General features: G+C 53.4%; 1 protein-coding gene across 4 annotated transcripts; it reads left to right on the forward strand.

Moving 5' to 3' along the window:
• The first annotated feature begins 48,793 nt into the window (after positions 1-48,793).
• Positions 48,794-109,980, forward strand: SYT6 (synaptotagmin 6). 4 transcript variants are annotated; one of them, XR_007923500.2, is made up of 8 exons: positions 48,794-49,661; positions 60,530-60,881; positions 62,596-63,154; positions 95,816-95,936; positions 100,618-100,789; positions 101,844-101,994; positions 105,591-105,659; positions 107,184-109,980. XR_007923500.2 is itself a non-coding variant. In XM_051856141.2 (7 exons), the coding sequence occupies exons 1-7, from the start codon at positions 49,499-49,501 to the stop codon at positions 107,253-107,255; spliced, it is 1,569 nt and encodes a 522-aa protein (XP_051712101.1). In that variant the 5' UTR covers positions 48,794-49,498; the 3' UTR covers positions 107,256-109,978. The 4 variants fall into 4 exon arrangements, 2 of the variants coding, with proteins under 2 accessions (XP_051712101.1, XP_051712100.1); XR_007923501.2 differs by having other exon boundaries at positions 101,844-101,973; XM_051856141.2 differs by lacking the exon at positions 105,591-105,659 and having other exon boundaries at positions 101,844-101,973; positions 107,184-109,978.
• Positions 109,981-141,377: the final 31,397 nt, after the last annotated feature.

Genomic DNA, 141,377 nt, shown 5'->3' on the forward strand with positions numbered 1-141,377 from the left:
TGAGTAGCTTGGCATGGTGACTGGCAGATGAGAATACAAAACCCCAGAGGGGTGAAGGAACCTGTCCAAGGCCTTGCAATGGGAGTGGAGGTGGAGTCAGATGCATAGCAATCATCTGACACACATAGCAGCACCATTCCTTTTTCCTAACACTCCGTGCTGGGGGGAGATTGGTCTGTAAGGTTCCTGCCTGTGCCTCACAGGGGTGTCTACCAACCTATGAATTAGGGCTTCTTTCATCACAAGCAAGCAGAAAAGCCATCAAACTGAAGGGTCTCACTGAGCTCAGAGTGGAAAGGGAGGCTGGGAAACCAGATGCACAGACTGAGCTACAGAACCTCCTTCCATGGGGGCAGCAATGAGTAGGTAATCTCACTGCAAGGAGGGCTGGCTGGGTTGAACCACCTCCAGGCACTTCTTTGCAGCTTTGCTTTGCTCAGCTCAAACTAAGAAGCCCTTGAAGAGAATGGTTGTCCTTACACCCCATGCCCACCTCTTAGCCCTGGGCAGACAGACCACCTTGATTGACATCTCTCAGATGACACAGAGAGGCGAGAGACAGCTTCTCCAGAAGAAAGCAGGCTCCATAACTATGAGGAGAGGACACTGATGCCAGGTAGACGAAAGGTCACAATGCCCTCTGTGCGCTTCAACATGGCAGGAAGCTCCCTCTCCCCACAGTCACATATTATGCCCCGGTGCTAGGATTGGAATCCCTGGCTTAAGCTTTCTAATGCTTGACTGTGAGAGGTCCCCATCATTTTCTGTTCATCCTGTCCCTTTTTCCATTGTGTGAACTATCATGTAAAAGTCAATGATTCCCAGGTCTTTGCCCACAGACCCATGGTTTGGGCTTCCCATTGGACATATCCACGCAGAAGCATCCCTGAAATCCAACTTTCCCTTCATCCCCACGGCTACTGCCTCAATCCACATTTGCACAAGTCTCATTTGGTCTTCAGCACCAGCCTCTGGGCTCTTTCTCCACCCTCATTTTCTTTCCGGTCCAGTCTACACTCTGCATCGCACCCGTTTGCATCTTAAAATAACTTAAAAAAAAAAAAAAAAGAGATCGTATCGCTTCATCCTCAAATGACATCTAACGGCTCTCCATTTTCCCTCCTTTCCTGCCATGCAAGGCTTCTTGTGAACCCGTCTTGACTCTCTGTTCCTTACGCTGACACATGGCCTTGGCCTTGGCCACCAGAACCTGACAGCAGGGCATGCCAAGCCTGGCCCCCTCCTGGGCCCTTTCACACATTTCTTTTCTGTGGGCACTGTCTCTCCTCAAACTACTTCCCCACAAAGCTCCTACTCCTCCTTTGTGACCAGAGCACAAGACGGACAACATGGGCTGAAAGGTAACGCACTAGGGGATGAGGAGAAGTGAAAGCTGCCTTGCTGAAGCCTTCACTGACCTGCTCAGTCAGATTTGATTTCTCTGTCCTCTGTTTCCCCAATTCAGCCCTAAAGCACTTATTCCACGCTAATGTATTTATTTGCATATATTTTTCCCACCTCACAAACATTCACCTATTTTTTTGGTCTGGACCTTTTCACATCCTTCCTGTGTTTGGGGACATCTCTGTCTTCTGAACTCCACAGCCTAACTTAGAGGACACATGTGCCTTCTCCCAGGCTCCCTTGCAGCTAGGACACAGCATGTATGGCACCCTGCCTGCTCATACAAGACTCTGAATCAGAAGCCAGTGACATGAAGCAGGGACAATGGGGAGGAGTACATTCTGGGAAAGGTGGCTTGTAGCCACCCCAGCCTCAGGAGATTCTGCTGAGAGCACCCAAGTTCCCACACTGGCAGGGCCGCCAGGTCATGCCCCAAGTCTGTGTTGTGGGGCCATCTTTGTCTTCTCTAGATTTCTTCTGCGAAGTGTTTTGGGTGTTGTTCCTGGATGCCTGGCTTCCTGTGGATTTTGTGACCTAGCTAATATCCTTTAATAAAATCATTTTCTGTTTGAAGTAGACAGAGTTGATTTCTTTTTCTTTTTTAAGATTTATTTATTTATTTATTTGAAAGGCAGAGCTACAGAGAGAGAGGGAGAGACATAGAGATCTTCCATCGGCTGGTTCATCCTCAAATTGGCTGCATTGGCTGGGGCTGAGCCAGGCCAAAGCCAGAAGCTTCATCTGGGTCTCCCACATGGGTGCAGGGATCCAAGCATCTGGACCACCTTCCACTGCTTTCCCAGACACATCAGCAAGAAGCTGAATAGGAAGTGGAGCAGCTGGGACTTGAACTCGTGTCCATATGGGATGTTGGCATAGCAGGTGGGGGCTTAAGTACCATTGCAAATTTCTTTTTCCTTCCTTCCTTCCTTCCTTCCTTCCTTCCTTCCTTCCTTCCTTCCTCCCTCCCTCCCTCCCTCCCTCCCTTCCTCCCTCCCTCCTTCCTTCTCTCTCTCTCTCTTCCTTTCTTTGGCAAGGAAAAGGTAGGGTTCTTGGAGAACAGGGGGCAGGCACTGAAGCTAGGAGCTGAGAACTCAGTCTGGGTCTCCCATATGTGTGGCAAGGCAGGAACCCATTCACCCAAGCCGTCATCTGTTGCCTCCCAAGTTCAACATTTACAGGAAGCTGCAGTCAAGATCCAGAGCTGAGATCAACCCCAGGCACTTGGGTATGGGATGAGGGCATCTTAGCTGCCAGGCTGCATGCCCACTCCTGGTTTCTGATTTTTGCAACTGAGAACCCTTTTGTCTGAAAGATCTTCAAGAGCAGGGACCACAGCTATTTTATTTTTTTAAAGATTTATTTATTTATCTGAAAGGCACAGTTACAGAGAGGCTGAGGCAGAGAGAGAGAGAGAGAGAGAGAGAGAGAGAGAGAGAGGTTTTCCATCCTCTGGTTCACTCCCCAGATGGTTGCAACGTCTGGAGCTGCACCGATCCGAAGCCAGGAGCCTGGAGATTCTTCTAGGTCTCCCACACAGGTGCAGGGCCCCAAGCACTTGGGCCATCTTCTACTGCTTTCCCAGGCCATAGCAGAGAGCTGGATCAGAAGTGGAGCAGCCGGGACTCGAACTGGCACCCATATGGGATGCTGGCACTGCAGGCAGAGACTTTACCCACTTTACTACAGCGCTGGCCCCTGCTATTTTATTTCTTTATTCGCTGCACAGTGCATGGCAATGGAGAGCTTTCCTATGTGCTTGCTGAATGGGCCAGCACATTCTCTCAGAAGAGATTGTTTATCTGCAGTGCTTGACTTTAACAGCTGCAGGCTAGAGTTTCGTAGCTGAGCATGACGCCTGTGTTACTTGCGTCAGAAGTCTGAGTCCTACAGTTTATTTCGAGGAGCTCAGGACTGTTCAAAGAGGAGTACTAAACGATCCATAAGGTGACTTTAATTTTTAGGTAGAATTCCCTTTCTGCTTGAGTCTGTAATGGTCTTAAACTTGGAATTTATTTCCGTTTCATTTTTAAAATACCGCTGTGTTCCTGCCTTCTTTTATGTTTTTGTTGTTGTTGTTGTTCACGCTGATGAATAGAAAGATTAAATAAATTGCACCACCTGAAATGTGAAACTGTCTCTCAAAGAGAGTGCAGGCCCCCTGTGCTCTGCCTCCTTCTGTGATAGGGGTCTTCCTTGGGCAGGAAGGAATGCTGGAGGCCTGTGATGTCATTAGTATCTGTAGAGTCTCACCTTATTTCCTTGAGGGCAAGATAGAAAATGTGGGATGAATAACAATGCATTAGGTGGATGGAGGAAGTGGAGCTGGCTAGCTGGCTAGCTGGCCACCAACATCTCATTCCCCTTCTTCCATTGGTACAGGAGTGGAGCTGACCGTTGGCTGCCCAGCTGCACCGAGTTTTGCTCCTGCTGTGTGGTCAGGTGCACTCTATGTCTAAGTTCTCTCCACTGTACTATGGTACATCCACAGAGTGGTGCATGCCACTTCTAGGCACCCACAAACCACCCAACTTGTTCCTCCACATCTCCCCCTTCCCGCTGATTGGAAACCAGCAGAGTGGCTCAGACAGCCTCATGTTAGAGACAGAGTGGCTCTCAGCCAGGTCCCTGACTGATGATGGGAAAATGACCATCTGCCAAAATGGGGCCTCTCTGGACTGCTAGGTGAGCCAGTGTTCTGGTCCATTTTATGCGGCTGTTAACAGAAGACCACAGACTGGATAATTTACAATGAACTTATTTAGCTTATGGCTCTGGAAGTCGGGAAGCCCAAGAGCATGGCACTGGCATCTGGTAATGGCCTTCACGCTGGGTCATGCTGTGTTGGAAGGCAGGCGATCAAGAGCGAGCAAGCAAGAGGGGCCAGCTTGCTTTGAGAGTAGCCCACTCTCTCAGTATCTAACCCACACACCTGTGATAGTGACATTAATCTATTCACATTACCTCTTATTGCACCTCACTTCTCAACCCTGTTGCAACGGGATTGCTTCCAATACCTGAGTTTTGGAGGCCACATTTGAACCATAGCAGAGGCAAATAAACTTGCATAACTGGTGAACTTCTGGGTGGTTGTGGGGTCTCTGACTACTGAACTGACTTTCCTTCTAGTCACTGGTTTACCTGGTTTAATCACCATATCTAAGGAATAGTGACCAATGCTCCAACATTTGCTTGGAAGAGCACACTAGTGGTGTGCTACAGGGCTCTAGCTTTGGCACTGATGCAGGGTATTCTGAGCAACAACGGAGGCAAAGCTGTACTTAGATTTAAGGATGACACAATGTTCAGAGGGATAGCTGATCTTGAACTTGAAAATGTGGATCCCAATAAGCTAAACGTAACAGGTAACATTTTCTAAGCCCTTAATGTGAGCTAGGCTCTGGGTTTAATGCATTTCATGAATAATCTTGTTTGATGCTTACAATAATCCTGCATCATAGGAATATTACTTCCTTTTCCAAGTGAGAAAACAGAAACATCAGGAGGTTAAGGACAGAGCTCAAAAATGATAGCACTGGGGATTTGAACCCGGACTCTGGGGTTCCAACCACTTCGCTTAGGGCAGCCAGGTGTCTGGGTTTGTGTGGGACAACCCTGTGTGTCTTGATTTATTTATTGATGGCAATAAAGCTTCCTTCTTTCAGTCTCAGAATGATCACAATTTGGATGATAAATCATACAATCATCTTAGTGATCCTGTCCAGTCTAAAACTCAGCAAGATAAAATGTAAAAGAAACCAATGTAGAGTCCTATACATCAAATGCTTAAATATGGGGAGAAAAAAACCAACCCAGTGGAGGGTTTTCTCCAGGATTGCATTGAGCCAATAACATGATGAGGCTGTCAAAGTGGCGCTGGGAGTGTACACAGCGTCGTGAGTGGAGTGGGGCGTGCAGGACAAAGGAGGGGATGACCCTGCTGTACTTGGTGCTGGACATCATGTCTAAGCTGTTGAGCTCCTTTCAAGGAAGCGCTGGCCTACAGTGTGCAGCGTGCTACAGTGCAGTGGTTCAGGGCGGTGGACAGCCGCAGTCGGAGCCCTTTCAGACGATGATGAGCTAACACCATATTGGGAAACTAAAGCATGGAGGGACTGGGCCAAGGCACGGAGATGCCTTAGCCTTGAGTCGCGCCTACTTCAGGGACACGTGACTGTCCTCATATATCCCATGGCTGCCATGTGCAGGAGGGATCAGGCTGACGCCAGGGACTCCAGATGGCAGATCCAGGACGAGGTGGAATGACAAGGAAGCGGATTCCAGCTCAATTTCAGGAAGAACTTTCTAACAATCTGAGCTGTCTGACAGCATGCCCGCCTTGCAAAGCATGGAGCAGCCGGCCCCAGGCCGAGCGTGAGCCAAGGCGGGCTAGACCCCAGGCAGCTTTGGAGTAGCGGTGGCACCTCTCCCTCCAGTGGGGCTGAATTAGAGGCCCTCTGTGTTTCCAGCCACAGAGGTTGAAACAGATTGTTGACACAGGAGAGAGCACAGGATTGGAGTGGTATGTGAGGGGGTCACAGCCTGGGTGTTCCCAAAAGGCAGGTGGCCAGTGCCTTCAATCTGTGCGTTGGGTGGCCCTGTGGTGTGCAGTCAGTCCACCCTGAGTCACCATGGCCCGCCAAGGCAGGCTGGGGCCCTGAATGACACCAGTCAGGGATGTTTCTGTAAGCGGGGTCGGGAGGTGGGAACTGGGTCTCCACAGCCACAGAGAAGAGCTCCTGCGTCTCCAGGACAGAAGGGAGCTGGCCGAGGAATCTCTGAGAAGCCCTTGAATTGGAACAGAAGAGGAAGAAGTACAAGCAGCCTTAGGAGACTTGATGAGAGAGCTGCGTGCTTCCAGGGCCTGCCCTGATAGGATTGCTAGTCCCCAGATTCCTTACTCAAGGTGAAGAAGCTGCCTTCGTTCACCCACTGCTAAGGTAAGCCCTGTGCTGAAGGCTGCAGACACAGTGGGGAATAGGCAGGATTGAACATTGAAGTGTTTCTTGGTTGCAAAGAGCAACAACAAGGAAACAAAACGTGGGACTAGTTTAAAAACACTGGGGATGTATTGATCTGTGTAACTGACCAGTCTAGAGGTAGCTGTGTGCTATGACTTGAACACGGGTTGTTCCCTGAGTTCACTCAGCATCGTGAAGCAGTGAGAGGGTGGAACTCAATGCACACGTGGTCTTGGAGGGGAGGCTTCCTGGTCTCCCAGGAGGCCACGTGCCCAGCAGGAGAGGAGGAGTCCAGGGCTCACCATGTCCAAGCACAGCGCTGAGGTTCAGTCTGATTGCCGAAGCCGTGTGGCATCCTGAGTCATTCACTGTGGCAGGGAGAACAGACGTGGAGGATGCTGGTTGATGTAAGCTCCACATCTGGAGCCGGGTGCTGGCTTCCATCCCACCCAAACGACATGACTGGCATGGGGAGGAAGGATGGTTTCCCGGAGGAGGGCAAGTAACTGCTGGCTGCAAGCAGACACTCAGGCACGGCTCCTGATCTCAGTGAGCCTCTGTGAGGTACCAGCTTATTAGCAGTCCAGGGCGGAAGTCACAGCGGAAGTCCTGGGGGCCAGCGAGCGGAGCAGGGGCAGAGGGGGAGGACCTAGCCCAGGCAGGAGTGATGTGGTGCGGGGAGTCTTCCTGGAGGATATGACATTGACACTGAGCTTGGATAGGACTTATCCAGGTGATAAGAAGGAGAGTTTCACCAAGGCACAGGCACAAGCTACGCTGCGGGTGAGAGATGCCAGGTTCAGGGACTGGAAGGAATGAAGTGAGGAACCTCCCCAAGCACTGTACTGGGAAGCAGTGGGGTGGGGGTCGGTCGAGAGTGGGGGGTCCTTGTTTATTCATAAGTCTGTGGCCAGCAGCAGCACTGGGGGCTGAGAATTTCTCTGTGACCAGGTGCAGCTGGCCTGTGCTGTCTGCTGCTGGCACAGAGCTCAGCCTGGGAAAGTGCAGGTGCGGAAGAGTAGAACCATGAGGTTTCCCATCTCAGCAGGGTCTCTGCAGAGCCCCAAGCGAAATGCCACCATCTTCTCTAAAGCTGGTTTGAGATTAAAAGCTCTGTTAAATTATGGATGGAGGTAGGCACCACATTAATATGTGTCACCAGGTCTTGAAGGTGAAATATGATTCTTTAGAGAACAACTCCATATCCCAAGCTGTCCGTCAAGATTTCCTGGGGAGCAGCTTTGGGAAGACGCTCACTCTGATGCGATGGTGGTGGGGCGCGGGCCCTGCAGGCGCTCCGTTCCCCGGGCCCAGGGGCTCACTGCTGGGTGCACAGAGTCACTCAGTAGCCAGAGAGCGGTCACGGAGTCAGACAGCCCTGGCTCTCATCTCAGCTCCCCCACTGACTCTGTAACCGTGTGTGTTTCTGGGCTTGTCAGGCCTTGTTTTTCCTCATCTGTAAAATGAGGACAATGATGGCATCCGTTCCACGGAACCTATGTAAGGACTAAACGAAGCTATGCTTATACATTGCCTGTATAACTATTGTTATTCCTGAGCTGGGGACGACTTCATCTTTGCATGCATGCGGATTCCACTTGTTCACCCACTTGCCCTGGCAAGTGACACTTTTCTAAGTCCCAGGCCCTGGGACCCAGCGGTGAACAAAAGAGACAGAAATCCCTGCCCGCATGGATCTTACCTTCCAGTCAGGAAGGCAGACAACAAATAATACACAATTGTAGATTAGTATGCAATTTCAGATAGTGGTAAGTGGTATGAGGGAGATACAGTGGAAAAAGGGGGAGGGGAGGTTCAGGGGGTGTTCTAGGTGGAGGTGGTCAGGCAAAGCCCTGCTGAGGAGGTGACAGCAGGGCAGGGCTGAGTGATGGGAGGGTGGAGGTGGTGTGGGAAGAGTGCAAAGGCAAGAATGGGTTTGGCGCCTGCTGTGGTTTTTTTCTTAGGGGTTGGGAGCTTGGTCGCCACTGTGGTGACGCTGAGAGTGCTGGGGCCTTTAGCAAGCGGGGCTTGTGGGAGATCACGTCTGAGATGAGGTTATGAAAACACTGTGACTTCTGTCTCACTTTCTTGCTGGCTTGCTCTGCTGTGAGTTGCCCCATGGGAGGTCCACGGGGCAACTCAGGCCTCCAGCCAACAGCTGGCAGAGGTGTGAGGCCAGCCTGCAGACACTGGGGCCATCTTGGAAGTGGGTCTTCCTGCAGTTGTCAGTCCCAGCCGATGGCTTTGTTGGGGCCATGTGTGAGAGGCCCTGAGCCAGGGGGACCCAGCTAGGTCACACTCAGATCCTGCCTCACAGCAACTGGGAGTTAAGACTGTGTTGTTTGAAGCCACCACAGTTGTTCCACGCAACTGGTAACTGGTACACTTGGTGAGAATTACTAAAATATAAACCCAGGGGAGCCAGTTAGGAGCTAGAGGGTTCCAAAAGGGCCCTGAGACATCTTCCTCAGATGTCTTTTTTTTTTTTTTTTTTTTTTTTTTTTGACAGGCAGAGTGGACAGTGAGAGAGAGAGAGAGACAGAGAGAAAGATCTTCCTTTGCTGTTGGTTCACCCTCCAATGGCCGCTGCGGCTGGTGCGCTGCGGCCGGTGCGCTGCAGCCAGCGCACCGCGCTGATCCGATGGCAGGAGCCAGGTGCTTCTCCTGGTCTCCCATGGGGTGCAGGGCCCAAGGACTTGGGCCATCCCCCACTGCACTCCCTGGCCACAGCAGAGAGCTGGCCTGGAAGAGGGGCAACCGGGACAGAATCCGGCGCCCTGACCGGGACTAGAACCTGGTGTGCTAGCACCGCAAGGCGGAGGATTAGCCTAGTGAGCCGCAGCGCCAGCCCCTCAGATGTCTTACTACCTTCTTCAATTCCTTATATCAAGAGGCATCTTTTCCAGGAGCATGTTCCTGGCCACCCTTTATAAAATCCCTACCTCCATATCCTCCTGCCTTATTTGTCTCTTTATTGCATGTCACCATCTGACATGCCTTTGAGGGGTCTTCAAAAAAGTTCATGGGAAATGTGCATTATCTGTTAATTCCATCTCCGTGAATGTTTTAGGTACCCTGGGGCCTCTGACTTCTTTTGCTTGTTGTCTCTCTCCTGCATCTAGCCACACCCTCTAGGAGGCAAGTCTCAGGGGAGCGTGGAGTTTCGGCTGCTTGAATCACCACTGGAATCAATGCAGCACATAGTAGGTGCTGGCAAACATTCCTTATCACATCTACTCCTGTGCCTAAGCAGCGAAGGAAGGAAAAAGCAGGCGTGACGAGAGTCGGCTGGAGACTACATGATTCTGTTCAGCAGTACTCCACTACGTCAAGAACAAAGCGCATCAATCAAAGAGAACCACAGTGTCTGGGAGGCACTGAGGATTTCAGAACATAGAACCTGAGCAGCGAGAGAGAATGTGTGTGCAGAAGATGAGAGAATGAAAGGGGAGCTGCAATGTTTGAGGGCAGGCAGCGCCACACTGAGCAAAGCTGCCCTTTTGATGCAGGTCAGCCTGGGGCAATGGCGCCCCAGCCACCACTGTGGCTGCATTCAATCAGTCCTAAGAGTTACTCCACTGGCTGAGCGGGTGTGTCTGTGGGATGATGGCCCTTAATGCATCTTTGAACAGACTACTGTGCTGTGTGGCGTTTAGTACACTGCCTAAGTCCTCTTTCCCCCAGTCTCCCATAGAAAAACCAGCTCCTACCTTTTAGCAAGAATGTAGTGGGAGAGGAAAAGAATTCCATTGATTGGGAGGGTGGGGCATACCCCAGCGGGGAGTTAGCCGGGGAGCAAAGCTGTAGCCTCAGTCTTTGTACCGTGAGTGGTCGTTGTTACATCCACTTTGAGGATGATCTCGCTGACTTCTCCATGAACAATGCCGATAAACTTTTCTTTAGGCTCCTCAGCAACCTAGTTTCTTCATCCCACAGCATCTGTTCCAGCGAAGGCATCTGCCGACCTGCAGAGTGCTCAGGTTCAAAAAGAATACCCCTTCAGCGTGAGCCTGCGCTTGGCTTGGTGGGAAACTTGCCTCTGTACAAAGACAAGGCAACCTTCCCGCAGGACTGGGGTCCAGCCATACTGAGCTCCTTGGCTGCGCACCTTTGCCTAGTGCATAAACACAGCAGCCTAGGCTGTGGTTCTTCCCTGTCCTCACCTGCAAACATAAAGCACTGGCAGAGGAGAACTCTAAACAAGCTAACGCCAAGGAGTGATCTGAACTTCGGGAAATTAGGTGTGGAGCTTGAGAATCCTCTACAGTTAGGAACAAGAGCCTTGTACAAGGACAAATCCACCTGACCCCAGACCAGTATGAGCTATGAATGAGGTAGAGTGGGAGGAAGCGAATCTGCTAGTCTCGAGTGACGTCAGTCAACGGACTCATGGATTCCTTAGCTTGGAAGGAGTCCACGCATTGAAGCCAACATCAGGACCCAGCTGTAACTGCCCAAGTTAACAGTAAATTGTGCATTCTCCACACAATGAGAAACTCAGCTCTTCTCAAGGAACCTTTGTCTTGTCTTTATTAAAGTCTGAATTTAAAGACACCAGTATTTCCATAAATGCAATCTGAGAAAAAGTCCCTCCACCCCCAACTACTGGTGACAAGACCCTGGTGTTCAGAGTGAGCGAGCAAATAACACAGCCTCCCTTAGGGAATGCGGCCGAAGCCAGCCTGCTCCCACTCCAGAGAGCTGCACATTAAGGTGACTCTAAGCATGGCAGCTGGCTGCGCTGGGCTTCTTATAGCCACGCTGTGACAGCGTTGCCACCAAGTTGCACCACCGCCCGGTGTCGGGACACTGCAGCCGGCGTTGGGAGGACCCGGCACTCCATCATCACCACGGAGCCAGCTCGCCACGGCAGAGTCGTGCCTTGGCTCAACCCCCTGGTGTCCATGGCAGTGGGAGTGACAGGAGGGCAGGGACTAGCAAGATTTAAGGAAGAGCAGGTTTGTTTTTAGGAAAGGAAAAGGCAGAACCAGTTTTCAGAAAACTTTCCCCTCTGGCAAATGTGTCTTTGGCTGTCTTCTCCCTCCTCTGGCTGCCGATAACAGTGCCTTGTTCCTCATCTCCCTCCCTGTCGGCATGCCAGGTGTGGGGCAAGCAATCTGATTAAACTCCGGACCCCTCACCACTGTGACTGGTGAGATTTGCTTTTAATAAATCACCAGCTCGCCCTCCCTGAGAGCAGCGAGCAGGGCGCATGCGCCGAGTCTGGCACCACCACGCTGTTTTCTTTTTGGTGTGTTACTGAAAATAATTATGGCTTTCAGTCCGCAGCTTCAGCTTGTTCCTCACTCCCTCGTCTTCCTCTCTGCTCCCCTTTTCTTATGTCCCATTTCTTTTTTGAAATAAATTAATAATACATATCAATAAAAAGCTATGTAGACTTTGTTTTGTCAGTTATTCCACATTAGAGGACTCATTGTCACTTTGGATTTCTAGATATTCCTAAAATCAGGTTCTGGGATCAACTACTGGCCTTCCCCTTCTGTGTGTGTGTGTGTGTGTGTGTGTGTTTGTGTCTCCGAAGATGGAATGGTTAAGCCTTGGTTTTCTGGATCTTTCTTTCTCTCTGTCTTAATATTTAAAAAGAAAGAAATGCATGTGCATTAGTATTGCTGCAAAGACAGTTTTGTCAAACCTTGTTTTATATCTTTGTCAAACAAATTGTTAAGAATGATATACTACTATAATTTTAATGGCCTGTGATCATTTTAAAATTTCCTGTATATGAGTGAAATGGACATCCTTTCACCTGATTATTGCTTATAGCTCTTGCCTCTATCCCTGTTGAACTATGTTTTTTTTTACCCATTGAACTCATTATTTACTGGAGCATTAAGCCTTTGAGTATAATATAAATTAAAAATATGTTCTCTGAAAAGGAAAAAAATGTGATAAAAACCATGTAACACAAACTTACCATCTTAACCATTTGTAAGCATACAGTTGTATAGTGTCAACTTAAATTCACATGACTGGGCAATGTTTCTGGAGAACACTTTCATCTTGTACAGCTGAAACTCTGCATCCATTGAACAACTCGAATTCTCCCCAACCTCCACCCCCCATTTCCAGACCTGGCAATCACCATGGTACTTTCTGTTTCTAGGAGTTTGACTGCTTTAGATATTGCATATAAATGGAATCTTCCAGTGGCTGTCTTTCCATGTCTGGATTATTTCACTGAATAGAATGTCCTCAGGGTTCATCTAGGCGGCTGCATGTGTCAGAATTCCCTTCCTTTTAAAGGCTGAGTAATTTTCTATTGTGCGCTCAGTATGCACCACATGTTCTCTCTCCATTCTCCTGTCAATGGGCATTGGTTTGCCTCTGGCTCCTGGCTATTGGAAATGACATTGCACTGAGCAGGAGCGTGCAGGCTGGCACTCTGTTACACTACAACTACATTAAAAATATCCAGAAGGCAGAACGAACTGAGAGGATAAAGCTCCACTTTGCCACAATGGAAAAAAAAATCAGCTGCCTACTTTGTCACTCACTTTGGAAGCTGCTTGCTAGTGTGAAAGTTATTTTGCATAAAATTATCTATTAACTCAAAGCTTTCAGCTCTATTTAAAGCTTCACTTTAAAGTTTGACTTTTTTTAGTCCTTCAGAAGTTTTTATTATCAAGAAGTATTCAGGAATGTCTCATTCATCTGAGAGCTCCAGGAGGCTGTATCCCTGGACCAGAGTATCTCAGAATTCACACTAATACGCAGTGACTGTCCAACACTCTCCCTGCCCAGCTTCTGCTTTTTAAAACCAATATATCCACCGGGTGGCATGGAAAGCAGGTGTGCAGGAGGTATTTGTGTGCTGAAATTCTCCCCTAAATCAGTAATTCCCAACCTTTTTTCCAGGAGGACAAACAGGAAAATCTCCCATGGCTCTACCAAGTTAATGACAAATTCATGCCTGTTTGCTTTCACTTCAACTCTCTGTCTCATACTCAAAAAGGCCTAAAAAAAAATGCAAGCAAACATAGTGGATATGTTTATAGGGATAATCTAGGATTTTCACTGGCTTATTTTTTTTAAATAAATTATTTGCAAACTCTGGTATTTTAACTATCAGTAAGATATAGGACTTGCAACATACCTCATATGATCCAACATTTGCCTTAAATGGTGACAGTTTATTCCCCATCCTTGTATACCAATATTTTTTTAAAGATTTATTTATTTATTTGAAAGGTAGAGTTACAGAGAGGCAGAGGGAGAGGGAGAGAGAGAAAGAAAGAGAGAGAGAGAAAGTCTTCCATCTGCTGGTTCACTCCCCATATGGCTGCAACAGCCGGAGCTGGGCTGATCCGAAGTCAGGGGCCAGGAGCTTCTTCTGGGTTTCCCATGTGGGTGCAGGGGCCTAAGGTCTTAGGCCATCTTCCACTGCTTTCCCAGGCCCTAGCAGAGAGCTGGATAGGAAGAGGAAGAGCTGGGCCTTGAACCGGCACCCATATAGGATGCTGTCACCACAGGCAGAGGTTTAGCCCACTACGCTACAGTGCCAGCCCCGCTAAAATAGTTTTAACAAGACTGCTCTGAAGATTATAATTAAAAAAAAAAGAGGCATTAGAGTGAATGCAAATCCTAAGACACAGACCCATGAGCTTAGAACACAGGCCCCACTCCCTTTCCCTCTCACCCTTATGTGAGGAGGCCATTGCCATGTGTGGGTGAGGGTCACGAGCATCTGCACTGGGTCAGCCTTGGGAAAAATGAAAGAACAGGGAGAGACAGCTGACGTCAAGGAGTTAGAGCTACGGCAGCTTGCCCTACGGCTGCCTGCATTGTTCTCTTCACCCAGGGCTTCCATGGGTCTTGGCCTTGCAGGTAGCACCTGGTGGTGGGAATTGGACTGGGACATGATTGGGGGCTGGTGGTTGGTGGGGATGGGATCTTATTTATTTCTGTATCTGTCTCTTACACTCAGCTCTTGTCTTCCCCTCCCTAGGAGGGCTAGGAGGGCGGGGTCAGTATGTGCCAAACGGACAGGATCAATGCTGCCCTGCTCCATCATGGATCTTGCCCCCAGGGCTGAAGGGCTAAGGTTGCTTCTGCTCCCGGGGTTGTGATGTTAGACATTAATTTTGAGCCTGTGCAGAGGTACAAGCGGCACTTCTGAGTGGAGACATTTCACTGGTACGGAACAGAGGCTGCCTCCAAGCGTCTTCATTCACCTTTGATGCGTAGAGCAATGTGGGTCTGTCTTCAGCAGCGCGGCGACTGTGACAGGCTGTACAAGACCCAGGGGACTGCGGGGTGGGTCTGAGGTCTCCGAATCAGCGAATCAGCGAGCAGGAAGTTTCGCTTACTGCTCTCATCCCAGAGCCTTGTTTGTGGTGTGGCCCTGGGAGAGGATCTCAGGAAAGGACACCCACAGTTAGCGCCAGAGCAAGAAGAAGCAGGCCTGCTGACCCCCACGCAGTGCTGGCTGCTGCGCTGGAATCCCGCCCCGCCACCTGTGGCAACCTAGAACCTTTTCAGCTATAATCTGTCCGCAATAGGGAAGGGCCCAGTGAGTCAGCTCATCCTTGGGCAAGCCTGCAACGGGTTTCCAGGAATCCAGGTCCCGGGATGCGCCTACTCTGAAAGCACTGTAGCCACAGCCCTGTCCAAGGGCCTTGCCTACTGGGTTGGGGAACCACGTCTATCCATTAACACCCCTCCCTCCTCTCTGACTCCATCAGGAAAGCACCCAGCACCGCTTCCCAACGGGCAGGACCAAGGCCCTGCCTCTTAGAGCTGGAGGGAGCCCCGGAGGTCACCCAGCCCTGGGCCCCAGGAGGAGACTGACGCCTGGGCAGACCACTGTACTGCCACAGAGCTGAGCAAGAGCTGGGCTGAGTCTAGAACCCAGGACTCTTGAGCCCAGCCTCAGAGCCCTTCCCTCCCACTCCCTGGCCTGACAGAGCAGGTGCAGCACACTCCAGGCAGAGTACCCAGAGTGCTGCAGAATCCCCAGGACACAGCACAGACCAGCCGGCTCAGAAGCAGGGTGGGGCCGCGGCTCACTGCTTCTTCGGCCCTTCCTGCCTTTGAGAACCGCCAGGGCGTACGTCACAATCAGTTTGGGGGTGTTGCAGATAACTTGTTACCAATAATACTTTTTATTTATTTATTTTCACTTTTATTCGGGAGAAAGAGAGACACACAGAGAGACAGGGAGATCTTCCATCTGCTGGTTCACTCCCTAAATACTCCCAATAGCCAGGGCTGGGCCAGGCCGAAGCTGGGAGCCCGGGACTCAGTCTGGGTTTCCAGTGTGGGTGGCAGGGATCCAAGCACTTGAACATTCACTCCTCCATCCCAGGATGTGCATTAGCAAGAAGCTGGATCGGAAGCAGAGGACCCGGGACTCAAGCCAGGCACTCCTGGATGGCACGCAGGCATCCCAGGCAACGGTAACACAGTGCCCCGTGTGGGGACCTACTGAGGTCTGTAGTAGCTGAGTCACAACAGTGCGGCTCTCTCACACACGCAATGATTAACCTCCCCAACCAGCAGAGAAAGTCACGGAGCTCTGGCTCACCCCAGGAGGGGCATGGGCACCAACATCTGGCTGAGCCTTTTATACACCCATACACGTGTCTTACCACTGCCCTGGACTTTTACTTGAGTTTAGGCTGCCCCTCGATGGACATTTGTGGGAGATGACTCTGTCAGCTTTGGAGACCAGCACATTGGGTTTGACCTGAGCTGTGCAGTTCACAAGCTGCTCATCGAATCTCTGTCTTCGCTCAGTCTCAGTATCCTCATGTGAAATTGATTTTACCACTTGGGGCCAGAGTTGGCCTGAAGCACATTACGCCAAAGTCCTTGATGCCTGGCATCCCATGTGAGTGCCGGTTCAAGTCCCTGCTGCTCCACTTCTGAACCACCTCCCTTCTGACACACGTGGGAAAATAACAGAAGATGTCTCAAGTGTTTGGACCCCTGCCACCTACATGGGAGACCCGGATGGAGTTCCTGGCTCCTGGTTTTGGCTTGGCCCAGCCCCCAGCCATTGCAGCCATCTGGGGAGTGAACCAGCAGATGGAAGACAACTCTCACTCTCTCTCCCCCTCTACCTCTCTCTGTGTGTAACTCTACCTTTCAAATAAATAATTAAATCTCTTTTAAAAAGTAGATTTTAGGGACTGGCACTGTGGCCTAGTTGGTAAATCCACCACCTTGCAGTGCCAGCATCCCATATGGGTACTGGTTCGAGTCCTGGTTGCTCTACCTCCAATCCAGCTCTCTGCTATGGCCTGGGAAAGCAGTGGAAGATGGCCCAAGTCCTTAGACCCCTGCACCTGGGTGGGAAGACCCAGAGGAGGCTCCTGGCTCCTGGCTTTGGATTGGTGCAGCTCCAGCCGTTGCAGCCACCGGGGGAGTGAACTAGTGGACAGAAGACCTCTTTCTCTCTCTGCCTCTCCTCTCTCTGTGTAACTCTTTCAAATAAATAAATAAATCTTTTTTTTTAAAAACAAAAGTAGATTTTACTGCTTAGGATGGCTGCGGAAATTCCAATAAAATGCCCTAATATATATGTATAGAAATAAAATCAATGGGAAGGGACCCATGCTCCCAGACTGTCTGCAGCAGGCACCTGAGCACTGCCTGCTTCCCCTTCTCTACCCTAAGGAGACAGGGCCCTGTGGGATTCTCAAAAGAATTACTTTCCCGGGACCTGCGCTCACCCCAGTGTCTAGCCTGAGGCAGGGTGCAAGAGCAGAAATGACACTAGACACTATCGTTCCAGATGCTGCCATCTTTGACCACGCCCCTTGCCTTCCCTTGGTGGCTTTTGTGACTGTGGCGGAAGCTGGGATCTCTCTCCCCTCTCTGGGGTCCATCTTAGAAGGTTCTGCGCCACCCCTGAATCCACTTCAGTGGGAAGGGTTGTGGGGTGGGGCCCAGCCTGGGAATGAGTGCGAGCCCCAGCCCCCGCCTTGTGGAGGCTGCGTGCCCATCACGTCCGCGTCTCAGCTCACGCCAAGTCCACTTCACTGGCTGGTGGGGACCTGCTACCCAGTGGGGCACATGGCGAGGAGAGAGCCACTGGGCAGCCACTCAGCGGGTGGGCAAGTTTGATTCCCACAGAAACCCCACCCCCTCTACAACCTTCCAGCCTGCTCCCCAGTGTGGACGGCGCCTCGCCCCTGATCGGGCTGCTCTTTGCCTGTGCTACAGTATCGATAGGCAAGTGCTCACATGGGGCAAGAAACCCATCTTCTCGTTGGCTGCACATTGGCCTCATTAAGGCCCGCAGGAGGTGGGACATCTCCAGAGGAAAGAGCCCTGAGCTTTTCACGGTGAGTCAATTTCTCATAAATAATGGGCAGAAGCCGGGTGGGGTCCGCTGTCCTTGTCAGCTGCTCCCTGGTTCCCCTCACCGCACACGAAACAAACTACAAACAAGTCAAGAAATGGAAATAATTAGACTTCAGTAGCCGCTCGACACTCCTGAAATCACCGGGGAAAAGGCAGGTAACAGAGGCTCTGCGACTGGGCCGAGAGATCAGGGAGTGGCTTGGTCACCTGGGAGTCCCCAGCTTCGGTTTCTGATGGCAGACCTCAGAGAGAAGACTTTAAATAGCTGTTGTCCCTTCTGCTCCCCTTTTCTGCAGACAGTGCCTTGACTGCTGTCTGTGGCCTTTCTCCACCTGTCAGCAAAGGGGCTCATTAGTGCTGTGGCGATGCACATCACAGGTGGCTCCAGTTGCAATTTGTAGGAACCAGGTTTTCTTTGATTACCCATGCCCTCCACGTGGGGTTCTTTGGACAGGCACAGTTTTTAAAAACTGTAGTTTATCTAGACACTGGATGACTGTCAGAAGCCCGTGAGATGATTCGAGAGCATTTTGATGATGGGAGTAGCGTTGGGATGGGGTTAAAGAAAGGATGGGGTTCCATCAGTCTCGGCTCGCCAGTTGTCATTGGAATCCCCGGGTGGACGCAGACTCAGAGGTAAGAGCAACTCCATCTGCGCCTGGTGATGGCAGGGAGCTCAACTTGGATTCCCCCTTGCCACTGACTCGGGTGCTGAGCAGAGAGGCACTCAGGAGGCGCTCAGATTGGACTGTGCTTTTCTTGTTGGCATTTCTTCTTTTTTTATTTTGATTTTTTTAAAGATTTATTTATTTTTATTTGAAAGTCAGAGTTACACAGAGAGGGGAGAGGCAGAGAGAGAGAGGGGTCTTCCATCTGCTGGTTCACTCCCCAATTGGCTGCAACGGCCGGAGCTGCGCCGATCTGAAGCCAAGAGCCAGGAGCTTCTTCCAGGTCTCCCACATGGGTACAGGGGCCCAAGGAGTTGGGCCATCCTCCACTGCTTTCCCATGCCTCAGCAGAGGGCTGGATCGGAAGTGGAGCAGCCGGGACTCGAACCGGTGCCCATATGGGATGCCTGTGCTTCAGGCCAGGGTGTTAACCTGCTGCACCACAGCACCGCCCCCCCCCTGCCCCCGCATTTATTCTTCTGAGCACCATCCTGTGGCTGAGCTGCCCTGCTGTGCCTGCAGGAAGAATGCGCTTCCCACACTGTTCCTGTAATGACCTGCCACAAAGTCCCCTGGAGAACCCCAACACGCCACTGTCCTCAGCTGGATCCCCTCTAAGGTGCTTCCCTGTTGTCCCCGTATTTCCTTAGCATCCTAGGTTCACTTTCAGTGGTTTTATTTTATTTTTAAAGGTTTATTTGAAAGAATTACACAGAGATACGAACACACACACACACACTCACATAGATCTTCCATCCACTGTTTTACTCCCAGTGGATGGCCACAAAGGCCAGGGCTGAGCCAGGCTGAAGTCAGGAGCCCAGAACTCCAGCCAAAGCCCATAGGGCATCTAACACTGCTTTCCCAGGCCATTATCAGGGAGCTGAATCAGAAGTGGAGCAGTCAAGACTCAGACTGGAGCCCATGTAGGATGCTGGCATTACAGGTGGCAGCTTAACCCACTGTGCCACGATGCTGGCCCTGACAATTGTTTTATTTAGCAACATTTAGATAGCACTTGCTAAGCACTTTCAGAAACATTTGCTCATTGAATCCTCATAATAAACAGTTAGGTAGCTGCTATTTTAGAGATGAGAATGTTGAGGCTGAGAGAGGCTAGGCGACTTGTCTAAGGTCACACAGCTTCACAAGTGCCAGGGCCAGAATGCAAACTCAGCAATCTGGTCACAGATTCGGAGCTTTCAACTGCTGTGCCAAACTCCATCTACTGGGCTGGCAGTGCCGCACCCCGTATTGGCACCTGTTCGAGATCCAACTGTTCCTCTTCCTGTCCAGCTTTCTGCTAGTGTATCTGGGAAAGCAGCAGAAGATGGCCCAAGTGCTTAGGCACCTGCACCCGTATGGGAGACCTGGACGAACTCCTGGCTCCTGGCTTTGGCCTGGCCCGGCACTGGATGTTGTGGCCAGTTGGAGAGTGAACCAGCGGATGGAAGATTTCTCTCTGTCCATCTCTCCTCCTCTCTCTGTAACTCTGCCTTTCAAATAAATAAATATATAAATAATTAAAAAAAAATTAAACTGCATCTACCAGGGTAACAAATTCCCTATAAAACAGTCCAGTTACAAATCCATCCACCTTAGCAGCCTGTAAGTTCTGTGAGAGCCGGAGTTCAGGGCCAAGTGGAGAGGCAGTAGCACAGGCAAGGGTCAGCAGGGCTATCAGATGATGAAGACTGTCCTCCTGTCTTTTTTCTTAAAAAAATATTTATTTTATTTATTTGAAAGGCAAAGTTACAGAGAGAGAGAGGGAGAGATAAAGAGAGAGGTCTTCCATCCACCGGTTCACTCCCCAAATAGCTGCAATGGCTAGGACTGGGCCAGGCTGAAGCCAGGAGCCAGGAGTTTCCTCTGGGTCTCCTATGTGGATGGCAGGGCCCAAGGACTTGGGCCATCTTCCGCTGCTTTCCCAGGTACAAATCTGCTATCTGAGAAATGGGCCAACCGCTACCTACCCATGGTGGACAGGTGCTGCTTTTCAACTGCCTTTTCTTAACAGCATTTTGATTTCCTTTGAGTAAGTCACCTCTCTCTTTCTCCTGCTGCATGTAGTTTTGCACACATTCATAAATGGGAGAGACTTGCCCTCCTCCAGCCAAGGGGGTAAGGACCCCAAGTCAGGCCAACTGGACTCTTTTTTTCTGGACTTTGAATCTGGAATGGAGTGACACGTGAGGGAAACAACCAGTGGATGGAAGCTCACAGGCCTGCCTGGTCCCTTTTGCTTCATCTGAGCCCTGTGTGGGAGTTCTGCCCTCCTTCCACCCCCTGCTCAGTCATCACCTCTGCACCTTGACCTCAGCATTGGGCCTGTGTGGCCCGGCACCTTGGGCTTCAGAGGCCACGCCCCACATTTTGTCTGTACAGCCACCCACAGGAGCGACCCTTGCTTTGCATCCTGTCACCTCCTTGTCAGCTCTTGTTCCAAACATCAGTTTCCTAGGCCTGCCCTGTCCTCTTCTCCAGCGAGCCACCTGACATATTCTCTGAAATCTGTGGCGCCACCCATGATGATGGCCTGTTGTGGGGCGCACAGATTAAAAACACAGCGAGACTTTGGAGGTCACATTAGGAGTCTTTATTAGCCAGCTGGCGACTGCCCTCACAGAGCAAGTCCAGAGAAGGCAGCCCCGAGCTGCAGTGGTGGGGGGTTTATAAAGGCAGAAACTACATGTCGGCGGCCTTGGCCATTATCAAGCAAGCAAGCAGAAGTACAGAAGCCATATGCTGGTTACAGACAGAGAAGACTGATATCTATAACTTATTTCTCTCAAAGGAACAGTCCCTGCTCTGAAGCATCTAACCAAGAAAACCTATAACCACTTGGGCAGGCTATGTCCTGTGGGAAAACCTTAGACTTAAAGCTACCCTGTCATAGGCCAGGGGAGAGGCTGAGCAGGAGAAAATTCTTAAAGCCACTTTTATGTGTCTTACATGTTAGAAGAAATATAAATTAAATGAAAAAGCTCCCCTACTTTTAAAAAAGTTTTTAAAAATATATATTTGTTTATTTGAAAGAGTTACTGAGAGAGAGAGGGAGGGAGAGAGAGAGATCTCCCATCTGCTGGTTCACTCCCCAAAAGGCTACAATGGCCAGAGCTGGGCCAATTTGAAGCCAGGAGCCTGGAGTTTATTTGGTCTCCCATGTGGGTGCAGGTGCCCAAGCACTTGGGCCATCTTCTGATGCTTTCCCAGGGACGTTAGCAGGGAGCTGAATTGGAAGTAGAGCAGCTGGGACTTGAACCGGTACCCATATGGGATGCTGGCTCCTTAGATGGCAGCTTTATCTGCTGTGCCACAGTACCTTCCCCCAAAAAAACAGTTTTAAAAAAATCTTCTTGGACCTTTCTGAAGCCACCGTTATTTCTGAATTCCTCTAGCGTTCAAGCTCTCTGGTTTGTTCATTAGTCAGGTTTCCACTTGCTTGATGTTTCCTGAGCACCTGCTCTGCACCAGGCACTGTGCTGGGTACAGGGGACACCCGACGAGGCAGCACAGCCTCTGTCCTCCAGTGCTCAGGAGTCCACCCAGTGCCCCTCAAATGTCGTGTGCATGCGAAGCGGGGGAGGGGCGGCATTTGGCCTAGTGGTTAGAAGCTTGTAGCCCTTCTCAGAGTGCCTAGGTTGAAGCTCCAGCTCTGGCTTCTGATAGCAACTTCCTGCTAATGCAGACCCTGGGAAGCGTAGTAACGGCCCAAGTAGTTGGGTTGCCGCCAGCCACGTGGGAGACCTGGATGAAGTTCTGGGTTCTAGCTTTGGCCTGACTATTGTGAGCATTCGAGAAGTAAACCAGTGAATGGGAGTACTCTCTCTCTCTTTCCCTCCCTCCCTCCCTCCATATATATCTCCCTTTCAAATACCTAAATTATTTAAAGGAACACTGATAATGTTCATGCAGATTTCCTGGGTGTCTTGTTAAAAAGCAGACTTTGAGTCTGTGGGTCTGAGTAAGGACCTGAACTTCTGCATCTCTGACAAACCCTCAGGCGATGCTACTGCAAGGCTTCATGGAATTTGTTCTCAGATGGAATCAGAAGCCCATGCCCAGTGCTCAAGCTATGGTGACATCAGCATCTCTCCTGGAGGGACTTGAGCATCTATAATTTTTTAAAAGAGTCTCAATGATTCCGATGTGCAGCCGAGATTCAGAACCCCTGAGCCACAGAGAGACAGACTATATTCATTTGCTGGGGATGAAGTAACAAATCATTACAGACTTAGCTCCTTAGAGCACCACAGGGTTATTACTTTACAGATCTGGAATGGGTTCTCATTCACAGCGTCTCGAGGAAGACAGGGGCTGGCCGAGCTGCCCTCCCTCCTGGGGGCGCTGAGGGAGACCCTGCTTTCTCGCCTTTTTCAGCCTCGAGAGGCTGCTCCCGTCTTGGTCTGGGGTCCCTGCTGTCGACTCCGATGGGGTCTCACGTTGCATCCCTCTCACTCTCCAGGGATGATGCTAATTACCTTTTGGCTCACCCGGATACTGCAGGGCGATCGTCCCATCTGAAAGCTGGCCGATGAGTAATGTTAACAGTCCACACTGACACAGTCTGGGATTAGCACATGGGCGTCTGCGCGGGGCCACTCTTCTACTTACTGCATGGACACTGCAGTGTGTCCCGTCTCCTACTGGGGTCTCGGAGGACCCAGGCCTCCATCTGGAGGCAACATGCTGCCCAAGCAGGCCACGTACTAGGACTGGCGATGTCTGTGGTCTACGCGGCGGGCGTAGTGGACCCTAGTGGGCTCCATGTTTTTCCTAAAAACCACAAAAAGAAGTCATCAGGTGATGAAGTAGAGCAGAGAGATGTCTCCACACAGGAAACTTCCATTCTGACAAATGAAATACTCGAGCCTCATAAAGGGCTTTATGTGGAAACAACTGTCACCTATCGAGAAGACTCTGTCCCAATTACTGAAAAGACCCTCAACTACTGCAAATCATGGACTGCAGGCCATGGTCCAGAATCATGGCTGACTGCTAAATTCTGAAAACCAGGACTTGGGTTCAGCACTGAAACTCGATAAGGCTGGTGCCGTGGCTCACTAGGCTAATCCTCCACCTGCAGCGCCAGCACCCCAGGTTCTAGTCCCGGTTGGGGTGCCGGATTCTGTCCTGGTTACCCCTCTTCTAGTCCAGCTCTCTGCTGTGGCCCGGGAAGGCAGTGGAGGATGGCCCAAGTGCTTGGGCCCTGCACCCCATGGGAGACCAGGAGGAAGCGCCTGGCTCCTGGCTTTGGATTGGCAGCACGCTGGCAGTAGTGGCCATCTGGGGGGTGAACCAACAGAAGGAAGACTTTTCTCTCTGTCTCTTTCTCTCATTGTCTAACTCTGCCTGTCAAAAAAAAAAAAGAAAGAAAGAAAGAAAGAAAGAAAGAAAGAAAGAAAGAAAGAAAGAAACTTGATAGAAGCCTTGATTTCCACCTTATGTTTAGGAAAAGTTTATATTTAATGTGACTTTTTCTGTAAAAATATAATCATTAATTATGTGCCATAAATGCTCCCTTGAGAGAAACTAGGGGGAAAAAAGGCAGTGTGGTTCTGCCTTGAAAAAGATATGCCTGGGAAAGAGGGAGGGGACGGGTCGGAAAGGACTTTCTGGAAGGTGTGATGTGATGTGCTAGAGGTGACTCCTGCTGGCTCTAGAGAGCCCATCGCCGAATTTCCGGGACCCCTACCCAGAACAGCCACTGGTGCTTGGAGTCAGTCATGGGAGGGATAGCTATGGCGTGGGAACAGGCAAAGGTGGCAAATCTGCTTTGCTGATTTTTTTTCTTTCTCAGAGAGCCGGCTGTTAAACATTTACCAGCACAGCACTGAGAAGACGCCCACAGAGCTGCCCCTTGGATGAGCAGACCTTGGCGAGGTAGATAAGGCATTTGCTTTGAAGTACATCTGTTCTCACCAAACATGGCTTAAGCTCCCACTGGACAAGTCCCAGATTTCAGCATCCCTGGAGCAGGGCTTCTCAAACTGCAATGTGCACACACAACGCCCGGGGCCCTTGTTAAAAAGCAGATCTGATCCAGGGGGCCTGGGCGGGAACTGAGGGTCTGCTCTTCTGACACACTCCCCGGTGATGTCCCAGTGCTGGTCCAGAAAGCACACTTTGAGTAATGAGATTGGAGCACTGGTCTCCAAAGGTGATCACAGCGCAGGACACTGGGCCCGGAGAAGATGATTCTAGAATTTCTATTTATCTTATTTTATCTACCAAAGATGCTACTGAGGGCGATTATTTTGTTTGCAATTGGAAAAAATTGTAAAGCTACTTTTTTTTTAAAAAAAAAAAAAAGCTCCCAATTGAACTGTTATATGAAACTCCGTAAGATACAGTTTAATTTCAGTGACATTAAAATGTGAAAAGCGCACATCTTTGAATCAATCAAACACAGCATTTGTATATCACAGTTAAAGACTAAGAAAACCACACTTACCACTACTTAATGTATGGGCCGGTACTGGAGCCCTTCGTTGGTCCATATGCTGTGTGGTTCTGAACCATGTAGATGCAGAGAGACAGGCGGCAAAGAAGCTCCCATACCCAGCAAGGTTAACATGGTGCCCTTCCTGACTGATGCACTTTTTATTTTTGGTATTCACATCATTTTTAGCCTTTATTGCATAAGAGATTATGCATTTAGCTTTAACTCATCCTCGTAAAATAGACCAGTGGTTTAGGCACATCCCTGTGGTGTGGAGTTAGCACTAATAAGAGTGAGCCTCAGTGAACAATCAGAAAATGGTAGAACTGACACTTCTGCTCCCCACACCGTCCCTGCATCTACCACAATTCTGATCTAATCAGACCTGACGCATCAGTGGCTGAAAAATGAGAGATGATCAGAAACGCTTCATGCAAGGTGGGTTGGCATTTATTTCTGTTAGGAACGAATGTCACCCTGAGAACCCTGGGTTATTACGGTAGTACACAGCTGTAACTTCTAAACAAACATACGCACTTGGGGGATCGGATCTGTTCATCACGGCTCTCCAGGGGCCCCTGCGCTTGGAGCCTCCACCAGCTGCAATACTCTGGGGCTAAATTAAATCTTCCGTGCTGACAGGCTCACACGCTTCTCTTGTTTACAAACGAAGCCCACCTGCCCAAACACAGGGAGCCCAGGAAGTGCCGTGCTGGCAGACCATGATTCCTCATTCCTACCTGGTGCTCTTTCTCCAACATCGTGCCATCTCCTGCCCATCTGGGGTCATGGTCTCTGTGCTGTACTGACGGCCTCAACCCTTCCAAGCCAGAGGACACTGTCCAGATAGCACTGGTTATCCCAGAAATAATCCTGGGTAGGCTTTGAAAATAAAGGTTTCTAATAGAGAAATTGCAAAGCATCTGAACAGATGATAAAGCCAATCTATGAAGAAATAACCTATAAGGACCTGAACATTACCTAACCCTCCCAAGCCAGACTAAGTCTGTGCTGGGAAACGAGCCATGTGCCAAGCACTGAGCTGAGGTATCTTTTTCAACCCTTCGCTGCCTGGCTGCGGTGGGCACGAGGAGTAAGCCAAGTCGAGCATTATTGCTTTGAAGAATGGATTTAATCAGTGAAGAGGATTGTGACAAAGAGAACCTGACAGTAAAGCTCATTCAGAAAAGGATCCCAGGGCAGGTCCCTGTCTGAGAGGAATCCAGAGTCCCAGGGATGGTTCACCTCCTGCAAAGGTGATGCATACCTCCCAGTTCTTACGGAAGGGCACCAAGTGGTATAAAAAGCACCACGGTGGCGGCGAAGGGGGGGGTTCTTGGTGACTCCATGGAAATGCGTCAGAGCTGAGTTTTGCATGAAGTAAATGTCATCTACATCTAATACTGCATAAATAGTGAGAAACAAAGGCGGTGTTTAATTAGGATGTAATTATTCATCTATAGTGGGCTCCTAACACCATGTCCTGTTTTCATTAGAGGAACATCAGTTCTTCATTAGCGACGGGAGTCGTGTCCCAATTTTACAAGCCTCGGATGTTTGCAAGGAGCAGCAGCTGTGGGAAATCATGGCAGGAGTCCCTGTGGGGAGGCAGCGTGTTGGGCAAGCGGGGGGCGCTGGGTTCCTGGAGTGCGTGGCTTGGCCCTCCATAGCCGGGGTTTCTGTGTCCACAGATTCAATCAACAGCTGATCAGAAATCTCTCTTTTTTTTTAATTGCATTTACAGTGAGCATAAGCAGACTTTTTTCTTGTCATAATTCTCTAGTGCAGTGTAAATATTTCCACAGCATTTACATTGCATTAGGTACTGCACAGACTCTAGAGATGATTTCAAGTATAGGGGTGGAAGTGCATAGGTTATTTGCAAATACTATGCCATTTTAGACAAGGGACTTGAGCATCCACCAATGTTGGTATCTGACAGGGGTCTGGGAACCAATCCACTGCAGAGACTGAGGGACAACTGTCCTATGAGGCTTCTGGGGCGGGCTTTGGCACAGAGGAACGAGGGAGTCTGCCGTGAAGAGCGCTGTGCTGAGAAGGTGGCCAGTTCGCTGTGCTGAGAAGGTGGCCAGTTGGGCCTGCTGAGTTAGTGGCAAAGCTGGGAATTTTTTTTTAAAGTTTTGTATCTAATATGAAGCTTTCTCAGGACTCAGCAGGCTCCCAGGAACACCCGAGGCTGGGTCAGGTGCCTCCTCTCTGTGTGCCGTGTCCTCCCACCTGTTACAGTGCTGCCATTGTGACCATGTAATTGTGTCGGTATACTTGCTCATCTTCTCTCTGCCCACTCCTGGAAAATGGAGACTGTTCAGTGTCGTGTCCTTGGTGTGTGAGACACACAACACGCACTGGGTATACTTGCAAGAGTGGGTGGATGGGATGCCTCCTTAGTGCCGGGCTGTGGAGGTCTTCATTATGGCAGAGGTTTTTGTAAGGTTTATTTTATTTATTTGAAAGGGGGAAGAAGGGAGGAAGAGAGAAACAGAGAGAGTGAGAGAGATCTTCCATCTGCTGGTTCACTCCCTAAATGACCTAAGCAGCCAGGGCTGGGCCAGGCTGAAGCCAAGAGCTTGGAGTTCCATCTGAGTCTTCCACGTGGGTGGCAGGGGCCCAGGTACCTGAGCCATCTTCTGCTGCTTTCCCAGGAGCATTAGCAGGGAGCTGGATTATAAGCAGAGCATCCAAGACTCAAAAAGGTACTCTGATTTGGAATGCCAGCATTGCAAATGGCAGCTCAACCTACTGCACCAGCCCCTGTGGTGGAGACTTTGAACCTGCTCCTGTGCACTCCATGGGAGGGGTGTGTCATGCATGGGATTCAGGATAGAGTGTGGACACTGGAAACAAGTGAATGCAATAAGTTATATGCATATTCATCTTTCTGGATATGGATCCCATAAATTTACCAGTTTTTCAAAGTGATTCGTGACTCCAAAAAAAATAATAAGACGTTCATATGCTTATGTAATGTTTGGCCTTGGCCCTCGTAGAGAAGGGATGAGAGTAAGTTCGGACTATGTAAGGAAGCCCCAGTCATTGGAGATCCTGAGTGGAAGACAGTAGCTTCCGGTCCTACCACTCTGCAGATGACTCTGCTTAAAGTTCTCTAAATACAATCAGATAAAAGCATGGCTGAATTTGAATAGCAACTTGGAGTCTGCCCATTTTGGATTTTTGAAAGTGATGGGCTGCAGAAGAGACATTTGCAAGCAGCAATCCCAAGAGAAGCAATCAGAGATGTTGAACTTCAGGCAGACAGGCAAGTTGCCTTGTGATACATGAGGAATTGTCGTATGCTGGAGCCTCTGGAGGGCAGATCAATAGGCGAGTGGTACGGGGAGTCGTTTCCTGCTTTTACGGAGGAAGAGCTACCTCCAGTTAAACCACTTAACAATGCAGTGGGGGTTGTGTGTCTGGCCTAGCGGTTAAGACGCCCGCTTCCTATATGGGTTTGATTCCTGGCTCTGCTGCTGGCTTCGGCTTCCTACTAGCGCAGAACTCAGGAGGCAGCAGGCTCAAATAATTGGATTCCTGCCACCCATGTGGGTGACTGGATTGAATTCCTGGCTCTCGCTTCGGCCCCAGTCCAGGGCTGTTGCAAGCATCTGAGGAGTGAACCAGTTGATGGGAGCTGTCTGTCTCTGTCTCAAATAAAAAATGTGGGGCTGGCACCTGGCACAACAGTTAAGATGCCTCTGGGGATGCTCACATCCTGCATTAAAGTGCCTGGATTCCAGTCTGGGTTCTGCTTCTGATTTCAGCTCCCTGCTAATGTGAACCTGGGAGCCAGGGGGTGATGGCTCAAGTACTTGGGTCCCTGTCACCCGTGTGGGAGACCTGAATTGAGTTCTAGGCTCCGACTTCAGCCCCTGGCCCAGCCCCAGCTGTTGCAGGCATTTGAGGAATGAACAAGTGAATGGGAAATCTCTCTCTCTCTGCCTTTCAAATAAAATGAAAATAAATAAATAACAATTTTTAAAAATAGAATGGTCTTGGGGCTGGCACTGTGGCAAAATGGGTTAAGTCACCGGCAACAGTGTGGGCAACCCTTCTTGGAGGGTGGGTTCCAGGCCCCGTTGCTCCACTTCCAATCCGTCTCCCAGCTAATGTACCCAAGAAAGGAGCAGAAGATGGCCCAAGTGTTTGGGCCCCTGCCACCCACGGGTGTTCCAGGCTCCCAGCTTCGGTCGGGTCCAGACCCAGCCTTCGTTGTTCACCTGGGGACTAAACCAGTGGATAGCAGATCTCTTTCTCTCTGTCTCTCCCTCACTGCATCACTCTGCAGTTCAAATAAATAAAATAAATATTTTAAAGATTCTCCTCAGAAGGTTGCAAATTTCTTGTCACTGGAGGAATTCAAGCAAAAACTGAAAAAAAAAAAAAAAAAACCATGAGGGATGCTATAGAGGTAAGGATGCAAGGTTCTGAGTGCTCTTCCTAGTCTTCAAGTAATCCAGTTCATTTTGAAAAGCATTTCACTTTTCTTAATGTGGCTCCTCAAAGAAATCTCTTTTCACCAACCTCACTCATAGTTCCAAGCTTTTGTCTCCAAGTTCAAGTCAAGGGCTTGTGCAGGCAGGCTGACTCAAAATAAACTGTCAGGATCCTAAGCAAAACCTCTCTGGATAATGCAGTGAAATATATTCTTCTAAAATATGAAACAGATAAGTAAAATAGCTTTTATTCTCTTTCTTGAACATCCTAGAAGCAACCAGTCTTGAAGACTGAGCTGTCGGAGTCAAAGGCTCCGAAATTAATGGAAATGCAATTTTCTGTCATTTGTGACAAATTTCTGGCCTTTTTATGCATAGGAAAGTCTTTGGCATGAGCAGAAGCAAAAACCACAAAACAGGACAACCCATCCCTCTATTGTCTTCCTGCTCACAGCTTTTTGTTTTGCACTGAATAACAATAAAATAAACAATGAGAACAAGTGAGAAAGAAAACCAATGATGCAGTTTGACTGTTCAGCCAGCAATGCAAACTGAATGAAAATGTTCTTCGATTTTAGACAAAGGAAAACGAATTTGGCAAAGAGGGGGAAAACCACCTGTAACACTTGATAGAACTCAGGTACCAGAGTCAGCCTGACTGTTCTGAGCCGCACGGAGGGAATCGTCTAGAATGCTGTTCTCAGCGCTAACACATCCTTAGGTGTTGTGGATAAAAAATTCCAGTTCAGGTCTTTGTTTGATTCCTCCTTCAGACGTGGCGCTCAGTCCCCTGGGGCTGGAGGACTCCAGACCTTTCCTGTTCTGGCATCACGCAGACCATGCTTGGGCGTGTGCCTTTGTTTCCCCTCTGCCTGGGACCAGAGACCCCCATGGCCCTCTCAGTCAGACCAGCTGAACTGAAACAGCCCCACGCCCACTCCCAGGGTCACGCACCTTCCAAAGCTTCCCTTTTCCTGTGTCGTTATCGGACACTGTCTTGTCTGTTTCTTTCTTTGCTTCTTCAGTTGCAATGTGATCGCCACACAATCAGGTTCCTTGATCGCTGGGCTCAGAGCTCATTCCCAGCACAACAATCACAGCCCGTGGCCCTGGGTCCGTGCCTTGTTCCCACTGAGTTTTTTATCTTGTCCCCTAGATCATCTAATTGCTTCAACGCACAGACCTTGCCTCTAGGAGCCCCCTTTCTGCAACCAAGCCCTCCCCAACTCACTGATAACCTCACCGCCTGGTTGACTGTCCCCTCGCCTTGTCATGGTTCTTGGTGATCTCCATAGTGGCATAACCATCCCTGGCCCCTCATTTCTCAGCCTGCTCCCTGCCCCTACTCCCGTCCTCCTCCTCAGCCTCCCGTCCATCCCCCACTGCCGATGAGGCTATCACACACACAGTCTGGACCTCCAAGCTGTGCCCTCCACGCCCTCTTCACCCTCTCTTCCCCTGCTCATGCTCTACCTCCCTCTTTACCTAGGTTAGACTCCCACATCCAGCCACAGAATCACTGCTTTGCATCATTATAATCAACTCTCTTGCCCCTGTCTCATTCTTGGCATTTGCCTGGCAAAATTCCAATCCTGATTAAATCCAACTGCCTGCCTACTCCACACCTGCAATCATGGCTGGAAAGAAAAATACACACCGTGTGGATTCGTCTCATCTTAAATTCATGACCACAAACCTCAAGCGAGCCCTCGGTGCTGCCAGGCAGCGCTCCTGCATTCACCTGGTTAACTCGCCTCTCTCTTCAGAGCCCCGCCCCCACACCTGTGGTCCCCTCCTCAGTCTGAGCTGATGACCTAGCAGGCTACTGCCCTGAGAAAATAAATTTCCACGATGACCATCATTCTGCTTGCACACTGGATCCACAGAGTGCATGTGCCTGCTGCTACAGGAAGAAGTGTCCATGCCTCCTTTAAGGGCCAAACCGTCTACCTGGGCCCTGGCTCCCTCCCCTCCCCTACTCAAGGTCACTGCTCCTGTGCACTAGCTCCTCTTTCTTCTGCATCAACACTTTCCCCCTCCCTACTGGAGCATCCTTACAGCATACAAACATCGCTGTGGCCCAGTAGGGTAAGCTTCCTTCCGACTGCAATGCTGGCATCCCATATGGGTGCTGGTTCATGTCCCAGCTGCTCCACTTCCCATCCAGCTCCCTGCTGATGGACCTGGAAAAGTAGCAGAGGATGACCCAAGTGCTTGGGCCCCTGCACCCACGTGGGAGACCCAGAAGAAGCTCCTGGCTCCTGGCTTCAGATCAGCACAGCTCCAGCTGTTGAGGCCATTTGGGGAGTGAACCAGCAGATGGAAGACCTCTCTTGCTGTCTCTCCTCCCTCTCTCTGTAACTCTGCCTCTCAAATATGTAAATAATTTTTTTTTTAAAAAAAAGTGAAGTCCTTTCTTGATCCCACAGTCCTCTCCAGCAACTGCTTTATTTCTCTGTGCCCCTTTATAACAAAACCCTCCTGAAAAACTTGATCACACTTAGCTCCATAGCTTCACCCAGTGCTCTCTCTTGTATGCTCCTAGTCATGTGTTTCTTCAACTTCTCCAGGGTCAGACTCATTTGTCAAGGTTCTCAGTAGCCAAACCTAGCGGTTAGCTCTTGGTCTCTTATTACTGGATCTTCTGGCTGTTTTTGGTATAGATGTTCCTTCTTTTTTATGATTTCTTTATTCATTTATTTGAAAGGCAGAATTACAGACAAGAGAGACAGGGAAGGAGAGAGACAGAGAGAGAGGGAGATCTTCCACCTGCTGGTTTACTCCCCAAATGACTACAAAGGCAAGGACTTGGCCAGGCCAAAGTGAGGGGCCAGGAGTTTCGTCCTGGGAGCCGGATGCGAAGTGGAGCAGCCCAGACCCTAACCCACGCCATATGGGATGCAGGATTCCCAGGTAGTAACTTGACCTGCTGCGCCACAACTCGGGCCCGCAGCTGATCCTGGCCAAGAAGAATGTTTGTTTGCTCGGCTTCCGGGACACCACTCTCTCCTGTTCTCCCACCTCCCTGGTTGCTCCTCCCCAGTTACCTTTGTGCATCCTCCTCCTCCTCTTCACAGCCCCTGAATGGCGCAGGCCTCAGGCTCAGTTCTTGGGCTTTCTTCTAGTCCCCTTTACTCTCTCCCTGTGTCAGTCCTTTCAGGCTGCTCTAACAAAATCCCATAAACCAGGTAGCTTATAAACAACAAACATTTGTCATGTTCAAGATCATGGTGCTAGTAGGCTCAGGGTCTGGTAAGGCCTGGTTCCCACAGGTGACACATTCTGTCTGTGTCTGCTCATGGTGGCAGGCGCTGGCCAGCTCTGGTGCCTCTTTGTACAGGGCACTAAGCCATCCGTGACAGCAGAGCCTTTGTGACCTAAACATCTCCCGGAGGTTTCACCTCCTAATATCATCACTTCGGGCGTTAGGATTTCAACACAGGGGTTTTCGGGAGTCACATTCACTCTGTAGCACCCTGGATGGCCTCGTTCAGTCTTATTGCCCGGATTCGTATCTCCAGCCCTGAACTGTCTCCTGTGCCCCAAACTTGAATGTCTAGCCCCTTCCTCACATCTCCATGGATGTCTGGCAGACATCTCACACTTGACACAGGAAAACGGAAGGTGTGATTCCCATACTGCCCTCACCCCTCCTTTCCTCCCAGGAATCTCTGTCTCTGTAAATGGTACCACAAGTCATCTTGTTTCTCTGATAAAAAAAATCTGCAAGTCATCATTGACTTCTCTCTCTCTCCCTCTCCCCATATCTAATCCATTGGCAAATTATTTTCAGTTCTACCTTTAAAATACAGATAACCCCTAACTGACAATGATTATACTTACAATTCTTGGACTTTACAATGGTGCAAAAGGCATAGGGGTACAGTGGAAATTGTACTTGGAAGTTCGGAGTTCGATCTTTCCCTGGGCTGGTTGTGTGTAGTACAATACTCTATAATGATGCTTGGCAGTGGCAGCAAACCACAGCCCTGCTACCACAAAGGAACACAAGCCATGCTCTACAGTGAGCTGTGTTGCTAAGCTAAGATGTTCAGTATGTTAGGTGTATTGAGTGCAGCGTATTCCACTTATGATGTTTCCAACTTATGATGGGTTCATTGAAGCAATCCCATCATAAGACAAGGAGTATCCCTATACCCAAGTCCAGCTAAGGCTCACTCCCTCTACCACTACCACAGGGTCCAAGCCCCCTCACCCTCCCACTCTCTTGGATTATTGCAGCAATCTCCTAACAGGTCTGGCCACTTCCACCCTTGTCCTCCTGCCCAGAATTCTCCACATGGCTAGCATGATCCTTGAACATGTAAGTCAGATCCCGTATATCCTTACCCAAACCCTTCTAGAGTGTTCCATCACCTTCAGAATAAAATCCCAAGTCCTGGGGCTGGCACTGTGGTGTAGTAGGCTAGGCCTCTACCTGTGGTGCTGACATCTTATATGGGTGCCGGTTTGTGTCCCTGCTGCTCTTCTTCCGATTCAGCTCTCTGATAATGGCCTGGGAAAGCAGCAGAAGATGGCCCAAGTGTTTGGGCCCCTGCACCCACATGGGAGACCCGGAAGAAGCCCCTGGCTCCTAGCTTTGGATGTGCTCAGCTCTAGCCATTGTGGCCATTTGGTGAGTGAAGCAGTGGATGGAAGACCTCTCTCTCTGCCTCTCTCTCTCTCTCTACTTCTCAAATAAATAAATAAAAATCTTCAGAGAAAAATAAAAACCCTAAGTCCGCACTGAGGTCTTTGAGGCTCTGTACCGTAGCACTTCCTGCAATAATGGAAATGTCCTATATCTGCTCAGTCCAGTGTGGGAGCCACTAACCACATATGGCTATTGAGCCCTTGAAATGTGGCTCCAGCAGCTGAGTATCTGAATTTTAAAATGTCTTCCACCCTCATTCATGGAAATTTAAATAGTGACCATCACATTGGACAGCACTGCCTGCATAACCTCCCTGGCTTCACCCCCTAACCTTTCTCCCTTCCTAACTCCGCTCCCGCCACGGTGGCCCTCCAGATGCTCCCTGAGCATTTTAAGCACGTCCTCAGCTCACGGCCTTTGCCCTGGTTCTTCTCCCAGGAACCCGCTTTTCTGAGATCTTCAAACATCTCCCTCCCTCCCTTTGTCCTGGTCAAATGTCATCACTTCATAAAAATCACTGTGAATGCCCTCCCCACAAAGAGCGCTCCCACGCTCCGTCTTCTTTCCCTCCCGTGCTGTGTTGGCTTCACACTCACTGCTGCCTCCCCACGCTCCTCGTCCGTCTCCCTCAGTACTGCAGCAGCTCCACAAGGGCTGGGAGCCTGGTTTCCTTGCCACTGCATCCCCCGTGCTCCATCGGAGATTCAGTCACTAGTAGAATGCATGAGTTGGCCGGTGCTGTGGCTCACTTGGTTGGTCCTCTGCGTGCAGCGTCGGCATCCTATATGGGCGCCGGTCCTGTCCCAGCTGCTCCTCTTCCAGTCCAGCTCTCTGCTGTGGCCCAGGAAAGCGGTGGAGGATGGCCCAGGTGTTTGGGCCCTTGCACTCGCATGGGGGCCCAGGGGAGAAGCACCCAGCTCCTGGCTTCGGATCAGCGCAGCTCTGGCCGTTGCAGCCATTTGGAAAGTGGACCAACGAAAGGAAGACCTTTCTCTCTGTCTCTCTCTCTCTCTCTCTCTCGCTGTCTAGCTCTATCTGTCAAATAAAAAAAAAAAAAGAGAGAGAGAGAGAATGAATGAGTTAACAAAGCAGACTCTTACCAAGAGCAAGCACCTATGAACAGTTTCACAGGGCACAACAGAACACTGAGATGCAGACATCCATCGACATCCATGAGAAGACTTCACACGGGCAACAAGGACCCAGCCACGTGAAAGGGCTCCACACCGGGAGCAGTGTGCAGGAGGTGAGCAGGTCTGTGGAGATCAACACAGAGAGCGAGAAATGATGAAAGAGAGTTCCTGAAGACGCGCACGTGAGGGTCACGATTTGGCTGAGAAGAGTCGGGTCTGCAGGCCAGGCGACCGCCCTGAGCAAGGACGCAGAGGCCAGGGCCTGGACAGGAAGCTGGCCCCTCCCTTCAGAGGTGAGGCCTCCCTGAATGCAGCCACAGCTGCTCCTGGTCCACCCTGCTGAAGACAAACCTCTCCGCCTCCCTCCCCAGGGTCCACACCAAGAAAACTTGGACCCGTTCGTGATAGCATCCTACCATCGGTGCAGTGTGTGTTTCACACTGCATTCTGCTGTCTGCATCCTCCACCCCCACCCCACTCCCCTGCCAATGCATTTGATTTAAAATCCTTCGTGATGAGGCACAGGGAGCCCCTCTGGGCCTTGTATCTGAGCCATTTGTTCCAGTTCAGCCTCCCCTGTAGTAAAGCGAACGATCTCCAATTTCTGTGTCTGTTTCTGCTTTAGATCTTGGGGTGTGACTCACTGATCCCTTCAGAAGCCTCCAGGGGTTGGGGTTGTAGTGTATCTAGTTAAGCTGCTGCCTGCTAAGCTGGCATCCCATTTGAGTGCTGGTTCGAATCCCAGCTGCTCTACTTCCGATCCAGCTCCCTGCCAATGAGCCTGGAAAAGCAGCAGAAGATGGCCCAAGGGCTTGGGCCTCTGTATCCACTTGGGGGACCTGGATGAAGCACCTGGCTCCTGACTTTGGCCTGGCCCAGCCTGGGGCTGTTGTGACCATTTGGGAAGTAAACCAACAAATACAAGATTTCTCTCTCTCTCTCTCTCTCTCTCTCTCTCTTTCAAGTAAATAAATAAATCTTTGAAATAAGTAAGTAAAATAAAGGAGTGGGGGCAAGAGATCAAAGATGATCGGGAGAATATGGATCATGTTTTGAAGCCAAGTGACAGGTATGTGTCATTTCACTTTGCCATTCTCTCCACTTTTGTAAAAGGCCTGTCCCCTCTTGAGGCTGTGAACTAACAGCAGTGCCCCTCACAGGCCCCCGAGGGTCGCCTCTCCATCTGGTGTCCTGGGCTCTGTCCCTGCCCCAGCTCAGCAAGAACCCGAGGTGCTATCGGTGTGACAGCTTTATCAGCAGCCCTCAGAGTCAACTTTTTGCAAAGAAATGAGCTGTCCACGATGTCAATAAGCTTAAAAGGAGGATCAGGTGCTTCTGCAAAGGTTGAAAGGATTAGGGGAGCCCAGAGCGGGCCTGCCCTGGCCTCGGGCGTAACCTTCATCACAGTGAGAGAATTCGCCTGCCCCAGAAATAGCTGCACGAGCCTGGGTGGATGAAAGCAGAAGCTCCAGGCCTGGGATTTGCTGGCTGGGAGCCAAATTTGCCCTCCCGGGGCCTAGTGCCAGAGCCCAGACCACCCAGCCGTGGGAGTAATTAAGCTGGGAAAGGTCGCCAATGCATAATTCATGTCCAGCGGGCTCGGCCTCACCATGGTCCCCACCTTCCCCTCTATGCCCACCTGAAGGGCTGCAGGCAGCAGAGACACCTGGGGCCCCGACCCCTCTCTGCGGCTGAGGACGATTTCTGTCGCGTGAACGTGGCTGCTCTCGTGTGGGTAGTGCATTCAGTTACCTGCCACTCGATCAAGGTCGTACTCTTGGATGTGAGGTCACTGAGGAAGCACATACCCAGCCCAAATAATAACCACAGAGTGACCATTAATTGAGCACTTACTGCCTGCCAGTCCCTTTTCTGGTGTTATATTTAATCCTCCTGACAAGCCTACTTTTTTTTTTATTTGAAAGGCAAAGAGAGAGAGGGAGAGAGAGAGACAGACAGACAGACAGACACACACACACACACAGAGAGAGAGAGAGAGAGAGAGAGAAGAGGGGGGAAGAAAGAGAGAGACTCTATCTTCTGGTTTACTCTCTAAATGTCTGGAATGCCCAGGGATAGGCCAGGCCAGAACCAGGAACCCAGAGCTCTGTCTGGGTCTCCCATCTGAGTGTCACCATACCAAGTAGTTTTGCCTCTCAGGGTGCACATTAGACAGGAGGCTGGATTTGGAAGTGAAGGTGAGACTGAAGCCCAGGTGTGCTGGTATAGGATGCAGGCGTCCCAAGCAGTGGCTTAACCACTGCACTGTAATAGTGCCCCTCCTGACATCCTAATAGGTGGTTGCATTAGCCCCTTATGACAGTTGAGGGAACACAGGTTCGGGAGGGTTATGTACATTGAATGAGTTACGCAACCAGGATGTGGACACACCTCTAACTCGAGGTCCACGTTCCTAATCTCTTCTGAGTCTTGCCAACCGGCAGTTGTGTAAGGCTGAAAATAAGGATCATCCAACTCCCTGGGTGACAGTTTACTGTGGGCTTAAGTTTTTATCAGCCATGTTGGCACGAAGTGCCCAGCTCTGGGAAGACTGACTGTGGCTGGTAGGAAGACAAGCTTCCTGTTCTGCCCCAAATCCTTCCCTCTAGCTCAAGCCACAGCACCAGGGTCCTCCAGCAGGTCCACTCTGAGCATTGACAGGTGTTTGTGGCAACTGCCCTGGGACCTGACCTGCTTTGTGCTGGCCCCATTCCCACCCGCCGCTGACATTGCAGGCCTACAGCTGGGACCTCACCTGTCATCGCTGGTTCTGAGTGGCCTGTGGCTTTTGTCTCGGTGGTATTGCACAACCGAGTGCTTGGCTGCTGCTGCCGAGCTGTGGCAAGTGTCAGGCCCCTTTCATTCCTGATGCCTCAAGTAATTGAGCCCCTGCCACCCACACGGGAGACCAGGGTAACGCTCTTGGCTCCTGTCTTTGGCCTGACCAAGCCTGGGCTGTTGGCGGGATTTGGGGAGTAAGCCAGCAGCTGGAGGATCTCTCTCAAATAGAATGAAATAAATATAAAAATAAAAAGAATGTCAAGTTGAAGAAGAGGATGTGCTCTCCCCTACTCCACAGTCCGCCACACTTCCCCTCGTTTGGACACTTGGTGGCTTCTCTTCTCTCCCTAGCAAGGAGGGGTTGACCTAAGTAAAAGCAAACCTGCTCCAGGACCGGCGTGGTGGCACAGGCAGTGAAGCCGCTGCTCGTGGCTCTGGTATGCCATATGGGAGGGCCAGCTTGTGTCCTGGCTGCTCTATTGTGATGCAGCTTCATGATAGCGCTCCTGGGAGACAGTGGAAGACGGCCCTGGTACCTAGACCTCTGTCACTCATGCGGGAGACGCAGATGGAGTCTCCCACTCATATGGCCCAGACCGGGTTGTTGCAGCCTCCTGGGGAGTGGACCAGTGGATGAAAGAAAGAATGCTTTCTGCCGGCGCCGCGGCTCACTAGGCTAATCCTCCGCCTTGCGGCGCTGGCACACTGGGTTCTAGTCCTGGTCGGGGCACCAGATTCTGTCCCGGTTGCCCCTCTTCCAGGCCAGCTCTCTGCTGTGGCCAGGGAGTGCAGTGGAGGATGGCCCAAGTGCTTGGGCCCTGCACCCCATGGGAGACCAGGATAAGTATCTGGCTCCTGCCATCGGATCAGCGCGGTGCACCGGCCGCAGCGCGCTGGCCGCGGCGGACATTGGAGGGTGAACCAATGGCAAAAAGGAAGACCTTTCTCTCTGTCTCTGTCTCTCACTGTCCACTCTGCCTGTAAAAAGAAAGAAGGAAAGAAGGAAAGAAGGAAAGAAGGAAAGAAAGAAAGAAAGAAAGAAAGAAAGAAAGAATGCTTTCTCTCACTCTGCTTTTTAAATAAACAAATCTTAAAAAAAAAAAAAAAAGAATAAAATAACCGCACCAATTCCAAAGTGAAACTCCTGTCTCAGCCAATCCACCCAGCTAAGATGTCTGAACTCTCGCCGGGTGGCAGACACAAGTGCTGGGACTTCCACAGTGAAGGAAAGAGAAATAGAGCGTGTGCACACACTACGCCCCGGGCCAGTCCTTGTGTGATTTAGGGGACACGTGATTAAATGAGTAGTGGCCATGAAGTCAGAAGGCACTCAGAACAGCAGAAATGGAGTCAGACTCAGGTGGGAATAGGGGACCCTCCCCCCAGAGAAGACGCTCAGAGTGAGGAGAAGCCTGGGGCTCATTGCAGCGTTGGTAGGGGAGGAAGGTCAGGCTGGTGGCAGGCTTGGGCAAGATGCATCCTTGGGCACAGAACTGTCTTCGCAGGGCACAAGGGCAGTTGAGTGGAGGAGGCATCGCCCAAGTTCCGCTCACAAACCTGGAGGCAGCAAGAAGCCCCCGGGAGCCCCCCAGGTGACATCTCACCCCCCAGCTTGGTCGACAATCAGAGTGGATTTCAGAGCAGACAACCAGCTTCCTCTTGTCATGCTGTTTCATCCAATGGATAATGAAAAGCCCCTGCCATCCTCCCTGCCTCCCCGACCCCAAGTGAGCACAGCTGTGCCCAAAGTGATTGGTTTTTGGCAATTTTCACGCCCAAGAATCATAAAGAATTGGATATGAGACAAACCAAGCCATCCAATCGACCTCCTGCTGGGGCTGGAGGCGCTCAGGCTCTCTGCGGCTTCCCTGAGCTGGGAGCTGGGGCCTGGCGCCACCCTGGGCCTACCCCCCTGCAAGTGCCCTCCGCATCCAGGGACCCCTTCAGCTGCCTCCCATTCCTGAGGCCTTAACCACCCCCTCCTCCCCTGTCCCCCCTCTTTCTCTTCTGCCCTCACTCCTTCCTGGGCACTGGGGGCTCCATCAGTCACCACGGATTTTGGCTCAATGGTCCCTGGGCCACTCTGCGGCCGGCCTTGAAGAAACCCAGGCAGGAACAGAGACCTCAGGGGACTCTGTGCCCGGCTCCGTGCTTCTCAGCAGCTTTGAACTTTCCCTTCTCCACCCTACACAGGCTGCTGAGGTCTCCTGACAGCCCAGCAGCCACCCAGAAGGAGCGCAGGTTCAAGGTCAACCAGGTGCTTTCAGGAACGTGGCTGGAAATCCCTCTGGGGCAGTGTCTCACTGTGGCCTAGGCACCTGTGTCCATGTGTGTGCATGTGTGTGTGTGCATTTGTGTGTGTTTTCAACATGAAACAAAACATGTGCACCTCAAGCTTAGCTGCTGCTCTTACCAGCAGCTTGAATAAACACAGCATCTGCCGGCGCCGCGGCTCACTAGGCTAATCCTCCGCCTTGCGGCGCCGGCACACCAGGTTCTAGTCCCGATCAGGGCGCCGGATTCTGTCCCGGTTGCCCCTCTTCCAGGCCAGCTCTCTGCTGTGGCCAGGGAGTGCAGTGGAGGACGGCCCAAGTGCTTGGGCCCTGCACCCCATGGGAGACCAGGAGAAGCACCTGGCTCCTGCCATCGGATCAGCGCAGTGTGCTGGCCGCAGCGCGCCGGCCGCTGCGGCCATTGGAGGGTGAACCAATAGCAAAAGGAAGACCTTTCTCTCTGTTCTCTCTCACTGTCCACTCTGCCTGTCAAAAACAAATCACAGCATCACCCCACAGTCCTGTTATCTGGCCTTGCACCGAGCTGTCTCCCCACTGCCGGGCCAATGCCCCCTTCACCAGGGCACACAGTGACACTCCCCGAAGAGCGAGGGGGCTGCCTCCCTTCCTAAGGTTACCGATGTTCAAGTCCAAGGCCAAACTCACCTTCTTATTTATCCTCACCACTGTTCTCTTCCCCACTCCCAGCTTCCAGGGTGCTAGGCTAACTTGGGAAGCTTGAGAAACGGATTCCTGAGAGCCCCACCCTGAGCAGCTTCGTGGCAAGGAGGTAGGGGTCTGAGAAGAATGTGTGTAGTGGGAGAGGAACCAGCTGAAAGAGGTAAAAAAAGGAGGGAGGGAAGGAGTGGGAAGAGAACTTTGCATTCCTCATTAGCAGCGCTAATTGCACAGTAATGACTTTGTGTTATTCTCAGAAATTTATCCTCGAAAACAGTCAGCTGCCACAGCACACACATGCTCGCTTCACAGCCTTGACACGGGGGAAAAGCAAGCAGGCTCTGCAGAGACTTCTCAAGACCCAAACTCCCTCAGGTCTGCAAGGGAGTTCTGAGCTGGTGCCTCCCAGCTTCCTATGCCTCATCATAGCCTTCTCGTGGGCAGGCACTGGGCCACCCTCCATTTCGCTTCCTGTCTGGCTGGGGCACCCTGGGTCCTTGATATGCAACCAGCTGAGTGAGCCTGAGCAGCAGAGCTGTGGGCTTGGGCGTGGGAGAGGTCTACTCGCTCCCTTGCGCTTCATCGCGGCTCCAGATGAGAAGGTCTGTGCCCTCTTCCTTCATGGGAAGCCCTGATCATGCCTGAAAACCTTGGAGCATCGTGAATACAGTCCCCATTCCTTCCAGCACAAGTCTCATCTAGCAAAAACCAAACCAGCCAGGGGCCTGCGTTGTGGCACAGCAGGCTAAGCTGCCTCCTGTAACACTGGCATCTCATATGGGCTCTAATTGGAGTCCCTGCTGCTCCAGTTCCAATCCGGATCCCTGCTAATGCACCTGGGAAAGCAGTAGAAGGTGACCTAAGTACTTGAGCCCCTGCCACCCACAGGGGAGACCCAGATGAAATTCTTGGCTCCTGGTTTGGCCTGGTGCAGCCCCAGTCATTGCAGCCATTTGGGGAGTGAGCCAGTAGAGAACTCTGCTTGTCAAATATGTAAATAATCCTTAAAAAGAAAAACACCCACAAAACTCTACTCTTCCACAAGCCTTCTCTGATTTGGCCCATTTAGCTCTGGGATTCCTCCACTCTCACCCCCCACCCCACACACATACACTTTGCAATATATCACACCCATTCACCTCTCTTCCAAGTGACAGACACTTGCTGCATGTGGGTTTGATGAAGCACTCAGGGTATAAAGAAGAACAAGAGGCAGACCCTGGCGCAAGGATCTCACAGGCTAGCAAGTCAGCAGTGCAAATTGCTAAACTCTGTGACAAAGGAGAGCAGTGAAGGCCAGGGCAGACCAGACAGTGGACAGCTGGGTCAGCTCTGGGGGTTGGCGAGGGGGACTTCATGCACATCGGTTCCTTTAAGGCCCTAGTAAACTGATGCTAACTACTCATGTCACCTCCATCTCACAGCCATGAAGACAGAGGCACAGAGACACTCAGGACCTGCTCAGGGCCACACAGTTCATCTGAACCCAGGCAGCCTGGCTCCAAAGTGTGCCCTCGTAACCCCTGTGCCCCTCGTCATGCTGTAGGCGGCAGCTGGGCAATGAGGAAAGGAGGAACACCGTTCAAGGAAGAGGACAAGCAGTTGTGGAGTTCCGGGATCCAGAGCAGGCTCAGATGGAGAAGAGGAACTGCAAGAGAAAACCTAGTGAAAGCAGAAGGGTGGGATGGAGAGGGAGGAGGAGGAGGGACAGGAATGACCCCTTAGGGGTCAGTGACCACAGCACAGACAGCCCACAGGGAACACTGGGGCATTGCACACCATGCTGGAGAATGTCACCTCCATCCGGAGGGATACAGAAGTGGAAATCTTAGGGTGAGGCCAGGACTGCTGGCTCTACCACTCCGTATCTGTTAAAAGCAGAAAATAACAATGCCACTGGGAAAATTAAATGATATGATCCATGCTCAACAAGCAGCATAGAGCTTGGACTAGAGTAAGCGCCCCGTGAATTTTACTACCACTGTTAAAATGAGCATTTAGTATTGTAAGCCCTCCGAGCAGCTCTCTGAGCTCACTCCGAATGTTCAGAGACAGGAGAAGGAAAGGATCAGAGCTGAGCCCTGGAGAAAACAGAGTGAAAGAATGAAGAAGGGAGGGCTGTGCAGAGGCAATCATGTCACACAAAATAATTTCACAGTTGATGTGGGCTGGGCAGCTATGCAACCGGGAGGTCAAAGAACTTATTTGAAATCAATTTCACATGTGGCCTCTCTCCACGGCCCAGACACAGCACACTCCCTCAGGACAGAGCCCGGGCACTCAGGGCTCTGCAGGCTGTGGGATAAAAGGCCAGTGTGCACAGGAAGCAACACCAGACTGTGTCCCAGGTGCCCGTCACAGACTGGGTCCTGGCAGGACCTCAGTAAATGCCGCATGAATGGATGACAATGACACGATGGGCTCAAGTTCTGGCTGTGCCACTTGCGAGCTGTAAATCCTGAGCCAGTTATTTTTAGCCCCTCTGGGACCTCACCAGTGAAATGAGAATAATAAAATCCACCTCTCGGGGTTGTTGTAGGAAATGTGATAACATATGTGAGAGTGTTGTGTAAACTGTGCCATGCTTTTCAGATGCAACGAAGTATTAATAAAGCTTGGGGGCTGACTCACTAAAGCCATTTAGTGGGCCTCCAGCGAACAGTAGGAATGTTAGAGAAGGCTCGGGGGCTATTTCTGTGCTTCCGAATGGATGGAAACTAGGATTTGGTGAGCGGATTTGTATTCTCCGGGGGTGGGGGGGCAGCCCCGCAAGTCCACAGGGGGCTGTACGCTCCTGACCCAGAGCATGCTCTATTGACTCTTCCCACCTGAACTGAGTCGAAATCAAGGATTAAGACTTCCCCGTTCCGACAGGGCCTCTTCGGATTTGTCACTTTAATTAGTTGTGGCATTTTGTCTGGTTTCCTTTCATTAGTGGAACAGTCAGAGTCCTGAGATTGCAAACTCTCTCCAGGCTGCTTGGGGAGAGTTCCAGCGTCTGGGGTCCTGGCCTTACAAGAAGCTCAGTCTCGCCCTTTCCTGGAAGTCGGGCTCTGACACAGGACACAACCCAGGCACGGCAGCGGCTCCCCAAGCTGCTCTCCGGGCCGTCCTCTCTCTGCAAGTGAAGCCGCCAAGCATGTCCCGAGCCCTGGAGCTGTCTGGCCCCAGCCCTGCTTTTATCAACGACACTGTCTTTTTCTATAGACCAGCAACTGGGACCAAGGGGCAGTTGGGATGGTTGAGGTCAGACAGCCAAGAGCTTTGCAAGGGCGACAAAGGAATCCCTCTTCCACTGCTTCGCAATGTATTTCCAAACATTTTTGTTTATTAGAAAGCCAGTTTCAACATATGGCTCCTTTTTTTTTGAAGATAAGAGGAAGCATGATTCACATGCCCAGCACCCTCCCCCAGCGTGGTGAGCGAGGAAGGGCACTGGTCTGGGATGAGGGGTTTGGGTTCTGGTTGTCTGCCACCTCCTGCCTTGTGTGACCAGGGCCCAGTCACATCTGAGAAGGGCTCCTCAACTACCAAGTGGGCCACTGGCCACCACCTACTCTACCTCCCATGGTTGTAGTAAAGAATTAAAGGAGACACAGGCCTTCCTGGCAATTTTCAGGGACCTGCCCCGTGAAAGAGTACAGGTTACCCCTGGCTGGTGTGCCTGTGGATGTCCATCCAGGACCTGAGGGAAGGAAGAAAGGGAGTAGGAACTGTCTTTTTTTTTTTTTTGACAGGCAGAGTTAGTGAGAGGGAGAGACAGAGAGAAAGGTCTTCCTTTTGCTTTTGGTTCACTCCCTAAGTGGCCGCTACTGCTGGCACGTTGCGGCTGGGGCACTGTGCCAATCCGAAGCCAGGAGCCAGGTGCTTCCTCCTGGTCTCCCATGTGGGTGCAGGGCCCAAGCACTTGGGCCATCCTCCACTGCCTTCCTGGGCCACAGCAGAGAGCTGGACTGGAAGAGGAGCAACCGGGACAGAGTCCGGCACCCCAACCAGGACTAGAACCCGGAGTACCAGCGCCACAGGTGGAGGATTGGCCTAGTGAGGCATGGTGCCGGCCTGTCCTTTGTTTTAACACCTGCCAAGCGTCAGTTGCAGTATATGCAGCACCCAGCCTAACCCCTAGAGTCCTTGTACAGTGCAGATTAAGCTTCGTTAAGTCCTAATCCAGAGATGAGGAAGTTGATGTTTGGACAACTGCAGATTTAAACACCGGTTTTCTGACTCCAAAATCTGTGGTCTTTCTTCTCCCTTGGCTCCTTCCTACTCCTTCTCTTCCAACATCATCCTCACTTCTCAGATCATGCAGGGAGAGCCCTTGACCCATCATAATTAGGTCCAGCTCTAAAACTGTTCCAGGGATAATGACTTGTGACCTTGAACCTATATCTACTCTCCTGGACCCCAACTCACAAAGTCAGGCTGGAAGCAGCAAACCTGTCCAATTTCCCTGAGTCTGATCTAGAATGCTGTGCACTTGAGCAGAGCTCAGAACAGAGATGAAAATTCTGAAATGGAGGAGGAATGGGACACCAACTTAATACACCTCTGATTCAGGAGGATAGAACTGTCAAGCATCTTCCCCGCCATGAAAGCAAGACTAAACTCTCAAAAAGCACCAGGGCATTGACATGGGGCTCTGTGATATCTTCTGCACCTTCCCTGGCCAGGAGGAGTCCCTGAGAACTCTGATGGTGCATGGGAATGACATGGCTTGCAGAAGGCACCCAGCATTGTTTACAGTTGCTATGTTGCTCTTGGGAGTAGGAAGCAGAGGTAGTACCTTCCGGAAATACTGACCAAGCTGTTCTGGCTGCAACTCCATAGGGATTCCATAGCACAGTTGTCGCAACAATGGTGCAGAGTTAGTCCTCAGCCCTAAATATTGGGCCTCAACTCAATTCTCCACCAGCAGAAGATCAGGTTCACCTGTTGTCCATTTTCTTAGAATAAACGAAAACCTTTGAGGAAAGTGGCCACATGCATCAATATGCAGCGGCTAGTGAGTGGGGGTGGGAAAAGGGAACAGGGGTCCTCAAGGTTAGGACAGAGCCCCCTTGGCTGTGATCTGCTTAGCAAAGCAGTGGGTCTCCCTGTGCCTGTGCTGTGTCTCTCCCTGCACGTCAGACAATCTGGCTACGAACGTCAGGCTGCTCCCTTCACATCTCTGCTAGGGGCTTGCAGGGAGGAGGGATGGGGAAAGGGCTCCCTATTTAGAAATGGCATTGAGATGGAAAGACAATATGACACATCAGCTCATGTCAAAAGAGCTCATTCTTCCCGCCTACAGCATTAGCAATTTCCTACCAAGGTTCACAATTTTTTTAAAAAAATTATTTGCTTTTCATTTATTTTATTTGAAGCATAATTCAACAGGACATAACTGCTCAGAGCAGGGTGGGTTCCTCCCTAAGGACAGAGACTCGGGGTGGGGAGCACAGGGTGTGCACTTTGGCTATTTCTCATGAAAGGAGGGCATAGGAGTGGGAGGTCCCTGGTGTCTGCCTCAAACCCCCTCTCATTCTGCCTCCCACTCCACCTCCATTCCCTCTCCCTGCTTCAAAGCAGTCTGCCCTGGGGGCCAAAGATTCGGGATGCTCCAGCCCTGGGCTGTGGATACAATGAGGGCAATGGGGGGGGGGAGACAACAGAGTGGGGCATCTGGAAAACTACCCCCTTCTTCAGAACCACAACGTCTGCTCTTTGAGTGCCTCCTGTCTCCCCTTCTCCTCCAGCTTCATTTAAAATCCTCAAGGGTTGTTGCTGGGAGAAGCCACAGGCAGCTCCTGCTCCAACTTCAGATAAGGACAGTGGAGCCCAGAGAGGGCAAGTGCTTTGGTGCACCAGGTCTGGAAGCCAGGCTTCCTGGTGCCCTGTCCAATGCCCTTGTTCGCCATCACTCCATACTGACCATCTCTGCTCCCCTTTCTCTCCTCCCAACCCCAACCCCAGACTCGGAATGGTGTTTGAAAGACAGGTTTGAAGAAGAAGAATTCTCCTTCTTCCTACCTCCTCCCTCTGGGTCTGGCCAGTCCCTGGAGCCTGAATTTGATGTTTTCCCAAGGAAAGAAGGATGTATGTGTTTTGCGGGTGGGCTTGTAAGGTCTGGAGAGGAAAACTTCCATCTTGACGTGAGGATTTTTTCTATGTCATGACTGGTTATATGATCATAATGGTTCCTGGAGGCAGGGGTAGAAATGGAGAGGACAACTAGGCTGAGACCTTGTCTCCATGTAAGAAAAAAGTACTTCTTTGTGTCTCTCTGGGAATGCATGTGCCTTCACAGATCTGCCGCTGCATCTCTCCCTGCATCTCCTACAGTTGTATCTCTGTCTCATCCTCTGCCTCTGTGTTTGCATTTTTCTATTTCTCTTATCTCTGACTCTGTTTCTTTGTCTCTCTCATCTCTGCCTCTCTCACACACACCCTCACTCCCACACTCCAAATCCAACAGCCACTGACTGATCTGGGGCCCCTTCCTGCAGCCCTGTCAAGGCGGAACATCCTTTGCCCTGTTAGATTGAGAAACACCAGGTCCAGAGCTGCTGCTGGAGCATCAGAGATGCTGCAGAACCGCCTGCCGAGTGTGGAGGTTGAATCCGGGAACAATGAGAAATTATCTGTTAATTCTCGGCTCCTGCCACCTGCTCTGCTCCGAACAGGCTCCTTTGCCTTCAGTTTAAATGCAAATTCCCCCACTCGATGTAAGCAAAATATTGATTTCCCTGCATCACAGGCCTGGGCCATTGGAACAGTCCCGTGTTTTTTTTTTTTCATACTCTGCAAAGGCAAAACAAGGCGCTTTGTTCTGTGAATTTCCCCAGGAACTCGAGAGGGGGAGGGAGAAATCGCCGCGGAGTGACAGAGTTGCCATAAACACGGGCAGAGAGCAGTTCGTCTCCATTTCTATTTTACATAAACATGATCCCGTGGCTTCCAAAACTGCTAATCAGCATGTGGCCAGGGGCCTCCAGGTTCTTGTCTCGCTGCAGTGGATGGTGGATGGGGAGTGAGGGGGCCCCTGGACTCCTCAGGTGGATTTTTAGGCAAGTGGAGATGCCAGAACCTCATCTGATCTTGGAACTGCAACCCAGAGCCACTCTCAGGAAGGTGGCCTGGATTGCATCCTGTCACTGGGTAATACCTGCTCAGTCCTGCCCACCTGAATTTTCAGACCTCACAAAAGGCAGGTGCCAGGGGTCTGGGTGGAGGCTATGAACCTGCATAATTGGGCAGTCTCCTAGCCCAACCAGGTGTCCACGTGATAGTTGCGCCAACTGGATCTTCAGCACCACGGACAGATCCAGGGCACCCATCCCAGGAGGAAAGCCCAGCCGGCTAAGCCAGGGTCCTATGGTGTCTCGGCTTAGCCTTTGGCGCCCAGAGCACTCTCTGCCCGGGGCTTGTAAGTCCAAGGGCTGGCAGGTGCAGCTGGCACAGATGGCACCCTGTGGAGACTGCCGGGAGCTGGGACCCGGAATCTCCTCCACTCAGAATGTGAGTCACTGCCCAAGCCACTTCCACTTAGTGCGTTAATTAGGAGGAAAGACCCTCCTTCCCCCACCAGCCACCTGGGCACACAGGAGCTCTGCAGCTTCTGGGGCTTCCTGCTGAAGTTCCCCTCTTGTCTCTGGGAGCTTCAGGTGAGCCCATGGAAGGAGGGGCTTCACAGAGGACAGGTGGAGTACCTGACAGTGCTAGTGCCAGCAGTGGCTCACAGATTTCCAGGAGGGAGGGCAGAGCCCAAAGACCCTCCCCCGACCTATGCTCCTGGGCCCCACATCCCAGGGCCATGGTGTTGGGGGGAGGCTCATCTTCAAGTCTAGCCTCAAGCCTTCTGTTTGGCTTCAGGCCTACTGGCCCTTGTGGTGCCCAAGGATCTCCAGAGGTGTGGCACTGATGCGGAGAGGTGGATCGGACGGGAACTGAGCGCCCTCTTCAAATGCCCCCCATTCCTACTAGAAACTTTCGCCCTCCTGTTGCCATGGAGAGAGACGGCCGCGGCCTCCTGTCTCCATGGCAACGTGCGGGTACCACGGACCGCAGAATTGCGGGGCTCAGAAAGTCCTTGCACAGTTTGCAGGGCCCAGAAGACCTGGGGGTCTTCCACTCAGGAATCCGAGACTCAGGACACCTCTGACCAACTCCTCCCGTTGAGGACCTCGGTCTGGTCCTCCCACTCCCAGCCGGGATCCCCCTCATTCGCCTGGGGGGGGGGGGCGGGTTCCTGTGTTTTTGCGCCACTCGTGTGGCAGGAGACAGTTCACCCAGTGTCTTCCTAAACACTGCCTGGGTAACTCGAGGGAGCCGGAGAAGCGCTCATAATCATACCTCTTTTCTGGAGAGGCTCGGCGATGCCCAAGGCCGCACCAGGCAGGGTTTACGGAGCCGGACCCCGGTTCCTCCCTCTGCCTCGTACTTTCCAAGATGTGGGGCAGCACCCTCCGACCCCCAGACCTCCCTGCTCCTCGGTCCCCGCTTCTAATCCGCCAAGCCTCGGGCCGGTCCCTGAGCGGGGGTGGGGGGCGGCCGGGAGGCGCCAGACAAGCCAGCTGCCGCGGGATGCCACGTGAGGGGCGGGGACCCTGCGGAGAAGTGATTAAAAGCAGCACAGAGCCGCAGGGGGCCGCTGTGGGCAGGGTCTTCACCCGGCCGCCTTGCCCCGCCCCAGTCCGGCCGCGGCGCGGGTTCAAACGGCTGCGGGGCAGGCCTGGGTGTCCCGGGCATGACCGGCGTGTGGGAGGCCGGGGGGCCCCGGTGCCAGGCGGCGCTCGCGGTGCTGGCTTCGCTGTGCCGGGCCCGGCCGCCCCCTCTCGGGCTGGACGTGGAGACTTGTCGGAGCTTCGAGCTGCAGCCCCCGGAGCGCAGTCCGAGCGCGGCCGACGCAGGTACCGAGGGACCCGGGACCCTCCCCTTCCTGGATCCTTACCCTGGAGCCTCCGACCCCTAAAGCACCGGCCCCGAGGACCCCGGGACCTAGAAGGAACTCCGGCTCGGGATTCTGGATTCGCGGAACCCTCCTCAGCCAGCCCTTTGGCCAGTAGCCCGCAAAGCAAGGGGTGATGCGAAGGGGACCTAGGTGACACAGCTCGCGGTCCCTCTCGTGGGACCCCTGCCGAACTCCCCCGCAAAGCTGAGCTCCGGGGACGCGGTGCCCCCTGAGCCTCAGTTTCCCTCCCTCGCTTCTCTCCGCCGGCGACCTGTCCGGGGAAGGGTCGGCGCACCGAGTCCATCCCGAGCTAAAGAACGCGTGTGTCCTCGGGGTGCCTCGGTCCTGGGTTTATCGGCCGGTCGGTCCCGGTGGTGGTCACGGGCCGGGCCCCCCGGGTCTCCTCGGGAGAAACTTGGGTCTGCGGCGCGCACGCGGTCTTTGTGCCCGGCCAGTCTCTGGCGTCTCCGCCGGGGGCGGCGGGGGGCGGGGTGGGGGAGGGTGTCGCGGCGTCCTCCCCCACCCCCCGCGCCCCTATAACTCGCTCCCGCGTCTCTGACTCACTCGGACTCGAGGCCGGTGCGCGACTGAGCCGGTGCCTCTCGCCGACTTTGCCAAGAAGGCGCCTCCTGCTCGAGCCGGGCGGACCCTGCGCCGGGCGCAGCCCACAGCGGCCGCCGGGTCTAGGCGGGAGCCCGAGCCGGGTCGAGCTCGCCGGAGCCGGTGAGTCCCGAGCCCGAGCCCGAGCCCGAGCCCCGTGGGGCCGGGGCCCGGCGCGCAGCTGCGACGTCTCCAGGGAGTCGCGACAGCGGCAATGGCGTGTCGCGCCCTGGCGGCGGGAGCTGCGGAGGGTCGGCGGCGTGGCGGCCGGCCGGCCCCGGGCGTATACCTGCTGCACCACGCTCGCCGGCCGCAGCGCGGCTCCTTTGTCCTGGTGTCTGGAGGGACCTGGGCAGGAGAGAGTAGGGGGTCGCGTCCCCTCCGGGGGCCGGGGGTGGGGGAAGGGCCTGGGGGCACTGAGAGGCCTGGAGAGAATGCGGCGTGGGGGTGGGGAGGTCCCGCCGGGACCAAGGCGCCGGGGCTCCTGGAGGCTCCGCAGGCTGCACCCCTCCTTGTCCCTCCAGCCTTGCTGGGCTTAGGGGTCTCCGGGAGTCGCCCCGCGGTTTCGCACCGCTGGAGCGGGAAGGGGAGGAGGGGGCTGCGAGAGGCGGGAATTCGGTCCCTACGGGGTTCCCCAGGGGCCAGCAGCCAGGGGACAAGGGAGGCGGTTACCGGAGCAGGTACAGGTAGGGTAAGCGCCCCAGCGTCGGCAGATTCTAGGGCCCTGTTGTCACAGGAGGTTAAAGGTCAGAGGTAGAGGTGGATTCTGGGTTAGGGAAGGGGCAGAGGGTCCAGATGATGCTTGCCTGTGTGAGGGGCCGTGTCCTGCCCTGCCCGGTGGGTGTAGGGCGCGCTGCTTTCTCTCCGGCCCTGACAGCGTTTCATCTGTCAGTGGGTTGATTACTGCAGCAGAAGAGACTGAGGGTAGACATAAAAAAGAACTTTCAAGGGGCAGTACTGTAATGGAGGTTGTGGAGCTTGATTTTCCCTCGTAGAGATTGTCAGCGCACGTCAGGCCCAGCAAATATTATCAGACTGGTCCTCTGGACACCACCCAATTCCCCGTACCCACCAGTCACAGCTTCCCCAAGAGAGAGTCACCTCCTGTTTCCCCCGACTCTCCTGCTCCCTTCTGTCTTTTCCTCCAACAAAACATCACCAGTGCTGGTCTGGATCCCTCAGAGCTTAGAAGGTGAGACAGGTGAGACACACCTGTGGAGTTTCACCTGGGTGAGAAGCTGCCTCTCCTGTCTGCCCAGGGCAGAGGTGTCGGGGGTGGGGGTGTTGCTGGAGAGTGTTGCGGGTTAGTATGTGTGTAGCACATCCTGATGGGGGCATGGGGGCGGCGCTGGCCAGCGGCATGCCCCTTCCCCTCCACCACAGGCTTGGATGGCCAGGCGGAGGGTGAGAGAAGCCTGAGGGGCGAGAGCCAGCCGGCCCTGATGAATCAGTATGCCTGCCCTACAGGCTGCTTTCCGAGGCAAGTTTGAGTTGTCAGCCCTGGGGAACTTTAACTTTGGCTGCTGAGTCACAAGCCCCAGGAAGCCTTGGGGCCAGGCTGGAAGACTGAAAGGGATAGGAGAGACAGAAGGAGATTCTTAATCACAGCAGAAGAAAGTGGTTGAGGGTGGCTTTGGGACCTTGAGAATCTGCGTGAGCACAGGGTCTGGAGAGATGCTGTGGGGTTCAGGATTTTCCCACTTCCCAGCCTGCTCGTTGGCATCCCAGATCCTTGTTTCCTGAAAAATATCCAGGTGCCTTGGCCCTTTCGTTCCCCCTGCCTTCTTCCTGCTCCAAGTCTCTAGTAACGCTGAGAGTCTTGATCAAGATCCAGACTGCACTGTTGTTTACTGAGCCCTCCCTACCTGGCAGGGTCTGTGCTAGGAATTGCACCAGAAATATCAGTTAATCGGACCCAGACTTGGAAAGAGCTGTACACACAAACTGTCCCAACTAAAAGCGAGCTGCCTTGTGCTTCAAAAACTGTAAAGCAAAAGGGTCCGCTTTCCTCTATTTAATAACCTCCCCCTCAGCCCCGCAAGTGGATACTGTCAGTTTGCCACCTTTCTTTGAGGCATTGGCCCTGGAGGTGAATGAACTTTTTCCGTAGGTCAAGTTGCATCGACTTAGGTGTGGCTGGTGTGTGGTCTGGGCTTACAGGGTAGTAAGCAGAGGTCCAGAGGTGTTCCAGAAAATGCAGGAACCTGATGGGTGATACCACGCAGCCCGGCCCCTCCCATGCTCACCTTCCAGCTGACCCATTGCCAGGAGATGTGATGTTTGTGGGCTTCGCCCATGACTCTGTTTTGTGGTTCAGCTATCTGGCTTGGGAAGTTGGCTTTTTGCAACAGAGATGAGTTTTTTTTTACTTGCTTGAGTTGGCAAATTAAGTGTACAAGGTTTTCTTAAAATACAAAGCTTCCATAGCTGAACAATCAGCTACTCCTTTTCGCCTTCTTTGTGGCGTTAGCAGCCATAGAGCTGATGTTCCGACTCTAGTGTGTTCTGAGCGTTAGGATTCTAGACACAAAGTCTAGTACCTAGGAGTTGGAAGTCCTCTTCACCCTGTAAGGGGGCTTAGAGTGAGGTGAGCCCTCTGGTCTCCTCTATCCCTCCAAACTCTACAGCGAAGATATGTTCTCTTCTAAGGGTTTTTTTGTTGTTGTTGTTTTGTTTTTTGTGTTTTTTTGTTGTTGTTTTTTGTTTGTTTGTTTGTTTGATAGGCAGAGTGGATAGTGAGAGAGAGAGACAGAGAGAAAGGTCTTCCTTTTTCCGTTGGTTCACCCCACAATGGCCGCTGCGGCTGGTGCACCGCGCTGATCCGAAGCCAGGAGCCAGGTGCTTCTCCTGGTCTCCCATGTGGGTGCAGGGCCCAAGCACTTGGGCCATCCTCCACTGCACTCCCGGGCCACAGCAGAGAGCTGGACTGGAAGAGGAGCAGCTGGGACAGAATCTGGCACCCTGACCGGGACTAGAACCCGGTGTGCCGGTGCCGCAGGTGGAGGATTAGCCTATTGAGCCATGGCGCCGGGGTCTTCTAAGGGTTCTAACTGTGCTTTGCCTGCCTTGTCTGCAGAGTTGGGGGTGAACCATACCCTCCAAATGATTAGGACTGGCCGTGAGGCACATGGGTCAGGCCAGGTTTCTCTGGGGTCTGTGTAGGAGTGGGGCGGGTGCTGGGGGAGCAGAGTAAGAGAAAGTCCTGGCCCAGCTAGCTGGCACCTCTGCTAGTCCTGCTTAGGAAGGGACACCTCTAAGGTCCTGGCCACACCCGGGAGCTGCACCCAGAGGGTCTTGGCAGTAGGTGTGAGCAGGGCAGCCACAGCTGGGTGCCGTGGGTCATGGTGACTCTGCATGGCATTCCCTTCTGTCTTCTGGGGGCGAAGGGGTCTCTCTCTGCCTGTTGGTCCTGTCACTAGTTGCAGGGGTGAACAGGAAGAGGAGCACAGAAGGCAAAGGCTCTTTCTGGCTTCCTGTCTGCTCCTCTCCTCCACTGCTCCGGCCTCCATCCCACATGCACAGGCCCACGTGCCCTGGCCAATCAGACAGAAAGGTACAGCTACCATCTGCCTAAATCATAATATTAATAATTGCGAAATTAGTGCCAAGGCCCTGTGAGCTATAACACCCCACATTAGTGTCCCATTTATCTCCGAGTCCCCTAATGACGGCAGAAGCGGGCCGAAGTCGTAAAGCTTGGTGCGGCCGTCATTAGCGCGGCATTGTCTCTCTTCATCACGGCCTTTCCAGGAGCATTAATGCCTTCTCTGTTTGGGCTCTGTTAATTAGCCTCATCGGTAGCTCAGCCTGGATATCTGAAAGAGGCAGAGGCAGCAAAGGCCCCCCCTCCCCCCACCCCTGAAATTTAATTACACCCAGCTCTCCTAATGAATTTCCAAGCCATGGCAGAGCTTGCTGTTAATTGACCATGTCTGTGAGCCTCACTCCACACAACCCTTGTTCTCCCAACACACGCATGTACACACACACTCACACAAGGGCTCCCCAGGTACATCTCTGGTGGAACTTTTCCGTGGGCCCCCAGTTGTTTGCTGGGTGGCTGGCGGGGAACCTGCTGGGTCTGCACTTTCCAGAGAAGAAAGATGGGACAGAGGGGTTGAGTCTCCAGGTTCAGAGGGTCAGGCCGAAGAGTGGTGGAGGCCCCCGCCCTCTGCAGAGTACAGCTAACCAAAACCTCAACCACCCGTCCCCATGGATACCTGGTTCAAGAGCCTGGACTTTGGCCTCGAAAGGCCTAAATACTTAATGCTCTGTACCCTTGCAGTAATTATTACTTAGTTAACATTCATGCACTTGATTTCTTTGTCCCAGAGAGGTGAGTACGTTTCTTACGGTTGCAGTGAGATAACATAAGGGGCACGATGCTTACTGGGTAGAAATAAACAACAAATAATATAGCACTATTGATGTTAGTGGTTCTTTGTTGTTTGTTTGTTTGTTTGTTTTGAAAGGTAGAGTTACAGAGAGCAAGAGGGAGAGAGAGAAGGGTCTTCCATCTGCTGGTTCACTCCCCAAATGGCCACAACAGCCAGAGCTGGACCAATCTGAAACCAAAGCCAGGAGCTTCTTCCGGGTCTCCCACGTGGGTGCAGGGGCCCAAGGACATGGGCCATCTTCCACTGCTTTCCCAGGCCATAGCAGAGAGCTGGATTGGGAGAGGTGCAGCCGGGACTCGAACTGGCGCCTATATGGGATGCCGTTGCCACAGGCAGAGGCTTCGCCTACCGCACCACAGCGCCGGCCCTGATATTAATGGTTCTGTCCAGTCTCTTTGCCCCCAGGCTCCTGGCCCTCTGTGCTGCTTGCTTGCCGGTCTCGGCTATGCTTTGTCTGTGTCTCCATCAGTGTCTGAACAAGAGCTCAGCCAGGCAGCCCCTGCTGGGCACAGCCTGAGCCTTCTCCATTTCTAAGGGGCCACCAGCAGCCCCAGGCCCTGAAGCCAGCCTTCTCTGGCTTTGGGATGAGCAGGGAAAATGATTCTCTCTTTTGTCTTCCTCTCCCCAGTTTATCTTTTCAATCACAACCTGTTAGTGAGAATGCTGGTGACTGTTAGAAAATGGATTTTTCCTGACATGGGAGCCCATTAGAAACATGGGAACAATAGCCAGCAATAAGAACTGCTGATGGACCGTAACACTATGGGTGGGAGCGTCAGGAGGGGGCACGAGGGAGATAAGAAAGCCCAGGGCTGCTAATTAATAACCCTACATCTTCTAGGGAGGAAGGAGGCCCTGGCATGTCACCCACCCTGCCAGGAAGTCTCATTTCAGGTGCCAAGCTGGTGCTGCCCTGATGGGCTTCAGGGGCTCATAACTCCCCAGGAGAGAAGCACCTGGGCAGCCTCAGATGTTTTACCTCCAATCTGGGGTCTGACCTTCCCTGCACCAAGGGCCTAGCTTTGGGGCTGTTCTGCACACAGGAAACTGCACATTACCATCCACCAAAGCGACACACCAAGAACAGTAGCAGCTCACGTTTTGGGGGCATTCACTGTGTTCCAGGAACTGTGCTCTAAGTTTCAGCTTCTTTAATATTCTCAATGATTCTGTAAGGCAGGAATAATTAGACCCCTCACTGCATAATAGGGGGAAACTAAGGTGTGCAGAGGTTAAGCAACTCGTTCAAGGTCACAGTCAGAGAGCAGTGCGGATGGAGCGTGCTCTGTGGTCGTCTTGCTGCTGGTGCCCACCTGGGACGCCCGCCCTGTTTCTGAGCACCACGGGAAAGTCCAGTTCCCCAGCCAGGGATAGGAGCCACATGCTTCTGTACACCGCACCACATCCAAAGCCTGCCTCCCTGACTTTTTCCTTTCCCAGAGACCACCGGACACTTGGCTACGATGGCTTCCCAAACCAGGTGTCCACGAATACCGAAGTCCCGCTGAGAGCTGAAAGGAGATGTGTCACAGCTAACACTGAGTGATGGACACATCTTCCCCCGCCCCCACCCCCGATTTCCAGGAATATTTTGCAAGAGAATAGGATATTCTCAAGTGCAGGTGTTTCTTCCCTAGGTTTCTTCTCATTCCTTTGGAACTCACTAGCTGGCTGGTGGTAACAACAAAACAACTGAGAAAGTAGCGAACAAATGAGGGTTAACAGAAAACTGGCAGATGTGTGATCTTTAATAGAGCACTATTATGCCCTGAAATGCACAGAGCCTTGGCTACTATTATCTCTGCCGGTGAGATTGCTCTTGGTTTGTAATAATAGAGCTAAATCTCTCTGTGAGTGCTCCTGCCTTGCAGTTGATCTGCCTGCTAAAAAATTTCAAAACTAAGAGATGTTCAAACCCAGAGTTGGCACAGGTAATTCTAATTAAAATACCTAATATTTACTACATTGCTTATTATATTCTAGGCCCTGTCCTCAGCACTTCGGATACACTTTTGGTCTCACTTAAACCTCACAGTGACCTTATGAGGCAGATATTATAATTATCTCCATTTTAGGAAACTAAGGCACACGATTTAGAACAGCGCAGGTGGATACTGAATGAGCCCAGTCGGACTTCAGGGCCACACTGCTTTCTGTTGTGAGGCAGACGGAGAAATAAAGACGGAAGAAAGGAGAGAGAGAATACTAATGATCGGGAAGTCCCTTCTCTTTTTCGATGCACCTTGAGGCTTACCTGCGCCTTGTCCGGAAGCAAGTGCATGGTATAAGTAGGAAGAGGAGCAGATCGGGACTCAGAAAGGTGGTGGAGTTGCCCACCAAAGTTATGGCTGCCTCCTTCCCCAGGGTCAAGGTGCAAACAAGGAAGGTGTTTTGACTTCCTAGGAGACAGCGTGTCCTGGTGGGCTGGCCCTAGCGAGGCCAGGGTAGGAGGGCACACGTCTTGGGCCATCTGGGCCTTTGCACAGCCCTTAGGTCATATATGGGAACCTGCAGCCCTTCCCAGCCTCAGTGCATCTTTGGCCAGGGGATGAGGGCTGTCTGAGTTCAAAGACACTTGTCGTGATGGTGAAGGGGCTAAATTCTCAGCAGTGATCCCCCCACCGCCACCTGATTCTTCTCTTACCAGCCTTGTCATCACCTTGCACCCCCCTGGGGGTGATGCACTGTGTGCTCAGAACTGATTCTTCCTACATTGCCTGCCTGTGAGGTGTCGGAAGCCCAGGCTCTCCTAGTCCTGGAAGGAGATTCTCCAGGCCTAGGAAGGGCTCTGTGGTCTTGCATAAGCAGTGTTGAGCACTGGCGCTGATTCCTGATAGTCCATACCCCCTGCCTTCCTAGCCTCAGCCTGGAGGGAGCAATAGCTGGGCGTCCCGTGGAGATGTGATGGAAACAGCAGACATGCCAAGGACCTGCTCCCTTCCCCCACCCCTCTTTTTATTTATGGATTCAGTTTTTTGTAAGGCTGAACATTTAAATGCACCCTACGCTCTCTGGATGCCCCTCCCCCCTCATTAAAATTCTAATTATTACCAGAGCAAGTAAGATGTATGATCAAAGGAAAGCAAAGCCTAGAAATACCTTTTGTTTTAAGGTGACTCATGTTTCAGAGAATGCATCCAGAACCGGCTGTTACAGAACAGATGTAAGGAGTCTGGAGACAGCCAGATACTTAGAATAAGGGCATGTGTGTCTTTTGTGGCTTTCCTGGTGATCCCAATGGGACAGGACCCTGAAGAAATAGTCCCCAAACCATGTGGAGTGTGAACTTATAGCAACAATAAACAAAATGGCTTTTGCACCTCCAATGTATGTTCTTTTGTGTTCTTCAAGGGGTGACCATGTAGGGCCAACTGGAGCCAGACTGGCTAGGGTAGCCCCTGGTTCTACCTCTTCCTGGCTCTGTGACCCGGGCAGTCTCTTTCACCCTCTGGGTCTCAGCTCCATGTCTGTACAGTGAGGATAGTATTGCACTTCTCAGTTTGGAAAGGAGTAAATGAGTGAATATGGAAAAGGCACTTGGAATCTTGCACATACTAATGTGGGGTAAATTGGCCGAGTCCAACAATAAAATGTCATTATTATTACCAACCTGGATATTAAAATTTTGATTTCTTATATTTAAGATAATAAAGGAACATGAAAATAAGCTGTATCTTTTCCTCTTGTGGCCGCCAAGTGCATGCACACCAAGCCTGGAGACCGTTAGTCTGCAAGTTAACTTAGGATTGGGGCTCCTGGTCTTGGCAGTTAGTGTCGGGGAAGGACTGGCCGCAGCCCCTTTGGCCCGGGAAAGGCTCTAGTGTCTCTGGGCAGGAGGAAGGGGACAGTGGACAGTGGCCTAGGAGGTGAGGGCTTGAGGATTCTTTGCCATTATTCCCTGTTCATGGAGGTGTAGCTTGACCCTGGGAAAATAACCTGCAACAAGGGAGTTGGGAGGCAGTGCTGGCTCCCCGGAGAGCATGGCTGATGCTCCCACCGCCTTCTCAGCTGCCCCTGGAGGTGGGACAGGGCCCCCGGGGCTTGTGAGAGCCCCCAGCATGCCCCCACAGGGGCCTGGGCTTCTTAACACCCCAGGTCTAATTCAAAGCCTGGCACATGGCAAATGCTTAGGAAGTCCTGGTTGAACTTCATCGAGATGAGAGATAATTGCAGCTCTTCTGTATGCCACTCATTCATTCCTTCACTCATTCATTCCCATATGCCAGTTTCCATTCCAGGCCATGAGTCAGACAAACAGGAGTAACAGAGGGTCACAGCAGCCCACAGTTTAATCAGGGACAAACAGGCTGAGACAGTAGAGAGAGTGCCAGGCTGGCCCGTGGACATCTGGACCCAGGTCCAGGCTCTGAGTCTGACCAGCTGATGCCTGCAGGCAGGACCCTCCTCTGGGCTGTCATGGCTACCTGAGAAGCCCAGCCTGCCCTCAGCACTTGGGGGGCCATTTCTCACTCTCATTCCTAAACATTTTTTAGGTATTGGGACAGGTTCATGCAAAGGATGCAAACCCACACACTTGGCAGGGGACAGAGAAGGAGGGATGAGCCAGAGAGGATGCCCCCTCTGGAGGGTGTGACCAGTCCCCCCATCCTCCAGCCTGTCCCCCCTTCTCCACCCAACCTCTCCCACCCCCACCCCAGGCAGGAGCTCAGAACAGGTCCCACATCACAGCCTTTGCTGCAGAAGCCTGGATCAGTAAGCGTGATGCCTGTGTGGTCTCTCAGTGTTTCAGTCACTGTGCAGACAGCCTAACTGAGCTCTCCTGCTGGCCTGTCCACAGGTGACCTTTTGGGGGACCTGCCAGGGAAACCAGTGCTTCAGAGCCTTCTGACTTCTCCCCTCAAAGCTGGAAGAAGCCTTGACTTGAAGGTTCATTGCTAGATCTGGGGATGGATGACAGGCGAAAGCCTTCTTTTAATAATTTTTCTGAAAGGGAGGCATTCGCTCGAGCTCTCCTGGGGATAATGGGCACCTGGGGGTGGCCTGGGGCTGGGGCAGTGAGTGCGTGCCTCCAAACCTACGGTGACACCAAAGCCCCAGCAGAGCTCTGGCATAGCTGCTGGGGCGGATAGGGACAGCTCTGGGGGTTGTCTGTATTGGCTTTGAAATACACGGTGGGAATCAGATGTCGTGTTCCTTCATGCAGGTGTTTCTTGCCCCCTACAATGTGCAGGGTTCTGAGAGTGCAGGAGCAGCTGAGCCCTAACCTCAAGGGATGTGCTCGGCCCCCTCGGCCCCTTGAAGTCAACTCCATGTTCATTCTGCCCCTGCCCTGATCTTGGGGTGGTGGGACAGGGCAGGGAAGAGGATGGGCACGCGCGCCAGCCTCTGCCCCCTGAAGCCTCACAGCCTGTTCAGGGAGAGAGCCGGGAATAGAGATGACTCTGCTTGAAGTCTGGCCATAGTAACAGCACTAATAGAAATGCAAACAGCATCCAAACAGGAACGCTTCACAAGTTTGCACATTTGCTAAGGCTGCTGCGACTGAAATTGCTTTGCTTTCCCCCTGCACATAGCAGCAGGCAGTAGGGGAGCAGCCCAGGTTCTCCCCAAGCTGGCAGGGCATGGGGGCAGGGGATGCTGGGGAGATCGGGCTGAGGGTGACACCAGGCTGCGGCGACAGCACCGAACGGACAATCGCGGGTCAGCCTGAGACCGTGTCTCCCCCTGCCTTGGCGGGTTTTCTCATGACCACTCTTTTCTCTTCTTCCGTCTTTGTCCCCTCTGTGTGCCCCCTCTCCCTACACTGTCCACCCCCCTCCCTGCCTCTGTCTGTCTCTGCCCCACCCTGCCCGGCGCATGTCGCGGGCAGGCACCTCTGTCTACCTCCTCGCTGTGGTGGTTATCGTGTCTGGCGTGGCCCTGGTGGCAGTTTTTCTCTTTCTCTTTTGGAAGCTGTGTTGGAGACCCTGGAGGAGCAAGGAGACCTCCAGCCCCTCGTCCGCTGCTGACCCCACCGAGGAGGCTCTCCAGAGCCCCAGCTCCCAAGGCAACATGGCGGACAAGCTGAAGGACCCCAGCAGCCTGGGCTTCCTGGAAACGGCCGTGAAGATCAGCCACACGTCCCCGGACATCCCGGCCGAGGTGCAGATGTCAGTCAAGGAGCATATCATGCGTCACACGCGGCTGCAGCGACAGACCACGGAGCCAGCCTCGTCCACCAGGTGAGGGGGCACCCCGGCTGCCCAACCCTGCCCGCGGGTGAGTGAGAGCCCAGCCGGCCCTCTGAGAAAGGACTGTGTCCAGGGGTGTCTCCTCGGAAGGGGACACCTGGTGAAAGGGGAAACTGAGGCAAGGGGCTATGCACGCGCTGTGCACTTAGGGTTTGTGTGGGCCTGAGGGGAACAGCACAGCGAGTAGGGGGTGGGTGTCGGGTATTTGGAGAAAGGGAAAGACATTGGTCTAAGGAAAGAGACATGCAAAGGCCCACAGGGGCTGAAGTTCAGGATTTGTTTCCAGGCAGTAAAGCTAGGCTGGCAGTGCATGGAAGACAAGGCAAGAGCGCGCCGGCAGGCTCACAGCCAGGGTTCGTCAAAAGATCTTGAAAACCTCTCATTGTTCCCCGTGTGACAGCAGTTGTCTGTGTGACATCCGTTCACTGAAAACAATGACAAAAACGAATACACGATGGTAAAAACCTCGTCTACACTCAGGCCCACTTTTAAAAGGTGGGGTGCATGTGTGTAGGAGGAATTGTGTTTGCCCAAAACCAAGGGCTCTTGTGGATGCCTGGATCCCTGCCGTGTGTCTCCTGGCCCCCAGGGGACCCACGGCGGCGCACGAGGCCTGGTGTTCAGACCGCAGGCAGCGATGAGCGTGCCGGGCCATGTTGCCAGAGCTTGTCCTGCGGCCTTGAGCAAGTGGTTCACCTTCCTAGGCCTCACTTTTCCCAAACGGAGTCCTCCCAGGTGGTCGTGAGGGGCCGGCAGAGGAGGCCAGGTGACAGTGAACTCTAAGGCATGCATCACTTCGTGGATACCTGGCCCTGTTCTAAGCACTTTAGTTGTATTATTTTACTTCACCTTCACAGCCATCTTATGCAATTGCTATTTTTATTATCTTTGTTTTTATAACACAGAGAGGTTAAATATCTTGCCCAAAGTTACACTCAACAAAGTAACAAAGCTGAAATGAAGCTACACGATGTGACTCCAGCACCCATACTTTCTTTTATTTTTTTTTTATTTATTTAAAAGACAGAGTTACCAAAAGGGGTAGAGACAGAGAGAGAGGTCTTCCATCCACTGGCTCACTCCCCAGACGGCTGCAACAGCCGGAGCTGAGCCGATCCGATCTGAAGCTGGGATCTGGGAGCTTCTTCTGGGTCTCCCACGTGGATGCAGGGGCCCAAAGACTTGGGCCATCTTCTACTGCTTTCCCAGGCCATAGCAGAGAGCTGGATCAGAAGAGGAGCAACCAGGACTTGAACTGGCGCCCATATGGGATGCCGATGCTTCAGGCCAGGGCTTTAACCCAATGTGCCACGGCGCCGACCCCAACACACATGCTTTCAACCACTCCCATTCCTACCCTGTATTGAGCGCTCAGTAAATGATGGTGGGAGAGCCCATGGAGGGTGAGGAAGGGTGGCCCATCTCCCAAGGGAGTGCATGGTTCAGAGAAGGGAACAGAGTGCCGTCTGCGAGGAGAGAACCCTGGGAAGCAGATATCAGAGAAGCAGGGAGAGTGATTGCGATAGCAATGGCCAACATTTGCTGAGCTTAATATAGACCTGGCGCCGCTCCAGCTGCTTGTGCACCAAGTGTGTGCAGAGGACACGTGGGGTCAGCAAGAGGGAGAGGGTGCTCCACGTGGGGCAGAGGGAGCCAGGTCCGCCCTGACCACACACGCGCTCTTTGCCCCTCCTGTCGCCGCCAGGCACACGTCTTTCAAGCGCCACCTGCCGCGGCAGATGCACGTCTCCAGCGTGGACTACGGCAGTGAGCTGCCGCCGGCGGCCGAGCAGCCCACCAGCATCGGCCGCATCAAGCCCGAGCTCTACAAGCAGAAGTCGGTGGACGGGGACGAGGCCAAGTCCGGGGCAGCCAAGAGCTGCGGGAAGATCAACTTCAGCCTCCGCTACGACTACGAGAGTGAGACCCTGATCGTGCGCATCCTGAAGGCCTTTGACCTCCCTGCCAAGGACTTCTGCGGAAGCTCTGACCCTTACGTCAAGATCTACCTCCTGCCTGACCGCAAATGCAAGCTGCAGACCCGGGTGCACCGCAAGACCCTGAACCCCACCTTCGACGAGAACTTCCACTTCCCCGTGCCCTACGAGGAGCTGGCCGACCGCAAGCTGCATCTCAGCGTCTTTGACTTTGACCGCTTCTCCCGCCACGACATGATCGGGGAGGTCATCCTGGACAACCTCTTTGAAGCCTCCGACCTGTCCCGGGAGACCTCCATCTGGAGGGACATCCAGTACGCCACGAGTGTGAGTACAGCGCTGCTCAATGGGCTGCTCTAGGATGAGCAGCTCTGGGCCGGGCGGGACACGTCCCCTACCCCCCTCACCGCCTCCAGACACAGGGTGTGAAACTGTCCATGGCCCGCCCACCCTGGGGCGGTCCTTGCTCTCTCCCCAGGTTGGGGTGGGAGCCAGTAGCACCCTCGGAGGCAGGGGAAGGGAAGGAATTTTTGTCTGTTGCTTCTCATCGCACCTTCCAGGGTGGGTCTCTCTACCTGCGGGACCCAAGGTTTGGCAACTCTAAAACATGTGCTATGTCCCCTATGATCATGGGTGACTGCTGGGCCAGGCCACAGACTGAGTGTCTGCTGAGTGTATTGGTATGTATTAGAAGCTTGGGATAAGCAGCAAGAGTGGGCTGTGTTAATCAGACTGTACTTCAGCAAGAAGCAATCTCAGGATTTTGTGGCTTCAGATAACCAAGGTCTGTTTCTCATTCACGTCACACGTTCTTTGCAGCGTAGCTGGGGGCTCAGCTTGACCTTGTTGCCCAGGGACCCGAGCCCACGGAGGCTCCAGCTCAGCTTGAGCTCCCGTAGTTAAACCTCAGGAGGAAGACGATGTGCAAATCATGCAGTATTTCTCAAAGCTTCCATGCACAAGTTCCATGTGTCACTTCCACTCACATTCCATTAGCCAGAGCAAAACACACGGCAACTCCTACTCTCAGAGAGGCAGAGGCAAAACACTCCTACCACACGCCCAGAAGGCAGAACTGCAGAACTGAATGAACGCACTAAGGACCACACACCGCTGAGTCCCTTGTCTTAGCACCGTATTCCCAGTGCTGTCTGGGTGTTGGGGGGGGGGGGGCGGGGGCGGGGGCGGGGCAGGCAGCCTGCAAGGAGACCTGGCTAATGCCCACACCAGAGGCAGATACTGGGCCATTCGCAGCCAGCTGGAGCTAACCGAGGCTTCAAGGTGCTGAGATTCACGTTGACTCACAAGGGAGGGCAGCTTTGGCACAGAGAACTAGAGGGGCACACCCGGAGCCCCCTGGGCTGGTGTGGACAGGGTACTCCATTCCACTGGCCTGAGGAGCTGTGTGGTGCATCCTGCAGGTGCAGCTGCTGTACCTCTCTCTGACCCGGGCGCTGAGAGCCCAGCAAGGGTGTTCCCACCAAGCACGTGGCCTCTCATCTGGTGTCCTGAGTGCTAACTGGCTGAGTGTCTCCCTGGATATTTTTATTTTAAGATTTATTTGAAAGTCAAGCAGCAGGAGGGGCTGAGGGTGGGGAGGGGTGGAGATCTGTCCACTGGTTCACTCTCCAAATGGCTGCAACAGTCAGGGCTGGTGAGCCAGGCTGGATCCAGGAGCCTGGAACTCCATTGGGGTCTCCCATATGAGTAACAGGGCCCCAAACACTTGGGCCATCTTCTGCTGCCTTCCCAGGCACATTAGCAGGGAGCTGGATCAGAAGTAGAGCAGCCAGTGCGGAAACAGCTCTCCAGTATGTGATGCTGGCATTGCAAGCGGCTTCACCCAGTGCACCACAACGCCAGCCCCTCTTTGCATATTTCTTGCACCATTATCTCTGAGGAGGGAGGATCCCAATCTGCCTGAGGCTCCTCCCTTCGGGCAGCTGATACTCAGTACGTCTGTGCAGAATGTCAGGAGAGAGGTTGGGAAACCCAGCCGCGCCGTGGTGGGTAGAGCGTACGCGCCTCGATTTCTTCAAGGAGAAACCTCGGCGGGCTCTGCTTCCAGGCAGTGTCTCCAGGACCCCATTCTCTGATGCTGACTTTGGCAAGTCCAGGCTGATGTCCCAGGGCCTCCTCACCTTTGCTTTCCTGAGATGCCACCCCCCGCCGCCCAGAACGGCGCAGGCAGCCAGGTGGCAGCCAGACGGGGCGGGCTGGAGCGGCAGCTGTGCACCAGCCCAGGCCCAGGAGCTGTGCCTATAAATCACGATCTGAAGCGCGCATCTGGTGCGGCTCTTCCCTGTGGTCTCCTAAGGCAGCAGCTTCATGGCGGGGACTGTGCAGGTGGAGAGAGGCAGCTCCATCCTCCTTACAGCGAGGCCACCGCCCCCGGGAGAGGATGAGGACGCAGGGCTGTGGGGGCAGAGCTCTGCCCGCCCCAGAGGCCCCCTCCCTCCCCTGTACCTTCGGCCCCAGCAGGAGTGCGAGCCTCAGGTGTGCAGGAACCTCTCCCCCAGATGGAGCTGCCCTGATCCTAGGGCTCTGTAGCTGTCCCTGACCTCGTCCCCAGACTGTCCCCATGTTCACTTCCTCAGGCAGTGCCACCAGAGTCCGCCTCCACCTCCTGCTCTTAAGGACGCCATGCCGGGCACTGGGGGTGAGGGCGGGACTGGGCTGGCAGAGAGGGGGACCATCCAGCAGGCCAGCGATGCCGGCCAAGTGCTCCTGCACACTGTGTGCACCAACACTGCCTGGGAAGGCCTGGACCAGGGCAGCTAACCCAGGTAGGGCAGGACTGGAACCGGGAACTTCCCAGGCCAAGAGGGAGGGAACCCCCCCCCCAATAGGAGCCCAGAAGCCCAGGCCTGGTGGTTCCCAGCTGCAGGGCTGGGGTGGCACCCGCACCCCTTGTCTTGCGTGCAGCCTGTCTGAGCTCTGTGTGCGGCCTCAGGTGAGTGCCCTGGGCCCTCCAGCCCAATAGCGCCACCAGCAGGCAGAGTTCTCAGATTGGGCTCCCCACCCTGGCAGGCCAGGACCCAGGAAGCCCCGTGCCTTTACCTGCTGCACAGTGCTGGCTGTGAAAGTGTAAATCCAGGACAAGGATGCCCAGGTGAGAGCCACTGGCAATAACTGAGCCCTCGGTGGACCTGACTTCCTGCAGCCAGCACGGAGGGCGCAGATGGGCATGTCCTTTTCCCATTGCTGTCCTGGGCCCAATTCCATTCCCAGCTGCACGTTAGACCTGAGCCCGGGGACCCAGGCTGTGTCTCTGCCCCTGGCTGCGCCTCTGCCCCAGCCCCACAGGCCCCTGAGTGTGCCTGGAGTCCCTGCTTCTTGCCTTTGCTTGTAAGGTCCCCCTCGGCTTGGCAGGCCTGGCCCCTGCCTCTCTGCCCAGCCCCAGACAGTCCACCGCTCAGCGCCCACCTGAATCCTCCTCCACGCGGCCTGCTGTTCTCCCAGCAGCCACCGCTCTGATGCATCCTCTGTATCCCTCAGCTTCGTCCTGATCCAGAGTCTGTCCTGTCGAGTCCTCCCGACAGCAGACCCGGGGATGGCTGTGACCCACACTTCCTCTTCTCCTGTGCTCTCCCACAGGGCTGAGCCTAAGACCCAGCACATTCCTGTCAAATGACCGATGGCTTGTTTAATCCAACTATCTGTTGGGGCACAAGGGAGGATTATTAAAGAAGTAATTGGAGCCAAGTGGGGTTCAACCGGGAAGGCTTCCTGGAAGAGGAGGCCAGGAAGTATTTTGAAAGCAGGTAGAGAGATTCAGAGGTATGGTTCAAGGAGAAGGGTTGTGTCTGGGGTGGCAAAGAGATGAGACAATGAGGTCAGGTGGTCTGGATTGAAGCAGAGGATGGGGGATCAGAAGGCGAGGCACCGTGAGGAAGGGGTCGGGTAGGCTGCTCTGTGGTCACAGGTCCTGCGTGCTGCCCCTGTGGCTCCTGGAGCTTGTATAGGAGTCGGGATCAGCCGTAGCAGGTGGCACCGGGCGAGCCCCTGTTCCAGTGCTGGAGTCTAAAGCAGCAAAACCCGAGGGTTTGTGCGATTTTCTTGCAGGCACTGACCCTGGAGCTCCTGGGCAAGTGAGAGGAGGGTAAACATCTCACGAGTCTAGCTCTTTCTCAGTTGCAAATCTTAAACCACCAGGGACCCTCGTGCGCCCACCCCGGTGCTAATATGCACCAGGAGCTGGGGGCCAAGACGTGGACAGACCTGACCGCCGAGGTGCTTGGGGGCCCCTGGCTTTCTGTCTGCAGAATCACAAAGCTCAGGCCTGGGAAAGAAACCAGGAGAGCCCATGGCACCCATTGCAGCCGTGGGCACTGCTGCCCCTGGCGCTGCCCAGGCCCTCCCGCCACCTGGCTCCACTCGGTGCCTCTCCCTCCACCCAGAACTTCGCTCTTCTTCCCGCGCTGCTTCTCCCCCAGTCTCATTATTTCTGTATAAAGCTGGAGATTCATCATTGTACTGGAGCTGCCGACACGGAGGTTTGCTAACAGCTCTGTGGTCTTGTGGTTATTGCTACCCAGGCCCCAGAGCCCAGCGCACACAGCTGTTCCTGCCGCTGTTCCCGCTCCTGTGCTGCAGTGGGAGCTGTGGGCTGTAACTGGGGCTGTAAAGACGTGTTGTGCTTGGCAGTGCCAGTGGACTTGGGTGTCGTCCTGCCTCACCAGGGCTGTGCTGGGTGAGAGTGCGCCTGTGTGTGTGCACACGCGTGTGGATGCATGTGTGTTGTTTGGGGGTGACAGAGTGTTCTGTGTCCTACTCCCGGGATCTGCAGAGAGGAACGGCCGCCTTAAGTGGTGCAGCAGCCTCTAGCCTGGGGATGAGCAGAGCTGTGCTGTGTTCCGGCTGCCCCACTTCCTTGCTTTGAGACCATTAGCCAAAGTGTGCCTCAGTGGCAGGAAAATGCGGGTCATAATGCATTGGGGTCATCGTGGTGTTACACGTGATCAACAAATGAAGCGTCCCAGACACCCGGGGCAGCCTTGCCCACCCTGCCACTGTGTTTCCTGCTGGCTCGGCCTGTGGGCCACTTTCATACCGCTCTGTGGCTGGCCATCCTCTCCGGTCCAGGCCACCTGTTCCGACTGGTTGGTGGATGTCGCCATTCCTGTCTTATTGCTGGTCTTAGCTGTGTCGTGTGTTTTCCGTGTGACTTTGGGAAAGTGACATCCCCTCTCCAGGCTGCGTTTCCTAGTACTAAACCATCGGCACAGTTCTGAGATCCTCAGCTTCTTAGCTCCGGCTCTTGCACAGAGCAGAGCGGCCAGGGGCCCGGGAGTGTGCTCTACTCAGAAGAGGCCTGAACCCCAGGCTGGTGATTCGGCCACTGGATAGGATCTCCAGAAGTGCCCTCTCCTGCAGTGACAGTGGTCCTCTCTCTCCCCCGGCCCTCAGGAATGTCCTCTGGGAGGTTCCTGCTGGGGGAGGGGAGGCCCCATCAACAGGTTTTCCTCCTCCTCCTGGCCCCGTTCAGATCCCACTCACTGTGGGTTCGCCGTGCTTCTGTCCTCTAACACATTTTGTCCCCGCCCCACCCTGCGATCACCCCCATGGGTGATGAAGAAGCCAAGGCTCCAGGCTCAGTGGCTTGTCCGGTGTCTCCCTGAGGGGAAGGAGAAGGGCCGAGAGCCTAACCCCTGGTCCTTGTGCGGTCAAGGGTGAGTGTGGCCATTCCATGCCTCGTCCCAGACGGTCGCTACTAAACTCATAGCCCATGAGGAACTCAGAAGGCTGTTCTGCCTCATTTTTCTAGGCAGGCTGCTTTGCTTATTTCAGGCATCTCAAACTCTGTTCATTTGGGGAGGTATCTTCCGTGCTGACACTTGGGCTAATGCACCTGCTCCCCGGTATCCGTCCTGTGGACGCTGCGTTTGACATTCTTTTCTTTTTCATGTAACAAGCATTCACTGGGTGCCAACTGTGTGCTGGCCAGTTGTCTCACTTAGCACTTGTAGGATACAGAAACCTGGGGCTGGGCGGTGGAAAGGGTGACAAAGAATGCGCCTCTGGCTCAGAGCACCCAGGCTGACAGGTGCTGTAGAGAAAGCCCGGGGGCCCCCAGGACCCTGAGCCCCTCGTACACACACCTGCCGATGGGATGCTTGCGCAGAATTATGCAAACTACAGTAGAAGCCGTGTGCAGAAGTATTGAGGAGGTGGGGAGGAAAGAAATCAGAGTCGGGTGGAATTGGTGTGGAAACATTTCTGGAAAGAGAAAGGTTTAGGCCAGGCTTTGATGACAGCAGAAGCCAGAGAGTAATTTAAAAAAAAAAAAAAGTGAATGAAAGATAGGGGATATGTTTCTCTATTTCGTCCGGACTAAGGGATCTGGAGAGAACATCTGTCGCCTAGGCTTGGGGTGCTTTGCCTTGTGTGTAATAACTTCTTGCAGTGTCATTACTGTGTGCCAGGCACCCGGCTGGGAATGCGGTGTCTGCAGCTCCAGTCCTGTCCTCAGGGCCTCACAGCCTGATGGGGGAGGCAGGAAGGCAGCTCTGTGCCTCTGGGGACAGGCAGCTCCTCGCTGGCCCAGTGTTGAGGGAAGATGGGCCTCCGGAATGGAATTTCCTTCCTTGTTTATTCTCACATCCACATGTTGAAATCTGGTGAAATCCAAGAGTGATCACCAAAACCCATTTTCAAATAGGGCCAAAGAGGCAGCTCATTGATCCACTGTGACTCACCACTCAGCCTGGGCCACAGCCTCCCAACTTCTGTGGGCAGCCCAGCTCGATGCAAGGGGCGCACCTTGTGGCCCAGGCCCAGGCTGAGCAGGAGGTGGGTGGGAGCATCAGGGGTGTGTAATGGGTCTCCATCCACTCAGTGTGTCCTCAGTGGGCCTCCAAGGGAACACCACAGACTCGGACAACTGGGGGCGGAAGAGACAGAGGGTTCAGAGTGAGTAAAAATGCAAGCCAAGGACCAGATACTTAGGATATCTGTTGCGGCTGAGAGAGTGGGTGAGTGGGACGGTGGATCAGAGGGTGGAAGGAGACCTGAGCTTTGGGAACCTGACACTTAGGGAGAAAGGAAGCAAGGCCAGCAGCAAAGAGTAGCTGGTGGGAGGAGATCCAAGGAAGGGGATCCGAGGAAGCTGAAGGAGGACGCAGAGCCGTCACCCATACTGCCACGATGTGTCTGAGCGTCTTCCAGTTGCAAGCCCAGGCCTTGGCACTGTATACAGGAGTGTATACAGGAGTGACAGTGCCGTGGAGAAACGGAAGCAGGGAAGTGTGATAGGGAATGCTGGGGTCGGGAGGGTGGGCTAAAGGGAGGGTTACCGGGTGAAACTCCAGGGGCCCAGGGAACCTCCTGGAGAGGGAGCCGTTTGAGCAGACCTGAAAGGTGGGGAGGAGAGAGTATCCGGGCCGAGTGAAAGAAAGATTCTAAGACCCCAAGGTAGGAGAGCACCTGCTTTGTTAAAGAACAGCCAAGGGAAAGGGAGAGGTCAGTGAGGCTTCGGCAGACATGGGGCTGGGGAAGGAGGAGAGTCAAAGTTGAGGCCAGAGCCGTGGGAGCGGGAGAGGTTTGTTTGTTTGTTTAAGATCTATTTATTTGAAAAGCAGAGTTACAGAGAGACAGAGGAGAGGCAGAGAGAGAGAGAGAGAGAGAGAGGTCTTCCATCCGTTGGTTCACTCCCCAGATGATTGCAATGGCCAGAGCTGCACTGATCCAAAGCCAGGAACTCAGAGCCTCTTCCAGGTCTCCCACGCAGGTGCAGGGGTCCAAGGACTTGGGCCAACTTCTACTGCTTTTCCAGGCCACAGCAGAGAGCTGGATCAGAAGTAGAGCGGCCGGGACTCAAACCAGTGCCCATATGGGATGCTGGCACTGCAGGCAGCGGCTTTACCCACTAGGCCACAGAGCCGGACCCCAGGAGAGGTTATTAAGGTGCTACAAGCCAACACATAAAGGAGTCACTCCAGCCGCAAGTTGGAAATAGGCTGTGCAGTCAGGACAAAGGCAGGAAGTCGGCTGGCAGGCTCTTTCCATAAAAAATGAGATGACAGTGGCTTGGACAAAGGTGCTGATGGAGATGTGAGATGTGGCTAATTGCTGGGTATATTTTGAAAGTAGAACCAGCGGTATTAGCTGAGAGATTGGGTGTGGGGTCCAAGCTGTACAGAAAAAGAATCAAGATTGTTTGGTTTGAACAACTCAGGATGGAATCGCCACTCGTTGAGCTGGGGAACCTGGGGGAAGGACCCATCTGGGGAGACAGATCAGGAGGTCAGGTTCAGACGGGTGATGCCGAGAAAGCTTTTGGAAATCCAAGTGGTGAAGTTGAGCAGGAAGTTGGATGTGGAGCCGAGAGTCCAGGAGAGAGACCTTGGCTAAACAAATACATTTTTGGAGATGTCCGCGTTTAAATGGTGTTAAAAGCACCAGACTGGAACAGGCATGGGGGAGGGGGGTGGCAGGTGAAGCCACTGTTTCACCTATACCGGAGTGCCTTGTTGGAACCCGGCTGCTCTACACTTCTGATCCAGCTTCCTGCTAATGCAGCAGGGGGCAGAGGCTGATGACCCAAGTGCCTGAGCTCCAGCCACCCTCACGGGAGACCTGGAGGGAGATCCTGGCTCCTGGCAGAGAGCTGGATTGGAAGGGAACCAGCCAGGACACAAACCGGCACCCACATGGGATTCTGGCATTGCAGGCAGAGGCTTAGCCCACTATGCCACAGCGCCGGCCCCATAGCAATAATCTTTAAAAAGCCACCAGACTGTTTGTGCTGTCAGCGGGAGTAGGTTTAGATAAGAGCCAAAGACCCGGGATGGAGCTATTGGGCACTCACATGTTTGATGAGAGAATCACGAGGCAAAAGCAGCACAGGGGACTGCAAACCAGCAGCCAGGGGAGCGGGGAGAAAGTCGAGGGACCGCAGCGCCAGGGGAAACCAGGGCGAGGCAGAGGAGGCTCGGCTCTATTGGCTGCTGCCACCCAGCGAGTCCGATGCGGTTGGAAAGCTAACTGTTCCGCTCAGCAGGAAGAGGCGCTCATCAGTCTCGACGAGAGCTGTTTTGGTGGAGCCTGATTGGGAAAGATCATCTGTAGAGGCCTGGGACATGCCTTGTGTTAATTTAGGAGGACATTCCGGAGGGGGGTAGGCTCTGAACGGAGACTTAAAGGAAGACTGGTTGTGCAGTCTTACCAGCCGGGCGGGTTCCCTGCAGGGGCCCCACCCTGGGGGAAAGCTGGGGTGGCTGCGGGGAGGGGAGTGGAGTGGGGTGACTGCGTAAAGCCACTCGGAGCCACCCAGGCCAAGACGACCCACTCCCATCAGGAAGCTGGGGCAAGGGCCCGTGTCCCTAGCATTCTGCCTGGAATGTTTGAGACTCTGGACTCTGGCACGCAGGCCCGAGCCAGGCCTGCAGCAGGGAGGGAGAGCTTTCAGAAAGAGGCCTGCAGGGCAGGCCACGTGGAAGCCCCAGGAGGTGTGAAGGGAGCAAGGCTGCCTGGGCGGCCTGCCCAAACCCACCAAGACTGCTCCCCGAGGCCCAGCCCGGCAGCTGGAGTCCACTGAATAATGCATGAAGATGGCCAGCCCTGCCCTGCTCTTGGAGCAGCCGAGTGAGCCGGGCTGTGGCCCGCTTCGCTGCCTGGCCCCTACCCATTTGAATCAGAGGCCCCTGGGGGTCAGCAGTAGGGCTGCAAGACCCCCTTGTCTGCTCGCTGCTCAGAAGAGTGCCCCTGCTGGTGCTGAGCCCGCTTCCCTGTCCTCTGCGTCACTGTGCTCCCCTCCAGCCTTGGGTGGACATGCCCCCTCCCTGAGGTATGCCTGCATGCCTGGCAATGTCCGGGCAGCTGGATGGGACCTTCCTTTGGCTCCTCTCACTGAAGGGGGAAGGGCCTGGTCAGATGGGAGCGCTGAAGCCAGGCCCAGCTTCTCCCGCTGCAGAGCAACGGGAGCAGCAGCCATGCTCGCGTGTCCTGCAGCGACTCGGGGGCTGTGGGGTGGGGGTGCAGCAAGGGATCTCTGCACACTCAGGGCTCAGGTCCCGAGAACGTGGCTCGCTGCGTCCACCCCAGCTTCTGTAGCCGTGGGGCTGCCCGAGAGCTAAGGCTGCCCCGGAGAAGGATTGCCGACATGTCCCAGAGGACCTGGAACGGGAAGGAAGAGTAGGGCGGGGCCATGGTCGGTCCAGGAGATGGGGTGTGGGTGTAGGGGGACGCACCACTGGAGCAGGGTGACAGGACGACTCCGGGGTGCCACCTGTGCACCCACCCTCCCAGCCACACCTTCTCACTTGGGCCATTTGGGATCAATGGCTGTTCTTGGGGACATGGGGTTAAAAGTTGCCCATGTGGTGCTGGAGAACAAAGCTAATTGGTCTAGACAAGGCTGTGACCTGGCCTTAAGCGTAGATGCTCAATAATCGCTCTGCTGGCCACGGGTGTTCTTATTTGAGTCGTTTTTAACTTAGCCTTTCACAGTGGGTCCTTGCCTGCAGCACCAAGGGAAATGGCCTTATGAAGCTGCCGGAGGGAACAGAGCAGACAGTTCCCCTCTCTCCCTGGATAAGCATCTAGATGCAGACAGCCGCACTGCCCTCCCGGGCTAGCTGCTGCAGAGCCCGGCTCCCACTGGCAGCCAGACCGCAGCCCTGGCTTACCTCCTTCCAAACCTTGCAGCTGGCTCTAGCCCAGAGCTGGCAGAGCAAGCCAACCCTGCCCTGCCCCCGGCCCAACACAGCCCCCATTAGTATGCTGTGCCTCCCGATGTTTAAATAGCTCATCTTTCCCTTACAACAGAATGAATGGGAAGTCATTAGGCTACAAGCTCATGCATCAACAGAAATCTGTTCCACATCGCGGGGGTGCTTTCTGGGCCTCCCCCCTGCTCACTGTGAAGAGCAATGCATTTGTCTGATGCTTTCATCACCTGGTAACACACAGGGACACTTTCTCCTGGAGACAGATTATGTGGTCACGGGGGAACAACAGCCAAGCATCCCCTCTGGACCCTGTCATGGATGTTCGAACTCCAGAATCCATTCAGGAAGAAGGGACTGCGCTGTGTCCTAGATCAGCAGTAATTCAGAGAGACTGGGGTCAGGGGTGTAGCTGTGCCCAGAATAGCAACCGTCTCGGGAGAACTGAGGCAGTCCCTGTAGGGTTTCTGATGGCCATGCATTTCAACTCTCTGTTCTTATGGTCTTGAGGGATGACAGTAGAGCAGGAAAGAGCCCTGGAGAAGATCCAGCCCAACCTCTGCCTGCCACAGATGAGCACGTTAAGACCAGAGAAGTCACACAGCTTACCCAGGGTGGCTCAGGGAACTGATGCAAATCTGGGCCCTGAACCCGGGTCTCCTGAGCCCCAGGTGGTCCCCTTCCACCTGCCTGCCTTGTCTCGAGGTTGTCAGAGGGAATCCACATGTTCTGTTTTCTGATTTTGCTCTGCTCACTCCCTCCTCTCCTCCTTACCATTCACTGCCTTCATCTGTGCCCATGAACCTCTGCAACCTGCCAGGCAGAGGCAAAGGGCACACCTGGGGCCCAAGACATGAAGTGCCAAAGGGCATGGCGCAAAGGCCACATCTGCCAAGTTAGTCTCTTCCTTGCAAGGGCCATCTGCTAAGGTTCGAAATGGGCCACCCAACAGGCAACATCAGCAGGAAAACCAAGGGGGAAAGAGGCCGTTCATCAGAGTGCCTTGACATGGAGCCCACTGACGCCCCCACCCACCCACCCAGTTTTACATAAATATCCAGACCTTGAAGGAGGAAAACGACAAGCCAGCTCAGAGTCTAGGTCAGCCTTGTCCAGCAGCATTTTCTATGGTGTTTTAGTGTCAGCAGCAATACTGAAAAATGTGGTGTACAGCCAGCCTCCCCCTCGGCCCGATTCCCCCACCAACCCGTGTCCATCTGGCCCTCACCCCTCTGCATCAGTTGTGCTGGGCTGCCACGTGCTCCTCGCACATCTGAACTGGCATCTACCCATTCTCCATGAATATTTCACATCTTCCTTTCTGGACAAAGTCTCGGAGGCCTTGAGGGTCTCTCGGGGGCTTCGCTGAAACCTGGCATGAGAGCTCTTCATGGCATGCACTTGGCCTTGGAGGAGGGGAGTAGAGAGACAGGCCCTGGGCTGTGGGTGCCGGGGCGAGCTGTTCAGTCACCCCTCTCTGGCCGGCCCAGGCTGGTGGTGCCCTCAGCCCTGATGGCCTGAGAAACGCCAGTGACTACTGGGGGAGACTTCTGTCAGCTAATGGTCTAGACTTCCCCCGGCTTGGAGTTCACCAATTCCTCACCATGGGGTTGGTTTCTCCAGGAGGTACTTTATATGGGGGAAGGGAGGGAAGAAGTGAGATCAGGAGGGGGCGGGAGAACAAGACTCAGATGGTTGTTAAGGGTCAGTTGTAGCCTAAAGTGGGGTGTCCACTGGGGTTCGTGGCCTCCTGTGCCCCAGGCTCTAAAGGCCTTAGCTTACATTGAACCCTCGCTCCCACCCTGCAGGCCAGGTGCTGGCATTAGCCCCAGTTTCCAGATGAGGCAACCTGTATAAGTCACAAGCTCAGCGAGTAGCAAGAATGAAACCCGGGCGAGATGGCCCCACCGTATGTGCCGCAAACCCTCCTCTGCACTGCCTCGCAGGAGCTGACTGCAAGGGGATCTCCCCCAAGATCCCTGCCTCTTCCTGGCATGGGGAGACCAGGAGGAAGCACCTGGCTCCTGGCTTCGGATTGGTGCAGTGCACCAGCTGTGGTGGCCATTTAGAGGGTGAACCAAGGGAAGGTTCTCCCTCTCTCACTAACTCTGCCTGTCAAAAAAAAAAAAAAAAAAAAAAAAGTTCTCAGGAAAAAAAATGAATAGAAAGATTGTTTGATTTTGGTGCAAAAAATTGGAAACCCACGCACAATTTTTTCAGAATACTTGTTTTGCATGAACCTTTTGAAGATCGTGTTTATGTCCACGGTCCCTCCTGACTGCAATCAGCTGCCTCTTCTAGAAGTGTCGGCCTCCAGTGGTTCTACCCTCACCAGGACAATCATGGCCCGTGAGCCAGCTCCACCACACCAAGCAGCACCGAGTGAGCCACGGCGCTGCGGCGGTCCACTGTGGCACGAAGCACGCTCTCAGCTCTCATCCTCCCAGGGGTCCAGGAGGCTGCAGTGGCCACCTGGGCCCAGGACTCCTGCCATCAGCCCACTGACCCCTCTCCACCTTTCCCGAGTTCCAGGCCTCACAGCCAAACACACACGCAAGGCCTCTGTTTAGATCACCCCAGGGCAATTCGGTTCCCACCAGCCCCAACCCAGGCACTGCTCTTGTCCCTTCCTGCAGCATCCAACATCTGGTTATTTATTCAGATAAGTAAGCAGCCACCTTCCCCAGGAGCAGCAGGGGCAGTGTGATGGCTACAGTGCGATTCCCCGGCCCCACCCTCTGCAGAAAGGCCGTTGTGGTTCCAAATGGCTTCTATTTTCTCCCACTATGGCCATGGGCATTCTGTGGGGCTGGTAGGGCCCATCCCCTCGATAAGAGCAGCAGGGAGGAGCTCCTTCTCAGGGGTGTGTGGAGCGTGGCCTGAGACTGGCCTTCCTTCTCGGCCCTCCCGGTTCCGCCAGTCAGTAGAGAATGAACAAGTCCTTGACATCAGACCAAGAGAGAGGCCCCGGCCAGAGGGTCTCACCCACGAAGATGACAAGATGTTAGAGCCCACAGACAAATGCCGAGCTAAGGGAGATGCCCCTCTGCAGAGGCAGGTGAAAAGCTACAGGGACAGACCCGGGGTCCCAGCCTTTTGGGGCCAGAGGCCCGTGGCTGAAGACTCTGGAGGTGTTGTCATTTGCCCTGTCTGTGGCCATCTGCTTGTGGTCACCTTGAGTATTTGGATGTCTGGTTGACATTAGCAGCCCATTGCAGGGATGCTGCGGGAACCAGGCTTGGGTCTGTGTCTACCCTTGGCTTAGAACATGAAAGAGAGTGCAGGGGCAGAACCCGGCTGAGCAGCTGGAAGCAAGGAGAAGACCCAAAGGGAAACAGGGGACCCCTCAGGGGTAAAGGCAGAGGGCCACAGCTGTCTCCCACCTGGCGAGCCCTCCTGGAGCCCCTCTCCCATGCCCCCAGGAAGGCTCCCTACTGTGAACCTGGGAGGCCACCTCTGTAGGGAGGACCGGGGAGCAGGGGAGCTGTTCCTCTGCTCCCTAGAACAGCCCTGGCCCTGGGGCGCCGTCCCTGTGGGGCTCAGTGCTGGGGAGTTCACAGTTCCTGACTACTCCCCTCCTCCAAGGTTAAGTGGATACCATGGAGAGCTCTCCATGCCAGGTTTCAGCGAAGTCCTAGGGAGACCCTCAAGGCCTCGGGGACTTTGTCCAGAAAGGGAGATGTGAAATAGTCACGCCTCCCTAAGCCTCGGGTGGACCCATCCCTCTAGTGCCACACTGGGCCGTGTGCTGGGAACAGTGCAACTTCCAGGCACAGGAAAACCGCCCTGGTGGTGTCTCAGGTGCGCAGCTCCCTTCTTGAGAAGGTGGGGACAGGGCTGGCTCTGTGGCTCCAGGCGCTTGTCTGGAAATGCCTCCCCAGCACTCTCAACCCGTCTCCTGCCAAGTCACTCTGGAAGGGCCCTGTGACAGCCATGGCACCTCCCAGGGCCAGTGCCGCTGGTTAAGAGGCCCAGAGTTTACTGGGAAGTAGAAAGGCAGGAGCAGGTGCGCAGAACGGGGAGGGGTGTGTGAGCCCTGCAGGTGCGTGGTAATTCAGGTGGTACAGGTGGGTTCTGGAGCTGGGGTGCAGCCCTCGTCCCTCCTAGCGGGCAGGCCTTGGGCAGGCACTCTGAAGTCAGTCAGAGCCCTGCGGTGGCTTTTAGGGGGAAATCGTGAGAACCAACCTTTCTGTTATTTCTGTGCCTTTTGGATAATGTAGGGAGAAAAAGAGGCCAGGGAAGAAGGGGGCAGTGAAGGCCTTTGTAATTCCAAGTCCTGCTGACAGGGCTTTTTTTTTTTTTTTTTTTTTTCCTAATAAATTGCATTCAGGACTGGACAGACATCCAGCTCTTTAGGAGTGAGTGGTCCGTGAGGAGATAAGCGCTCCCACTCACTTTGGGGAGTTTTAACCAGAAAACCTCCTGTGCTCTCTCGCGTGAGATAGGGAAGGGGCATCTCGCAGAGACCCTGCCACCCCCTCGAGTGCCCCCAGCTGGAGCCAGCCTGGTCTCCCTGGGCCAGCCCCAGGCAGCTGTGCGCATGCACACACGCACGCACTCCACCCTGGGGAAGCATCCGGGGCTGTCTCCCACTCTGTCCCATTTGGCTGTCTTTTTGTCACCCCTCCCTCCCCAGGGTACCCATAAGGAAGGGGCCTTTGGCAGAGAAGGGGTTCCCGGAGACCTTGTGTCCCGAGGACTCTGTGCCTATAACTTCACGCCCCTGCTGCAGCTGTGTCGCTTATGTGTTGGGCAAGGATGAAGCTTGTTGCCTCTGGGTTTTACTCTCGGGGAGGTTGAGGGTGCAGAAGTGTCCGAGGCCACACAGCGGCTCTGCGAGGGCCCTGAGTCGAAGCACCGATTTGGTGCCAGCCTTCAGGAAGCCTTGGGGACCCCAAATTTAGAGTCAGGAGACCCAAGTCTGCTGTGTGGCCTCAGACCAACCTCAGCCCCTCTGTTTGCTTGTGATGAGGCTGTACTGATAAAGGTGCAAGGACACCAGCCACCTGCCTAGCTTCTTGCCACAGTCAGTTACTCCTGAAGCTAGGAACAAGAATGCCTAATGTGTCTATAAAGAGCTTTCCAGTAACGAACGTTCTCAATGCAGGAAGATATCCAAACTCCCATTTCATCAGTGAGGAAAGTCCCTGGAGTGGCACAGGTTTAAAGTGATAACAGAGAGTTATCTTTAAACATGATGTAACTAATGTTACACCTTTCCCTGCCTCCGGGCAAAGTATCCAGTTTTTGTTTTAGGTACTTTGGAGGATACACACAGCCTAAAAAAAAAAAAAGAAAAGAAAAGAAAAAAGAAAGGAAGAAAAGAAGGAAGGAAGGAAGAAGTAGATTTCATTGTGAGCCCATTCTCAGAGATAACCACAATGAACAGTTTTGGCAAAACCCAGAACCCGGCCACTGCTTAGGCAGTCACTTGCAGGCAGTGAGGGGCTCCGGCCTAGGAGAGGGGTTGCTGCAGTGGCTGGGTGGGGTAAGTGGTTCTGGAAAGAAGGGAAGGATGTGGTGTGGAGAGCAGAGGGAGGGAGACGGTGAGGTATGCAGGGCCAAAGCCCGGAGCCCAGGAGTGAGGACAGGCTCAGAGATCTGGTGGCCCCAGGCCAGCCCCTCACCATGGCCCCCGGCCACTGCTCATCTCTCATCAGGAGTGGGAGGAGCCGCTGGTCTCCTCTTCCCAGACTCTCTGGGAGCCACACAACCTCAGCGCCAACCGCAGACCCCCCCCCCCCCGGGGGGCCCTGGGAGTTCAGAGACCACACACTACCCGACCCTGCTCATCTAATCCGCTCCACAGTGGGCGGGGCAGAGGGACAGCGCCAGCCAAGGCCCCGCCTCCAGGCTTGGGAAGGCCGTGTGAGGTCGGTCACTGTCCTGTGTCCCCCTCTCCCCTCCTCCAGCCAGGGCAGCTGCGGTGGCCCCTCTCTGCCTCCCAATTCTGGAGGGTCTTTCCAGGGATGCAGGGCTGGTCTCAGCCAGCCAGGCCCTCCTCACCAATGCCTGGGTCAGGCGCTCCTCTCGGGAGCAGGGGCTGCGTCTTGTCACAAGGCCCCCTTGCCTTTCTGGAACACAGATGATTTTCGTACAGTGTCACCTCAGCAAGCTGGGCAGGAGGAATGACCCTGATGCTCCTGATAGAGAAACTCGAGCTAAGAGACTCAGTGAGTAGCCTGGGGTTGACAGCAAGAAATGAAAGCTTTGGTTTTTCTTGTCCATCATTTTGTGTTGCTCCACAAAGGATTTAGTTAGCTCTCAAGACACACAGCAAGCTTTAAAATAAGTCTGACACATCTTACAAAAGTAGCAACAGGGTAAGTACAAGAATAGTGGCTGGGGTACTCAGAGGCCCCTATGGGACACGGGCAGCCTGCTGTCCCCGGGGGGACCCACAGGTCGGATTTATGGTGCTTGCGGCTAAGATACAAAGGGCAGTGCGGTCACGGAATCCAGTGCCCAGTGAATAAAACAAACCAGATGCTCAGTAAAAACAAAACAAAACAAAGCTGTTCCTGGGACCAAGACAGCAGAGAATTTTATTATTTTTTTTAAAGACAGAGTAACAGAGAGAAGTAGAGACAGAGAGGTCTCGCATCCATTGGTTCACTCGCCAAATGGCCACATTGGCCAGAGCTGAGCTGAACCGAAGCCAGAGTCCAGGAGGCTCCTCTGGGTCTCCTACATTTGTGCAGGGGCCCAAGGACTTGGACCATCCCCTGCTGCTTTCCCAGGTGCATTATAAGGGAGTTGGACCAGAAGTGGAGCAGCCAGACTTGAACCAGCGCCCATATGGGATGTTGGCACTGCAGGCTGGAGCTTTAACCCGCTGTGACCTAGCTCCAGCCCCCAGGAGAGAATTTTCTACAGAGAAACCATCACATAAGGAGTCACATCATGGGGTCTCTGAATTCTAACATCCTTATTGACGCCTCCGAGCCTCAATTTTTCCATCTGTAACGTGAGGGTGATCATAAAACCTAGCTCACACATTTGTTGTAATAAATCAATGAGATTCTTTTTTAAAAAAAAATAGTTTTTTAAAAATTTATTTGAAAAGCAGAGTGATGGAGCGAGAGGGAAAGACAAAGATCTTCCATCCACTGGTTCACTCCCCAAGTGACTACAACAGCCAGGCCTTGGCCAGGTTGAAGCCAGGAGCCCTGAACTCCATCTGGGTCTTCCATGTGGGTGGCAGGGGCCCAGGCACTTGGGTCATCATCACCTGCCTTCCCAGGAGCATTAACAGGGAGCCAGATTGGAAGCAGAGTAGCCAGGACTCGAACCAGTGCTCCCATATGGGACGCCAGCGTAGCAGGTGTCGACTTAACCCTGTGTGCCCCAGCGCCAGCCCCTCAGGGGACTTTCTGAGAATGAGTAACTGAGAGAACGGAGGTGAAGCCCGGCCACACACCGCCCAGCTCCAGAAGCATCTACAGAAACCACAGCCTGGGGCGGTGAGTGCAGCGAGTCTCAGCGACAGCCTTGCAGGGCACCAGGCTGGATTGTCAAGAGCGTGGGCCCCCGGGGTCTGGCTGCCAGGGTTCGAGCGCCACCTGCTTCCTGTGGAGCTGTGTGGGCTGGTTAACCTAATAGTCTGAGCCTGTCTGCTCCTCCGTGTCATGTGGGTGCCACGCATTCCTGCTCCATGAGGTTGTTCTGAGGATTAACAGGAGGGCACAGACACCGAGCACGCCAGTGCCCGGCGCACAGCAGTGCTGAGTGATGGCTAGAGTGAGAGTGTCTTTACGGTGAGGGTCATTCTCCTCATTGTCCTTACGTGTCAGCGGCAGGCACACCCTGCCCGTCACTCCCCACTCAGTCTTGTTCACTTGCACGTCCACTATAGCTCTGAGCCTTGCATCTGGCGGGGACTCACCTTACACACGTGAGATGGACTTGGGAAGTCAGGGACAGGGCCTCCGGTGTGGTCTGGGGGCTGGAAAGCTCCACCTGGCACCCACTGGGCCACACAGCCCTTCGGAGCCTCCGCTTTCTGATCTGTAGAACGTGAGCGGGTCTTTCTCACTGCTTGCCAGGGGGCTGAGTACTGGGAAGCAGTCGCCTGCCCAAGGGGCACTGGGGGCACCTCCTCAAAGAGTGGCGGTGGGAGACCCGGGACCTCCCACTGCCAGGTGCTGGCTGCCCCACAGAACCATGGCGGGTGTACGTGGCAGGGACCCCAGGTACACAGAGCACCCCCAACCAGGGCCAGGGGATCAGGGTTTCCCATGCCAGGCCTGGTGGGAGGCGGCCTGAGTCTGTTGGGAACATGCCATTCCCTCAACATTCAGGGTCTACTGCCTTGAAACAGTCGCCTAGGCTGCCACAGACACACCCGGTGTGAGAGGAGAGGCAGATGGGGACGGAGGAGGGAGGAAGAGGTGAGAGGATGCTGGCTGCTGTGTGGGAGGGCAGGAAATGCTGGGCAGGCATTGGAGATGGTGGTGCCCATGGCTGGGGTAGCCAGGAAGTAGCGGGAGCCAGGATACCTTCCGGAGGGCAAGGGGAATGGCCTGTGAGGTGGGCCGGGGGGCTACTCCTGAGCTGGGGGCTTCTCCAGCCCATTCAGTGCAGACACGGTGTCTTCTACCAGATGGGAGGAAAGACCTGCAGTCCTCGGCTGTGGAGCGCAGGCTGGGACTAGAGCTCCATGGATCCCTCTCCTCCCTACCCCCAGGACTGCCCCCCAGCCTGAATCTCCATCTCTCACCGCTCTTCCGCTCTGCACTGGTGCCGGGGAAGGAGGAACCAGCCACCAGCGGCACCTGCTCCCCAGTGGAAGCCATGAGCGGGCTCTGGCTGAACACACGACCTGTCACTTTTGTCGGTGCTACAGTGAAGGAGCCAATGGGTTTCATCACTGTGGCTCGGGGGGAGCAGAGAGGGAGTGGAGGCCTGGGGCCTGGGCCAGAACAGCCTCCCAGCAGAGAGCTCTGTGCTTCTGTGGCATTTTGGGGTTCCGGAGCCCCGCCGCGTTCTCTCCCACACTGCTAGCTGCTCCTTCAGGCGCAGCATGGTGAGAATGCACTCGGGGATGGTAGAGGTTCCCCACAGGACAGAGCAGGAAGGGGGCTGAGGTGGGAAGAGTCTGCTGTGCGCTGGGCACCGGGCACGGTATGTAAAGTGCACACATTGCAACGCACACACTCGCAACGCAAGTGCTCATGGTTAACCTTGCCTCCTGGAGGAGGAGACGAAGCCAACTGGTCCATGCTTTCAGCTTGCTGCTGAGTTCATCAGTCGGCTGGCCAGCTGCAGCGTCAGGATCTGAACCAGGCCCCCGGCTCTCGGCTTAATGTTCCCTCGAAGTCCATTCTTTGCCAGGAACTCCCGAGCTGGAACCTGGGGCCTGAGAAAGCCAACAGGATGCCCTCCCCACAGGGGTTGTGGGGCAGGGAAGCCCCAGGGCTAGGAGGAAAGCAAACCTGCAATGAGCACAGCTTCCTGTAGCGTCCTGAAGCCAGGCGCCGTGGCCTCTGACACCCAGGCTAGGGATGTGCCCACTCCCACCCTCCCGTCCACCCAGGGCTGCCCCCAAGCCAGCTGCCCCTTCCTCCTCTTCTGGTGGACTCAGACACCCACGGGGTGCACCTGGGCTGGTGCACCAGCAGGCCCAGACAAGACAGCAGGGGAACGAGGGGTTTGCTGCATATCCATCTTGGGTCTGCGACTGGCAGCTGCCATGCTCTCCCTGTGGTTTTCTCAGATGCCACCAAATTGGGGACTTAGGGCCCAACGGGGAGCTGCCTCGGGCCTGGCAGTGCTGCCCCTATTGGGGGGGGGTGTCCAAGACGTGCGCGACTGTCGCAGTCACACGGCTGGGGAGCAGTGGGCGGGGAGGGCCGTTACTTCACTGACAGGTAAAAATTACACCTATTTCTGTGTACCGTGCGGTATTGTGTTTTTCTCCTGACTATAGCGTGGTGCCTGTGGATAACCTTCCCCACCCGTCCCCCTTCCCTCCCCAGCCTCTCATAACTGCCGCTCAGCTGTCACCCTCGGGGAGATCACGTGGGAGTGAGATCAGGCAGTGTTTTTCTTCCTGGGAAGGAGGGGATTGGAACAAACCCCATGCGTGCCCAATTGGGAATGCTTGCACAAACTCACCCTCACAGCACACTCCTCCCCAGCTGAGGGGAGGAAAGACCAAGGCCGCGGCCTGCCACCAGATCCTCAGTTGGGAGTTCTTTTGTGGTGTTTACTGACACAACTTAGAAGACCAAGGAAACTGAGCTCCTTGGTTTTGGAGAAGAGGAGATGGCATCAAATTGATGCAGTCTTTAGAGGTTTCGTGTTAGTTATGGTGAAACCGTGGGCGGGACCTGGCAGGAAGGAAGGGGCAGGCCGAGGGCCTAACGCCCCAGGAGGTGTGGGTGGGACATCACGGAGAAGTGCTGGGGTTCCAGGATGCAGAACACTTGGAAGAGTGCAGTGAATGTTTGCAAAGTGGCATTCATTGTTTCGTGTGGCCCCACTTGGGCGCTGGGACTGGGAGGTGGGCCGTCACCGTGCCCTCTTGCTGCCTAGGGGCTCATGGGCGTTGCCCTGCTGTGATCCCCAAAGATCCCTAGGATCCCACACTGACCGAGGGACTGAATCTTGCGATTTGACATGTTGAGTTCTCTGGAGAATCCTGTAGGGGCTGCAGGCCGTGTCCTCAACCACCCTCAGGACCTATGGAAGCAAGGGAATAGGTGAGGGAAGTACCTCCACCTGTTCGCTCGGTACTTCTCCACGTATGGTCCTGTCTCAGCTCATTTTCTGCGGTGATTACCAAATATGCCAGGCTGGTTCATTGATATAGAATAGAGGTCTATGGAGCTCATGGTACTAGGGGCTGGGAAATCCAGGAACCCAGCGCCAGCATCTCCTCTGTATCCAGTGAGGGCCTTCCTGCCAGATCGTACGTAACAAGGCGAGACGGAGCAAGTGAGCTAGCTCAGGTCTCTCATCTTGTAAGGCCACTCAGACACCCTGGGGGCCGCATGCTCCTGACTGCAGGCAATCCTGATTACCTCCCAGATGCTATTGACATTGGATTTGAGGATTTGGTTTCCAGCACCTGCACTTTGCAAACACCAGGCCAGGTGCCTCCTCCCAGTGCTGGTGACTGTGCCCTGCAGTGTTGGGAGGAAAGATGTGTGCAGAGGGCTCAGGGTGCTGCCACTGAGCTGCTGCTGCCTGAGGACAGGGCTCTGGCCCAGGGGTTCTGCCCCCAGCTGGCCCAGCTTCCCAGCTTCCTGCTCTGCCCGCTCTGCCACGACGCAACGTCCCCCGGGAGCAGGTTAGCACTTAGAAAGACAGCGACGTAGCATCGAGAAATGACAGGCCGCAGTCAGGGGCCACACTGGCTGGGTTTGAGCGAGCAGGAGATGGATCCTCTTGCAATCTGTGATGCCAGGTGGCACCGCCCCTCTGTCTCCTTCCAAAAGGAGGCAGGCAGGGGCAGCAGAGGGGAGGTCGATGCTTTAAGGCTTAGAGTCTCCTCTCCAGGGTTCCCACTGCCGGAACACCAGGACATTTTACCTTTGGAATCCCAGGACCCTCAGCACTCCTGAGCCTGGATAACCAGCGGCAGCAGTGGACTAGGGCGTGGGCAGGGGAGCATGAGCCGTCCCAGAGACAGCTAAATGGGGTGATGGGGAGCAGCCAGGCCTTCCCAGCCAACACACCTGAGTCCAATCCACACTCACCACCAGGAAGCCTTAGGCAGATTACTCTGCTCCTACAACTCGCAGTACAATTTGGTGATCATTGTGAGTTCTTCTGCTGGACGTAGTGAGAGTGTAATAAATCTAATATGTATTAAGTTCCCAGCATAGGGCCAGCATAGGGCCTACAAAACGTAGGTGCTCCCTTACGGCTATCCCCCACCTCCCAGGCCTGGCAACTGTGCTGCTTTTGTTGTTACAAAATCCAGAAGCAATTGTTGGGTTTTGTTGTTTTTTTTTAAGATTTATTTATTTATTTGAAAGTCAGAGTTATACAGAGAGAGGAGAGGCAGACAGAGAGAGAGAGAGAGAGAGAGAGAGAGAGAGAGGTCTTCCCTCTGCTGGTTCACTCCCCAGATGGCCACAATGGTTGGAGCTGTGCCGATCTGAAGCCAGGAACCAGGAGCTTCTTGTGGGTCTCCCATGCAGGTGCAGGGGCCCAAGGTTTGGGCCATCTTCTACTGCTTTCCCAGGCCATAGTAGAGAGCTGGATCAGAAGTGGAGCAGCCAGGTCTCAAACCGGCATCCATATGGGATGCTGGCACTGCAGGCCAAGGCTTTAACCTACTGCGCCACAGCGCTGGCCCCTAGTGATTGTGCTTTGATTGCCAAAATAAGTAGGTTAAAGACCTCAGAATCCTGGCTAGCGTGTGTGCACTCAGTCAGTCCTTCTGCCTCCAGAGTATGTTCACAGGTGTTGGCCCCGCCCCCTGTGGAGGGAGGGCCACAGGAATTCCTAGTGCTGTTTATGCTGCTGTACAGCTATGGCGCTAAACAACATCTACAGTCTGGTGTGTGTGCAGGGGGTGGGGGTGGTCTTGGGCGTCGTGAAACACTGTCGTGATTCCTAAGCCTGCTGAAGCTGGACAAGGCCTGAGCGCTGGCTAAAATGTAGCCATCCAGTGTGCCTTAATGCACAAAGGGAAAAGGCAAAGGTTGAGAATGAGGCACCGTCCAGGAGGCCAGGACTAGCCAGCACCCACAAAGCTTCAGTCCATCCAGACTCTTGTTTGTGCCCAGCAAAGAAGAGAAGCTGTGATGGTCCCTCCTTTTTCATGACAGGTGTGGTTTCAGTGACTGGCTGCAGTAGGACATGTTCCATGTCTTCGAGATTATAACAGGATCTGAGCCGGGCAGACACAGAACCTCCTCATTGGCCTTCTGTTATAAGCCGAGGCTACCCAAGACTCACCGGGCAGCTTGTCAATGATTCGGACATCCAGGCCCCAACTGCAGAGGTTGTGAGTCAGTGGATCTTGGGGACAGCCAGGAATCAAGTCCTCACCTCTTTGGTATAGTGCGAGAGCTCCTAAGGCCACCCCTGACTGACACCCCTGGGCAGACCAGAGCGGAAGTTAAGCAAGGACCCACTTCTATCACCAGTGGGTTCCACCATCCTCGTAACCACAAGCCCGACAAAGCTGAGCTGCTGATTAATTCAACAGGGATTTGTCAGCACGGATTATGCGGGTACAGGGGCCCAAGCACTTGAGCCGTCCTCCGCTGCTCTCCCAGGCGCATTAGCAGGGAGATGGACAGAAGTGAAGCAGCCAGGACTCAAACCGGCCCCCATATGGGATGCTGGCATTGCAAGCAGTGGCTTGTCTGCTGTGCCACAGCCCTGGTCCCCCGGGTGGTGTCTTAACCACTAGACTGGATGCCCACCTCTCACGGGAGGGTTCTGAGCAGAGGTGACACCACCTGTCTAAAAGTTTGGAAAGAGCACGGTGGCAGCGGTGTGGAGAAAGGAACAGATGAGCCCAGGAAGCAGGGTGGCCACTGGGAGGCATTGCCCATGGGCGGGTCCACATGCCTTGACCTCCGCGTGACACGAGAGATGGAGGCGGGTGGCAGACCCAGAATGGAATTGGCAGATGGAATTGGTAAGGCCGGGTGATGACGTGATGCAAAGAAGGGGCGCAGGGTCGGAGAGGGTGGCTCATGTCTGGCTTGAACACAGGCGTGGGTGGACAGGCCGTTTACTGAGTCGGAGACAATGAGACGGGCACCCGAGAGCTTCTCAGAGGTCGCGGGTGTCTGTGTGATGGTCACACGGAGATGTCACGGTGGGCGGATGGTCAGGGGCCTGGGGGGAGGTGTGCTGAGGGGTCATCAGCAGGTACATCCTGAGCAAGCAGATGGGTGTCAGCATTGTGTGTGGGTGAGGAGAAGAGAGCACCAGGCCCACACAGAGGCCACACAGGGAGTGGCCGCGGAGCCCGTCGGCAGGAGACGTGCAGAGGGCAGACGAGGTCCCCAAGGAAGAAGAGGCGTCCAGACGGGATGACCAACTCCGTGGAAAGCTGGAAGGAGGCTCTGCCCAGAGCAGCCAACCCGGCAAGACTGAGGCAGGAGGGGTGAGAGCCGCACCTTCAGGGTGTCTCCAAAGAGACCACCAGGCCAGAGCCACGGTCACTGCCACTCAAGCGTGTGCATCCGGCCGAGACCACAGCCTCCCTGCTCGACAACCCCAGGCTCCTGTTAGCAGAAACAGCTGTCAGCTGCCGCAAGAGCCCACCCTGTGGAGACCAGGACACCTCCCCTCCTGCTGCGAGCCCCTGCACCAGGACCCATGGAGAGCAGGGGGCAGATCCGTCCCCCACAGAGGTGCCTGTTGGGCGTGTTCCTGGGAAGACTGACAGCTGTCGGACAGCCACTCGGTGGAGACAGCCTGAGGCAAGAACCCAAGGCAGAGGCCAGGAACATCCTTTGCTTGCTGCTTCCTCCCACCCCTGCCCTGCCCCCAGCCCATCACTAAGGAAGACCGAGCAGAAGGACCAGATCTGAGGTAAGGGCCTCTGCCCCAGCCTCCCCTCTCCTGGACAAGTAGCCTGCGGTGTAGTCTTTCCGGCGTGCCCGGGCCCTGAAGATAGATAGCAGGCAGTGTCAACACTGGGGGCCGTTGTGTCTTTCCAAATGGTGGTGGCCCAAACCCTCTACTTCCATCCCTTCTAGAAATTCTCCAAACTACTATCTTCTACCCACTCGTAGTAGCCCCTCTCCCTCTCCACTCACCTTCAAAACCATTAGGGAGAGAGCTGCAGCCCCCAGTGTGATTCTAACTCCTGGATTTTCACCCCGAAGTGATGCGTGTGTGAGACACCAACCCTCTTGGCCAGAGCAGGCTCCCGAAGGGGAGGCGGGGGAAGAACCCATTTCCCTGAAGATGCTTGGACACAGCGACATCGGACCCGCCCAGCCTCAACCATCTCCCCCGCTTCCTCCCGGCCCCCCCCCCCGCTGCACCCCAGCTGCCCCGTGTGTGTGCGCACAGCTCTGTGTCCACACTGTAGGCTGAAGTGGCAGCGTGTTGAGTTCGTTTAAGGCGCCTCCGTTCTGTGGATGATTTATTCATAACGCTGCCAGGCCCTTGAGGCAGAAAAGCAGTTGAGAGCAAAAGCAGGCGTGGAACAAACAGAAGCTGCCCCAGCACCCAGTAGGAAGCCCTGGGCTGGTAGCATCACACACACACACGGTCGCCTTTCCACCTCTGCCGCCCACAGCATTCCTGCCGGAGCGCCGGGAGCCCAGGGCTGGGGAGGAGCAGGGAACTGAGGCAAGGGTGACCCAGGCCTGGAGCTCACAGCAGGAGGCCCCTCAGCAGAAGGAGCGCCCACCCCCGGGGCTCCCCGCTCACAGCACAGCATCAGTCCCCTCGCTCAGGGGGACACCAGGTCCTGCCAGTTGTCTCGGAGGTGTCTTTGCATTAGGGCATTTGTCACATGTGTGTCTGGGCCTGTAAGACCCAAGAGCTGTATGAGCACACCACGGAGCCAGCAGGGGTGATCCTGGGAGGCGACAGGACAGCTGGGCTGGAAAGACACATGTTGTCCAGGTCAGCAGAAGGAAGGAGGGGCTGTCAGGCGGCAGGCAGAGCGGGATGAAGGCGCGGAGGTGCGACAGACCTGGAGAGTTCAGGAAGGAGAAGACACAGAGTGGCAGCTGGAAGCGTGGATTCTCAAAGCCTGGGTCACATCCCAGCTCTGCCATGTAGTGGCTGTGCATCCTTGGGCCCATTGCATACCCTCTCTGTGCTTCTGTGGCCCCATGTGAAGGGTAGGATGGTAACAGTACCCATTTCATAAGACTTCTGTGAAGATTATACAGCTCAGCATGGGTAAACCCTGGTGACAGGATGGCATATGCTGAACACTGTGTAAGCGGTAACAGCTGCTCCAGGTGGGGTGAAGCGCACCTGGGGCAGAATGGCACAAGGCAAGGCTGGCAGGAAGGCTGGGAGCCGCTGGATGCTGTGGACTGTGGTGTTCAGGCTGACTCCCGGAGGCCCAGGGGATGCGGGTGGGCCTCTGGGCGCCCTGGCTCCGAGCCACTTGGACCTGCTTGGGCTTTTGGAAAAGACTTGGCTTGGAGAACGGGTCGTCCAGCTATAACGCAAGTGTGTGGCAGCATTCACTGGAAGACCCTGAGAGCTGTGACTGGCGGGGAGGGTGCTTGGGGGTGTGAGGTGGTGCGGGTCTGCCTCGGGGTTGGGGACACTTGGAAGGGAGGCCCAGCATGGCTCGGTGGGAGCAGGTGTGGGGCTGCGGGAGGGCGAGGGTTCTGGGGCGTTCTCACTTGCCCTCCTGGCCCTGGGGTCTCCTAACGGCTCCTGTCCCCGCGGCAGCTCTGCTCTTCTCAGGGAGTGCAATCCAAGGACCCTCAAGGCTTCCTCCTACCTCCCTCTTATCCTGCCCTTGCTACAGTCCTCGCCGCACCCAAGAGCACAGCCCCACCGCCTCCACGAGGAGGCCCTCCGCAGCGTGCTCCCCCACTCTCGGCTGCTGTCTTTCCAGCACCACTTGCCCGGAGCAGCCGCTCGCCCCTCTCTGCGTCCTCTGTGGAGTCACTGGTCCCCTCACCACCCTCCCGGGCTATCTTGCTTCATTCGTTTTTGTCTCCCTCCCCTAGAAAGCAAGCGCCTGGAGGGCCGGAACTTGGCCCTCCCAGATCCAGCTGTGTAAGGAATGGATGGCACACCTGGAAGTGGTCTCTGGGTCGGTGTCTGGGCGGAAGGTGATAGCATGGACTGGGGAGGCGACAGAGAAGGAAGAGCAGGTGCAGAGACAGAGACAGTCTCCCACGGCCTGCAGAGCCGAGAGCAGATGCCTCCGTACAGGCAGCCAGGGAGGCCAGGCAGGGCCCTGTGCCTGTTCCTGACGCACCTGGCTGCGCTCTGTGCTCGTCTCATGCCCACCCTTGCTTCCAGCTGCCTGGAGCCTCTCATGTCCCCTGCACGCCCATCACCCATCCCCTTGTCTTTATGCACCTCTAATTCGTCCACCTGGACGTTGTGCTGATTCGTCCACCTGCTTGTTCTCTGCTGGCAAACTCCCTTCACCATCCTGTCTATATCCTTTGCCTCTGGGACAGCTACTCCGACACCCTGGTAGAGTTTATCGTCCCCTCCTCTCGTCTCCACATGTGTTCACATCTCTGTTATGGCACTGATCAAACCAAACCATATAACTTAAATGCCTTCCCCTCACCTGCTCCCACCCAAGAGCTCCTGGTAATCTCAGTAATAATTCTGACAGCACCCAGTGCCTCCTGAGTGCCCAGCACTTCACACAGATTCCCTCCTTTAACCTTTGCAGCAACCTTAACAGGTGTGTCCTGCGTTAGCCCCAGTGTTTAGGTTAGGATACTAGGACTGTGAAAGGTTAAGGGACACTACTTATGGTGTCAGAGCTCAAACTGGGACCCAGGGATGCCTGTCCCCAAATTCATATTTTCCAGCATTTGCTTGTAGGCCAGTACTTCCTGAGCACCTATTATATACCAGGCACTGGACCAGACACGAGTGGTAAAGTGATCGATGAAATCGGGCCCATCCCTGCCCTCAAGGAGCCTACACACTGGCAAAGAACACAGGCATTTGTGTGTCATCCCCAAATCCGCATAAACCTGCAGTTGTAGCATGTGCCAAAAAGAGGGGCTCTGTGCAAATGGGGGCAGGCCTGGCTCCACCTACTGGCCTCCACCTCCGGCTCTCTGTACCGCAATGCCGAGTCTCGGGCCTACGCAGAGGGGCTGCTCACTGGTTGTTTCTTGACCAAATTGGCTTCCACTCCATCTGCACTCCAGGATAATGAGAGCCCTTCCTGCCCAGTGCCTCTGAGATCTGTTCTCGGTCTCCTGTGGCTTTCCTGAAAGTGTACCCGATGCATCTCTGCTGATGGGGAGAGATCCAGACGAGCACTTAATGGTTGAGAGACCAGGAGTGTTCTCTGAGAGTGGGGAAGCATCGCGCTGGCTCTGCCCAGCCTGGAGTCCCAAGTGCAGACGTTGGCAGCACTCAGTGCCTGTTTAGGGGGAAGCATGTCTGGGGCAGCGTTTGCATTTCACAGTGAGACCGCCGGTCCCTTGAGGTTACGCATCCTTAAGCCATCTCCACTGGTAGTGGCTGATGATAGATCTTCCAGGGTGAGCCCTCAGCTCTTGTGGCTGGCAGGACCTCCAAGGATCCAGTACCATCCCTTCATTGTGCACACAGAGACAGGAAGTGACTTGTTCACGGTCTCACGGCTCCTGAGTGGCAGTGGTCTATTGACTTGGGAGTCCCTGCTGTTGCCGGCAGCCCACAGAGAGATGCTTTGCTTCATGCCCAGGGCAATGTGAGTGCATCCAGGAAAGACGAGGGCTTTAAGGAGGTGTTGCAGGTAGACTACATGGGGCTGGCGAGAGCAATATTGTGCGATGGCCGGGGCCCGCAGATCTCATGGGTGCCGTGGGCAGTGCAGCCAGGGATACTGCTGATATTAGGGGCAGCGACCTCAAGTGGACATGTTGTGCTTAAGGGCAGATTTCTCCAGGAGCCAGTGTCCTGGCAGGAGGTGCATCCCCTCCAAGCACCAGCCAAGTCTTGCAGCTTACTGATACCAAGCTCAGATGTACCCTATCAGCCCCCATATTAGGAGTCAAGAGGGCTAAGCTGCGTTCAGGACGACGGCGACCTCTTGGCTTGCTGGGGAGCTCATTACCTGCCAGGGGCCCTGAGGCGTCCTCTCGTGACAGCAGGTGGAGATGAAAGCAATAATGCGCGGGCTCTTCTGCAGCCCTGGTCGCCGCTGGCTTTATTAAAGTCCAAAGTCTCAGCCACCCCTGATGAGGATGGAAGGCTGCTGAGGTGCACGGGCTACGGTGCCGAGGAAAGACCCAACCAGGACGGCTGCGGGCTGAGCTGGGGCCCGGCTCCCAGAGCGTGAGGCTGGCTATGGGGAGATGCCAGCTCTCTGTGTTTGCTTAGCTCCCACATCTCTATTGACTCAAAATTAACTTATTTATTTTTCTTTATCGAATAAGCCAGTCCTCTCCTGCCCGCGCATGCAGGGGAGTCATCCACTGAGCCAGGAGCTGCCAATTTTCTGGCAGGTTCCATGGCTCAAGTCCCCGGATCGTGTGCCTTGGCCCCTGTTTCCTCTCTGCCTCCAAGGCACAGTGGGATCTTGGGCTAGTCCCTGTGCAGTCTGGACCCGCCCGTGGAGAGGGTGGAGTCACTGCTGGCTGCAGAGTTGGGGGGCTGCACACTGTGCTGCAGCCTGAGCATCCTCAGGCCCGCCTCTGCCTTGGCCCTTTAAGAGCAGCCCTGAACACAGAGGGGCTCCTGCCCTTCAAGGAGCTGCCCCCAAGAACAGCTCCCAGAGCTCTTTGTGGCTTCCTCCACACTCAGATGCCTCATATCCTCCGGCAAGTCTCCCAGGGCCATAAACGAATCAGACCCGCCCAAAAGAGACAGCCAGTGGGGGCACAGCTCCATCCCTGCAGGATGGCATCTGCGGGGGACTGGGGGGCAGCAATAGCAGGACTCACTGCCCCTCAGGAGCCAGTAGGAGGTGCCAGCCCTCTGCCCAGGCCCTGGCTGCATCAGGCACAGACACGGGGAGCTGCTTCCCCTGGGCTCCGTTGGCTGAAATCGTCCCTTTCCACGGGCTTTCCTGGGACCCCACGTGCTGCAGGCTCCTCCGAAGCCCATGTCGGGGCCGGCCAAGGACCAGCACCACTGGGCCTCTCGTCTCAAGATGCTGGGGAAGGGGCTTTGATGACGTGAGCTGTTCCAGGGTGGGAAGCCCTGCGGGATGCTGGGGGAGCGATGCTCAGTGTGAGATGGGCCCTGGGTAAGGGTCCCTGGGGAGACTCAACCCTGGGTTCTGCAGCAGGTTTGGGATTGTCCAAGTGAAGGAGGAGAAAGAGAAGAATTGGGGCCAAACGGGACCGGAGCGAGAGCAGAGGTGCACAGAGAACCGGGAGAGGAAGTGAGACAGGACCCCATCTGCTGAGAGCCCCAGGGCAAGCTGGGCCTGGGCATGGCACGGGTGTGTGGCCGTCTGGCACTGCAGCACTCAGAATTATGCAGCCGTGGCCAAGTTCTTGACCTCAGGAATCAGTCACTTGCTCTGTGTGCAGCAGGGGTGGTGAGAGCACCTACCTCGTGGGCTCACCAGGGAATTCAGCCAAGGACCAGGCAGGACGCCTGCGCACCGCGGGCTGTAGTAAGTGCTGGTGCCGGTTTCCGGCTTACTGAGTCTGAAAGCGTTTCTGTGACTCGGGGCAGGAGCGGGCCTTGGGGGGTTGCTAAGGGAAAGGCAGGGGCCAGAGCTTCTCCTTCTTCCTCAGGAAAAGGACCATTCGGCCAGGTGGACAAGGATTTGTTTCCTGCATGGCACAGGAACTGTCACCTTCCTGCGAGGCTGGGGCACGGGGCAGTTTGTGTCTCCCTCATTTGGGGACTGGGGAGACTGGGGACCCTGGCGTCTTCTTGAACTGGTTGCACCCCACTAGGCTACACTGCGTGTGAGAGGCGTGGGGACTGTACTCTCACCACAGAGCGCGGGAGTGCACACAGATGGATCAGGTGGCTGAAGCGGCACCCAAGGGGTAGAGGAGCCAGGGTTACCTGGAGACGCTTCCTGGGTGAGCGGGAAGGGGAGCTCACAGGTGGAGGGCATGAACACTCGCCCAAGGGACTCCCAGGGGAGTTCCCTTGGCGGGGCAGAGTGTTTAAACCGAGTGCACGAAGCCCAGGGAGTAGCAGACACAATGCCTGCCACGCAGGGCCCCAGCGAGCCTCCGAGGTGGGAACGTAACCGTGGAAGAGCTCCGTGGGTGCTGGTCTTGATCGCAGGTGCTGTGGAGGCTGCAGGGTCCTGTGTGCTGGAGGTGGCGGCAGCAGCCAGACCCTCTCCTGGGGAACTGGGGTATTCATTCACCTTGTGCTCCTGCTGGATCTGTTCCGGGTGGGGTGGAAACGGTGGGTTTAATGCCATCTAGAGGAGAACCTTGGGACTACATGCTCTGGAAGGAGGTGGGAGAGGGCTTGGTGAGGACTCCAGCTCAGGACTCCAGCGAGTCTTCAGTAGAGACTGGCTCTTTGTGAGGTGTGGACAAGAAACGTAAAGTCACCTTTGACTCCTCTCTTTCTGAGAAGACACCTCCTCCGGGAGGCCTTCCCTGCCTGAAGATTCAGCAAGTGTAGCCTCCCTGGCGTTCTCTGCCTTTTTTCTTCTTGATGCTCTTGCCTGTCCCACGTACTTATGTAGCTCTCTTGTCCTGCTCGGCCCTGATGAAAGGAAAGCCCATGAAGGCAAGGATTTGTGTCTGTTTCGTTGTCTCCCCTCTCAGCACCTAGTACATCACAGGTGCTTAGTGATCACTGGGTAAATGAATGAACAGATGACTAGGTGGCCCCGCCTGAAGTCAGAGCCACCCAAACCCTGGCGTCCAGCCTGGCTCCACCATCCCAGAGCCCCGAGGACCTCGAATCTGCGGGGGGAGGATGCTCAGTGACAGCGCCCCTCCCCACTCGTCATGGGGAGCAGAGAGGACGGGCTCTGGAAGGCGCTGCTCCATACGACCCATGCACAGGCTCGCTAAGGAGTTTTTGTGTCCTCTCGGAATCGCCCAGGGAACCTTGCTCCTGGCGCTGCGCGGGGAAGGAGAGGCAGCAGAGCGCATGGCCCCTGCCGTGTCTGCTCCTGAAGAACTCCTAGGGGTCCAGGACGTGATGTCCAGTGTGGGGTGGGGGCTGTGGGCCTCCCCCATGAGCAGCGCGCCCCGGGCAGGCACCGCTGCCTTGCGCTCTCACGCCGAGATTGCACGTTAGAGCCCTGGGCGTGGACGCTGCCAAAGCAGAGGGATTGATGACGAGCCGCTGGGCTGGGGGACAGAAGCAGGAGGGCCGCAGAGGGGACCCCTGTGGGCTGCAGCCTGGATCTTGTTGGGGACACTGCCGGGACCACACATACATACCTGGGTGGGCGGGAAATCCAGGGGCTCAGTGAGCTGCAGAACAGGACTGGGGCCCCCCAAGATGTCGGCGGCTGCAGGCTTCAGGCAAGGGGCGCACGTCGGGCAGGGCGCTGGCCAGCTCTGAGCCCAGAATCTGGTCAGAGCAAGAGCGGGTGTCCACGCAGGGGGCAAACTCTGGTGGTGGGGGTGACACTGTGATCTCTGCCTTCTCTCCCCAGTTACTCCCAGCATGGTGGCCACCTCTAGGGTCTTACACACATGGCACCGTACCCCAAGAATCTCCTGCCAGGACCCTGGGCTCTCCTCCGGCAGCTGCCGCACGCCCCTCACCCGCCTTCTCGTGTGCTTCCTTGCAGGAGAGCGTGGACCTGGGGGAGATCATGTTCTCCCTGTGCTACCTGCCCACTGCGGGCAGGCTCACGCTCACCGTGATCAAGTGCCGGAACCTCAAGGCGATGGACATCACAGGCTACTCAGGTGCCTCCCCGCCCCTCCCCACCGGCCAGACCTTAGCGTGCAGAAGGGGGTTTGAGGAGGCTGGCTAAGACCTGCCAGTGTCTCAGAGCTGGGCACCAGCAGCGGGGCAGCGGCGTGGGCAGCAGCTCCGCTCCCACCACCTCCCCGCTGTGTAGATGCCTCGGTTTCTGAGTCTGAAGAGCAGGAATGATGATACCTTGCCTGGATGAACAAATTAAGCCATGTAAATATTTAGAATTGTACCTGACTGCATTATAATAAGCACTTGGTAGAGATTAGCTGTTGCTCTCAATCATTCTCTTAGAGGAAGGAGATGATAAGAAAGAAATCCATAGGAGCAAAAGAAAAAAAAAGTGAGGACAGTCTTTGAGGTATATGAGGGGCCCCAGGACTCACAGAAGGGCTCCGTGGAGTGGGAGCGTAGATGTCCACAGGTGCACCCAGGCCTGGGGCGGCAGCCTGTGTCCTGGGTCAAGGAGCAAATGCCCTGGCAAGCACAGTGCATTTCTGCATGAGTTTCTCCTGCAGGGCTGCTGGCCTCTGCCTCGGCACTCAAAGAGCAAGGCCGGAGATGTAGCCTTGTTTTTACAACAAAGGAAAGGCTCGCTCAGGTGCACCTGCAGCGCCCTGCAGGCTGGACATGGGGTCAGAGGTTCAGTCCCTCGGCCACGATTCCGCAGGTCGGTGTAGGGGAAGACAGTTGAGTAGGGGAATAATAGAGGGGCAGGCGTTTGGCCTGGCGCTTCAGCGACGCCCACTTGTACCACATCAGAGTGCCTGGGTTTGACACCCAGCTCCGCTCCAGACTCTAGCTTCCTGCCTGTGTGCGCCCTGCAAGGCAGCCGTGATGTTCTCGTGATTGGGGTCCTGCCACTCACATGGGAGACCTGGACAGAGTTCCCAGCTCCTGGCGTTCCCAGGCCATTGTGGGCATTTTGTTGTGAACTAGTGCGCAAGAGTGTTTCTCTCGCCTCGCTCGCTCTCTCCCTCCCTCTCAAATAAATTTAAAACAAAATCAGTTCAAAATAGCAAAGGAGTGGCTTGCTGCTTGAGTCCTGAACACCCCCCACCTCCCGTCCCTGTACACAGAGAGCAGTTTGGGCTGCACTCAGAAGAGCAAGGATGGGGAGGCTCATTCTAACCCCCAGGCCCCTGCCCAAGATCCTCTGATGATTCCTGTTACCACTTGGAAGCCTCTGTTACCACTTGGGAGGTGCCTCTGAACTTGGCTGGAAATGCAAGTATATTGAAGATTTCCCTTGTATTTCCTTTGTATTTATTAATTATTCATTTCCTGATAGACGCCTTGATATAATCCCAGTTACCACAGAGAGACCACGATGCAGCTGAAAACACCCAGGCCCAGGGGCAGCCCGGTGTAGAGGAGAGGACACGAGGGAAAAGTTGCGGGGAAACCCTGAGGTCGAGGCTTTGCAGCTTCCTGCGACAATGAGGCTGGAACGTGCGGCTGGTCCCCACGGTTCTGCCGCTCTCCTCCCAGGCCAGCGAGCTCCTCCTCCCCCAGAAGCTCCCGGCACGCAGCAGGGTGGTCACCAGACCTGTGCCTGAACTGTGAAAAGCTCTTAGGCAGCAGTAAGCTGGCTTCTCCCAAAATACAGCAAAGTCAATTTCATTTTCACAGCAAAGTAAGTGCGTGCTGGGGATGGAAATTCACTGAGGTCTCTGCAGGCTGCCCAAGTGCCCACCCTGCATGCTCTGGTGCCATTCAACGGGTGTGCCAGAGAAGAGAGCTTGCAGGGAGGCGACGGAGGTCATCGCGCAGGCTACCCCAAACCAGAGGGCTTGGGCTGTGACGTCCCCCTCACAGCTGCCCCTCTCGGCTACCTGGGCTGGAAACCTGGTATTCAGTCTCAGCTGGGGTCCTCTTTGCTTCCAGCTTTCTGTCTGTTGCAAGCAAGTATCTGGCGCAGCACGTGGAACACTTGCGTTTGGGAAATTGAATGATTGAACAAGTGAATGAATGAACTGACAGCATGAGGAAGCTGCCCCCAGGGTGATGGGGGGGGAGGTGCACATGTCAGCAGCCTCTCAAGCTAGATCTCCTGCTTTTGTTTTTTAAAGATTTGTTTGTTTATTCATTTGAAAGTCAGAGTTAGAGAGAGAGAATCCTCCTTCTGCTGGTTCACTCCCCAAGTGGCTGCAACAGCCAGGGATGGGCCAGACTGAAGCCAGGAACCAAGAGCTTCATCAGGGTCTCCTATAGGGTGGCAGGGACCCAGGAACTTGAGCCAACTTCTGCTGCTTTTCCCAGGCCACTAGCAGCAATGCTGGATTAGACGTGGAGAAGCCGGGACATGAACTGGTACCCATATGGGATGCTAGTGCCACAACTCCAGCCCCAAGAGCTCCTGTTTTTGAAGATGAGTGAGATTGTTTTTAGCTCTGACTAGCTTAATGTGGGAATAAACTGGGGAGTAAATGGAGCTTACAGGCATTGACCTGTAAAGTCTCTCATCTAAGCTAAGCCAGCCCCAAATCAATTCTCTAAGCCTATCTGCTAGAATCATGGAAATTTAGGTAGTGCGAAACAGTAAGGAGGACCAGTATGCCACAGAGGAGTGGGCGTGAGTCAGCCTGCTCATCTCTGCCACAGCTGGTCTGCACAGCTTTGAGCCAAATGGCCAGAAATGGGAGCTTTGCAGGCACACAGCCCTGCATCCAAATCTTGGGCAAGTTCCTTAATGCTTCTAAGCTTCAATTTCCTTATCCATAAAATGGGGGTGTAATGAGAAATATTTTACAGGGTCGATGTGGAGTTCAGGTGACCTGATGTATGTCCATCTCATAGCAGGGTGCCTGGCACATATTAAATGCTGGGGTTTGATAGTTCCTGTGACAATGAGGCTGAAATACACTGCTGGTCTTTGTGCCCCTCCCTCGGCCGCCAGAGTCTCTAGGAGGGAAAAGGACCCCAAGACCTTGTGGGGCCAACATTTCGCTGGACGCCACCAACTTCTGCTCCTGCGATCCTTAGGGGACAGTCATCGCTCTGCCTCAAGGCTGCTGGGAAGAGAGACTGTTCCAACAAGGAAAATATGCCCAGGGAATTTGCGTTTGCCAGTGGCTCGTGGCACCAGCAGCTCTGCCTGTATCTCCATGAGCCTCATGACATAGAAATGTGCTCCACGTGGGAGTCATGGAAATAGGGCGAGCAGGAAAATAAGCCTCGAGCCTGAAGATGTTTCTGGTGGCAGTGTGCACCTTCAGCGAGTTTAGAAGCCTCCGTGTTACAGACGGGTCTTGGGGCTGGCTCTCGCCACCTGCACTGCGTGCTGAAGCATACGTATAGGGAGCACAGCCGGTGGGAGCCAGAAAGCTGTCTTCCACCAGCTCGCAAAAGCTGCTTCTTCCCTGAAAGAGAAGGGGCCCTGACACAGGGACATGAGCTGGCAGAGACAGCAGGTTGACTAAACACCTTGTGGGCTCCCCAGTTTCCCCATACGTAAACCCACGTGTCCCGGTGGCTAACATGCAGCCGCTGCTGTCACACTGGTTGATCGGGGCGCATGAGCCGTCTGCAGGAATGTCCTCAAGGCTCAGTTTCTGCCAGGGGGGTGCAGTTTCTGTAGCCTGCGCCATGGGCGTAGGAGTGCTTAGCAGGTGCTCTCGTGTCCAGGAGGAGGATCCGAGCACCTGTGATTCAGAGCTGTGGGAGCAGCTGCCTGGGCCAGCGCCTCTGACAGCTTCCCCTGAGCCCTGGCTTCTGAACAAAAAGTGTCTCTGCACATCAGCGTCTCCAGAGCTATTATTACCTGTGAGCTGCACCCCCCTTTCCTGAGCTGGCAGCATAAATAACAGTGATGATGGTGACCACGGCACCTGTGCTGTGAGATACAATAGGTGCCACTTCATTTGGTTGAGTAGAAAATTTCAGGGTGGAAAGATGACCGTGAAGCACTCATTCAGATATCTAAAGAAGAGATGAGATCAGGAGGCACGTGGAAGTTCAATAAAAAGATAGCTCAGGGCAGGGTGGAAAGAATCCAAGATCCCACTGAGAAATGGAATGCCAACCAGCTGCCCTGAGACTCCCCGGGGCCCCAGCTCCCTCCACCCCGCTGCTGGGGAGTGGGCAGGGCCACGTCCCCCCTTGCTGGTGCCGAATGGAAATGAGGTTACAATGGGACCCAGAGTCAGGTGGGGCGGGGATTGTTGCTGCTCACTTCACTCTGACACGTCGCTACTCCCTGGGCATTGCTGAGTTCTATTTTTATGCCCCTTATCCTCTGGTTAATAGTGCTGGCAAAGTCCTCCTGAGAAAAGGAGACTCTACATGGGGGAAAGAAAAGCAGTGTGGGCGTTCAGCTTCGTGGCCCTGTGGAGCCAGCCAGCCTCTGTGGGGCTAGGATTTAGGACTTCGAGCTGAGTACCTGTAAGCAGGTGCGCTGTCTCATTCGGGGCTAGCTTTCCTATTAGCAAAAGTCCATTAGGCACTCTCCCAAGAAAACCGAGGTAGCTAAAGACTGTTTATTAAGCACAGACTGTCCTTGGAGACAGGTGTGCTACATAAATTCCAGGTGACTTAATTATCTTACCAGCCCGCTGATCCCGTCTGAGGAGCAGTGGTAGGTGTGGGGCTTCAGGCCCACAGCTGCAAATGGGGTTTGGGGACATCTGTTTGACATGCTGCCTTCCCTTTGCACGGTCCCCATTGGCACAGACCCGTATGTCAAAGTGTCCCTGCTCTGTGACGGGCGGAGACTGAAGAAGAAGAAGACCACCATAAAGAAGAACACGCTCAATCCTGTCTACAATGAGGCCATCATCTTTGACATTCCCCCCGAAAACATGGATCAAGTCAGCCTGCTCATCTCGGTGATGGATTATGATCGGTGGGTACAGCTCCCGCAGGGACACGATTCCCCAGCCCTCACCCCCACCCCTTAGGGCTCCTTGACCTTGAACCTTGTAGCTCAGGGTTCACGTGCCCTTTGGCCTCAGATCCGCCTCCTCCAAAGCCAGGCCCAGGAAGTTGAAGAAAGGCATGGATTCTCCCTTGGCAGTGGGCCCGAGCGTTCCTTCCTCTCTGGCTCATGTCCATCAGGGACAGACAGGTCCACCTTTCCGTTCCCTGACTTCCCTTCTTCCCTCTGGCTCTGAGTCCCTTTAAAGTGCCTCTCCATCCTCTCTGTTCCTGCTGCTGTCACCACCCTCACTCCAGCATGGCTGTGCAGCCACCGATTGCCCCCCGCCCCCCCCCCCCCCGGTTCAGCCAGCAAAGACCCACCTTCTAAAGGACCACTTGCTCTCTGCACCTGCCCTGCTCAAGAACCTAATTCTCCCTTCCTCAGATACATTTCTTCTCTTCCACTCATCCTGTTCTTCCATCAAGCCTGGCTCAAAACCATTTTCCAACCACTCAGCCCCCTTTGGCCCCTTTGCTGTAGTTGTCCCCGTAGCTAAAAGAGAGAGAAACCAAGCAACACAGCCTCCGTCCGGGGTTCTTCGCCTAAGTGTCCAGGCATAGTCGGTGCTTGACGAGCATCCTCGAGTGGTGACTGATGCTCTCCATGAGGGAATCAATCACTCCCAGCTGCTGGGGGCCACGGCGCTCTGAGCAGGTTGATCTATTTCCAAATGCTGATGTCTCCAGGGAGGCTGTCATGAGTCGGCCGAGGGAAATGAGTGAAGACGCAAACTCTCCCACTCCCCAGAGTCAGGCCATCTGCCCACCATCTCCCAAGAGTCCAGACGAGTTTCTAACATCTGGCTGTGCTGTGTGTGTCCAGTGGCCCCCTCCAGGAGGCTAGGCAAGGTGTCACTGCTGCCGACACCCCGCTACTGAGCCGTTGTGTTCAGAGCCCGCGGGGCAGAGGCCCGCCCCGGGGCCTCCCTCTATCACAGCTCAAGTGGTAGCCAACGCGGGGACCTTGGTTTCTCCCTCAGAGTGGGCCACAACGAGATCATAGGAGTGTGCCGCGTGGGGATCAGCGCCGAAGGCCTGGGCAGGGACCACTGGAACGAGATGCTGGCGTACCCACGCAAGCCCATCGCACACTGGCACTCCTTGGTGGAGGTAAAGAAATCCTTCAAAGAGGTGGGTGTGGTCGCCTGGCCCTGGGCACGTGTGCTGCATGGCGACGTGGGCTGGAGAATGGCAGTCGGCTGCTGCGAGACCCCCGGCCTTTGGTGGGAAGAGGTCGTGGGGGCCACGTGCTTCTCACCCGCTGTGTCACAGGCATGAAGGGAATGGAGGAGGAAGGCAGAGGCTGCCGCCAGAAAAAGCCCCCCGCTGCTGGGCAGCTGAAAGCAACTCTGAGTTTTTAGTGGAAAACAAGAGCTTCCAAGAAGCCTGCCCCTTGCTTTCACTAAGCCCCTGGGCCTGGTCTGTGCTCTCCCAGAAGGGGTAAGAAGTTCTGTGCCCGTGAGAACAGGAAGTTCCCTGAGGCTCAAGCCAGGCCGACACTTGGCAGTTCTCACGGCGTGCATGGAGAGCACCCAGGAGCAGATTTCTCTCCATGGCCCCAGAGTGTCTGGCTTTCTGGCTAACCCCTGGCAGAGACGTCATGGAGAAAGAGCACTGGGCGGGAGTCCTGAGACTTGGGCTCCAGTCTTGATCCTGTTGGCGTGCTTATAGCTGGAGCCTGTCACTTCTCTCTCAGCTGCAAAGGAGATGTCCCTCTGGGTGACCTAGCCTGCCTCAGCCCCTACTGCACCCTGCCAAGGTCAGATCCTGGGATCTGTCACCTCTGTCGTCCCCAGGCCTGCTCTTTCTCAAGTGGGTTGGGGCTCAGGGTGGCCGGACGAGCCGTAAGCCTCATTTTCAGCATGTCAGACCCCAGTCTGTATCCTGCACAGCTGGGGGATCACCCCCTCATTCTAACAGGCTCCACACCTATGAGTCTGCAGAGTGTGAGAGAGGAGGACCCACGAAAGCAAAACAGCTTTCTCCCTTCCATCACGTGGCCCCAAAGCCCCCTTGACCACGAGTCCCTGCCCCCAGGACAGATCACTGATGCAGGAACGAGCAGCAATCCCAATGGAGCTACTGGTGCCCTGCCCTCTCGGGGTGGATGGGCCGGTTTCTGACAGTGGGAAGTGTCCCCAGAGAGACGGAGGGCTGAGGGGAGCGGACATGGGGGAACCGTGGCTTCCAGGGAGCCAGGCTGTCTGGTTCACCTGCCCAGGTAGGTGAGAGCTGTCTGAGGCTCCTGCCCCACGGCCTTTTTTGGTGGCATCAAGGAATAGGGCAGCAGGGCAAACCCCTGCCAGCTGCGGCTGGACATTTCTGTGACGGTGTCATAAGGAAGGCCAGTCCCTGGCTCTCGGGCCCCCCGGGGGGCGTGTCCGCCTCTCCCCACCTTGTGACGAAGGCCCTTGGGGCAGTGTAGGTGAGGTGCCCTGGCCAGCCCCCACCTAGACAGGAGGTACTGCTGCGCAGATCCCCAGGCAACCTCTGGCAGCTCACTACATGCAATGCTGCCCCAACCAGGGGCAACTGTGACAGCTGCCACCCTGCCTAAGCCTCTGGAGAGATTCCAGAGCGAGTGCGAGTACCCTGAAGTGCTTAGGGCTAGGGCATGGACTGGGAGCCGAGAGGCCTCTGGTGGGCTGGCAACTCACTGCCAGCTCTGACCTTGTTTCTTTAAAAAAATTTTTTCATTTATTTACTTGAAAGAGTTACAGAGAGAGGGGAAGAGACAGAGAGAGAAAGAGAGAGAGAGAGAGACTCTTCATCTGCTGGTTCACTCCCCAGGTGGCCACAAAGTCCAGGGCTGATCAGGCCGAAGCCAGGAGCTTCATCCAGGCCTCCCATGTGGGTGCAGGGGCCCAAGCACTTGGGCCATCTTCTGCTGCTTTTCTGGGCACATTAGCAGGGAGCTGGATGGGAAGTGGAGCAGCCAGGACTCAAACCAGTGCCTATCTGGGATGCTGGCATCACAGGCAGAGGCGTTATCTGCTACAGCTCTGGTGTTTGGTTTCCTGCTTGGTAAATTGGGCCCCTCCCGTCTCTGCTTTTCTGTGATTGCTGAGCCCATGAGCCCACAACTTCCACTGTGGCTGTCCACGGCAAAGTGGAAGCCGCTGGCAGAGCAGCGGCTAGAAATGGGGCTGCAGGGTACCACGGAGGTGCTGTGACAAGGCTCCGGAATCGCCCTCCTTCACGACGGATGCGACCCAATTAAGCCAAATAATTGATTCCAGGTCCTGTTGCTTTGAGCACTCTGACTCACTAGTCCTGACTGCAAAGGAAAGAAAGATAATGTAGAATGAGGCCCTTGAACATGAATGTTTGATGAGACAGAGAAGGGGAAAAGTAGCAGTATGCGGAAAAGGGAAAGAGAAGAAACTGACTCGAACCCTTGGGGCTTCCCTTGTCCGTGACCTTCTACCCTGAGCTCCCAGCCCGTCCTCCCCGCGCGCTCAGCCTGTGCCTCTGTGCGAAGAAGCTGAAAAATACATTAGCCTTGGAGGTTAGGATCTCAGCAGCACCCGGTTGCATACAATTCTTGCCAGCACTTTTAGCACCTGCAGCATAGATAGCTTTATAAAAATGCGTCTGAAACCCCACCCGGCTAGGAGGAAGGAAAGGCGGTCTGTGGTCCCGTGAGACTTGACCGTGAGACGGCCCTCAGGTCATGCTCACGGCTCATGCCCTGCCTCCCCTTAGTCCTGTTCTAGACGTTGAGCAAGAGCCTGGCTCCTGAAACCTGAATCTCCCATTTGTTTAGTGCATAAAGTCTTCCTCTGAGCTCCCAGGAAGATAAATGGCATCCTATCTGGCAAGCAGTCTGTATTTATCTTGCACCGTTCTTCGTGGAGCTTCAAGTGCTGTGATCATTTCTTTTTTATTAATGAGAACAGAGGGCACCATACCTGCTCGCCTGTGTGGGGTTTAAAATAAGGTTGAAGGAAACAAATTAACTGAAAAGATATTTTTCCCTGCTGGGATTCTTAAGCGAATAAAGACCCGTGAAGAAGCCCTCACGGGCGCCAGCCCCCTTGTCTTCTCAGCACTCCTGCCTAGAGCCTCGTGTCATCGTCACCACCCAGGGCCAAGTTCAGGTCACCTGCCAGAGATTTCAGATCTCTGGAGGAACGTGCCTTTAAGGGACAGAGACCTTCTTGGAACACAGCCCCCAGCCCCCGCCTCCCACCCCCAACCCAGGAACCATAAGCTACAGGGCGGTTCTCCCAGGAGCCACCCTGAGAAGCCAAGAAGCCCGGAATCATTTACCCACCCCCACCCCCCCCACCCCCGCCACGCTGCACGAGCCCCATCTCCTCTCTTTGTTTATCTTCATAGGGAAAGTCAGGGACGAGCGAGGGAGCCAGTGTTCCTTCTTCATTTGTTCCGGATAACCAACCCTGCTCTGTGGGACTACTCTTTGGACTGTTATGTAAAAGCACAGAAGTACTGAGTGTAGCCATTTCACGCCGTCTCCTCTGCCCCGGCCCATCCATCAGGTTGTTTAAGTGTCTTGAGCACGCAAGGGAGAAGCCAGGACTCACAGTGTCCATTTCCCAGATCTCAGAGGTTGGAACGGGAAAAGTGGAATTCTTGCCCTGCAGGGCTGTTAGATGACAGCATCAGTAATCACCGTGTGTCACCGTCTGGTTAAGTAACACTCAAATCAGAAGTCGCAGTGGGCTCGACAACCAGGCATTTATTTATCTAAAATATTTCACCAGGGAACTCCCCGGTTGTGATTTCAGTCCCGTGGAGGCTGCCAGCAGAGAGACTGCCACCCGGAGTTAGGAGTAAGTATCTGGTGTGGACCCCAAGAGGTTAGGTTTCTTGTTACATTTTGTGTCTCCTTCTTCCCGTGGTGTGGCCCGTGCTAAGGCCGCGGCAGGACGGAGTGGAAAGAGCAGCACGCTGGGAGTGAGAGGAGACCGGCTGCACTTGACTTCTCTGTGTCTTTGTTCTCTTGTGGTTTCAAAGGATGATCTCCCAAGCCCGCCTCCTCCAGTCATGGCACTGCCGAGATAGCCCAGGTCCAGACCACACCGTGGTGGCTGCTACCTGATGGCCTGGCCTTCGGTTAGTTGTAAAGATCTTCAGATTGGCCAGCCTGGGGCATGCGGAGCCTCAAAGAGGAACCGCAGAGGCATTCCTTAGAACGGGAGCTTCTGGCTGCTCAGTAGGTCTGGCTCCCCTCGGTTCTGTGGGTTTCCCGTCTACTCTGTAGGTGACGCTGGATGGCAAATGGTCTGTTTGCCACAGGTGGCTCAGCTCTGTCTAGAAGTGGCTGTGTCGGGGGAACCGTACCCTCCCCATCCACCCCATCACGTGCACAGTGCATGGTCGCAGGCTCTACTCGGCCCCATCCCTCCACCGTGGAGACCCCAGCAGCTAATGAGAAACAGAAGGGGCTGCACTTGCGGGTTTAGGAAGGCCATTTCCACCACCTGTGTACCCTGTCTCTCCAGAGCCCTGTCTGCCAGGCACCTAGGGGATTACTGGGTCTCTACAATCCAGGGCAGAATTAGTAAGCATTATCACTGTTTCACTGCATACTTTCAGGTGTGCAGCCCGCAAGCAGGTCAAGAATGGTCACGGGTTGGATCCACTACTGCAGTGGCGGCTGCCTTTTCCATTTAAAGGGGGTTGAACGGCTCAGGCCACAGGTCCCTCCATCCCCAGACCTCACCTTCGCTCCATTACGCCTCCTTACCCCACCAGATTTCCCCAAGGGCCAAGGGAAGGCATCTGCAAGACAAGAGAGCTGTGGGGGATCAAGGGGCCAGGGATACCTGACAGGGGGAGGGACTGCTTCCTCCTCCCACCTCCTACCTCTTCACAGATATGCCCTGGGCCGCACTGAGAGCCCAAAGCTAAAGCAATGTGGGTTTTCAGCTGTCTAACAGCTCCCAGACAAATGGCTAATAATTCATGATGGTGGGTTCTTGCCAGCAAGGGCACGCTCTGCCTACTGCCTCTTTCACTGCTAACATAATCCGACTGCCGGTGTGGAAATGGCTGAAGCACTCAGGACCGGGCCGGTCTTAGCTTCTCATTACAACACAGACGCGCACGCTCTGTAGAGTGAAGAAGGCTTTAATTATCGCTGCCGTAGGTCTTGTTCTGAGAAATCGGGAATTCCAAACTAGAAGCTCTAAGCTGTTTTCCTTCTGTTTTTGCATGGCTCACGGCGAAATTCAAGAAAGCTTACGGAGAAGCCGGGAGAGGAGGTGAATCCAGTGCATGGGCCGGTTAAGCTGTGCAGGTGGCAGTGTAGCTTCCTCGGGCCGCCAATAACCCCCTTCTTCTCCTCTCCGCAGTGGCAGGGCCGAGCCGCCAGCTTCGACAGCGAGAGCTCGTGCCCGTCTCCGAAACCGCCTCCGACGCCGTGAGCTGCCCGGCCCGGCCACACGGACGGACGGGACTCGGCGATGTTGCACCTGTCCTGCCGTCTGAGCACAGAGCTGTGCGCTCACGGCGGCGGCGGCGGCCCGCTTCACTCCAGAGTCTTGACTGCTCCCGCGTAGGCCAGGGCCGAGATCCTTGTCGTGTGGTCAGATCTGTCTTAGTCTTTCTGTCTCCCAAGGTGATGTTTCTGTGATTCTTTATTTCACTTTTTATGGATCTGCTGTGGAGCAAGGGCGGGAAAACAGAAGCAGGACGAAACGAAAGGTAGAGAGCCCAGGAGTTGCTTCTATAAAACACAGTGTAAAATAGCAGTGTTTCCCAGAGAGGTGCATGGGATTCCTGAAGGTCTGCGTCTCCACCGAGCTCCACAGGCATGGAGAAAGGAGGAAGTGGGAGGAGCTATGCCTGCACCTGCAGCACCTGGCGAGCCCGGTCCGGACGGATGGAAGAGCCTTTAAAGGCCGATTACTGGTCTTCGAAGCTCTTCTCTGGCGTGACATAAACCAAGACTGGGACTCCTGGTCCTGTGTGGAAATGGCAAGACCCCCGAGGTGTGTGTGACCTGCCAGCAGGTACGTGCAGGGTCCCTTGCTCCCCGATCTCGTTGTCTTTCCTCGTGAACTGCCAACCGTCTGGATTCCCCTTGGGAACCGACTCTCTTTAGAAATGATTCTACTGAAAGGCAAGTCGCCATGTTTTCTGATGTGCCATGGCTAATGATCACATTTGTTTGAAAATTGGGTCTTTGTTCTCGAAAAGAGCCTTCATTGTGAAGAAAGAGGGACACATATATTCTGGAATGATCTCTGCATTATACATAGCTTTGTCATTCCGTGAAATAACATGCTGCTGTCTCAAATACCTCTGCAGATCAAAGAAACAATTAGCTAGAATGGGGAGTTTTGAAATCCAAGTACCAGTTCGAGTATGCCTTTCTGTGGCAAGGGTGTTCCTGGTTGAGACGAAAGCAGTACAAGCCTATTTCAGCCCTGTTGACTTTGGGACAATAGTCGTCTTAAACTTTAGTTCTTTAAATTCCTAAGAACTTCCTTGTTGTTTGTTTCAGTGGTTGTGAGGGGTTTGTTTTGGTTTTGTTTCCTTTTGATCTCTACCTTAGGCCAACTTCAGTTTAGCAAAAAAAAAAAAAAAAAAAAAATATTTGAACCACTGCGTATTGTCCCGGCCCGGTTCTGTTGAGTCCGTGGTGGCCTGCATGCCACCTGTGGTAGCTCGGTTGGTTTGCCCAGCCTCAGTGGGGATAGCCCTGCTAACCACACAGAAGGGGAGGTCCCACTTCCGCGTGTGACTGCACCGTGTCGTTGCCAGAGCTGTGTGCGTGGCTTACAAGAAGCAAGCCTGCTGAAGACTTGGAAGGCCAAGAACATCAATCACTCACGCACCTGGCATCTTACTGTTTCTACACGTCGCGTGCTGTAGGAGCCACGGCTTGCCAGTTACCTTTCTTCCACATCAGACTGACAGGTGTCTCTGCTGAGGGGCATTGTCTTCTGTGGTCCAAGAAGTCAATGGAGAGAAACCTGGACGCCCCCCTGTACTGAGCCCTGGGCTAGGGACCACTGTGTAAAGATAGCTTTTCTCCCCAAGTCTCGTGATGAATATATCTTCTCCTCTTGAGAGTGAGGGGAAAACCCAAGGTCACAGCAGGACTCCTGGCGGGTGACAAACTTCACTTTGTTTCTTGACCCTAGACTGACCCCTTTCAGATGGCACCTTGTTCCCTGGGCAGGCGGGCAGGCGCTGGGGGTACTGACACTAGAAAGGGGACAATGGAGTTTCCCCGGGTCACAAGGAACCCACAAATTAGCACAAGAGGGCGCTTCCAGAAGTGAGCTCAAAGTGCATACCCAGTCATCATCTTGAAACCCTTGGGCAGGTGAGGATGAGCCGTTGGCACCTCTGTGGGGAGGGTGCACGGTCTGTGCAAATCACGAAAGAATTTCCCTGGTCGGGAGGTTCTGCTTGTATCTGAGCAGCTATCTCCCAGCTGTTTGGGCGGAGTGTGACCCCATACCACCGGAACCAACTGCTACCACCCACCCCAGGAAGGCCTTTGGCTCCTGGAGCCTCACAGCACCCCCAACCAGTGCCTCAGGGGAGCCAGTCGGTCCTCAATCTGCAGCACGAATGAATCCCGAATGTCTGCCAACTTCCTCATCCGGCCCAGTCTCTCCCGCTCCGAGACAAGAATAAAAAGAGACACCAGCGCCGGGACAAAGTGAAACATAAAGTTGATGCGTTGTTGGCTTCCTCTGACGTAAGACACCTCTGGGGTCGCTGTGTGTGCTTTGCTGACGTTGCCACGACTGGGGCCATTTGCACAGAGATTTAAAAAAAGAAAAAAAAAACACAAAAAAGTTTCCTTCTCCTTTGTTTTGCAGTGTTTCGGGGCTGAGAGATGCCCCCTCCCTCTCTGCGCTTACCTGGGATCCTGATGAATTGTATCATCATTCACAAAGTTATGTTGTTAATTCTGCCTTGTGCGTTCCACCCCGTCACAGCCTGGAGTTTTTACTCAATTAAATCTCTGTCTCTTGCCCATCTCTCTCTCGTCATTCTGCGTGTCTGAGGGTGAGCAGTCAACACGCACTCAGGCCACAGCAAAGCTTGCCTTTTTGACCTTGTTGCACAATAGGAGAGCCGAAGGGGCCCTTTGCTTTCCACCCTGCCCGAGGAATACCTGTGCAACTTCCTGTTGGCTTCGTGCACCTGCACTGCTTCAGGCAGAGGCTCATACAGCATTTGGTGCGTGGGCCTCAGCTGCACCCTCAGCTATTCAGCTGCACAAGCAGCCCCTCCAGAGGCCCCGACGTCTCTAGGGAAGTGGGTCACAGCATATTTGGAAAGCACAATGCTTTTGCCCACCAGGCGAGCGATCCTGCTAACTCCCATAAAACGCAAAACTTGGCAAAGCCAAGGGAAAATACAATTGCAGGCGTGAACATATAAAAAGAACATTCTGCTCCGTAGACTATCTTCTCTGCTCACCCCCTAGTTTTTAATTAATTTAGAAGGCAGCCTGTGGAGAGGAGAGTGGAAGGCAGCATCCAGTCCTGCACATCTGCCTCTAAATGACTGCCGCTCAGGGAAGTGAGCTGCTGGGGGAGGTGCTCCATTGCCTAAAGAGGCCACTCCCCCACGCTGCTGCCTTCCCAGCAGGGGTTGGTGATGCCCTGGTCGCGTCCAGAGCCGAGAAACCCACAGGATAACTATGTCGGCTCGTATAGGCCGCGCTACGCTGCAATAACAACCTACAGATTTCAGTGGCTGGAAACCACAAAAGCTTATTTCTCCTTCATTCCTGTCCCATCGCAGTGTCACGAGGGGGCCCTGCCCCTCATGCGTGTTTGTGGGCACGCAGGATGAGTGCCAACATCGCACACACTGCCAGTTGCCAGGCCCAAGGCTACAGAACACTGGGAAGGGTCTCCTGGCCCAGAAGGAACGCAAGTCACTTCCCTCCACTGCCCACTGCCAGAGCTCCTCCCGTGATCGCCACAGACACAAAGAGTTCAAGTTCCCAGGGCAGGAAGGACAGGAAATACCTGGAGAGCTGCACTGGGAAGATCCCAGTGAGCTCAATAGGCCTGTGGGGGTAACAGCTGAGAAGGGCTGACTCAGAGACAGTAGTGAAGGGAAACAGTGCGTTCTCTTCATTGTTGAATGAGTTTTGCCTGCAGAAAGCTTTTAGTCTAGAAAAATGGCGCTAAGTTACAGTAGACCAAGTAGCATGTGAATGTTCCGCAAAATCCAAAAGCTACAGAAGTCCTAGAAAGAACAGCACAGCCCCACAGGAAAAAAATAAGGCTGGCTTCGAGGAAAGAGGTGGTATCCGATCTGCGGTTCTCAGATGTGGAAGTTGGGAGGAGGAGCTTGTCCCGGGCTGCATGCTCCATGCAGGGATTCCCAGAGCTGCCAAGCTCCCTGGATCCCAAAGGAGACAAAGAACCCCCTGCTTCCAACTGCCACTTGCTTATCCAGGCCAGCCCAGGCAAAGTGTAGGACTTGTGCCCTAGGAGCGCTCCTGTCCCCCGTGGCCCTGAACCCAACACCACCTGCTTTAGCCCTGCCCCGTCCCAGCTGCCTCCAGGGCTGCCCCTCACCCGGACCCATGAGACCTGCCTGGCCTTGAGAATTGAGCTGTCACTCACCTCCACTCTCCCAGCCTCCCCTTCCTGGGCTGGTGTTCAACCTGAAGGCCCCCGGGGTGTTAGGCACTGTGTGGTCTCCTGCTCTGCTCTGCTTCTAGGTGAGTGCTTTTCCAGCTGTCTGGTTCCCTAGCAGAAGGAACGGGACAAGCGTCTCCCTGGCTTTCCTCTGGCCCCAGTTCACGGCGTCAATCCCACTCAGGAAGGACTGTGAGCTGAGCTGGCTCAGTGCACAGGGAAGCTCCAGATGTGGTCGCAGTGAGAAAATGCTCAGCTGATCTAAAAACAGGGAGCAGGAAGGTGGACTGACGGGTACCTTTGTACACTTGGCAACCCAAGTGCTCTGTGCCTCCCATAGAAACCAGAAATGCAGAAGAGCAAGGGAAAACCGTGAGTCCAGTTGGGACAAAGTGAGTTTGAGGTGCTGGAGGAAGGACTAGCAGACAGCTGGCGTCCACGAGGCTTGGGCGTGAGACGTGAATGTACAGGAAACTCACGCACCAAAATGAGAAGGGAAGCAGGGGGCTGACTCTGAGAAGCAGGTGCAATAGACCAGGAGAGCCTCAAAACTAAGGTTCTCTGGGAGCTGTCAATATTTAGAGGTCAAGGAAAAAGGAAGGTGATGTGATTGATACCGGAGAGGCACCCAAGCAAAGCTGATCAATGCAAATGCTGGTGAACAAAAACAGATCAATCAAGGGCTCCGAGAGTGATTTTCCACAGCAAGCTCCTCTTCGCTGTTTAGCTCCGTTCGCACAAGTCCACTGGTGCCCACATTTGCAGGACCCAACTCTTGTCTTCCCCTCAGCTCTACCCTTGACTTTATCCATTTACTCAATTAAGGTAAAATATAAGAGTGGTGTCTAGCCCACTAGTGAAGATGCCCACATCCCACATCTGAGTGCCTGGTTTCAATTCCCAGTTCCTGGATCCAGCTCCCTGCTAATGCAGACCCTGGGAGGCAGCGGTGATGGGTCAAGCAATTGAGTTCCTGCCACCCATGGGGGACGCCTGGACTGAGTTCCTGTCTCTTGGCTTCAGCCCTGGCCCTACCAAAGCTGTTGTAGGTTTCTGGAGACTGGACCAAGGGGTGGGAGCATTTTCTGTCTCTGTCCCTCTCTCGCTGTCTGTCTCTCTCAAATACATTTGAAAGTAGTAATTTTAAAAAACTTTTTAAATTGAAGTAAAGTACACATAAACATAAAATGTTATTGGGGCCGGTGCTGTGGCATAGCAGGTGAAGCCACTGTCTGCCTGCAGGGCTGGCATCCCATATGAGCCCCGGTTCAAGTCCTGGCTGCTCTACTTCTGATCCAGCTCTCTGCTATGGCCGGGGAAAGCAGTGGAAGATGGCCCAAGTCCTTGGGCCCCTGTACCTGCGTGGAAGACCGGGAAGAAACTCCTGGCTCCTGGCTTCAGATTGGTGCAGCTCCGGCCATTGGATTGCATTCCATTGTATTGGATTCCATTGCAGCCATTTGGGGAGTGAACCAGCAGGTGGAAGATCTCTCTCTCTCTCTCTCTCTCTCTGCCTCTGCCTCTCCGTATCTCTGCCTTTCAAATAAATAAATAAATCTTTTAAAAAATGTTTTACCTTGTTAACCATTTCTAGATAGAAAGGTTAGTGGCATCCACATTGCTGTACAACCATCACCAGCATCCACCTGAACTTTTTCACCTTGCAGACCTGAAACTCTGTCCACTAGACAGTAACACGCATCCCCTCTCCCCCTTGCCCGCGGCAGCCACCATCTGCTTTCTGTGGCTATGAATCAGACCACTCTAAGTACCACCTCTGAGTGCAATCCCATGCTGCTCGCCCTTCTGTGACTGGTTTATTCCACTTAGTATAATGATTCTTCAAATTTCACCCATGTGACAGCGTATGCCAGAATTTCTTTCCTTTTTAGGGGCTGAATCATATATATATGTGTGTGTGTGTGTGTGTGTGTGTGGTGTGTGTGTGTACATATGTTTCACATTTTGTTTGTCCATTCGTCTTTCTGTGGAACTTGGTTGGCTGTTATAAATAATACTGCCATGAATATGGGTGTACAATTTCTCTTCAATTTCCTGCTTTCAGTTCTTTTGTGTATATACCCAGAGATGAGATTGCTGGATCGTGTGATCATTTTCAATTGTTTGAAGAGCCACCATACTATTTTCCAACATTGGCCCCATTTTTGCAATCCTGTTAGCAAACTGCAGGAGTCCCATTTTCTCCATATCTTCATCAATATGTGTTTGTTGATGGTAGCCATCCTAATGGGTATAGAGTGGTATCTCATGGTAGTTTTGACTTGCCTTTTCCTGATGATTCATGATGTTGAGCATCTTCTCATGTGCTTACTGGATATTCTCTTTGGAGAAACATCTGTTCAAGTCCTTTGCCCATTTTTTTAAACTTTTTTAAAGATTTATTTTATTTATTTTGAAAGAATTACAGGGAGAGGTAGAGACAAAGAGAGAGAGAGAGAGGTCTTCCATCTACTGATTCACTCCCTAAATGGCCGCAACGGCCAGAGTTAGGCCCATCCTAAGCCAGGAGCCAGGAACTCCTTCTGGATCTCCCATGTGGGTTCAGGGGCCCAAGGACTTGGGCCATTTTCTACTGCTTTCCCAGGCGCATTAGCAGAGAACTGGATCAGAAGTGGAGTAGCCGAGACTCAAACTGGCACCCATATGAGATGCTGATGCTGTAGGCTGGGGCTTTAACCTGCTGCACCACAGCACTGGCCCTTCCTTTGCCCATTTAGAATTGGATTGGTTGCTTTGTTGATGTTGATAACATGTATATCATGTTGTTAATATCATAGCTATTATCAGATACATGATTTTCAAATCTTATCTCCCATACTATGAGTGGCCTTTTAATGCTGCTGATCATGTCCTTTGATGCAAAAAAATTTTTAATTTTGATAAAGTCCAACTTGCTTATTTTTTCTTTCACTGCTTTTACCTTTAATATCATATTCAAGAAATCATTGTCAGCCGGCGCCGCGGCTCACTAGGCTAATCCTCTGCCTAGCGGCGCTGGCACACCGGGTTCTAGTCCCGGTTGGGGCGCCGGATTCTGTCCCGGTTGCCCTCTTCCAGGCCAGCTCTCTGCTGTGGCCAGGGAGTGCAGTGGAGGATGGCCCAGGTGCTTGGGCCCTGCACCCCATGGGAGACCAGGAAAAGCACCTGGCTCCTGGCTCCTGCCATCGGATCAGCGCGGTGTGCCGGCCGCAGCGCGCCGGCCGCGGCGGCCATTGGAGGGTGAACCAACGGCAAAGGAAGACCTTTCTCTCTGTCTCTCTCTCTCACTGTCCACTCTGCCTGTCAAAAAAAAAAAAAAAAAAAAAGAAATCATTGTCAAATCCAAAGTCATGAAAATTCCCCGTTTTCTTCTAAGCATTTTATAGTTTTAACTCCTTACATTTAGCTCTTTGATGCATTTTGAGTAAGTTTTTGAATATGCTGTAATGTAAGTGTATCTAGTTTTCCCAGCATCATTTTTTGAAAAGACTTCCTTCTCCATTGAATCATTTTGGTACCCTTGTTGAAAATCTTTGGCCCATACCTCTAAGGGTTTGTTGATGGTCCCCCTATTTCATTGCTCTGTGTGTCTGCCCTTATATCAGTACCACGGTGTTTGTATGACTGCAGTTTTGTAGCAAGTTTTTTTTTTTTTAAGATTATTTATTTGAAGGCAGAGTTACAGAGAGGCAGAGAGAGAGAGAGAGAGAGAGAGAACTAGCTTCCATCCTCTAGTTCACTCCCCAAATGGCCGAAATGGCCAGAGCTCCACCGATCCAAAGCCAGGAGATTCTTCTGGGTTTCACATGTGGGTGCAGGGGCCCAAGGAGTTGGGCCATCTTCTACTGCTTTCCCAGGCCACAGCAGAGAGCTGGATTGGAAGAGGAGCAGCCAGGACCAGAACCGGTGCCCATAGAGGATGCCGGGTCCACAGACAGAGGCTTGGCCCACTGTGCCACAGCATCAGCCCTTATTCAAAAAAAAAAAAAAAGGCAACATAATTGAGATTTTTATGGGGATTATATTGAATCTGTGGGTCACTTTGGGTAGTATTGGCAGGGACCCAATTCTTGACACTGTAATCATCTCACAAAGTGGCATTTGCCAACATCCTATCCAAAAATCCACCTCACCCCAGGGACCCTTCTGACATGCACAAGTTGTGATCCTTAGGGCAAGGCCAGGCACAGTGATGGAGGTCAAACCCAGGCCTGCAAATCTTCTACACTAAACTCAACTCTTGCCAATTTCCAGTGGAAATCAGCTTCCATGACTGCAAACACCTTGGCTTGACTCCCATACGGCCAATAAAACTCAGCCTGCAGCCCGTCTCCTCTCTCCTACACAGCCCCAGAATGCTCCAGACTGTCAGTAGGATTTACTCCCACTGTGGTTCATCTCTGTCCCAGGACACTCTGCCCATTCACTCCCTCATCAGACATGTATTGAATAACTAACATGCATCAGGTAATATGCTGGGCCGAGAACCTGCAAATGAATAATGACTAACATACAGCAAACACCTGCTCTCTGCCAGGCACTGTTCTCAGTGCCTTACATACATAATCTCATTTAATTCTCCCTCCAACCCTCAGGGGTCAAGGAACTTGCCCAAGTGCACACAAGTGAACACAGGCGGCTGTAATCCCAGAGTTCACATGATTAAGCCTGATGCCAAGCTGCCTCCTAACAGAACACAGCTCTTCAAGGAAGAGGAAACGGACACATCCATAGAAAATTGTTCCACAACATGGCAGGAGCAATGCAAAAGACAGATCGAAGACATCCTAGAGAAGGACTTCCTAGCCCCAACATCTATGCATGCACCCTTCTTGGTGCACCCCTAAGCGTACCCCTGAAACCCAGCCTCACCCCTTCTTGAGCGAAGACCCTGCCGTGGCCTCTTTAAACACCATCAGTTATGCTTACTGATTTGATCCTCGCACATGGTTGCTCCTCCAGGAACGGCTGAGGAGTTGTGGGATCCGCCCACCCCACCCAATCCCAGCCAGTCACCCCACAAACATAGGGGACGAGGAGCAACGCAAGAGGAGGAAGCCTGGCTGTAACTCGACCAGAAAGCAGCGCTGAGCTCAGTGAAGGCGAGAGCGCGCATCCCTCTATGACCTGCAGCTCTAAGCAAAAGCTGAGCCCATAGACTGGGGTGCTGTCCCGGGAGAGGCAGGCAAGAGACAGGCCTCGGAGAACCTCAGCAGCCACGCACGCTCCCAGGGGGCCCGCGGGCTCCGTCTTCCCGCGCCTCTAGGCTCTCATGGGCTCTCAGGGGCGGAGCTGTGCGCCTCCTCCTGCGGGGGATCACGGCTGAGGACTGCTCACTCGCAGTAAATTAGTGCCGGGGGAAGATGGGGGCGGGAACCTGTGGCTCTGTTCCCTGAGGTGGTCCTTTTTTCCACACGGGTTGGGGAAGTGTGGTGACACATCAGGACTATCCACTGAGACAAGGAGCGCCGGCGTGGGCAGGTGCCTCAGGCGCTCCTGAGAGGCGCGCGTGTCTTCCCGCTGTGCCGTCTCCTGGCAGTGGAGAGCCTGCAGGCTGGGGCACCAAGGAAGGAAAACTTGGGGCTCCGCGTTGGAACAATTTGAATCCCTGAGAGTTGCAAGGGCTTTGGCCCCTTTTGCCCGCGTCTGTCATCTCCCTGGAGAAGCGAGCCCCTGCGGGACACAGTGCGTTGTGAAATCAAACAGCTGGACCTCCTCCCGCTGCAGTGAGGCTGGGCATGGAATTCACCCCTTCTGCAGCCTGCTGCATCCCCGAGGCTGCTGACGGTCAATGCTCCGTCTCACCAGAGTTGCCACATGGAGATGGAGTCCTCTCTTTGACGCCAATACATTTGGTAGACTCAGGAGCCCGGAGACAGAGCTTGGTCAACTCCTGGCTCTTAAGCTTTTCCACTTGCTTTAGTTTGAATGCCCCCTCCAAAGCCATGTTGAGGGGCCAGATTGTGGTGTAGCAGGTAAAGCCACTGCCTGTGATGCCGGCATCCCATGTGGGCACCAGTCCCAGTTCCAGCTACTTCACTTCTGATCCAGCAGCTTGCTAATAAACCTGGAAAAGCTGTGGAAGATGGTCTCAGTACTCAGGCCCCTGAACCCACGTGGGAGACCTGGATGAAGCTCCCGAATCTTGGCTTCGGCATGGTCCAGCCCTGGCTATTGCGACCATCTGGGGAATGAAGCAGTGGATGGATTCCCTCCCTCTCTCCCTCTCTTCCTCTCTCTCTCTCTCTCTCTCTCTCACACACACACACACACACACACATACACACACACACAGTTCTCTCTCCACCATGTTCTGATGCAGTACAAAGCCCTTGCCAGCAGCCAGCCCTGTGTCCTTGCAGTTCCCAGCCTCCAAAACCGTGAGCCAAATAAGCTTCCCTTGCTCATCGTGTACCCAGCCCTGGTGATCTGTCCCAGCTGCAGGTCCCAGGCCTAGACCTCAGCTGGACCCTGGCTGGCTTGTTTGGCTTCGCTGAGCGGTTCTGATGGCAATGGTCAGACACACGGTGGGCAGGCACTGGACAGTCGTCTCTGTCTCTGAAGTCCCTGGTCCCCTTTTACTACCAGGTAACTACAGGACAAAGGGAAGAAGGCTGGAGGGGGTGGGAGGGAGCGGGGAGCAGGAGAGGAGGAATAAATTGAGTGGCTGTGTAATTAATTTAGGATAACTTAAGCAGTGAGCAGTGAAGAGAAACAAAAGTGGTGACATTTAATGAATGTCAGTCGATATCTCACTCATTCCAGTAGTCGTTTTAAATGTCAGATATCTTACAAACCCTTTTCCTCGGAGTTGGAAGGTTTGTGCTAACCACCACCAGCACCTCTGGTTCCTGCCCGCCGGGTCAGCGCAGGTGCGGGATTCCAGACGCAGGAGCGGGGGACAGTGCCCAGCTGCGGCTGCTCCTGGGGCCCCGCTGAGCCCGTCTCCTCCCATCTTGCCACCAACTCTACAAAGCACAGAAGGCGTCAGCCACCAGAGGAAGAGTCCCTGACTCAGTGGTGACGCCCCCTTTTGTGCCTCTTTGAACTTCTCGGAGCTTCAAGCGTTTCCCAGAGAAAACCTTAGCTGAACTCCAAGGAGCAAGCAAGTGGGGAGATGGCTGTTCCAGTGACTCCAGGCTCAGGAATTTCCATTCTGAGCTGATTGGCCCTTAGTTCAGCCCTCTATAAATACCAGAAACTGCTTCGGAGGCAAACCAGGGGACAAACCAGCTGCTTTCTCACTCCGGGGGGGAATGTGAAGCCAAGCAGCCCTGAACAGGCTTTCTCCCCAAATGCCCCCAACCCCACTTTGCCACTTCCGGCCCCCAGTGAGCTGCTGGTCTCTTCAATCTTGCAAGGGTGGAAACGGCTTACAGCCCACACAGAAACCTGGCTGCTGTTCAATCAGCATGGAGCTGAAAGTGGCCCCAGCTGATTTCAAAGTCCCGCCTATGCCGGCTCATTTACCAGAGCCCAACTTCTGGCTTGAGGCACAGAGAAGGGCCGTGGTGTTCCTGGCCACCTGGGGAAAAGGGCAGGGAGAGCCAGCTGGGGACAGTTGTTAACAGCTCAGCCTTGGCCACACACAGCTGCTCCAGGGGTACACAGTGACATGTCAGGGGACAGGCCACCCTGCCACCGTCCGGTTTACAGCCAGGTGTGCAGGAAGCCCATGCCAGCCCCTTGGGCCAAGCCAAAAGCACATGATTGTATTTGGAGACAGAGCCAAACCACAGGGACCCTCGGTCCCACTGCCTCTCACAAGCACGCAAAGCCAGTGGCTTATCAAAGACGGCATTCCCAGCCCATGTCCTTCATGGCTCCCTGCTGTGGTCTGGATGTGGTTTGAGTGCTCCCCAAGGCTTCACATGTTGAAATGGAGGCCTGTGGCAGGCTTGTGACACAATGGTTGCCTTTTGGATTGCCTGCAGCTGTACTGGAGTGCCTGGGCCCAGTCCTGACTCCTCTGCTTCTGGTCCAGTTTTCTGCTAACGCACTCCCTGGGAGGCAGCAGATGGCGGCTTAAGTGCCTGGGCCCCCACCACCCATGTGGGAGACCCGAATAAAGTTCCAGGCACAGCTGCAGCCTGACCCAGTCCTGGCTGTTGTGAGCATGCAGAAGTAAATAGGCAGACAGGAGATCTCTCTCCATTTCTCTCTCTCTCTCTCCCTCCCTCCCTCCCTTCTCTTTGTCTTTCAAACAAAATAAGTAAACAAACTCTTTTTTTTAAATAGATAATTTTTTAAATGATGATGAAATCAGATCAGACCTATTGTCATGTTTAATCCCAGTGAGAGTCAAGTTGGGAATTGATAATTTCTTTTTTTTTTTTTTTTTACAGAAGATCAGTTTAGTATACATTAAGTAAAGATTTTAACAGTTTGCACCCCCATAGAAACACAAAGTGAAATATACTGTTTGAGTACTCGTTATAGCATTAAATCTCAATGTACAGCACATTAAGGACAGAGATCCTACATGAGGAGTAAGTGCACAGTGACTCCTGTTGTTGACTTTACAAATTGACACTCCTGTCTATGGCATCAGTAATCTCCCTATGCTCCAGTCATGAGTTTCCAAGGCTATGGAAGCCCTCTGAGTTCTCCAACTCTTATTTTGTTTAGACAAGGTCATAGTCAAAGTGGAGGTTCTCTCCTCCCTTCAGAGAAAGGTACCTCCTTCTTTGAAGACCTATTCTTTCCACTGGGATCTCACTCACAGGGATCTTTCATTTAGGTTTTTGTTTTTTTTTTGTTTTTTGGGTTTTTTTTGTTTGTTTGTTTGTTTTGTCAGAGTGCCTTGGCTTTCTATGCCTGAAATACTCTCATGGGCTTTTCAGCCAGATCCGAATGGCTTTAGGGCTGATTCTGAGGCCAGAGTGCTGTTTAGGACATCTGCCATTCTATGAGTCTGCTGAGTATCTCGCTTCCCATGTTGGATCACTCTCCTCCCCTTTATTTATTCTATCGGTTAGTGTTAGCAGGTACTAGACTTGTTTATGTGCTCCCTTTGACTCTTAGTCCTTTCATTATGATCAATTGTGAACTGAAATTGATCACTTGGACTAGTGAGATGGCATTGGTACATGCCACCTTGATGGGATTGAATTGGAATCCCCTGGTATGAGTAAACAAACTCTTAAAAAAAGAAATTGAATCCCACTGTGCAATATTAAAACTTTGGGCCGGTGCTGTGGTGCAGTGGGTTAAGCCACTGCCTGCAACACCAGCATCCCATATGAGCATTGGTTTAAGTCCAGGCTGCTCCACTTCCAATCTTGTGCCCTGAGAATGTGCTGGGAAAGCAGCGGAAGATGGCCTGAGTGCTTGGGCCCCTGCACTCATGTTTGAGACCCAGATGGAGTTCCAGGTTCCTGGCTTTGGTCTGTCTCAGCCCTGGCTTTTGCAGCCATTTGGACGGTGAACCAACGGATGGATGATACCTCTCTCTCTGTCTCTCTGTCTCTGTCTCTCTCCCTCTCTCTCTCTCTCTCTGTCACTCTGCCTTTTAAATAAATAAACAATTTTTTTAAAGAAGTTGGCAACTTAATCCACCCCTGGTATTTAGAGGTGACACATCTAGGAAGAGATTAGGGTGGAAGTCCTTGGAGTGGCACCCCTGTGACAGAGTCCTGAGTCAGCTTCTGAGCAGAGGGAGAGGGACTCACAGCCACGCACTCACCCTCTCTCCCTCCCTGTGCCGCCCAGGAGCCTGCCAGCAAGAAGACCATTGTCAGAGAGGCCCCTAGACCTTGCACCTCCAGAACCATGAACCCAACTATGCCTCTTTTCTCTCTAGCGTAGCCTGCCTCGGGTATTTTGTTACAGTGCTAACACTGGACTAGTGCACTCCCATGGGTCCTCTGACAGGCGCTCAGCCTCTCCCTCCTTCCCAGTTTGGTTACCACCCCAACTTTCACACACCCGCCTAGAAGAAGGAGGATGTGGCCCTGTCCTTGGCCTCTGCCCAACTCTCCCCACCTCTGCAAGTACTCTCACCTGCCCCTCCACATCACCCATGCCCTCAGGACAATACTGAGCCACCGTTCCCAGCTCCATTACTCTCTGAGCACCAGGCCCAAACTGCCAGTGGTCCATAGGCCCCTAGGCGTCTGTGCAAATGCAACCCAACCTATCCAAAAGGGGCCTCTCTCAGAGCAGCTCCCTTGGCGTCTGGGCTTTCCACAGCCTTGTTCCCTTGCGTGTCATCCATGACTCCTCATTTGCTTTTGCCACAAGAGGGGACGGCAATGACTGATCTTTACACAGAGCTTTAAAATTTACCAAGGACTCTGTCTCGTATGAAACAGACAACGCATGCATCAGGTGTTCAAGATACACCTGACGGATCTCTACCACCCAGATCTAGGACCAAACCCAATCCCTTCCTCTCACTGTGCTCTGATTTGCTGATTCCACCCTCGGGATGCCTTCTTGGGCCTCAGGAAACATAGTCCCATTCCTTCCTTAGGGCCTAGCTCTGGCCTCTTCCTGAAAAGCATCCCCAAATCCTGCAGGGGATGAGTTCTTCCACCCCCTGGGCCCAGCGCTGGACACACTCCCTTATTAGATGCTTAGGTCTTGTTATTTCTCCCATCCCCCATCACTGAGCAAGACTGGTCTTCTTGTCTGGTTTCCTCCATTCCTGCTGGCAGGCTCCTGGGCGGCACAGGGAGGGAGAGAGGGTGAGTGCGTGGCTGTGAGTCCCTCTCCCTCTGCTCAGAAGCTGACCCAGGACTCTGTCACAGGGGTGCCACTCCAAGGACTTCCACCCTAATCTCTTCCTAGATGCGTCACCTCTAAATACCAGGGGTGGATTAAGTTGCCAACTTCTTTTCTTTAGAAAAAAAATCCAGGCTCTGCCCATGCAGGTGCCCCCTGGTGGTGAGCCAGTCAGAGAGGAGGCACCTGCTGTGGGAGGGGAGAGGGAGGATTCATGAGTGGAGACCAAGGTCAGGTAAGCAGACTCAGAATATCAGACCAGGGGTTCAGAAAAGTTTCTAGAAAACCAAACGTCAAGGTCACTGAGAGCAGCCTCCGCTTGCCTGTGTGCTCCAACCGCCTGGAAAGCTTGGTAAGAATAGAATGCTACCCACAGAGACACCGATGCACCAGATCCAAGCAGGAGCCCGGAAATCTGCATTTCAACAAGCCGGTGCCGGGGGATTGAGATACCCGAAAGTCTAGGCCACACTTTAAAGACCATCGGGTCTCAGGATCAGAGATCTGGCTTTCCCTGGAGTGGGATAGTTCACCCTGACTGAGACCCAGCTCACAGGATTGCGCTCTGAGTTCCACCTGGCAGGGCAGTCCCAGGGAGCGTAGGTCTATCCCAGTCTGATGACAGACGGTCTTGCGGTGTGATTATGCTCCCCTAAGCACCTGGCTGGGAGCTCCATGGGCAGCACCCTGCTGGCTTGAACAGCAGCGATGTCAGCACCCATCCTGGAAGCTCTGCCCAGTGCCCTGGAAGTCACCCCGCCTGTGCTATTGTAATGCCCTCCCCAAGGCTGCAGGACCAGCCATCTGCTTCCCGTGACCACAGCCTTGCCTCTGACTCCACGGAGCAAAAGCAGAAGCAGACAGCTGACAGTGACTGAGAGCTTGTGCTATAACCAGGCTGGCCACAGGCTGGTGACAAGCAGAGACAGGAGGCCGTGCCCTCCACCCAGATCCCCTCTACCCAGCCCTCGCCCTAACCCAGTCTTTTTCTTTGGTAGTCGCCGAGCAATGCCCAGGCTCTGGGGGGCAGATGCAGAATTTTGGGAAGCAGACTCTAGGCTGTAGGGCTGATTGGGGCAAAAGGAGAGAGAGAAGGGGACAGGGTCTGGGAGGGCACTAGTCCCACCACTGGTCTCAGGATGGAAGGTTAACTGAGCCTCGTTCTCTTTGCCAGGGAAGAAATGCCTTGAGTTGCCTCCAGGGCAGCGACTGCTCTCCCAAACCCCACTTTCCCAGGAGAGTACTTCACAGAGATGGCTGCCAGGAGCTCACGCTCAGCACATCCACCCCTGCAGACTCCTCCCTCCCCCCCAGCCATCCCCCCCCCCCCAGTGTCACTTCTCTTAGTTCTGGCACCACTCATGTTCTCACGTCAGGCCCAGAGCCTCTGAATCATCTCCTTGCTATTCCTCCCCACCTTGGTTCCTGTCACTCATCCAATTCTGTCCATTCCAACACAGAAAGTGCCATGCCTGTCCCCTACCTTAGTTCAGGCCCTCTTCACACTGGCCCAGCAACAAGAGTTGATGTCCCCCAGGGTACTTCGTCTCATGCCTGGCACTCATTAGGTGCATGGTGAATGTCTGTTGGATGAGGAGAAAGGTGAACAAAGGAGTAGATGCCCTCTCCTATGGGCTAAAATCAAGACCATCACAACAGCAGGATTATCCTACCCTTCCCACAGAGAACAGGGTTATTTCAGGGTGAAATTGGCTAAAAAGAATCCAACTTTGGGGCTGGCACTGTGGCGTAGTGGGCTAAAGCCTCCGTCTGTGATGCCAACATCCCTTATAGGCACTGGTTCGAGTCCTGGCTGATCCTCTTCCAATCCAGCTCTCTGCTATGGCCCGGGAAAGCAGTAAGAAGATGGCCCAAGTCCTTGGGCCCTTGCACCCACATGGGAGACTGGGAAGAAACTCCTGGCTCCTGGCCCAGCCCATTAGGAGAGTGAACCTTCCTCTCTCTGTCGATAACTCTACCTCTTAAAATAAATAAAATATTTTTAAAAAACAAACAAGAATACAACTTTGGGAGATTCTCTGAGTTCTCCCTCTGCCTCTGTGGTCCCAAGTACCACCTAGGACATCTTCCAATATTTGAACTCCGATCATCTGTGGCAGCCAATATGCCAATATATGTATATTATCTACTCTCTCATTGCATGGATGAGGAAGCAAGTAAGAAGTACAGGAACTTGCCCAAGGCTAAGGGAGACACTAAGATTCAAGCTCTGTGAGCCTGGCCCTGACGGCTTGGTCCTGCCTCTGGAGCCTGCCTCTGACTGCTTGGTCCTGTCTCTGGTGGGCATGGGCACCACCCCAGCCTGGTTCCCTTGAGTGTGAAGCCACAGCACACACAGCAGGGTTCTCTCTTGCCAAGGAGGCTGTGAGCCCTACAAGGCAGACTAGGCCCAGGCCACAAAGGGCAGCCTATTGATGAGGCTTGCCCTGCCCTGGCCAAAGTGCAGCTTCCCCCCAGGCTCCCCAAGCCTTCCTTAGAAACCTGGGCCCAGTGTAAGGCCAGCACAAAACATACCAAACGCCAGAGTTAAGGGGAAGGGTTTATTGACGGGGGAAATCTGACAGGCTGGCGGGGAGGGGTGAAGGAGAAAGAGAGTAGAAGTGTGGGAAGAAGGTCCTGTTACACAGGGGCAGGGAAGTAGGAGCAGTGACTCCCATTAGGGTGAGGCTGGAGCTGACACCTGTGGTTAGGCCATCTGGTCACCTGGCATCTCGCAATGGAGGGGGGGTCTAGAGCCTAGGGTGGTGTCCAGGGCATAAATCGTGCCACAGATAAGACCGCGCCACATTACTAGCACCCAGGCCACTGAGTGTCCCCAGACTGAAAAGCTGCCTCTGCCCCATGCCAGCCTTCCTCCTTCTGCAAGGTGGTCCCGGGGCTCGGGCGACCCTCAGGATTGATGCTTTCAAGGTCTTGGCCAGAGCCACTTTGAAGGCTCCAATACAAACCGGGCTGAGGCAGGAACGGATAATTAGGTGGGAGGATCAGCAGGTGTCAGTTGGGGAACTGACCCTGGTATGCGTTTCATTCAGCACCGCAGCTCTGTTCACAAAGCCTGCACATTCCTAACCAACCTCTCGGCTCATAAACCCCCATGAGGAGGAGGAGAGAGGCCAAGCCCTGCCCCATCCCCAAACTTTCCACCCCCACCCCTGACACCCAGTAACAGAACAGCCAGAATCCCAAGCCTTCTCCTGCAGCTTCAGCCCTTGATTACGAAAGAATAACCCAACACCAACCCCAGGGAAACAGAGCTCCCGACAAGCCCAGGGCAGACAAAAGAATCGGAGGAGGCCCGGGAAGGAATGCTTAAAACTCAGTTAGGCAACAGCTTCCAATCATCCCCTTTAGATTCTAACAAGGCCTATGCTGAGATAACAAAGGCCTCTGTGTTTAATTAAGGGTATAAATGGTAGAAATATGAGACAGGAGCTTTACTAGCGGTTAATGAGGTGGATGGAAACCTCTAAAAATAAACCACAGCAAGTTGAAAGGGTAATTAGGGGTGCAAAAATAAACAGAGGGTGTTCGGCAGAGAGCACTGGGGTGCACAGGCTCCTGCGAGGTGCCCGCAGTGGGCAGGGCAGGCCGGGGAGAGAGGCCTCCAAAGGAGTCAGGATGCCAGCTGCTCTTAACTGGCCTCCCTCCTCCCGAGACCTGCAAGAGTGATGATGAGCACCCACGCCACCGCCCACCACCCACAACAAGCAACCCAAGCCTCTGTGAGGCAGGGGAGGCCACACTCCACAGGTGGGCCCCAAAGAAAACTGGGCAAAAACAGGGGATGAGAAACCTTAAGAACCAAGTGATGCAAATCACTCCTGCTCCTACCTTTGCACTGATAACCAGGAATTGTGCCTCTACGCATGGGTGCATGAACACACAAACACACAGTTGCTCATGCTACACACACACACACACACACACAACCCTAACTTGGGTAAGATTCCCAGCCAAGGCCAGCTTCTTCCTGAATCCAGAGTAAGTGGCAGCTAACCCTGGAGATGGATTTGAGATCATCTCAGACTTCCCACCTCTATAGCTTAAAGTCTGAGGGTACATCAGAAAGTTGATAGAAATGGAACTTAAAAATAAGCTTACTTGGTGCAAAAAATATTGACACTCATGCACATGAAAGGTCTTCAAAAAGTTCATGGAAAATGTAACTTGTGCACGGATTTCAAAAATGTTTTGCACTAAAATAAACATCTTTAAATTCCATTTTCCATACTTTCCGAAGTAGCCTGGTACCACCACATTAGGAAGTTGTTCTGTGGTCAAGAAAGCTGAGGAAATTCATTTTTTAAAAGATTTTATTTATTTATTTGAGAGGTAGAACTTCAGACAGAGAGAGGGAGGGAGGGAGAGAGGTCTTCCATCCATTGGTTCACACCCCAAATGACTATAACAGTCAGAGCTGGGCTGATCTGAAGCCAGGAGCCGAGAGGGTCTTCCAGGTGCAGGGACCTAAGCACTTGGGCCATCTTCCGCTGCTTCCCCAGCCCATAGCAAAGAGCTGGATTGGATGAGGAGCAGCTGGGACAGGAACTGGTGCCCATATGGGACGCCGGCACCGGAGGCGGAGGCTTAGCCTACTACGCCACAGTGCTGGCCCCATGAGGAAATTCTTATAATAAGCTCATCCACGAGATGCTTATTGCTAACACAGTTCATTTCCTGAGAGCAGTGACCAAGAAACCTCTTTTTGTTTGTTTAACTCATTCCCAAACCATCTAACCATGTAACCCTCTTTCCACAAAGTGCCACTTAACTGTCCCTTATTACTACCCACTCTGAATAGTGAAATTTGGGGACATTAAAAACAGCCCGGAGGCTGGGAATTGGCCCTAGGGAGGGGTCTGCATGGAGTCAGGGCAGGGAGCCCCCCCGACCCAGGGCTGAGAGCAGCAGGGCCAGTTGTGGGGGTGGGCAGGGAGGAAACCCACAAAGGGAAGCAGGGCCCTGCGGCACACATCTTTTACTCCACTTGTTTACTTCTGGGCCGGCTTCTCTGCAAATATCAGAAAACGCTGGTCTTTTTGATGACTAAGTGGTGCCCCAGATGCTGATCCAGGGCATGGAGCTCTGCCCTGTGGATTCCGAGTCCTTTCTGTTCCTAATGGAACTGGAAAATGGACAAGATCATCACAGCTGCTGCCCTGGGCAAAGCAACTTAGCTCTTTTTTTTTTTTTTTTTCTTTAAAGAACAAATCTTATTTAAAGTTGAAAGGCAGAGTTACACAGAGAAATGAACAGAGAGGGAGGGAGAGAGAGGGACAGAAGACAGAGAGAGAGAGAGACAGAGAGACAGAGAGATCTAATACCGGCTTGTTCACTCCCATAATGGCTGGAACAGCTAGGACTGAAGCCAAAAGTCTGGAACTCCATTTGGGTCTGCCACAGGGGTGCAGGAGCCCAAGCACTTGGGCTATCTTTGCTGCTTTTCCAGGTGCATTAGCAGGGAGCTGGATCAGAAGCAGAGCAGCCGGGATTCTGATACTGGATATAGGTGTCCCAAGTGGTGGTTTAACCTGCTGTGCCACAGTGCGGACCCAAACCCTTTTTTAAAATCTCATCTCCTCCTTTGGCAATATCAGGACAATAACATCAGCTACCTCACAGATTTGCTCACAAGGGTGAATAAAATAATATATGCAAACTCTTCATCTCCGTGCTGCACTGTGTCGTGTAAGGCATTGATAAAGTAACACGTTTCTCTTTTCCTCTGCATCTTCCTTGAGTGACTTCAGCCACGGCCAGGGTCATGATTCCATGGAAACGTGGCTGGATCTGGAAACCTTACGTCCACCCACACACTCTCCTGGGCCCCAAATTTCTGTGACAGTTCAGGATTTATCCAAAGTGAGTAGAATCTAATGAGCTCTAAGGACAGGAAAATAAGACCTCGTCTGGTGCAGGCACTGTGGCGTAGCGGGTAAAGCCGCCGCGGTCTGCAGTGCCAGCATCCCATATGAGCGCTGGTTCAGGTCCCGGCTGCTCCACTTCCGATCCAGCTCTCTGCTGTGGCAAGGGAAAGCAGTAGAAGATGGCCCAAGTCCTTGGGCCCCTGCAGCCACGTGGGAGACCCAGAAGAAGCTCCTGGCTCCTGGCTGCAGATTGGCCCAGCTCCGGCTGTTGTGGCCATTTGGGGAGTGAACCAGCGGATGGAAGACCTCTCTCTCTATCTCTCTGCCTCTGCCTCTCTGTAGGTCTGCCTTTTAAATAAATAAATAAATCTTAAAAAAAAAAAAAGTCTTGCCTGATCTCAGGGGACCTGGAAGCCAGGGGAGCCCACTGGGGAAGAAGCAGCGCCCTCCTGGGGAGCAGCAGTCTCTCCATTCTCTCCTGCAGCCTGCCACCTTCCTCTGCCTACTCATCCTCCCACTTCGTAGGACCCGACTCAAGAGCCCGCTCCAAATGCCAACAGACTCCATGTCTCCTTGCTGCTTGCTCACGGAGCCTCTCCACTCAGCCCAGGTGAGAGAAGTCGCAGGACTGGCTGCCCTGCCTTGGTTGCCCCTGCCAGGTCCGGGGGCTGTGGCACTCTAGAGAGAGGGGATTGTGTACAGAGCTGTCCCTCCAACATCTCTGACAGGACACACGGTGAAAGCTGCCTTTTACTTCCACTGCTTAACCTGCCTGACCTACATAACCTGGGCCCTGTTCAGACATTTCCAAAGGAGCTCACATCTAACGTGGCCACCTGCACAACCACACATCACACATCTTCTCCGCGGAGGAAACCACTTGGGGTCATCTCCCAGTCCGCATCCAGAGTCGGTGAGAGTCATGAGGCCGTGTCAGGGCCCGTGATGGTCAGGCTGTATCCACTCCTCTTCTGGATTTATGTCCTTCCTACGATCTCTGAACTAAATCGCAAATTTAACCCACCACAGCTCCCAGTATCCAACCACAGGGCAAAAACACAGACAGCAGGGGGAAAAAATCTTTTACTTAGAAAAATAGAAGGAAAAAAAACTCCAGAAAAAGGAACACATCATAGCTCCCTTGTTCAAGTCCATGTTAAACCCTGAACCTACAGAGGGTCCTGGCTGGCACTGCTACGCCAATGTGCTTGTCAGGCCTCCTGTTCTCAATAGCTGAGTGACCCCGGAGGAGGGGCCCAAGAGTTCCCTTCGCTAGCACCCACGATCAGCTTCTTCGATCTGCCAGTCCTTCTTTTAACGGCCGATATAATATTTTACAAAAGGGATGTGGCCAAAGGCACTAGGTGTATCTTTCGTTATCTGTCTTTCCTATCCACCTTTCAAGCCCAGCAATGAGGATCGCCTTCAGTGGAAAGGGGTCTTCTTGTTTTTCGGGGGGGGGGGGGGGGCAGAGTCAAAAATGCCTTAGAGGAGCTTGATGGGGCGTCATGTTCTCCAGGACCTCCTTCTCTTCTCCAGTAATCCCTGTACAGTGCCCTGAATGTCTGGTGCTGTCAATCACAGTTTTAGCTTTAGCACTAGAAACTCAATGAGACAGAAAATTAGGACTAGCCCATAGCATGGCAAGGCCCATTGGTTTCTGAACTTGGGTCTCAGCACTCAGAGGGCTCTAGCTGAAGGCACTGGAGTTACACAATCACCCTGTTTTCTGATTTGCTAATAAGCAGGCATTCTGGATAGAAATTTGTCTCTTTGCTACTGATCTTTACCTAGGCAACAATTTATCTTCTTCATAAGCTTACATCCCATCACCAAGCCTCCCAAGGCTTCACCTTTGTGTTGCACGTGGTCTGAGTCTCCAGGGATCACAGGTGACAATGAACTAGTTGTTCCCCACCAAAAATCCCAGTCCGAAACTTCTCATCCCAATGATACCAGAGCTGGTCTCTCATTTTAAGGCTCTACCACTTGAATCCCACTCCTGGTGCCAATTGCTATTCTGATTACACTATTTCTGGCTACATACTCAAAAGAACTACAGTAAAAAAAAAATTTAGATATTTAACACCTAAATACCCGCACATGGGGGCACATAAGGCCAGCCAAGCTCAAGGAAACTGGAATGAAAAGTTAGAATTTACAAAAACATCTTTTATTTCTCTGTCTCTTTTTTGTAAAAAAAAAAAAAAAAAAAAAAAAAAACTTATTTATTTATTTGAAAGGCAGATTTATAGAGAGAGAGGGAGACACAGAAAGAGATCTTCTAACTGCCTGTTCACTTCCTAAATGGCTTTTTCAGCTGCAGCTGGACCAGGCCAAAACCAGGAGCCTAGAACTCAATCCGAGTCTCCTACATAGGTTGCAGGGGCCCAGTTATTTGGTACATCATCAGCTGCTTTCCCAGGTGCCTCAGCAGAGAGATTTCTGGAAGCAGAGCGGCCAGGACTCAAAATGGAGTTGCTGTTGGATGCCAGCATCACAAGTGGTGCTTCAACCCACGGCACCACAGCACGGGCCCCCGCTGTGTCTATGTGTCATCCTCACTCAGGGCTGGTGCACAGTCTCCCAGAGCCTCATCAACTTGTGTCAGTTCTGTTCTCTTCTCGGGCCCCTTGAAAGCACAATGGAGGACCACCAGATCACTGCACTCTTAGCAACTTACACAGGGGCCTGCTGACTACGGCAGCCCCAGAATTAAAATCTTTTATCACCAATGTCAGTTACTGGCTGGCAGTACTCAGTGGTTTGGTTGGTTGAAACTCTCCAGACACAGAATCTGGTTGGCATAGCTCATTTGTCCAAGCCAGACCACACATGGAAAACCACTGGGCATCCAGTGTATTTGCTGCCTTTGGATCTGACCCCTACTCCTAGTCCAGTGAGCACTGGAAACCCTGTGAGAACACTGTATCTGTAATCCTGTCCCTTCCTGGAGTTGTGAGCTGCCAAGCCTCATGAAACACAAATCTCAGCACATCCAAGTGCCACACACATCCCTACATGGAGCCTGTGATCCCTGAAAATGAATCATAACACAGGCTGAGATTTTCACCTTTCCTTACCCAAACCTCTCCTGCTTCCTTGATTCTGATCTCAGTGAATACTGCCACCCTCCATATAGTTCTACAAACTAGAATGCGGGTGTTACTCTCACTGTCTCTTCTACTCCATTCTCATATCTAATTAAGCATCAAGTTTTACTTCCCGAATACCTCTTGAATCCATCCTCTTCTCTTCAGCCCTCCAGCATTATCTTAGATCATGCTATTATAACCTCATCACCAGTTCATCCCAGTAACCTTCCAACCTTCCTCCCTTGTTCCCTTTCCTCCTTCCAACGCATTCTCAGTAAGGCATTCAGACAAATCTGATCAGGTCACTGTTTGCTTAAAACCTTTTAACAGTTGCTGCAGCATCCAAAACCCTCCCTGATCTGGCTTCTGCCTCCAGTCTTACCCACACAGAGCTGCCCTGAGTAACTTAGAGCTCCCAGGAGTCACACTTCCAAGCCTCTCTTTTGCCTCAGCTTTGCTCTGCTCAAGCCTAACACCTCTCGAGGAGGCCTGCTGGGACCTTCCTTACTCTACATTGGATGTGGGGTTTTTGTTCTCATCAGGGACTGAGCAATGCCACAGTTCTCCTCACTCTGCATTTCCTTATCTGTATGCATAAGATTTTAAGTTCCTTCAAGGCAAGGGCTGTGTCCTTTTGATTGTTGTGCTTGACACATGACAATATGAGTTTGTTGGATTAAAAAAGACACATTTACCTGTGTGTGTGTGTGTGTGTGTGCTACTCATAAACTCTGTGTGGATCTTCTGCTTCGTGAAGAATATTCACAAGTCATAGCTCATTGGAGCATCCCAGCAAACGTTGCGCAAAGACTTCCTAGCCCTGGCACGACGCCAAGAAAGCAGGAGGCATGTTGGTCTTATTTACTTAAGAAGGGAATGTGATTAAATATATTAAGTGGCTTGCCTGATGGCAAGTGGATAGGGCTGGTTCCTGAAGAGGAAATCTATAAGTGACAGCTGGGGAGCAGGTGCCAGTCTCTGGTAGCAGAGAAAGCACAAGAATAAGAATGTTCTAAATAAAAAATGTGCTGTGAGCGGCAAGAGTTGAGACCCTGGCTCAGAAGATACTGAGGCTGCTGGGAAGACAATGGGGAACCTATTCCAGGAGTGTGCAACGGCCACTTGAACACGAGGGAGGGCTGCTGACTTTGTGTCTGGATATTGTGGTCCTTAAGTGGTGATTTACGATGGTCCCTAATGACAGCACGAAAGGCTGGGCTGAGTAAAGATTAGACACAACACAAGCTCAGTAAGTGGCTAAAAATCACTGGCCAGGGAAAAGTTAGGTACAGGATGACCTGATTTTCCAGAGAACAGCATGACAAGGTAGTCCGGGCAGAGGGAGGAAATCAAGGGTCAGGAAGATGACAGAACACGGGACCAGGTAAACAGGTGCTCCTCAGAGGGACACAGTCCACGCTCCCAGCTGACACTCTCCCAGCTGTGTTCCAAGTCTCTTCTCTCAATGATCAGTAAGAGCACAATTTGTGATTGTTGTTGTTATTGTTACTATGGTGCCAGAACATCAGAGCACTTCAGCAATTAAAAAAAAAAAAATGTTTCGGGGCCGGGGCTGTGGCACAGCGGGTTAACGCCCTGGCCTGAAGCACCAGCATCCCATATGGGCACCAGTTTGAGACCTGGCTGCTCCACTTCCAATCCAGCTCTCTGCTATGGCCCGGGAAAGCAGCAGAAGATGGCCCAACTCCTTGGGCCCCTGCACCCACGTGGGAGACCTGGAAGAGGCTCCTGGCTCCTGGCTTCGGATTGGCACAGCTCCGGCCGTTGCGGTCATCTAGGGAGTGAACCATCAGATGGAAGACTCTCTCTCTCTTCTCTCTCTGTGTAACTCTCTCAAATAAATAAATAAATCTTAAAAATGGGACCAGTGTTGTAGCACAGCAGGTTAAGCCACTACCTGCAGTGCCAGGATCCCACCTGGGCACCGGTTCAAGTCCCAGTTGCTCCACTTCTGATCCAGCTCCCTGCTATTGCACCTGGGAAAGCTTTGGAAGATGGCCCAAGTCCTTGGACCTCTGCACTCACGTGGGAGACCAGATGAAGTTCCAGGTTCCTGGCTTCAACCTGGCCCAACCCTGGCCATTGAGGCCATTTGGGGACTGAATCAACAGATGAAACATTGCTCTCTCTGTCTGTAACTCTGCCTTTCAAGTAAATGAATCTTTTTTAAAAAATGCTTCACACATAGGGGAAAAAGACTCAGGTTAAAAAAAAAAAAAGACATTGGGGCTGGCGCTATGGCAAAGTGGGTTAAGGCTCTGCCTATGGCGCCGGCATCCCATATGGGTGTAGGTTCATGTCCCAGCTGTTCCTCTTCTGATCCAGCTCTCTGCTATGGCCTGGGAAAGCAGTAGAAGATGGCCCAGGTCCTCGGGCCCCTGCACCCGCATGGGAGACCCAGAAGAAGCTCCTGGTTCCTGGCTTTGTATTAGCCCCGCTTTGGCTGTTGCAACCATCTGGGGAGTGAATCAGAGGATGGAAGACCTTTCTCTCTGTCTCTCCCTCTATCTGTCTATAACTCTACCTCAAGTAAATAAATTAACAACAACAATAATAATAAAGACCTAGCTCCATTAAATACAATTATGTTCAAATAACCTAACCCACTGACGGATCCACAGGGACAGATTCACATCTCCATTTATATTGCCAGTTGTAGGGAAGGGAACAGGAAGGAGAGACACCAAAACCAAATAGCTACCAGCAAACAGCTTTGCCTCTGGGCAAAGACATCAGACAGCTGTGAGTTCCTTTGCTGGGTCCAGTACTTGTGGCTGAATCCATGCTCCCTTGAACTCTGCCATAACGGTGCTAGCAACTGCATGTGTGTTTGCATAATTGATCTAGCAAAGAGTAAATGTAAGATCTGCGCTTCTGGACTCTGCTGGAGTGCACCTGGGGACAGTCCAATGTGGGTGTGGCGGAGGAACCAACAACTTCCAGGAGCTGATAAACCAAGGCTTTTGCCTGAAGATCGAGACCGGCAATTTTTAGTGGGACATGATTTCTTCTTCCAGCTGTCCACTTAGTAGAATTACAGAATTGCCAGCTAGTCCAGGCTTCTCGGCCAGGCCTCCGCTTCTCCTGCCTCCCAGCTAGCTTCCCCCCTGTTGCACTGCTGATTTGAATTTAGCCAAGCCCCAACTGCAAGAACATAAATTCCACTTGAAACATAAATCATTTGAAGAGCCTCACATTGCATGTTTTCTCATGCCCAGTCTGGTGGGGATTAATTTGAAAATGCAAAGCCTGGTGCAGAAAACGGGTCTTCCACATTGTCTCCCAAGTCCCTTTCTTGTTAGTCTATCCAGACGGCTCCTGCTTGCTCACACCAAACTGCAGGCTCTGGTGGCTCTAGTTGTTTCGATCCCCAGCCCGGCTGCTGCCACTCTAAGCCAGCCTCACCTCCTTCTGCCTCTCCTTGGATTACTGCAAAGCCCTCCTAAGTGGTCTCTTTGCTTCCATTCCCGTTCCCTGCAATCCTTTCTCCACACAACAGCCAGACTCTTTTCCTTGCAATTTTTAATAGGTATTCTTTTAAAAAATACATCAAAGTGGAAAGCATACTACAATATTTTTTTCTGGAACATGTCAAGGCAATCTTAGATGTCATAACATATCACCCCTAAATGCTTCTTCATTATGCATTTCTAATACAAGGGCGCTTCAAGAGGCTCATGGAAAATGGAATTAAAAGATGTTGATTTTGGTGCAAAAATGTGAAACTTGCTCATTCAAGGGATCTTTAAAAAGTTCACGGAAATATGTATCATAAAATACTATGCATGTGTTTCAAGTTTTTGGTACCAAAATAAACATCTTTTAACTCCATTTTTCTACAGCCTTTTTGAAGTACTCTTGTACAAACCCTTTAACCTGAGAATAATGCTAATATCACACTTAACAAAATACAGAATTGTTACTTAATATTATCTAAAACCAAATCCACATTAAAATTTCCCAGGTTGCCCTAAGGATCTCTTTCTATAAGGAGCTTGTTTGAATAAAAATCCAAACAGTGTTTAATTATGTCTCTTTATGGCTCTTTTTATTCTATAACAGTCTTCTCTCTCTTTTTATGACACTGATTGTTTTCCTTTAAGTATTGACTGCATCAGGTTTGTTGCAGCACAGGGGATTAAGCTGCTGCTTGGGATGTCTGCCTCCCAATCTGGAGTGCCTGGGATGGAGCCCACCTCTGCTTCGGATCCAGCTTCCTGCTAATGTGTCCGGGGAGGCAGCAGATGACGGCTCTGGTCCTTGGGTCCTTGCCACCCATGCGGGACACCTGGATGGAGCTCCTGGCTCCTGGCTTCAGCCTGGCCCATCCCTGGCTATTGCAAACATTTGGGGATTCAACAAGCATAGAGAAGAGCTCTCTCTTTGTCTCTTTCTTGTCTCTCTTTCTGTGTTGTTCTGCTTTTCAAATAAATACACAAATGAATGAATATAGCAAAAAACCCTGAAGAAGAAGAAGGAGGTAGAAGAGGAAGTGGAGGAGAAAGAAAAGCCAGACCCATTACCTACACAACCTAGGCCCTGGCCACCCCTCCTGTACTTTGTATCACCACCAGCTCAACACAACCCAGCCCTGGCAGCCCTCCTGAAACACCCCAAACCTGTTTCCATGTGGGATTCTGCATGTGGCTGTTCCCACTCCCTGGGATGTTTTATTTTTAGTCACTCCCCTACGCACACACAGGTGCGCACGCACACACACATGCACGTGTGCACACACACACAGGATGATCTTGGCAGAGCCCGTGTCCCGCCTCTGAGGTCTATCTCCTCAGATCGCCACCTCCTCGGCCACGGACTCCTTCCCTGGCCACATTTGCTAAAGCAGCTGCTCGTCCCTGCAGGCCGCCGCGGTCAGTCACTCTGCTTGCATTGCTTCATGGAGCTTATCACAATCCGAAAGTGCCTGCTCTGCCAGTTGTTTGCCTGTGCAGCAGGATGTTAGCAGCCCACACCAGCACACAGAGAGATAACATGAAATCCCGAAGCCAGCTAACCTTACAGAAAATCTACAGACATAAATGGCCAGGGGCCTTTCCATGGTACCTGGACCCTTCAGCAAGATCAAGTTTACAAACAAGAGGTAAGAGATGAAGGAGGAGGGGTTTCTAGAAGTTTTCTTGGGAAGGAATTGTTGGCGCTCATGCAATGGCTATGGCTTCCATGCAAGGGAAGGGGCAAGGTGGGGAGAGCTGCCTCCTTGAGAGAGGGCCTCAGAGCAGCGGTCAGAGCTGTGTGTCCGCCTAGGCTGGCGAGGCGGGAGGAGGACGTCGGCTACTGTACTGTGCCTGACTCACACCTGAGGAAACTGAAGGGGGCATACTAGGAAGACAGGAGGGAAGCTGCCATGTTGGCTTCCGCCTGCACTCCTGGGGCCTGTTGTGTCGAGAGATGCTCAAGTATTTTCCATGAACCACTGTGGATGGTCGTGCTCTGGGCTGTGCTGCCAAGCAGAATGCCCAAGCCTAGGTCATGGATGAAGAGCAGAAATTCATTTCTCGTAGTTCTGCAGTCCAGGATCAAGGCGCCAGCAGGCTCTGCTGTCCGGTAGAAGCCCATTCTCTGCTTCCAAGGTGTCACCTGGGACACTGCATCCTCTGCAGGGAGGGGCGTGGTTACTCACACAGGAAAAAGAGAAAAAAAGAGAGCCCAGTCCCACAAGCCCTTTCTACAGCGGCATTAGCCCTATCTCCTCCCAACACTGATGCATTGGGGATAAAATTTCCAACACGTGCATTTTGAGGAACACGTGAGAAAACACAGAGAAGACTCACCTTGAGTTTTACCCAGGGCAGGTGCAGCTGGAGGATGCAGCATCCCCAGCAAGTAAAGGTCTAGTCTCCCTAAAGGATGAGGAAGAACAGCAAACAACCCCACACCATCCAGATGCTCCCACCAGGACCAAAGGAAGAGGCCATTTTAACCACCTGCCAGGCCCAAGCATCACAAAATATCCCAGTCTACTGAGGACTGTCCCGTACTCTCACCACCTCCCAACACATAGCCAACCACCACCTTGTGAAAGATGCCAAATACCAGTCAGGAAGAGATGAGCTGGGGGAGAAGATCAAAGAGAAGGCAGAAGCTACACCCTCCCTGGAGTCAGGAAAGCATCAGTTACAGGCTCACCCCAGAGGAGCTCGATCAGCCTTTGGATGACGGTGATGCACCAGGTATTCCCATTTCCGAACTGAGGCTGTTTTTACAATTTGAAGCTACAAGGTTGTCTATAACCTAGGTGTGCACAGAGCCCTCATGGGATCTGCCCGCGTTTCCATGGTGGAAGCAGATCACCAGCACCGAATATACTTCAAATGGGCAGTAAAAATGAGATGGAAGTTATGCTTCGCTGCTACAAATCACCCCTTAACTTGTCAGCCTGCTATCTGTTGCCCTCCACTGGGGTGTAAGCCCCCCAGGAGTGTGAACTCTGTCATCCCAGTGCCTGGGTTGAGTTCAAACTGTTTCTGACCCCAGCTTTGTGCTAATGTGCACCCTGGGAGGGAGTGGGTGATGACCGGGGCACTTGAGTCCTTGCCACCCATGTAGGAGCCCTTGATTGAGTTGGCTTCATCCTGGCTGTTGCAGGTATTTGGGAAGTAAATCAGCAGCGGGAATCTCTGTGTCTCCCACTGTCTGTCTTCCTCCCTCTCTGTTTCTCTGCCTATTTTAAATTCTATTTAAATACAATTTTAAAAATCAGGAAGAATGCCTGGCTGTCCAGGGGCCTCCTGTGAGAGGTGTTAGTCTTGGTCAGTTCAGCACCCCCCTGTCTAGTCCTCAGCCATGCTGGTTCAGACCCTGAAATAGCAGCCCTCTCCCAGGGCACCTTGCATTGCTTAGGCTCGCAGGATGCCGGTCAATTCGGTTACCATAGAAATCCAGCTGTCAAATAGACCAGAGCACTGGGTGTGTCTAATCAGGGCATCTTCCCCTTGTAGATGAGAAACTTGAGAGGCCACATGGCCTGAGAGTCCCTGACTGAGCAGTGGATCCCCTAGCCATTGTAGGGGATTCTAATTGTCTTGTCAATAGCGTGGAACCTCTCAACACACTGGAAGCGGCTTGTCAAGGAGACCCTCCTGCTACATCTGCAGCCTCTTCCGGAATAGTGCTTCCCTGGGCACCATCCATGCTCGCCCCAGTGCACTCCTGGATGTGTGCTTCTACATCATTATGTTGGCAGAGATCAGTGGGGTTCTTATCTTCATGAGAGAAAGAATTCAGGCATGAGACAGAAAACAGTGGTAAGCAAGGGAGCAAGATTTATTGGGGTAGGGCATCCGTCAGAACGCATGGGACAGAATCCCAGAGAGAGGGCCCAGTCACCCAGACTGGGGAGGGCAAGGTTACAGGGTTAAATGGTGAGAATACACCTTGCAGGCTAGGCGGGCGGCTCAGCAGAGAGCTGAGTGCAGAACGTGTGGTCTGTGTTCAGACCGGGGCTTATAAGGGAAGGGGTCCAGTTCTTCCCTCCATTTCTCCTCCCCCTCCTCCTCCCCCCCTCCCCAGGACAAAGGGTTCACTGGGGGTGAATCAGGTGCAGCTCCTCCCAAGGGTCACTCCTCAGTGCTGTCAGACTCCCCCCCCACCCCGGCAATGGGCAGAGGAGCCGCCCCAGGGTGCCCGCCCTGGAGGAGGCTGCGAGGGTGGCATTGCTGGGTGCTATCAGGCCAGGTGACCCACTTGGTGCTGGGGAGGAGGACTGTCCTGGGCGCTTCCTGGGGGAGGGGCTGAGGCCACCTGAGAAGTCTCAGGGTCTGGGCAGGGCTGCAGTGCAAAACACTGGGTGGCTTCCAAGTGAGCGTCTGTGGGTGCTGCTTCCTCAGGCCCCCCTCACACACAGAGGCTGACTTCTAGCTTCCTACCTAACCTAACAATTAGTATTTGACTATTGTTGCTATTCTTGTAAAGAGGGCAGTGTTTAGAAAAATGATTCCTGTGCTTTTCTCTCGTCTTTCAGAGGATGCGACCAAACCTGGCTGGATACCTGGTTCCAAGCATCCACCTGCCTAGGGACAGATTAAGTTGTTACAGAACAATGCAAAAAGAAATAAGGAGTTAATAGTCTGCTACTGATACTTAAAATGAGTTTTCTCAGAAAGGCAGGAATCTGTAGATTCAGGCTGTTATCTTGAGGGAGGCAGAATTGGCTGTTGGCTAAAATGACAGACTCAGTATCTATCTACCGGGAAGCCAGGTTCTGACAGTCACCTGTTCTGCGGCTTTCGGCAAGTTACCGAATTTCTCCAAGACTTCATCCCCTTATCTGTAAAATGGGAGGAATAAAGGCACCTACCTAGAGAATTGCTATGGAATTATATAACAGGCTAATACACAGAAAGCATATATTCAACAAATATTTATTGAATTTCTTCTACACAGCAAGCACTGCAACACCCAGAGGTAGGCAGGAAGTAATCAATGAAATCAGGCTTTCATCTCCAAATTCCCGTCTTCCCATGGAGCCCATCAAGAACAGCGCAGCCGTGGGGCTGTCTCTGTGGGAGATGGGGCTGTGAGCCAAGGGAGGAAACCTTTCCAGCAGTGCTGAGGGATTGTGGGGAAGGGAGGTGAGAAAAAGAGGGAGAAAAACTCACCCTCATCTCTCTCTCTCCTCCTCTCTCTCTCTCTCTCACACACACACACCATACATATCGCATGTACCCATATCACAGCTATACCATATACCATACAAACACACATCTCATACACCATGCATACCCTATCCATTCATACATGTATCACATACAACATACCAATACATATATCATGCATGCTATACCATACATACACATATATATCACACCACACACAGCTACCACACCAACACGCCATATACCAGATATGCATACATGCATATAGTACCACACCCCACACTCACATGCATCATACATATATAGCATACTCTCTAAGCTCCCCTCCCCCACTCCAAACACACACACACACACACACACACACACACACACACTCCTCGGTTGCAACTGAGCTTCTGCAATACCCAGAAGATAGAAAGCACTAAGGCCACAGAGACCTCCCGTGGCAAAGCACAGCCACGGTGGGGGGCCAAGCAGAATGAATCTAGTGCGCTTTGCTGTCCCTCAGTTCCAGACCCTTCCTGGAGTCCCAGCACCTAGAAGATCATGCTTACCAGGGTTGGGGAGGCAGGTGGAGGACACAGACAAGCCTCAGAGAATCTGCCGGGGAGGAGAGCAAGGCCTTGAGCCCCAGCCGACACCAGGTCCCAGGGCCCCCTAGCTGCTGGTTTCAGCGTGCATGCAGTGACCTGGACCGTGGACAAGCCGGAGAGCCCCGGAGACCATGCCCTCTCTCCAGGGTACAGGGGAGGAGGGCGGGAGGAAGGAGACGGTGCAGCTGAGGCGAGCATTGCCTCGAGGCACTGTTTACATTGTCGTCTGCTTCCAGGGTTCTCTTCCTGCTACTGGAGACAAAATAAAGATTCCAGGTAGTTCTGGGTTTCCAAAGTCTGGTGTAATGGTATGACTTGGTAGAGTACTAATGACATTGTTATTTGAGTGGAAACTGTGCTCTGTGGAGCCCTTCTTCTCTTGGGATCCCCACCACCACCACACACACACACACACACAGGGCAGTCCCAGCAAACAAACCATCACCACTCACGGATGATCGATCCAGGGTAACCTCTGGCACAAGCCAGGTCCATCTCCATCCACCATGGGATTGGACTTGCTGCGTGCTGACACAGGCTCCTGGCGATTTCGAGAGCAGTGACTCCTGGAGTCTGACAGCAACTCCCTGTCCCAAGTCCTCGGTGCAAATGAAGTTTATATAGCACGCCTGGAAAATGTCTATGTTTTTATTTTTTAAAAAATATTTTAAAAAATATAAAATATTGTATATATTTATACTTCATGAAGGACTATTTTCTTTAAAAAAAAAAAGATTTATTTGAAAGATAGATTTACAGAGAGAGAGAGAGAGAGAATCTTCCATCTGGCAGTTCACTCCCCAAGTGGCCAGGGTTGGGCCAGGCTGAAACCAGGAGCCCGGAACACCATCTGGTCTCCCACATGGGTGGCAGGGGTCCAAGCAGAGAGGCCATGTTCCACTACCTTCCCAGGTGAGTTAGCAGGGAGCTAGATAGGAGGCGGAGCAGCTGGGACTTGAACCGGCTCTCCTATGGGACGCTGACA

This window comes from Oryctolagus cuniculus, chromosome 7, assembly GCF_964237555.1.
Source record: "Oryctolagus cuniculus chromosome 7, mOryCun1.1, whole genome shotgun sequence".
Lineage (NCBI taxonomy): Eukaryota > Metazoa > Chordata > Mammalia > Lagomorpha > Leporidae > Oryctolagus > Oryctolagus cuniculus.

Excerpts from the sequence above, each read along its gene's own strand:
- SYT6 (XM_051856140.2), top strand. The coding sequence starts at position 49,499 with ATGACCGGCGTGTGGGAGGCCGGGGGGCCCCGGTGCCAGGCGGCGCTC. Across the intron at positions 95,937-100,617 it reads GGACATCACAGGCTACTCAG|ACCCGTATGTCAAAGTGTCC; the intron begins GTGCCTCCCCGC and ends CCATTGGCACAG. Across the intron at positions 100,790-101,843 it reads TCGGTGATGGATTATGATCG|AGTGGGCCACAACGAGATCA; the intron begins GTGGGTACAGCT and ends TTTCTCCCTCAG.